The 144,179-nt window shown below is 45.6% G+C and overlaps 3 long non-coding RNA genes and 7 pseudogenes across 3 annotated transcripts; 7 read left to right on the forward strand and 3 right to left on the reverse strand.

Annotated features, from left to right (window-relative positions):
• Window positions 1-20,244: 20,244 nt before the first annotated feature.
• LOC129534677 (uncharacterized) lies at window positions 20,245-22,198 on the forward strand. Its single transcript, XR_008681353.2, has 3 exons — window positions 20,245-20,551; window positions 20,927-21,002; window positions 21,988-22,198. It is a non-coding gene; the product is annotated as an uncharacterized lncRNA (long non-coding RNA).
• A 35,467-nt stretch (window positions 22,199-57,665) lies between these two features.
• On the forward strand, window positions 57,666-58,452 carry LOC129523885 (ATP synthase subunit a-like; annotated as a pseudogene).
• A 2,624-nt stretch (window positions 58,453-61,076) lies between these two features.
• On the forward strand, window positions 61,077-66,930 carry LOC129523886 (NADH-ubiquinone oxidoreductase chain 5-like; annotated as a pseudogene).
• A 449-nt stretch (window positions 66,931-67,379) lies between these two features.
• On the reverse strand, window positions 67,380-71,985 carry LOC115930174 (beta-glucuronidase-like; annotated as a pseudogene).
• Window positions 71,986-80,539: 8,554 nt separating this feature from the next.
• On the forward strand, window positions 80,540-81,220 carry LOC115935404 (ATP synthase subunit a-like; annotated as a pseudogene).
• Window positions 81,221-84,036: 2,816 nt separating this feature from the next.
• Window positions 84,037-88,762, forward strand: LOC129534613 (NADH-ubiquinone oxidoreductase chain 5-like; annotated as a pseudogene).
• Window positions 88,763-90,892: 2,130 nt separating this feature from the next.
• LOC101148801 (beta-glucuronidase-like) lies at window positions 90,893-100,155 on the reverse strand (annotated as a pseudogene).
• Window positions 100,156-105,873: 5,718 nt separating this feature from the next.
• On the reverse strand, window positions 105,874-111,811 carry LOC129534614 (uncharacterized). The gene is made up of 2 exons (XR_008681247.2): window positions 111,641-111,811; window positions 105,874-111,198 (listed from the first exon to the last, which is right to left on the reverse strand). It is a non-coding gene; the product is annotated as an uncharacterized lncRNA (long non-coding RNA).
• Window positions 111,812-116,622: 4,811 nt separating this feature from the next.
• On the forward strand, window positions 116,623-116,688 carry LOC115935467 (uncharacterized; annotated as a pseudogene).
• A 15,808-nt stretch (window positions 116,689-132,496) lies between these two features.
• Window positions 132,497-135,612, forward strand: LOC129534712 (uncharacterized). Its single transcript, XR_008681401.2, has 3 exons — window positions 132,497-132,819; window positions 132,937-133,033; window positions 135,482-135,612. It is a non-coding gene; the product is annotated as an uncharacterized lncRNA (long non-coding RNA).
• The last annotated feature ends 8,567 nt before the right edge of the window (window positions 135,613-144,179 follow it).

Consider the following 144,179-nt stretch of genomic DNA (forward strand, 5'->3'; position numbering starts at 1 on the left):
TTTTCCTTCTAGGTAACATCCCTTAGAAACATAAGCTGAACTTATGTATAATACCTATGGAGCTTCACCTTGCAAATGCCTGGGTAAATGGACCGACATGACTTCAGATGACCCCAAAATGCAATGGCAAAAATGAAGGTCTTTTGACATTTCTAAATTAATATATTTCCATGCACAATTGGAAAAGGCAGGTTTTAGAATGAAATTTAATGGAAGACCTTCTTTCTGTTTTGCCTGGCTAAATTTTAACAAGAGATTTCAAAGTAAATTTTAAGAGGGGTCTTTTACTTTCTGAAAAAAGCCTTTTGAATGTTCAAACTGCCTGTTTGACTTTGCTGCAGGATTTACAATACATACATTAACTTTTTCATTTATAATACATACATTATTCTTTTCGCAGTCTCTCAGAGATGTAAATCTTACCATGTATTTGAAATGTTAACATCCAGAGAATTAGCAAAACAGCATTCCAGCTGAGATCAAATTGGAAAAAAAATTGAAGTCTTTTAGACCAAATCTCAAAATTTTATTTCTCAGTGAATATCTCTAGCTTAAGCAAGAAACATTATATACACAATAATTAATAATTTATTTCTTATTTTATTATTACTTTTGACCTTTTGGAGTGCACATTTGTAAACCTGTCTACTCCCATAGACAGCTTTTGTTCTCCTGTTTGACCAATCATTTCCTAAAATATTGTGTACCAGGAAAATAACATGTGTTTCTTGGTGAAAAAAAGTATTTTAGAAAGAGACAAGAGGATGTGGTTTTTCTTAAAGGCAATTTTGCTGAGTTTAGAGGTTATTTAAAGGATACGTAAAATTGAAAGAATAAAAGATAAAGAAAATGAGGTAAACTTAATGAATATAGAAAGCCGGAGAAAGAGAATAAAGAAAATGTTAAGGGGTTACAAAAGGTTTATAGAAATCTTATCTTGTATGGCTAAAGCTGATTGACATTGAATACATCTGTTTATAAGGTTTACTTAAAATTAGCTTTAATAATAATACAATAATACAAGAATAAAATTTGATTTTCTCTTTTAAACAAGATTTTTATGAAGAAAAAGATTTACTACAAATTGGTTGGAAGGAACCACATTAGATTTTCTTGGCCAATACCTGTGCCGCTTAATTGAAGGCCAATGTCTTTTAGAATATTTGGTCATCACCCTCTCTATACATAGCTGTGAGAAAACCCAGTACTGGACAAATTGTAACTTTTCCGCAGGCATGGCCACCAATCTGTTTTTGATGAAGATTCTATTTGAAAAAAATCTGCTAATTATCTGCCTGGCTTTCAAAACACAGTTTCATGCATTCTATTAGAAAACATGCTTTTGCCTTGGTGAGTTGTCACCTCCCATGAACATATGATTAAAATTATTTTTATAAGATTAGAAAAAATTACTGATAAAATTGTTGCATCCATTGCAGCTTAAAAAAAAAAAAAGGTACGGATTCACTGACTACAATTATACTAGACAATCACATGGCTTTAGGTTACATATTACCTGACCAAAGATATGTATGCATGGTGGCAAATAACTTTATTGTGTACATATACTTCCCATGAAATAGAAATTTTTCTAAAAAATGCCGAATTGCCCACTGTCACAAATTCTCCACCCCGCACAAGAAAGAAACTGATGTTTTCATGAATGTTTGTAATTTACACGTTAATCTACCAGGCTTTCTTGTAAAAATGTATTTATTTTTCTGCAGCCATCATGAGAGAGACATTTCCTCTGTCTTTTCCCAGATAGCAGTCCCAAAGCTAAGCCCTGGGATTCTGTTTGAAATCACGCTGAAATAGAACAGACCTCAGAATCTTACTACACTCACTATGCAAAATAAAAAAGGTAAATGAGAATTTTTAACCAATGGAATATAAACTTCTTTTTCTGAAATCTACTCTTTTCTCTTAGAAAACATTTGTGTTTTTTAATCTTTCAAGCTCTAATGATAAAATCCATTATACAATTAATAAAAACCTGAAGTCGAAATAAGTGAACATATTCCAAGGCGAAAAACACAAGAAGCAGTGCTGACTGGAACACAGATGTATTAGACTCACGTGTCAATCACTTGAGAGATTCTCCCACCCCCATTCTGCTCACTAAAGTACTTGATCACCAGTCTCTCAAAAGACACTGCACTTGCCCCCTGTGTGGCAGATGTGTATTTTGCTTTGCAAATTTATACACTCTCTCACTAGGGTGGGTCTTTCTTATACTTTGGGATAATTATTGTCCTTCACAAGCCTGAAAGAAACCAGAGGGCATGATGCATTTGTGCCTTTTCCCCTCAATACCAGCACCTGATTGGTTGACCACCAATGTGTCTGCAAGAAATGAAAGCTAGGGTTGAGAGGAAAAAAATTATAATGTTAAAGCAGTTAGCTTTTCAGAGGAAGGGTATATCAGGAAACTGCTCTCAGCACGAGGGCATCCAGCTGCTCCCCTGAGAGGCTCCACCCAATACCTCAGGCTCTTCTCTGAAAGGAGATGACCCAGGGGCTAATGTTTGCTAGACACTCCAAGAGACATGGTCCTTGTGGGTATCTTGGATCATCCCCAGAAAGTTGTAATACTTGGAACCAGGAAAATACAGGAGAGTGGCTGAGGACACATGACCCTGCAAAAGTTCCAAAGACATTCTGGGAAGGCGCGTGTGCCTATAGAAGAGGAGAGGAGATGCGCAGAGCATCAGGTGATTACTCTTTGCTTTCCTGTCACGTGAAATGTTCACGAACAGACAAATATATTTAAAAGAGCCACCTACTGCTCTGTTAAACAAAAATAAACAATTAAAAGGCCACATCCGTTTTAAAATTAAATAAAGGACTAATAGTTGATAATGTGATCTGGAGAGGGATAGTTGGCATTTGGGAATGTGGGAAAGAAATTGGAAATGCAGAATTTTCTACAGTCCCTAGAACAGGCTGGGAGAACAGTCATGGATTTGAGACCCTGCTTGCCAAACATTTGAAAAATGAAGAGAAAACCAACGACCTTGTAGAGCATTAAAATAATTAAATAGCTTGCAATTAGGCTGAAGTGGCCATGGTGCTCTGGGATTCTGCCTAAGGAAACCTAACTACGTCAAAGGAATTTCTTGTAAATTACTAACTTTGAGGAAAAAACAAAACAAAACTTAGGCTTAACCAACCACAAGCTGCCAATAAAGCTCTAATTACATAACCAGGACATTTCCACTGGATGGGTGCAAACGCAGTACGTAACTGTAACCAATCAAATATTGAATCTGGTTTGCTTCCTCATAACTCTTACAGAAGCCTTTTGTTCCAAGTCCCTCCTTTGACTCCCCAAACAACAAACCATAGCTGGGTGTTCTCTGTTTCATAAACTGCTGTTTGTGCAAATAAGCTGTTTGTATTAATTTATGTAATTTATAAGAAAGAGGATTAACTGGCTCATGGTTCCACAGACTGTACAGAAAGCATAACACCAGCATCTGCTTCTGGGGGGGACCCCACCCAGGAAGCTTAAAATCATGGTGGAAGGTGAAGCAGGAGCCTGAAAAGAAGGCAAGGGGGGTTGATATACACTTTTAAAGAAGAACTTCAGGGAACTCATTCACTATTGAGAGGACAATACCAAAAGGAATGGTGCTAAACTATTCATGAGAAATTCGTGCCCATAATCTAATCACCTTCCACCAGGCCCCACCTCCAACATGGGGGATTACATTTAAGTAGGAGATTTGGGCTGGAAAACACATCCAAACTATATGCTAAAGATGCCTCAATTTAGCCTAGAGCGGTGGCTCATGCATGTAATCACGGCACTTTAGGAGGCCCGAGGCGGGCGGGATCACCTGAGCTCAGGAGTTCCAGACCAGTCTGAGCAACATGGCAAAAACCTGTCTCTCCAAAACAAAAAAATACAGGCATGGAGGCGCACCCCTCCAGTTCTAGCTACTAGTGGGAGGATCATCTGAGCCAGGGAGGTGGAGGCTGCAGTGAAGCAAAATCTTGCCACTGCACTTCAGCTTGGGCACAGAGTGAGACACTGTCTCAAAAAAAAAAAAAAAAAAAAAAAGCCACAATTTTTTTTTTTTTCCCTGAGACGGAGTCTCGCTCTTTCACCAAGCTGGAGTGCGGTGGGGCGATCTCGGCTCACTGCAACCTCCGCCTCCCGGGTTCAAGGGATTCTTCTGCCTCAGCCTCCCGAGTAGCTGAGACTACAGGCACGCGTTGCCACAGCTAGCTAATTTTTTTTGTATTTTAGTAGAGACAGGGTTTCACCATGTTGGCCAGGATGGTCTTGATCTCCTGACCTCGTGATCCGCCCGCCTCAGCATCCCAAAGTGCTGGGATTACAGGCGTGAGCCACCGCGCCGGGCCCACAATTTTTAAAAGGAGAAAGGAGGGACTGGGGATCCCACTGCCCGCTGCTTCTTCCACGGAGGTACTCCAGACCCTAAATGAGGATTCTCCTCTTATGACCCTCCCATCATCCCCGCACAATCTGGAGACTCGGGATTGCGGCACAGAGCTGCCCAAAAAAGGCTCCTGGCTGGGGAGAAATCCGCGCTTAAGGACAAAACAAGACGCTCGGGTTTTGGCTGTTGGCTCAGCCCCTAATCTGCGAAGGAGGGAAGTGAGGACTGAACTGTGCCCGTGGGGACTCAGAGCTGCAGACTCCAGAGCCAACCACTAGAAGGCCCAGCTCCCACCGCAGCCGGTTCCGGCCGGATTCAAACAGCCTCTTCCCGCTTCTCTGGACACCCACTCCGCGCACTCACCATTTCCCAGGCTCCGGATGTTCCGCCGTCCTCCCTATGGATCTCCCAGTACCTGCAGGTCACGGGAAAACAGGGGCTTTGATAGAGTCACCGAGGAGCTCCAGGATCGGAGGAGATGGAATAGTGCAGATGGGAACTGGACTCAGAGCCCGGGAGCTAGGAGAAAAACGCCTTGCCATATCGAAGAGGCCGCCTCTTCCTCTCTAGCTGTGCACTGGATTGGACAATTTTCACACTAGCGCCACTGATTGGCTGGGGCTCTAGGCCTCACCCATTTAGACCGTGATTGACAGGAGATGTAACCAGATACTATGCTGAATGAGGCAAGAGTGACTGGTTTTTGCCTGCTGCATTTTCAGGCAGAGATTCCTCCCTGTGTTGGGGGCCTGGCCCTGCCTAAGGGACGTTTGTATTTAACCTTACATATAAGATTATATCACTTTCTGATTATATTTACCTGTGTGTATGTGTATCACTTTCTGAATTATAGTTATGCGTATGCTTCAGGACCTGTCTCAGCATCCTGTCTTTCCCTTTAGTTGCAGGAGATCAAAGTCCTCCAGGAGATGCAGCTGCTTCAGCTGGCTGCAGACAGTTATTACCTTCAGTCTGTGAAGTAATTTTGGGTCTGCTTCCAATTAATGGAGTGGTTCAGTGAGACTGAGAGGTGAGGGCCTAGCAGATTGGTTACAGGTGCCACTCGCCCAGGCCTCCCAAAACACCCTGTCTCTTTCCCACCAAAGCTGAGCCTGCCTGAGGACCTAAGCAAGCATAGAGAAACAAGATGGGACCCTAGTCAGGGATAGTGCTGGGCTGTGGGGTAAAGTCAGCTAGGACAGGGCCTCCAGGTGCGGGACGGAGCCAGCCTCTTCTGTAGGGCCCTGGGCAAGTCACTGCCCTCTTTGGGCCTCTGTTTTCTTGTCTAAAAAATGTAGGGATGATGAGCCTTACAGGGTAATGATGAGCTTCAAAGGAGAAAAGAAATTTGAGAGTGCTTGTGCCTGGCTCTTCCTGAGAGAGATGATGAGAACAATGGTGACAGCTACATATAACTAACTGAGTCCTCACGAGGCCCAGTGAGGTAGGTGTGGTTCCCATCACACTTTCAAGTTGAGAAAAACAGTCTCAGGGAACCCTGGCTGCATGCCCAAGGTTCCACACACAGTGAGTGTTGGAGCAGGGAGTGAATCTAGAATCCGAGCTTACTGGAGGTGGCGGGAGCATTGGATCAGCTTACTCACACCAGTTATCCAGGGTACCAGGTCAGTGTAACTGGGGCATAACTGGATGAAGGGAGCATAGTCCCACTGACCTTGTCCTTGACCCTGGCAGGTGAAGACATCCATGTTGTCCACCCTGGATAAGAAACCACAGAGAGCCCAGATGAGGCTAAAGCAGCAAAAAGACAGTGTCCCTGTGATGGGGAGGAGCTACAGGGAGTCAGAGGGAAGAGCTCCTCCCTCCCAGCTGGAGGCCTCCACATCAAAAGAGCAAGGGGCCTTTCTGCCTCAGCCCTTCCCTCCTGTGGCAACAGTCCCTGAAATGCCTCTGTAAGAGAAATCAGAGTAAAGGCCTGGAAGAGCTGGGCTGAGTGGATTTGGGAAATGGTGGGGCCGGGGACCACTGTGACTTGTTAAAGTCTCACCACAGAGTTAACAAGGGGGTGCTTCATGTTTTTGGAGGCCAGCTAGGAGGAGGGGAGAGAGTTGGGGAGAGGCAGCTGAGTGTCTTTGGCTTTTTCAAATGGAAGATGTGAATAGGAGCGTCCAGGAGACAGGGGCTTATGAGATTTCAGGGAACAGGCCTTGAATGGACACTCAAAATTGGATACTCATCCCCATCACTACCGGATGGCACAGGGTGTTGCCTCCATCCTGGGCACATTTTCCAGTTGTCTGGTGATGGGAGTACCTGCCAGAAAGGATTATATGGATGGGAGTGAGCCTGGGATAGGCAGGGCTGGAACCAGGATCCTGAGGCTTGGGAGAAGAGAATGCAGGACTACACCCTCAGATCTCAGCACTTGGCAAACCTCCTCCCATGAGAGCCTCGCGGCTGCCTCTGTGAGCTGAGGTATCAGGCCCCTCTTCCCTGTGAATGCTGACAACTCCACATCAGCCGCCAGTCCCTGTTCCCCGAGTAGTGAAGCTGCAGAGCTGCCTGCTTGCAAAGCTCAGTGAGGTTTGGCCTGAGCTGGACTCAGACTCTCCCTCAGGTAGTACCAATGGAAAGAGAGTAAACTTAGACCTCTCCAAGGGCAGGCAGCTCATATGTGGCAGAGCACTTTTTTAATGCAAGCCCTTAGTTTTTCTGTCTGTCATCAGAGAGAGTTGGGGCAGGAGGTCCCTAAGCCTCAGTTCCCATTGTCCCCTTTGAACCCTAGAACCTGACGCAGACCCAACTCCTGCTTTGTGCACATCCCCTGACCCTAGTGACCCTGGCAGTAATGCGGCATGAAGGGAGTGGGGAGGGGGCCTAGTCAGGGTCTAAGGAACCTTTTTGTTTTTTGTTTGTTTTTTGTTTTTTTTTGGAGACGGAGTCTCACTCTGTCGCGCAGGCTGGAGTGCCGTGGTGCGATCTCAGCTCCTTGATGAACACTGGCTGTCTGACTTCCAGGGAAATGTGAATAACACCCAGAAAAAAAGGAAGGTGAGCACCTGGGGCAACATCTGGGGAGAGTGGGGAGGTGAAAGTCAGAGATGCCCCCGGGGAGGATACTCCGTGTATCTAACTTATTTATTTATTTTATTTTGATATAGAGTTTCGCTCTATTGCCCAGACTGGAGTGCAGTGGCACGATCTCTGCTCACTGCAGCCTCCACCTCACTGGTTCAAGTGATCCTCCTGGCTCAGCCTCCTGAGTAGCTGAGATTACAAGTGCACACCACCACACCCAGATAATTTTTTATATTTTTGGTAGAGATGGGTTTCACCATGTTAACCAGGCTGGTCTTGAACTCCTGACCTCAAGTGATCCACCCGCCATGGCCTCGCAAAGTGCTGGGATTACAGGCATGAGCCACTGTGCCTGGCTTAACCTTTTCAATAAATCTAAGATGCAGAGGATGGAGCCTCTGCAATCTCAGATTTAGAACTCTGCATCTTAGATTTATTGAAAAGATTTGATACACAGAGAAAGAGACCCATTACAATGGAGGGTGTGAGTAGGGGACCGAAATTAAAAACCAGTTCCTGAAGGAGGGGCTTTCTGTATCCAACTGTGAAAACAGGTTGGGGCTGCGTGACATTAGAGAACAGGAAGAGGCCCTTAAGAGAAAAGCCCCAGAAACCAGCCCCTGTTACCTCTCTTGCCCACAAGTTCCCTTCAACATCTTTCACCAAGGCCCCGTTAGTAGGAAGTTTACTCTCCTTCCATTGGGACCACCTGAGGGAGAGTCTGAGTCCAGCTCAGGCCAAACCTCACTGAGCTTTGCAAGCAGGCAGTTCTGCAGCTTCACCACTCAGGGAACAGGGACTGGCAGCTGATGTGGAGTTGTCAACATTCATAGGGAAAAGGGGCCTGACGCCTCAGCTCACAGAGGCAGCCGCGAGGCTCTCATGAGAGAAGGTTTGCCAAGTGCTGAGATCTGAGGGTGTAATCCTGCATTCTCTTCTCCCAAGCCTCAGGATCCTGGTTCCAGCCCTGCCCATCCCAGGCTCACTCTCATCCATGTAATCCTTTCTGGCAGATAACTGGAAAATGTGCCCAGGATGGAGGCAACACCCTGTGCCGTCGGGTGGTGATGGGGATGAGTACTCACTTTTGGATGTCAATTCAAGGACTGTCCCCTGAAATCTCATAAGCCCCTGTCTCCTGGACCCTCCTATCCACATCTTCCACTTGTCCTTCCCTTTAGCTGCAGGAGATCAAAGTCCTCCAGGAGATGCAGCTGCTTCAGCTGGCTGTAGACAATTATCACCTTCAGCCTGTGGAGCAATTTTGGGTCGGCTTTCAGTTAATGGAGTAGCTCAGTGAGGCTGAGAGATAAGGGTCTAGCAGATTGGTAGAGCGCATGGAGAATATTTATTTGGGGATGGCTGCTGAAAGCCTGTGGCCATGGCTCCCTGGTCAGTGTCAGGCCCTGCTGCATGGTGACCCCTGGGGCCCAGCACTCCAGCTGGGCAAGCTGGATCTCTTATCTCAGTAAGCCAGCAACACCACCCTCAAGGCCATGGAGAACACGCTATGATGAATCTTAGGGGACACTGAGTACCTGGACCAGCAGGAGCGAAGTGCCTTAGGGTTCAGTGACATTTGGGTTAGGCATGGGATCCGGGTATCAGACAGCTACACTGGGCTTCCAGCTCCACCACTGACCAGCCCTGTGCCTGGGGCAGAGCACTCACTGCTATGGTACTTGAGGCCCCATTGTCATAAATATAATGCACACTGCCAATTCCTTTTTCTCATTTATCTGTTCATTTATAATCACCAGGTACTACTGATCTTTGTTGGTGTTTTTATTCAAAATTAATAAGCATGTTATAAATTTTTTATCATTCTTCCTCATGATTTCTTTACTATATGATTCCTTTCATGTGTGGTACTTAAGACTAGTTAAATTCAAATAAACACAAAGTAGGAGAGTGTCTCCCATGGGCTAGAGGGGAAATAACAAGAAGCTGTTGTTTAATGGGTACAGTTTCAGTTTCAAAAAATGGAAAATGCTTTTTATATATGGAAATTATGGTAGCAAAATAATGAGTGTACTTAAGTCATCTCAACTGAAACCTTTAAAATGGTTAAAATAGTTAATTTTATGTGTATTTTAACATAATGTATAAAATTATTTTAAATTTTTATATTTTTTTTAAGAGACAGAGTCTTGCTCTGTTACCCAGACTAGAGTGCAGGAGTGCAATCATCACTTCCTGTAGCCTTGAACTCATGGGTTCAACTGATCTTTCTGCCTCAGCCTTCTGAGTAGCTGGAACGACAGGCACATGCCACCATGCCTGGCTAATTTTTAATTTTTTGTAGAGAGAGGATCTCACTCTAGTGCCCAGGCTGGTCTAAAATTCCCAACCACAAGTGATCCTCCCACCTTAGCCTCCTAAAATATTTTAGGCTGAGCATGTTGGCTCATGCCTGTAATGTCAGTCCTTACATATCTGCAGCAGCATTGTTGATATTACAAATATGATGTACAAAAGAAGGTAGATGTAAAAGTATACATACTATATAATTTAATTTATGTAAAATCCAAAAAGAATATAAAATTGAGGTTTTGGCTTTCAGTAATGGTGGAGTAACTTGTTGAATACTACTCTTACAAATAACAATGGTAAAATCTGGATACAATGTCATATATTGTTATATAGAAACACACATCTATATATCATACATAGGATATATGTACGGATAAGAACCGAATGAGAATTTTAGCTGTGCCACTGAAAGGGAGAAAAGTATTTGAATTTGAACCAGCCAAATTAACTCCCTCTTTGAAAATAACACTCTTCAAAGGAATATAACACAATCCAGTCTCTGTATTATTTATAGTTTTTAAAATACGATTTTAAAATTTAAGAGGCATGAGAAGAAACACAAAAATGTAATCCATACACAAGACAAAACATAGGCATTAGAAGCTACCCCCAAAATGTTCAAGATGTTGTTATCAGCAGCCAAGTATTTGAGAGCAGCTGTTAAAACTATACTCATGGGGTGAAGAAAAAAAAATTCTCATAATGAATGAATACATGTGGAATCTCTGCAGAGAAATGCACATTATTAAAAAGAACCAAATAGAAAAATAATGAAATTTTTGAATAGTACTTTTAGGTTGATTCATAGATTAGAAAAAGAACAATAGAAATTATTCAATCTGAAAAAAAGAGTAAAAAACGTTTGAAGAAAATGAACAGAGTCTTACCAATCTGTGGGAAGATTGTGTCCCAGAAAGAGAGTGAAGAGAACAAATAAATGGGGTACAAAAGTAACAACTAATAGCTGAAAACTGACAAAAATTGGTCAACACCCCACATTTTTATATCCAAGCAGTCAACAAATCCCAAAAAGAAAATCTAAGTAAAATCATACCAAGGCCATATTGTGACTTAAGAAACTGGCAGGATAGGGCTTTCAATTGACTTTCTATGATTTCTAATTTTTACTATTTATAATGATGGAAAATAGGTTATTCTTGAGAGATTTATCTTGGAGAAAGTCTCACATATCAGGCATAGATGACTAAGGGTTATTAAAGGCAGATGACTTTCTAGCCTTGTTTTAGAGTTTTAATTTCTTACCTTGGAAATAAATTTGTTTCTTACAAATCTTGTAGTAAAAGTGATTCTCCAGAAAGATGTGCCCAGGATATTCTCTACTGCTGCATCCTCCCTGCACAGAATTAAAGCTGTGTGTACTTCAATTTCAGAAATGTACAATATAAATTACTTAGAGTTAATCTGAAAAACTAAAAGAAAAACGTGAATTAAGATAATTACTGTTTGGCTGGGCACGGTGGCTCACGCCTGTAATCCCAGCACTTTGGGAGGCCGAGGCAGGTGGATCACGAGGTCAGGAGATTGAGACCATCCTGGCTAACACGGTGAAATCCCGTCTCTACTAAAAATACAAAAAAATTAGCCGGGCGTGGTGGCGGGCGCCTGTAGTCCCAGCTACTCGGGAGGCTGAGGCTGGAGAAAGGCGTGAACCTGGGAGGCGGAGCTTGCGGTGAGCCGAGATCGCACCACTGGGCAACAGAGCGAGACTCTGTCTCAAAAAAAAAAAAAAAAAAGATAATTACAGTGATGTTCCTTCAGCAAATTACTAAAAGTGGTTCCAGAGAGATATTTAAAAATGATTATTAAAAGAATTTCTAAGGGAGCCCTATTCAGGGCAAAAAGACATTGATCGTACATTACCTCAGAACACAAACTTTCCTAATGTTTTGGGAAAGACCAAGGGTCCTGTTTTGTCCTATTGGCCCGTGTTAACACTAGGACACCCGATTCCTGGGAACCAGCCTGTGTGGCAGTCACAGAAGTGGTGGATGTGGCTCCCAAAGGAGTCCTTTCTCTGTGCGGCTGACTGTATGAAGGAGTCAGGCCTTTCCCCTGTGATGTTTTCTCCTCTTTACTACAGTGGCAGGAGCATCCCTGCGAGAGGCCTGACCCAGGAGTGTAGGCCAAGCAGCCAGCTGGGAAATCCAATGGGGTGTTCTTGGGGTGCAGAGGATAATTTGTGAAGGAAAAGGTGTCTTTGAAGAGGCAAGTGCAAAGATACCAGAGATGGGGTATTGTCATTTTAGGCAGTGAATTGACGGTTTCACTTACCAGGGAGCTCCCATCATGGGCTCCCAAAGGCCTGACAACTGCTAGGCCCGCGGGCCATTAGCTCCACCTTTACGGAGGGATTGCACTATGCACTTCAGAAGCTGCATGGGACAGAGGAGGGGGCAGGCATGAGGGAAAGGACGGGGTGAGGGAAGAAAAGGTGTGCGCTGAGCTGGAGGGTAAACCTAAATACCGCAACGCTGAGCCGGCTGTGAGAGGCTCCGGGCCTCTTGCAGATTTGTGAAAAATCAAACTTCCGCCCAAGTCAAGAAGCCGGCATCTCGGGTAAGGGCCATGTCACAATCACTGGTTGAGATCTGCTGCCCGGGCCACGCTGGCTCCCCGCAGGCAGGAGAGATTTGGGAACAGCCAGGATCCCCTCCGCATGGGGGAACCGCTCTAGACGCGCAGAGCAGCGCAGTCGCAACGGGTGCCATCGCCGTACATCCTGGGAGCTGTAGTCTCTTAACCGCTCCTAGCCCGTTGGTGGCTAGGCGACAGTATTTCAATCCCAGCAAGAGCAAGGTTGGGGGCGGTGCGCGCCTCTCTAAGCATGTCGGAAGTTGTAGTCTCTTAACCACTCCCAGCCCCTTGGTTGCAGGACTGCAGGACTAAAATCCCAGTATGCTCCTGGTTCGGGGTTGGGGCACAGCCATAGAAAAAGAGGCAGGACGGCCGGGCTCAGTGGCCTACACCAGTAATTTCAGCACTTTGGGAGGCCGAGGCGGGCTGATCACGAGGTCGGAAGATCGAGACCAGCCTGGCTAACACGGTCAAACCCCGTCTCTACTAAAAACACAAAAAATTAGCCTGTCGTGGTGTCACGCGCCTGTAGTCCCAGCTACTCGGGAGGCTGAGGCAGGAGAATCGGTTGAACCCGGGAGGCGGAGGTTGCAGTGAGCCGAGATCGCGCCACTGCACTCCAGCCTGGGCGACAGAGCGACACTCCGTCTGAAAAAAAAAAAAAAAAAAAAGAAGAAGAAGAAAGAGAGGCAGGGCGCTGGGCGCTGCACACCTCGCCGGGCATGCGAGGCATTGTAGTCTCTTAACGATTCCTTAGTCGCCTGGCTGCAGGACTACAATTCCAGCAGGCACCGGACTCAGTGGGAGGGGCAGGGTGGTGTGGACCTGGCAAAGCAGTGCTGCCCGCTCACCTGCTGCTGCCCCCTCTTCATGGGTAGTGAGTTTGGAGAGGGATATGAGGGATAAAACTGGGCTGGACAGTGAGAATGGTGTGACTCTTGGAAGTACACCTCGCATTTGCCAGAAATCTGGCGGGTCCCACCTCCGGCTGAGCAGCTCGGTTTCCTCTCTGTATCCTTATGCGCTGTTTTTTCCATGGCATTGCGCCTCCTCCAGCCCATGGAGCCGCCTGCTTTCCTAAACTACTACAGAAACTGGCCTGACGTCTGTCTGAGACATTGTACATTGTGCCACTGGCCTCTGCTTCCTCCAGACAGAGCGCCAGTTCAGCAGCATTTGGGAGAAATTTGCTGCCTCGGTCGCCCGTGTATAATTTCAGCTTTGCAGTGGGTAACAACGGGCTGTGGTTCGGTAAAAATGTCAACCTCACTGACCCCTTTTTCGTGGAAGTGGAAGTTGAGACATGAGGGAGAGTAATTATTGGCTTACCCGCAATCTGCCGAAAGCAGAGGAGAAAGCCCCAGTGTTTCAAGGCATGTGTCTGGTGGGCCATTTTCACCTACCCATTTAATGGGCTAGGCCTCCAAAAATCAACCTAAAAGTGATGATTGTTTTCATATTTTACACACGTAATCATGGGCCTCATCTCACCTGAGACCTGACTGGTCAGTGTCTCAACGACATAGATGGTGACCAGCTCTCTCTGGAACAGATGGTGCTCCAGCTTTGTGGGAGCAACTTTCAAGGTGTGGATCACTTGGAGGTCATTTGAAACCTGTGAGGTTTAACATCTCTGCTTTGGATGGAAAGCTCATCATCTACAGCAGTCAGGGATGTAACTGAACTTGCTGGGACTGATCTGTTGAAATTTTCTGTCCAGATAGTGGAATCATCCAGGAGCACTTCTGCTTCCATGTAGCCTCTTAATAATTGATGTCCCTAAAATCCTATGTTCTCAGAAACAGTTACTTTCAGTGGAGCGCGGTGGCTCACACCTGTAATCCCAGCACTTTGGGAGGCCGAGGTGGGTGGATCACCTGAGGTCAGGAGTTCCAGACCAGCCTGGACACCATGGTGAAACCCCCATCTCTACTACAAATACAAAAATTAGCTGGGCGTGGTGGTGTGTGCCCTAATCTCAGCTACATGGAAGGCTGAGGCAAGAGAATTGCTTGAACCCGGGAGGCGGAGGTTACAGTGAGCCGAGATCGCACCACTGCCTGGGTGACAGAGCAAGACTCCATCTCAGAAAAAATTTAAAAAAAGGAAGAAAGTTACTTTAACAAAGTAGGTACCAGCTTTCCTGTTTTTATATCTAGCCTGTAAAAACCTAGGTTTTTACTTGAGAGGCTGAGCCACAAGAATCGCTTGAACCCTGGAGATGGAGGTTGCAGTGAGCTGAGATCGTGCCATTGCACCCCAGCCTGGGTGATAGAACAAGACTTTGTCTCAAAAAAAAGGGTGACTAGGAGGATGGAAACCAGATCCCAACTGAGGAGAAAAAGGTTTTTTGTTTTTGGTTGTGTTTTTCTTGCGACAGAGTCTCATTCTGTCTTCCAGGCTGGAGTGCAGTGGCGCCACCTCGGCTCACTGCAGCCTTGACCTCCCAGACTCAAGCAATCCTCCCACCTCAGCCTCCCAAGTAGCTAGGACTACAAAAGCATGCCTCCATGCCCAGCTAATTTTTAAATTTTTCTTAAAGATGAGGTCTCCTTGCCCAAGCTGGTCTATGACTCTGTTTCTTGTTTTTTTTTTTTTTTTGAAACAGAGTCTCACTTTGTCACCCAAGCTGGATTACAGGCACACACCACCACGCCTGGCTAATTTTTGTATTTTTGGTAGAGATGGGTTTTTCCATATTGGCCAGGCTGGCCTTGAACTCCTGACCTCAAGTGATTCACTCACCTCGGCCTCCCAAAGTGCCGGGATTACAGGCCTGAGCCAGCATGCCTGGCCTATGACTATTTCTTGGGCCCTGCCCTTAAGGGGTATTGCGACATACCTTTAGGCTAATCACTTAGGAATGTGACTTACTTCTGTTGCCTAGAACCTGTCCATAGGCAGCACTGTAACATGTTTCTGAGCTCATCACATGGGTAATGTGACTCTCCTCTTCTCTTTTTGCCCTGCCCCAAGTGAAGATTGTGACATATCACCAGGCCCATTATCTAGGTGCTATGACTCTTCTCTCCTGCCTGGGCCCTGATTACAAGGGGGATTGTGACAATCACTGGGCCAAGCACCCAGATAATATGACTTTCTCTTCCTGTCTGGGCCTTGTCTACAGAAAAGATTAAGATGTATCACTGGGCCAAGCACCCACACCCACATGATGTTACTCACCTGCCTGCATTCTGCCTACAGTGGGTATTGTGACATATCCCTGGCTCAGAACCAAGGTAACGTGACTCACCTACCTGGCTCCTGCCCACTGATGGGATTGTGACATATATGTAGGTCCAGCTCACAGGCGTGATGGTAACTGCCATACGTGGGCCCAGCCAATAAGAGAGATTTTTACTCATAGTTAGGCTTATTACAACAGATATGCTTCTGGGTATTCTACATATAGAGAGGTCACAGACTATTAAGATGCTCATGCATATTTTATAAAGACCTCGGGTGGTACAAAGATGTTGTAACAGGCCAGTGCACATGTGAAAGTGTGACTCCTATAGGCACATCCAGCCAACAATTATGATTTTCACCCTCTACACATGCCTACAGCCCACTCTTGAGGTTCTCAGTCTCACACCTGGTAGCAATCAAAATTTGGAATTGCAATTCTCATATGTGGATTTGATTGACAGGTACAATTTTATATATATATATTTTTTGAGACGGCATCTTGCTCTGTCACCCAGGCTGGAGTGCAGTGGCACGATCTAGGCTCACTGCAACCTCCACCTCCCGGGTTCAAGCCATTCTCCTGCCTCAGCTCTTGGACAAAACTTCAGCACTCCTGTTAGGGTGTGTCTGCGCTACTAAGACGCTGTGCACAGGTGGAGTTGAGGCTCTGATGTATGGATCCTGTCCACTGTTGAGATTGTGAATTACATGGGTAGACTCAACTCACAGGAGGTGTTGACTCCCATACGTCCATCTGGGACATGTGCAGGATTAGAAATTTTATTTCTGGATCTTTCTGCAGGTATGATTGTGACATATACTTTTGCCTAGCACCTGATTGCTTTTATTTTTTTGCCTGGGCCCAGTCCACAGTTGAAATTGTGACATATACTTGGGCTACATAGATGATGTGATGCTCCTGCCTGGGTTCTGCCAGGGCTCTGCCTTCAGGAGAAATTGTTACATATCTCTGGGCCAATAACCTGGTGATGTGACTCTCTCCTTCTTTCTAGGCCCAACTTATAGAAGGCATTGTGACAGATCTCTGGGCTCATCACGTAGGAGATGACCCTACACTCCTGGCTGGACTGTGCCTCACTGAAGATTTTGACATATTACCAAGCCCATGAACTAGGTGACATGACTCTGCTCCCTAGCCTAAGCCATGATTAAAGGGGACATTGAGACATATTGCTGTGCCCAGCACCCACGTGATGTGACTCTCCTTTCCTGCCCAGGCTCTGCCTACAGAAGAAATTGTTCATATCACGGAGCCAAGATCCCAGTTGATTTGACTCTCCTTTCCTTCCCAGGCTCTGCCTACAGAAGAAATTGTTCATATCACGGAGCCAAGATCCCAGTTGATTTAACTCTCCTCCTGGGCCCTGCTCACAGGGGAAATATTGGCATATTCCTTGCCTGGCACTCAGGTGACATGAACTTCTGCCTGGTCCTTGCCCATATGTGAGATTGTGACATACACCTAAGCCCAACTCACAGGCATAATGATGACTCTCTTACCTGGACCAAGACAATAGAAAAGACTTTGACTCTTCTAAATAATCTTACGGTAATAGGCAATTTACTGGGTCTTTTACTTGTAGAAAGATCAGAGATTACAACACTCGTGCATATTTTATAAAGTTCCTGCGTGGCACAGAGAGTGTCATAACAGGGCTCAGCACAGAGGTGGGATTGTGACTCTCATAGGCACACACAGCCAACAGTCAGGATTGTCACTTTGCCACATGGACACAGCCCAGTCACTGCTGAGGTTCTGAATCTTACACCCAGAGGCAGTCAAAACTTGGAATTGTGACTCTTATATGTGAATCTGTTCCACAAAAAAAGATGACTCTCAGACAAATATTCAGCACACATGTGAGGCTGTTATTATTCTACCACAAGAAAGTCTGCAGGGGTCTTGGGGCTTTTTCATGCACAAGTCCAGTTCACTATTGATTTTCTGATTTGAAAAACTTGTACCCAACTCACAAATGTTTACTCCCATACCTGAGGTTGGGACCAATGTGAGATTGTGAATCTAATCTCCGGACATTCCTGCAGGTGTTATTGTGACATATACCTTTGCCCAACTCCTGAGATTTGATTATTTTGCCTGGATAAAACACACAAGTGAGGCAGTGACATATATTTGGGCCACACACATTGGTGATATTACTCACCTGTCTTGGCCCTTTTCTTAGGGGAAATTTAGTCATATTTCTGGGCTTATCACATGGTTTATGTTGCCATCTTTTTCTGCCTGAACCCTGTCCACAGGAGAAATTGTGATCTATTTTTAGACCCATCACCTAGGTGATGTGGCTCTTCCCTTCTGCCTGGGTCCTTCTTCCAGTAAGAATTGTAACATATCGCTGGATCCTGCACCCAAATGTTGTGACTCTCCTGCCTGGGCCATGCCGACAGTGGGAATTGTGACATATTTCTGGGCCCAACATTTAAGTGATGATGTGACTATCATCTTATGTCAACAGAAGGTGTTGTAACATATCACTAAGCCCAGCACTCAGGTGACATGACTTTCCTGCCACATTTAAGTAATGTGACTATCCTGTTATGTCCACAGAAGGCATTGTAACATATCCCTAAGCCCAGCACTCAGGTGACATGGTTTTCCTGCTATGGCACTGCATGCAAGGAGAATGTTGACATATCCCTGGCCCAGAATTCAGGTGATGTGACTCTTTTGCCTGATCCACACCCAGAGGTGAAATTGTTACATATTCCCAGGCCCAGTTAGTAGAGATGATGATGACTGTCATTTGTAGACCCAGCCAATACAACAGATTTTTTTACTCTCCCAGCTAGACTTAGGGACAGAGGTAAGGGTCTGGGTTTTCTTATAAAAGGTCACAGGAGATTATGACACAAATATTTTATAAAGCCTTTGGGTGGTATGAACTGTGTCATAACATGGTCCAACAAGCAGGCGAGATTGTGACTCTCATAGGCACATCCAGCCAACAATGGGATTATCACTCTTAAAGCTAGACACAGCCCACTGCTGAGGTTATAAATCTCACATATGGATGCAGACCACAGTTGGAATCGTGACTGTCATATGTGGATTTGGCCACAGGTCGAAGGGGAAGTCATTTCTTGACTAACTCACAGGCACATTGTTGTCCCTTATGTTTGGACCAAGCTAACAGAAGAGACGTTGACCCTCATTGTTAGGCTTAGGAAAGTGGATATGGTTCTGGGTCTTCTACTTGTACAAAGGTCACAAAAAAATCACAAAAGTCATGCATAGAGTATAATGCCCTGCCGTGGTACAGAGAGCGTCAACACAGCCCAAAACGAAGTTGAGGCTGTTATTCTCATATGCACAGCCAGCTGACAGTAAGAATTGTCATCTGCACATATGGACAGATCCCACTAGTGAGGTCCTGACTTTGCCTTGTGGACGCAGTTGACAGTTGAAATTGTGACTGTCATACGTGGATCTGACCACAGGTAAGAATGTGACTCAGTTCTGGACCCAACTCACAAACATGGTGATGACTCTCATACCTAGACCCAGATGATAGAAAATGTGTTGACTTCTGCCTGGGCTTAGGATAACATAATATCTTGGATCCATAAAAACATAAAGCTCTCAGAGCAGAATTCCACTCTCAAGTGTATTATGTGAAGCTCTCAGGTGGTACAGAGAGTGTCATAACAGAGCCAAAATTATAGAGGAAATTGTGAATCTCCTATGCATATCCGGCCAACAATAAGGATGGTCACTCTCCCATATAGACACAGCTCACTGTTGAGGTTCTGAATCTCACGCCCAGAGGCAATGAGAAGTTGAAAGTTTGACTCACGTACATGCATCTGGTCAACAGGTAGGATAGTGACTCTGAGACCAAGATTCAGCACCCTGGTGAGGCTGCGCCTATCTTATGGGGACACTGCTTGCAGGTGTGAATGGAGCTCTCATGCACGGATACTGTCCAGTGTTAAGACTGTGTCTCGTGTATTTGGCTGCAACTCACCAGAGGGGTCGACTCTCAGACCTGAAGCTGGGAAATATGTAGAATTTTGAATTTTATTCCTGGGCTTTCCCGCAGGCGTGATTGTGGCATACACTTTCACAGAGCACCTAATTTATTTTACTAATTTGCTTGGGCCCAGCCAACACTTGGGACTGTGACATATACCTGGATCAAGTACCTAGGTGATGTAACTCTCCAGCCTCGGCCTTTCCACAGGGTGCATTGTGACGTATCTTTGGACTTATCATCTATGTGATGTGACTGTATTGTCTTGCCTCATCTTGGCTTCCATTGAGGATTGTGGCATATTGCTGGGCCCAGTACCTGTTTAGAAGGGATTGTGACATATTGCTGGGCCAAGAACCTAGGTGATGTGGCTCTCCTGCCTTGGCCCTGCCTTCAGGGGAAATTGTGACATGACTCTGGGTTTATTACCTTGGGGATGTGACTCTCATCTCCTGCATGGGCAAGCCCAAAGGGGTCATTGTGACATATCTCTGGGCACATCACAGAAGTGGTATGACTTTTCTCTCATTCCAGGACTCTGGTCTCAGTAGGGATTGTGACATATCACAGAGCCCATAACCTAAGTAATGTGACTCTCCTATCCTGCCCAGGCCCTGCTTACAGGAAAGATTGTGACATATGGCTGGGCCCATCACCTAGGTAATGTGACTGTCCTTTGCTTTCTGTGCCCTGCCCCCAGTGAAGATTATGACAAATTTCTGGGCCAATCAGCTGTGTGATATGACTCTGTGCTCTTTCCTGGGACCTGCTAGCAGGGAGCATTGTGAAATATTGTCAGGCTCAGGACCCAGGCAATGTGATTCTTCTTGCTGCCTGGGCCCTACTTACAGAAGGGATTGTGATGTATTGCTGAAACAAGAACTCAGATGACGTGACTCCCCTGCCTGTGCCCTGCCTGCAGTGGGCATTGTGACATATCAGTGGATCTAGCAGCCAGATGATGTGACTCTCCTGCCTTGTTCCTGCCCACAGGTGAAATTGTGGCATATACCTGGGTCCAGATCACAGGCACAATGATGACTCTCATACCTAGACACAGCCAATGGGAGATATTTTGACTTTTGTAGCCAGGCTTAAGGCCACGGGTAATGTCCTGGGTCTCCTACTTGTATAAAGTTCACAGAACATTACAACACTCAGGATGATCACAGGAAGCCCTAGAGTGATACAGAGAGTTTCTAACAGGGCCTAGCTAACAGCTGAGATTGTGACTCTTGCATGCAGACCCAGCCGACAGGCTCTTCATTCTTACACATAAACAGAGCCTACGAATGAGGCAGTTAATCTCACACATAAAAGCAGTTGCAAGTTGGAATTGTTACTCTCATATGTGGATCTGGTTTCCAGGTGGTTTGGTGACTCTCGAACCATGATTCGGCAGACCTGTGAGGCTGTGAGTTCCCTATCAGAACACAATCTGCAGGTGAGATTGGGGCTGTTGTGCATGGATTTTGTGCATTGTTGAGACTGTAACTCCTTTATTTGAACCCCACTCACAGGAGGGGTTGCCTCTCATACATGAAGCCAGGACTTGTGTGAAACTGTGAAACTCATTTCTGTACATTCCCAAGTGTGTGATTGGGAAATATACCTTTGCCCAGAACCTGAGTGATCTGACTCTTTCCTAGGCCCAGCCCACAGATAAAATTGTGACGTATACCTGGGCCACCCACCTAAATAATGTGAAACTCCTTCCTGGGCTCTGCCTGTCAAGGGCATTTTTACGTTTCAGTGTGACCAGCAGCCACCCAGGTGCTATGACTCTCCTGCCTGGCCCCTGCCTACAAAGATCGTCGTGACTTATTTCTGGGTTCATTACATAGATTGTGTGACTTCATTCTACTGCCTTGGCTCTGCGCTTAGAGTGCACTGTGACATTTAGCTGGGTACTGCACCCAGGTAATGTGACTCTCCTGACTGAGTTCTTCCTACAGGAAGCATTGGAACCTATCACTTAGCCCAGCACCTAGGTGGATGGGATTCCCTCTCTTGCCTGGTTCCTGCCCACTGGAGAGATTGTGACCCATTGCTGAGCCCAGCCCCAAGGTGGTGTCACTCTCCTGCCTTGGCTCTGCCCATGGGGACCACTGTGACACATGTCTAGGCTAATTACTTAGGTGAAGTGAGTCTCCTTTCCTGCCTAAGCTCTGCCTACAGGGGGGATTTTGATATATCACTGGGCCCGGCAGCCAGGTGATGTGACTCTTCCGCCAGGTTTCTGCCTACAAAACTTGTTTTGTAGATTACATTCACAATCTCACTGAGATTAGATTCACAATCTTACACTGGTCCCAATGCCAGGTATGGGAGTAAACACTTGTGAGTTGGGAAGAAGTTTTCAGGATTGTGACATATCTCTGGACCAGCACCCAAGTGATGTGTCTTTTCTGGCCTCTCCCTCCTCACAGGTTGTATTGTGCCATATATGTGGGACCAAATTACAAGCACAACGATGAATCTTTTACCTGGAATCAAGACATGTGCAGGATGGTGAAACTTGTCACTGGACCTTTCCACAGTGTTATTGTGACATATGCCTTTGTCCAACATGTGAGTGATTTGACTCTCCAGACTGGGTCCAGTTCACAAATAAAATTGTGACATAAACCGGGGCAAAAACCTCGTAGGTGTGACTCATGTGCCTGGGCCCTACTCAGAAAGATAGTGACATTACACTGCACCCAGCACCTAAGTGATGTGATTCTTCTCTTCTACATGGGGTCTGCCTACAGCGACACTTGTGACGTATCAATGGGCTCAGCACTCAGGTGATGCGACTGTCATTTTTCTTCCTGGACCCTGCCTACATGGATAATTGTGACATATCACTGGCCTCAACTATCAGGTGATGTGACTATTTTGTCTGGGACCTGTCAACAAAGGGCATTGTGACATACTTCTTTTATTTTTTTCCAGACGGAGTCTCACTCTGTCACCCAGGCTGGAGTGCAATGGTGCGATCTCAGCTCACTGTAACCTCTGCCTTCCAGATTCAAGTGATTCTCCTGCCTCAGCCTCCCGAGTTGCTGGGACTACAGGCATGCACCACCACACCCGGCTATAGTAGAGATGGGATTTTACCATGTTGGCCAGGCTGGTCTCAAACTCCAGACCTCAAATGATCCACCCACCTCGACCTCCCAAAGTGCTGGGATTACAGGCATGAGCCAGAGCGCCTGGCGTGACATATTTCTAAGCTCAGCACTCAAGTGCTGTGACTCTCCTGACTGGGCCCTCCCCACGAGGAGAATTGTGACATATCCCTTGGCCCAGTCCTTAGGCCACATGACCCTCCATTTTTACCTAGGGCCAGCCCACAAAAGTAATTGTGACATATCACTGGGCCCAGCATCCAAGAGATATTATTCTTCTGCCTAGGCCCTGCCAACAAGAATACTTTTTACATCTCTCTGCTTCAGCACCAGGTGATGTAACATGTTTTCTTGTTCACACCCACAGGTCGTGGGTTTTGATACATACCTTTTCCTAGCACCTGAGTGATTTGCTTCTTTAGCCTGGGCTAATCCCACAAATGGAATTTTGACATATACCTGGCACACCACCTAGGTGATGTAACTCTTGCCTTGGTGCTGTCCTCAGAGGGGATTGTAATATATCACTGGGCCCAGCGCCTGGTGATGTCACCCATGTCTTTTTCCTTGGGCCCTGCCCCAGTGGGGATCGTAAATATCCCTGGGCCTTGTATCCATGTGATGTGACCTGGGCCCTGCCCACAGAGGCATTGTGACATCTCTGGGCCCATCCCTTAGGTGGTGTAATTCTCCTTTAGTGCCCAAGTCCTGCCTTCGGGAGGGATTGTGACATATGCCTGGACCAAGCACCTGGATGATGTGACACTCCTGCCTGGGCCCTGCCCACAGGGGGCATTGGAACATTTCACTTGGCTCAGCACCAAGAAGATATTACTCTCCTACCTGGACCTCTCCCACAGGGGACACCTAGACAATGTGATTTTTCTTCCTGGTTCCTGCTCAGAGTTCAAATTGTGATGTATATCTGAGCCCAAAACACAGGTAAGGTAATAACTCTCATAGCTGGACCAAGACAATAGAGAGATTTAGACTTTTGTAGCTAGGCTTAGAACAATGGGTACATATTTCTGGCCCAGCTCCCAGGTAACATGACTCTCCTACCTGGTCAGTGCTCACAGGTGGGATTGTTACCTATGTTTGGACTCAGCTCACAGGCATGGTGATGACTCTCATACCTGGACTTAGCCAACAAAAAAAAAGGTTGACTCTTGTACCTCAAAAGAGAAAATCAGGTAAGATGTTGGGTCCATACCAGAATGAAGGTCTCAGAGCTGATTGCAACTTTCCTGCATATTATATAAAGCTCTCCAGTGGTACAGAGAGTGTCATAACAGCCCAGCATATAGATATGATTGTGACTCTCATATGTACACCCAGCTGATAGTAAAGATTGTCAACCTACCACATGAACACAGCCCACTGTTGAGGTCCTAAATCTCACAACCAGAGACAGTCAAAAGTTGGAACTCTGACCCTCATATGTGAATGCCATCCACAGGCTGGATGGTGACACTCATAACCAGGATTAAACACGCCTATTAGGCTGTGATTTTTCTACCAAGACACAGTGTACAGGTGTGATTGGGGCTCTCATGCACAAATCAAGTCCAGTGTTAAGATTGTGACTCATGGTCGGACGCGGTGGCTCACTTCCAGCACTTTGGGAGGCCGAGGCAGGTGGATCACCTGAGATCGGGAGTTGAAGAACAGCCTGACCAACATGGGGAAACTCTGTATCTACTAAAAATACAAAATGAGCCGGGCATGGTGGTGCATGCCTTTAATTCCAGCTACTTGGGAGGCTGAGGCAGGAGAACCTCTTGAACCCGGGAGGCGGAGGTAGCGGTGAGCCAAGGTCACGCCATTGCACTCCAGCCTGTGCAACAAGAGTGAAACTCCATCTCAAAAAAAAAAAAAATTGTGACTCGTGTATTTGAACCCAACTCACAGGAGATGCTGACTGTCATACCTGGAGCTAAGACATGTGCTGAATTGTGAATCCCATTTGTGGATTTTACTGAAGGTGTGATTGTGACATATGCCTTTCTCTAACATCTGAGTAATGTGACTCTCATGTGTAGGCCCAGCGGGCATCAGATGGGATTGTTACATACACCTGGGCCAAGCACTTAGGCGATGTGACTCTCCTGCCAGGGCGAGCCCTGTACTATGGAGGATTTTAACATATTGCTGTACTCAGCACCTAGGTGATGTGATTTTTCTTCCTGATTCCTGCCCAGAGTTCAAATTGTGACATATATCTGGGCTCAAAACACAGGTAAGGTAATAACTGTCATACCTGGATGAAGATAATAGGGAGATTTGGGCTCCTGTAGCTAGGTTTAGAACAATGGTTACATCCAGGGTCTCCTACTTGTACAAAGTTCACAGAAGATTATGACATTAACAGATGTCATATAAAGCTCTCGGGTTGTACACAGAGTGTCATAACAGGACCCAACATAGAGATAAGATTACTCCTGTCCTATGCACACCCCGCTGACAGGATTGTCACCTTCACACATGGACAGAGACCCATGGTGAGATCCTGAATCTCACTTGTAGGCAGAGTCTAGAGTTGGAATTGTGCCTATTGTACGCATATCCAGCCACAAATAAGAGGGTGACTCATTTCTGAACCCAGCTTACAGGCGAGGTGATTACTTTCATACTTGAACCCAGCCAATAAGAGAAGTATTGACTCATGCGCCCGGGCTTAATTAAGGCAATGGGTAGTATCAAGGGATTATACCACCACAATATTTCAGAGCAGACTCACACATACCCTATTGAACTCTCTGTGGTACAAAGAATGTAATAACAGGGCCTAGCACACAGGTGAGATTGTTACCCTTGTATGTGCATCCAGCCAACAGTAAGGATTGTCATCCTCTCACATAAACAAGCCCAGTAATGAGGTTCTGAATTTTACATCTGAAGGAAGTTGAAAGGTGACATTGTGACTCTCCTATGTGAGATCTGGTCCACAGTTAGGAGGATGACTCTCAAACTAAGATTCAGCACAACTGTGAGCATATAGCTACCCTACTGAGACACTGTTCACAGGTGGAGATGAGGCTCTCATTCATGGATCTTGTCCAGCATTGAGATTCTGTCTCACATACTTGGACACAACTCACAGAAGATGTTGACTCTTATACCTGAACTCTGAAAATGTGTGGGATTATGAATCTTATTCATACACCTTCCTGCAGGTGTAACATATACTTTTGCCCAGCAGTTGATTGATTTTAATGTCCTGTGGAAGCCTAGCTAACAATTGAGAGTTGAGATTCTGAAATATACATGAACCAAGCCCCTAGGTGATGTGACTCTCTGATGTGGACTCCGCCCACAGGGGACATTGTGACATGTCTCGGGGTCCATCACCTAAGTGATGTGACTCTACTTTCTTGTTTATGTTGTGCCTCCATTAAGGGTTTTGACATGTCACTGACCTCATCAGTTTGGGATATGACTCCTGTATTGACTGTGTCCTGCCAACCAAAACAACTGTGACATACAGCTGAGCCCAGCACTTAGGTAATGTGACTCTCTTTTGCTACCTGTGCCATTTCTAGATAAGGGATTGTAATGCCACTGGGCCAAACACCCAGGTAATTTGACTCTCCTGCCTGTGCCCTGCCTACACTGGGCATTGTGACATATCACTGAGCCTAGCACCCAGGTTATGTAACTCCTTTTTTTGTACTGTCGACAGAAAGGATTGTGACATATCCCTGGCCCATCACCCAAGTGATATAACTTTCTTGTCTTCTTTTCACACACAGGTAGAATTGTGACTTCTACCTAGGCCCAGCACACAGACATCATGATGTCTCTCGGATGTGGAACCACCCAATTGGAGAGTGACTCTCATAGACAGGTTTAGGGCAAATGATAAGGTCCTGAATCGCCTACTTTTAGAAAGGTTACAGAAGGTTCCTACACACACACATATATTGTGAAGTCCTTGGCTGGTACAGACAGCGTCATAATACAAACCAGAACACAGGTGAAATTGTGACTCTCATAGGCACACCCAGCAGAAGATAAGGATTGTCACTCTCATACATAGACAGAGTCTACTGGTAAGCTCATGAATCTCAAATGCAGATTAAGTCCACAGTTGTAACTGTGACTGTTACATGTAAATCTGGCCACAGGTGGGACGGTGACTCATTTTTGGACCCAGCTCACAGGCACGGTAATGACTTTAATACCAAGACCCAGCCAATAGAAGAGATGTTTACTTCAGTAACCAGGCTTAGGGCAGCAGGTAACATCATGGGTTTCTTACTTGTACGAAAGTCACAGAGCCTCACAATACACGAGCATATTGTACAAGGCCCTCAGGTGGTAAAGAGAGTTTCATAACAGGGCCCAGCACACAGATGAAATTGTGACTCTTGTCTTTGCTCTCAGCTGACAGTAAGGATTATCACCTTCCACATGGACACAGCCCATTTTGAGGTTCTGAATCTTACAGCTGGAGGCAATTGAAAGTTGGATGTGTGATTCTCATACATGGATCCAGATCACAGGTAAGACGGTGATTTTTGAATCAAGATCAAACACCCTTGTGAGGCTGTGTGTCCCCTATTAGGACACTGCTTGCAAATGAGGTTGGGGCTCTCATGCACAGATCCTGTCCATTGTTGAGACTGTGACTTAGGTACTTGGACAGAACTCACAAGAGGTGCCCAGCACCTGATTGATTTTACTTTTCTGCCTTGGTCCTGTCTAAATGTGGGATTGTGACATATACCTAGGCCAAGCACATAGGTGATGGGACTCTCCTGCCCAGGCCAATCTCTCAGAGGTGGTTTTGAAATATTTTATTCACCAATCACCTAGATAATATGACTCTCCTCTCCTGCCTGGGATCAGCCCATAATGGGCACTGTGACATATTACTGGGTCTATCACCTAGGTGACATGACTCTCCCCTTCTGCCTGGGCCGAACCCCCGTTTGGAATTTTGACATATCCCCAGGCCTATTACCTAGGTGATATGAATCTCCTCTTTTGCCTTGGACCTGCTTGCATGGGGAATTGTGACAGATTACTGGGCCCATCACCTAGTAGATGTTACTGTCTATTTTTTACCTGGATCCTGCCTACAGAAAGGATTGTGACAAATCAGTGGGCCAAGTATCCCGGTGATGTGGCTCTTCTGTCTTAGCAATTCCTATAGTTGGGATAGTGACATAAACCTGGGTCAAGCATCTGGGTAATGTAACTCTTCTTTCTGGACACTTTTCTCAGAGAACATTGTGACATATCTCTGTGCCCATCACCTACGTCATGTGACTCTCCTTTTTTTCCTGGGCTCTGTCCACAGGGTAATTTGTGACATACTGCTGGACCCAGCACCCAGGTCATTTGACTCTCCTGCCTTGGCCCTTCCCACAGAGGGCATTGTGACATTGAGTGGGCTCAGCAGCCAGGTGATACAACTTTCCTGCCAGGACTCTTCCAACAGAAGGGACATTGACCTACTCAGGCTCAGTATTCAGGTGATGTGGCTTTCCTTCCTAGTCCCTGCTTGCAGGTGGTATTGTGACATATAACTGGGTCCAGTTCATAGGCATGCTGATGACTATCATACATGGATACAACCAATAGAAGAGATTTTGACCCTTCTAGCTGGATTTATGACAATGTATAATGTCTTCAGTCTCCTGCTTCCGGTAAGATGGCAAAGTATGAGCAAGCTTATGCATATTCTATAATGCCCTTTGGTGGTACAGAGCATGTCATTCCAGAGCCCAGCACATAGCCAACAGTTAAAATTGTCAATCTCACACATAGAGCCCACAGTTAAGGTCCTGAATGTCACTAGTAGACACAGTTTACAGTTGGAATTTTGACTGTCATATGTGGATCTGGCCACAGGTAAAATGGTGACTTATTGCTGGGCCTAGCTCACAGGCATGGTAATGACTCTTATATCTAAACCAGTCAATAGAAGAGATGTTGAATCTCATCCCTAGACTTGGAGAAATGAGTAAGATCATGGGTTCATATAGGCACAAATGTTTTAGAGTGCATTGCAAGTCTTACACATATTATATACCGCCGCAGATGGTGCAAAGAGTAATAATATAACAAGGCCCAGTACACTGTTGAGATTTTGACTCTCATATGCATACACTGCCAACAGTAAAGATTGTCACACTCCCACATAGACACAGCCCACTGTTGAGGTTCTGATTCTCACACCCAAAGGCAGTCAGAAGTTGGTATTGTTACTCTAATATGTGGATCCAGCCTGAGTCTCTGACCAAGATTCAGCACCAATATTAGGCTTTAACTCTCCTAATAGGTGCTGTCTGAGGTTTGGCTCTCATGCATGGGTTCAATTTGCTGTTGAAATTGTGACTTGCAGCTCGGTGTGGTGGCTCACGCCTGTAATCCCAGTACTTGGGGAGGCCAAGGCAGGTGGATCACCTGAGGTCAGGAGTTTGAGGCCAGCCTGGCCAACATGGTGAAACCTGGTCTCTACTAAAAATACAAAAATTATCTGGGTGTGGTGGCACGCACCTGTAATCCCAGCTGCTTGGGAGCCTGAGGAAGGAGAATCACATGAACCCTGGAGGCAGAGGTTGCAGTGGGCTAAGATCACACCACTGCACTCCAGCCTGGATGACAAGAGTGCAACTCTGTCAAACTAAAGAAAGAAAGAGAGAGAGAGAGAGAAAGAAAGAGAGAGAAAGAGAAAGAGAAAAAGAAAGAAAGAAAGAAAGAGAAAGAAAGAGAAAGAGAAAAAGAAAGAAAGAAAGAAAGAGAAAGAAAGAGAAAGAAAGGAAAGAAAGAAAATGGTGATTTGCATTCTTGGACACATGGTTAAAGTTCACGAGGTGTGTACTTTTATACCTGGACCCAGAACATGTGCAGAAATGTAAATTCCATTCCTCGACCTTCCCACAGGTGTGATTGTGACATATAACTTTGCCCAGCCAGAATTTGACTGATTTGACTATACTGCCTGAATAAAGCCCACAGTTTGGGTTGTGACATATGCCTAAGCCAAAAGCCTCAGTAAGGTGACCCTCCTGCCTAGTCCCTTCTCACAGGTGGCATTGTGATATACCTCTGGTCTCATTCCCAGATGATGTGATTGTCATCTCCTGCCTGGGCCCGGTTCACAAAGGGGATTGTGACGTATTGCTGAGCCAGGAATCATGTGATGTAATCTTTCAGCCAGGGTTCTGCCCACAGGAGGCATTGTGACACATCACTGGTCCCAGCACCATAGTGATGTGAATTTCCTACCAGCACTCAACTCACAGAGGGGATACTAATACACCCCTGGCTGAGTATTCAGGTGATGTGACTCTCCTGCTTGGTTCTGCCCACAGGTAGGATTCTGGCATATACCTAGTTTCGGATCACAGGAATAATAATGACTGTCATGTGAGAGCCCAGCCAATAGAAGAGATTCTGACTCTCATAGCTGAGCTTAGAACAATCAGTAAGCTTCTGGGTCTCCTAATTGTATCACAATTACAGAGGATTTTGACATTCATAAATATTCTATAAAATACTTGCGTCATATCAGAGCTCATTACAGAGGTAAAATTGTGCCTCTCATATGAGGCACACTATCCAAAAATTAGGATTGTCACTCTCACACCTGGACAAAGCCCACTGGTGAGGGTTCAACAGTCCACAGTTGAATTTGGGACTGTCATATGTGGATCTGGCCACAGGTCAGGTGACTTGTTTCTGGACGCAGCTCATAGGCATGTCAATGACTCTCATACCTGGTTCCAGTTAATAGAAGAGATCTTGACTCTTGTATCTAGGCTTAGGGCAAAAGATAAGGTCCTGGATTTCCTACTTTTACAGAGGTCTCAGAGAATAGCAACACTCATGCATATTGTATAATGCCCTCAGGTGGTACAAAAAGTGTCAAAACAGGGCCCATGTCAAAATTGAGATTGTGACTCATGTGTACACAGGCCACAGTTTGGATTGTAACTATTAAATCAGAACAGAATATACTCATGAGGTCCTGGATGTCACTCACAGAAAGAGTTCACAGTTGGAATTGTGACTGTCATATATGGATCCATCCACAAATGGGATGGTGACTAATTTCTGGACCCAGCTTACATACTGATGACTCTTATACCTGGACCCAACAAATAAGAGAAATGTTAACTCTCATACCTGAATGTGGGGCAATATGTAGGATCATGAGTTCATACCAGCATGAAGGTCTCAGAGCAGGTTTTCATTCTCATGCATACTGTATGAAGCTCTTGAGTGGCACAGAAGGTGTCCTACAAAGACCCAGCACACAGATGACACTGTGATTCTTCTGTGCACACTTAACATACAGTGAGGAATGTCATTATACTATATGGACACAGCCCATTGTTGAAGTTCTGAGTATCACTCCCAGATCAGTTGAAAGTTGAATCTCATACATGGATCCAGTTCACAGGTAGAATGGTGACTTTTATACTCAGCACACCTGTGAGGCTGAGACTGCCCTAATTAGACAGCGTTTGCAGGTGAGGTTGGAGCTATTATGCATGAATTCTGTCCACAATTGAGATTGTAATTTGTGTACTTAAACACAATTCACAAAAGGTGTTTTCTCTTATAACTTGAGCCAGGAAATGTGTGGGACTGTGACTCTCATCCCTGGACCTTCTGCAGGTGTGACTCTGACATAATTTTTTCTCAGCACCTGATTGACTTTACTCTCTTACCTGAGCTCAGCTAACAGTTGGGATTGTGACATATACCTGGCCCAAACACCTAGGTGATATGACTGTCCTGCCTGGGCCCTGCCCACAAGGAGCATTGTAATGTATCTCTGAGACCCTCACCTAGGTGATGAGACTCTACTTTCCTGACTATCCCTTTCTCCAGTAAAATTTGTGACACATAATCTGGGCATGTTATCTAGGTGATATGACTCTCCTCTCATGACTGGGCCCTGTTAACAGGGTGGATTGTGACATATTACTGGGCCCAGCACCTAGATGATGTGACTCCCCTTTCCTGCATGGGCCCTATGTACACAAGGGATTGTGACATATTGCTGGGCCAAGCACCAAGGTGATCTGGCTCTTGACTAGGTTCTTCCTAAAGTGGGCTTTGTGACATATTACTAAACCTAGCATAAAGGTGATATGGCTTTCCTGCATGGGTCCTGCCCATAGAGGGATATTGATATTTCCCCAGCCCAGCATTCAGGTGATGTGACTTTCCTCCCTGGTTCTGCCCACATGTGGGATTATGACCTATACCTAGGCCCAGGCAATAGTCATGTGATGACTTTCTTACATGGACCTAGCCAATAGGAGAAATTTGGACTTTAATAGCTATGCTTAGAGCAACAACTAAAAACCTTGGTCTACTAATTATAAAAAGGTCACAAAAGATTATGACACACACATGTATTTTATAAAGCCCTTGGGCTTTATAAATAAAACAGGGCCGAGCACACAGGTGAGATTGTGGCTCTCAGTAGCCAACAAGTGGAACTGTCACCTTCACAAATGGACAGAACCCATTGATGAGATTCTGAATCTCACACACGGATGCAGTCCAGAGTTGGAATTCTGACTGTCATATGTGGATCTGGCCTCAGGCTGGATGGTGACTAATTTCTAGATCCAGCTTACAAGCATGGTGGTGAATCTCATGCTCAGACCAAGTCAATAGGACAGATACTGACTCATAGATAGACTTAGGTCCATGGGTAAGGTCGTGTGTTTCCTACCTCTACAGAGGTCACAGGGGCCTGTGAAACTCTAACATATGGTAGAATTCCCTCAGGTGGTACAGAGTATCTCAAAACAGGGCCCAGCACACAGTTGAGATTGTGACTCTCATATAGACATCTAGTCAAAAGTTAAGATTGTCACCCTCACACGCAGACAGTGCCCACTGCTGAGGTCCTAAATCTCTCATGGATGCAGCTCACGGTTGATATTGTGACTGTCGTATGTGGATCTGGCCACAGATGGGATGGTGACTCATTTCTGGACCCCACTCACAGGCACAGTGATAAATCTCATTCCTGGACACAGAAAATAGGAGAGATGTTGACTCTGGGCTTAAAGTAATAGGTAAGATTGTGTGTCCACACAAGCATGCAAATCTCACAGATTATTGTGACTCTGGTGCATACCTTATAATGCCATCAGGTACTACAGAGAGCATTATAAAAGGGCCCAAAACCGGTGAAATTGTTACTCTCATATGCACAACCAGCCAACAGTATGGTTACTTTCCAAATGAACACAGTGCACTGTAAAGGTTCTGAATCTCACACCTAGAGGCAGTCAAAAGTTGGCATTTTTACTTTTATATGTGGATTCTAAACACAGGTAGCATGGTGATTTTTGCACCAAGAATCAGCACCGCTGTGATATTTTGACTTTTTGACTGGGACACTCTCTGCGGGTGGAGTTGGGGCTCTCATGCATGGATCCAGTCCACTGTTGAGGTTGTTACTTGCCTTTTGGGTGAAACTCACAGGAGGTATTGACTCTGACCCTGAAGTGGGGGTGTGTGAGAGATTGTAAATTTTATCTCTGAACTTTTTCGCAGGTGTGATTGTGACATATATCATCGCTTAGTATCTGACTGATTTTTCCCTTTTTCCTAGGCCCCACCCACAGTTTAGATTGTGAAATATAACTAGGTTAAGCATCTAGATAATGTGACTTTCCTGCTGGGCTCTGCCCTCCTGGGTATTGTGACACATTACTGGGCCGATCACCTAGGCGATGTGTCTCTCCCTTTCTGCCTGGGCCAGTCCACAGGGGATACTGTGAGATATCTTTAGGCCCATCACCTATGTTGTGTGATTCTTTTTTGCCTTGAATTTGTTTACAGGAGAAATGGTTACATATCACTGGGCCCATCACCTAGATGATGTGGCTGTCTTCTACCCGGAACATGTTTACAGGGTGGATTGTGACATATTGCTTTTCCTAGCACCCAGGAGATGTGACTTTTACTGCCAGGACCCTGCCCATAGTAAAAATATTGACATATTGCTGGCCCAGCACCTAGTTGATACGACTCTCCCCGCTAGTCTTTGCCCACAGGTGGGATGGTCACACATTAGGCCCTGCTCACAGGTATAATGAAGACTCGCATATGTGAACCCAGCCAATAGAAGAAATTTTAACTCTTCTAGCTAGGCTTAGACAAACAGGTAAGGGTTATGGGCCTTCTACATGTAGAAAGATCACACAATATATTACTTATGCATATTCTATAAAGTCTTTGCGTGATATAAAGAGTGTCATATCAGGGTCCAGTAAAGAAGTAAAATTGTGAATCTTATAGGCACACCCAGCTGACAATTAAAATTGTCTCCCTCACACACTGACAGAACTTACTGGTGAGGTCCTGACTCTCATATAAGGACACAATACACAGTTAGAATATTGACCATCCCATGTGGATCTGGCCAAAGGTCAGGTGGTAAGTCATAGCTGGACCCAGCTTACAGGCACAGCGATGACTCTTATACCGAACTCTGCTAATAGGAGAGGTGTTGACTCGCATAGATGGGTTTAGGCCAAAAAATAAAATTCTGGCTTTTCTACTTAAAAAAAAAATCACAGGTGATTACAACACACATGCATATTGTGTAATGCCCTCAGATGGGACAGAGAGTGTCATAACAGAACCCAGCACAACACTGAGGTTGTGACTATTGTATGCGCACTCAGCTGACTGTTAAAATTGTCACCTTTACATAGGGAGAGAGCAAAATGGTGAGTTCCTGAATCTCACTGACAGATACAGTCCACAGTTGGGATCATGCCTGTCACATGTGGATTGAGCCACAGGAGGGATGTTGACCAATTTCTGTAACCAGATTATAGGAACAAAAATGACTCTCTTACCTGGACCCAAAAACAGGATAGATGTTGACTCTCATGCCTGGGCTTAGGGCAGTGGGCGTGATCCTACTTTTGGGATTGTAACAAACACCTGGGCAAGCACAAAGGTCTCAAAGCAGATTGTGAGTCTCACATGTGCCATATAAAACCCTCAGGTGGTACAGAGAGTGTCATAACAGGGACCAGCAAACAGGTGAGACTGTGACTCTCATATGCACACCTGGCTGACAATAAGGATTCTCACCCTCCCACCTGAACACAGCCTCCTTACAACGTCTTGAATCTCACACTCAGAGGCAGTCAAAAGTTGGAATTGTGACTCTCATACATGAATGCAGTCCACAGGTAGGGCGGTGACTCTCACACCAAGATCCAGCACCCCTGTGAGACTGTGACTTTCCTACTGGGACACTGTCTGCAAGTGGGGTTTGGGCTCTCATGCACAGAGCCAGTGCACTGTTGAGGTTGTGACTTGAATACTTGAACACATCTCACAAGATATGTTGACTGTCATAAGTGAAGCCAGCACATTTGTGGGGTTTTAAATCTCATCTTTAAACCTTTCTGCAGGTGTGATTGTGACATATACTTTTTCCCAGCATCTGATTAATTTTATTCAATTGCCTGGGCCCAGTGTACAGTTGAGATTGTAACATATACCTGGGCCATGCACTTAATTTATGTTTTTCTTCTACATGAGCCCTGTCCTCAGGAGAAATTAAATTATACTGTGGGCCAATTGTCACAGTGAAGTGAGTCTCTTTTTCTGCCTGGGTCTTGCCCTTAGTTGGGATTGTGACATATCACCAGACCTTTAACCCAAATGATATAACTCTTTTTCCTGGGTTCTAATTACAGAAGGCATTGTGAAATATCTCTAGACCCATCACCTAGGTGATGTGACTCTTCTTTCCTGCCTGAACCCTGCCCCCAAAAGGCATTGTGACATATCACTGGGCCCAGCTTCCAGATGATATAACTGTCCTGCTTTGGCCCTGCCCATGGGGGGCATTGTGACATACTGCTGGGCCCACCACCTAGGTGATATGACCCTCCTGAATTGCCCCTGCACTAAGGGGAGATTTTGACCCTGCCCAAAGCGGCAATTGTGACATATCTCTGGCCAGCACCCAGGTGATGCAACCCTTGTGCCTGGTCTGTCTCCACAGTTGGAATTGGGAAATACACATGGGCACAGCTTACAGGTGGAATGATGACTCATACCTGAAGATATGACTCTTGTAGTTAGTCTTAGAGCAAAAACTAAGGTTCTGGGTCTTCAACTTGTAGGATGGCCAGAGACTATTATGACTTGCATGCACATTGTATGAAGCCCTCAAGTGCTACAGAGTGCCAAAATAGAGCCCAGCACACAGGGAAAATCGTGGCTGTTGTATGCAAACTCAGATGAAAGTGAGGATTATCAGCCTTCCACATTAACAGAACCCACTGTTGAGGTTCCGAATCACACACCAAGAGGCAATGGAGTTGGAATTGTGAATCTCATGCATCAATCCAGTCGACAGATGAGTTAATGACACCAAGTCCAGGATTTAGAACACCGGGGGGCTGTGCTTCCCCTATCAAAACACAGTCTGTTGGTGAGATTTGGGCTCTTGTGCATTGATTTAGTCCACTGTTGTGATTGACTTGCATACTTGAACTCAACCCACAAGAAGTGTCGACTTTTATACCTCTAGCTATGTCCTGGAAAATGTCCCGGATTGTGAATTTCTGCTACTGACTGGGTCCAGGTATGAGTTCCATTGCTGTTCCTGTGAGCTGGGTTCAAAAATGAGTCACTTTCTCACCTGTGGCTGCACCTACATATGACAGTCACTGTTCCAAGTCTGGATGGCATTTGCATGTGAGATTTAGGCCTCACCAGTGAGCACTGTCTATATGTGAGGGTGACAATTCTATTCAGCTGGATGTGCATATAAGAGTCACAATCTCACCTTTGTTCTGGGTCCTGTTATGACACTGTATTATTTGAGGACTTTACACAGTATGCCTTGGTATCATAATACACTATGACCTTTATTTAAGTAGGAGACCAAGGACCTTGCCTGTTGCCCTAAGCCTAGATATCAGAGTCAAAATCTGTTCTCTTAGCTGGATCCAGGTATGTGAGTTATCACCTCACCTGTGAGCTGTGACCATGTATATGTCACAATTTCACCTGTGGGCAGGAACCAGACATGAGAGTCCTATCACCTGGGTGCTAGGTAAGTGATGTCACAATTCTTACTTGGGCAGGGTCCAGGCAACAGAGGAGAGACACATCACCTATATGACTGGCCCAGCGATGGGTGAAAATCCTCTCTCTGAGAGCAGGGCTCATTCAGGAGAGTCATATCACCTAGCTGCTTGGCCAAGCAATATATCACAGTGACCCCTTTGCACAGGACCAAGACAAGACAGTTCCATGACCAGGGATCTGGGTCCAGCTATGTGTCACAATTCCTTTTGTGGAAAGTGCCCAGTTAGAAGAGCAGAGTCACAGTACCTAGGTGATGGGCCCAGAGAGATGCCACAATGCCATTTGTGGGCTGGGCCCTGGGAGAAGAATAACATCACCCGGTGCTGGGCCCAGCAATATGTTGCAATCCCAACTGGAAAAAGGTACCAGGCAAGAGAGGAGAATCACATCATCATGTTGATAAGCCAAGAGATATTTCACAATCTCCCCTGTGCACATGTTCCAGGCAGAAGACTCGAATTACCTTTTTACTTAGGCCAGTAATGTCACAGTGCTTCTTCAGGGCAGGGCACAAACATGATAGGACAGTCATGCCATTAAGTCCTAGGCTTGGTGATATGTCATAACCTTACCTGTGGGCAGAGTCCAGGCAAGAGAGAAGGTTTACATCACTTAGGTGCTCAGTAAAGGATATATTAGAATTCCTTTGAGGGAAGTAGCCAGGCAATATAATCACATCACCTATGTGCTTGGCCCAGGTAAAAGTCACAAGATAACTGTGTGTTGAGCCCAGAAGGACAATGAAATTACTAAGGTTCTAGGTAGAAGTGCATGTCACAATTCAACCTGCAGGGAGGCCCAGGAATGAGACTCCCAATTCCACACATTTCCCCACTCCAGGTGTAAGAGTCAACAACTCCTGAGACTGAGGTTCAAGTGCATGAGTCACAATCTCAACAGTGGATTGCATCCTGCCATGAGAGCCCCAATCCCTTCTCCAAGCTGTGTTCCAGTAGAGGAGTCGCAACATCAATGGTGTGCTGAATCCTGGTTGGAGAGTTCCCACTTCACCTGTGGACTGGATCTGTATATAAGAGGAGAGATGTCGACTCTCATGCCTGGGCTTAGGGCAATGGGCATGATCCTACATTTGGGATTGTAGCAACAACTCTTGACTTCCCCTGGGTGTGAGATTCAGAACCTCAATTGTGACCTGTGTACACTTGGGCATGTGACAATTTCTACTTTTGGCTGTGTGTTCATACAAGACTCTCAATCTCACCTGTGTTCTGGGCCCTGTTATTAGACTCTGTACCACCCACGGGGTTTATTCAATATGCATGGGTGTCATAATTCTCTGTGATTTTCATACAAGTAGAAGACACAGGACCTTACTCATGGCCCTAGTCCTATCTATGAGAGTCAAAATCTCTCTCTTTGGCTGGGCCTATGTGTAAGAGTTATCATAATGCCTATAAGCTGGGTCAAAGTATATGTCACCATCTTAACTGTGGGGATGCACGGGCAGGTGCAATGAGATTTGAGATGGGAGGAGGGTTATGATGTCCTCTGTCAGGATGTAATTATTTTTGGGGGGCTGTTTTTAGATATTGTCAAATAAAATAAATTTAGATGTAGGTAAGAAGTAACTTTATTCTAAAGTAATGTTGTGGCCAGGCGCAGTGGTTCATGCCTGTAATCCCAGCATTTTGAGGGGCGAAGGAGGGTGGATCACTTGAGGTCAAGAGTTCAAGACTAGGCTGGCCAACATGATGAAACCCTGTCTCTATTAAGAATACAAAAAATTAGCTGGGTGTGGTGGCGGGCGCCTGTAAATCAGAGCTACCCTGCCTGGACCAGTATCTGTAGCACTAACCAGTCTTTTCACCAACTGGGTACTGTTTTCTACCCATAGGTTTTCTTTTTTTTTTCTTTTCTTTTCTTTTCTTTCTTTTTTTTTTTTTTTGAGACCTAGTTTCACTCTTGTTGCCCAGGCTGGAGTGTAGTGGTGGGATCTCGGCTCACTGCAACCTCCACCTCCTGGGTTGAAGAGATTCTCTTGCCTCAGCCTCCCAAGTAACTGGGATTACAGGTGCCTGCCACCATGCCTGGCTAATTTTTGTATTTTTAGTAGAAACTGGGTTTCACCATGTTGGTCAGCTGGTCTGGAACTCTTGACCTCAGGTGATCCACCAGCCTCAGTCTCCACAAAGTGCTGGGATTACAGGCATGAGCCACCGTGCCCAGCCCCCATAGGCTTTTTATAACACATTCTCTTATTCTGCCTTTTTATTTTCCACAAACACTCTTTCACAAACCCAAGTCCACACCTCTGTGCCTTAATACAAACCCTACTGGAAATCAAATGTCCATGAGTTCAGGATAAATTTTTTTGACCTGCTTATTGTAAGCATAAATACAAAATAAAAATAAGACAATCATTCAACTTCAAAACAATAAAAGAAATTAACTCCTCTTTTTTTAAAAAAAGTTTAATTTAGATACCTTTTATATGTAAATTCTTTCTCTGCTTTTAATATTTTTTGTTGTCCTTTCAGTATGTATGAAGTCTATTTCTTTTGTAATTTTTATTATTTTTTCTTTTTTCTTTCTTTCTTTTTTTGTATTGTTTTGTTTCGGACAGAGTTTCGCTCTTGTTGCCCAGGCTGGAGTGCAGTGGTGCCATCTCGGCTCACGGCCACCTCCGCCTTCCGGGTTCAAGCCATACTTCTGCCTCAGCCTACAGAGTAGCTGGAATTACAGGCGCCCGCCATCACATCCGGCTAATTTTTGTATTTTTGGTAGAGATGAGGTTTCGCCATGTTGGCCAGCCTGTTCTAGACCTCAGGTGATCCACCCACATCAGCCTCCCAAAGTGCTGAGATTACAGGCGTATGCCACCACACCCGACCTATCATTTACTTTATTATGCTAATTTTGCGATTATTTAGTTGTCCTTTTTCAAGTATTTTGTGGATTAAAATTATGTTTTTTATTTGACATCTTTTCCTTTTTCTTAACATACAAAAAGAGCACTATAAACTTGTGATTTAGAACTGTTTTGTCGTTTGTTTTTTTTTTGTATCCCAGGAGTTATTGTATGTTGTGTTTCTATTTTCTTTTTTCTCAATACACTTTCTGATTTCCCTTTGCTTTTTCTCTTTGACCCATTGGTTGTCCAAGAACATGTTGTTTACTGTCCCCATATTTGTGAGTTTTAAAATTTTTATTTGGCTATTATTTTCTAGTTTTATTAAACTGTAATTTTAAAAGTTGATACAGCCAGGTGCAGTGCTCATGCCTGTAATCCCAGCAGTTTGGGAGTCCGAGGAGGGTAGATTACCTGAGGTTAGGAGTTTGAGACCAGCCTGACCAACATGGTGAAACCCTGTGTTTACTAAAAATACAAAATTAACTGGGCATGATGGTGCACGCCTGTAATCTCAGCTACTTGGGAGGCTGAGTCAGGAGAATCGCTTGAACCCAGGAGGCGGAGGTTGCAGTGACCTGAGATCATGCCATTGCACTTCAGCCTGGGTGACAGAGTGCAACTCTGTCTCAAAAACAAAAACAAAAAAAGTTGATATAATTTTAATCTCTAAATTTGAAAAGAGTTTGTTGTTTTTGTTGGTCCAACATATGATCTGTCTTGGATAATGTTCCATTTGTGCTTGATAAGAATGTGTATTCTCATACTGTTACATGAAATAGTCTACATAAGCCCGGGGGGTACAGTTGTTCTTCAGCACTATCCAAGCACATTGTTTTCTTTCTAGCTTTCTGTCTGAATAATCTATTGTTTTCAGTAGAATAAGAAAGTCCTCTATTATTGTCATATTTGTCTTTTTAAAAGTTCGGTTTATATATGTTTATATATTTATGTGCTCCAATGTTGGGTTCATATATTTTTTAATTGTTAGATTCTTTTGACAAATTATCCTTTTATTATTAGAGAGTGATCTTCTTTGTCTGTTGGGACAGATTTTTTTTCTAAAAGTCTATTTTGTCTGATATAAATATAGCCACTCTTACACTCTTTCAATTATTATTGGTATGGGTTTTTTAAATTCTTTAACCATTAACATATGTATGCCCTTAAATCTAAAATATGTCACTTGTGTGAAGCATACTGTTAATTTAAAAAATCTAATTAGACATTCTGCGAATCTTTTATTTTATTTTCTGCTTTAATAACAGAATATCCTAGAATTGTTTTTTTAAAAATTTGTTTATTTATTTATTTGAAACAGAGTTTTACTCCTGTTGCCCAGCCTGGAGTGCAATGGCACAATCTCGGCTCACTGCAACCTCTGCCTCCTGGGTTTAAGTGATTCCCCTGCCTCAGCCTCCCAAGTAGCTGGGATTACAGGCACCTATCACCACACCTAGCTAATTTTTGTATTTTTAGTAGAGATGGAGTTTCACCACGTTGGCCAGGCTGGTCTTAAACTCCTAACATCAGGTGATCCACCCACCTCGGCCTCCCAAAGTGCTGGGATTACAGGTGTGAGCCACCACGCCCGGCCTTAGAGTTGGTATTTTCTAAAAAATAGGAGTTTACTTAGCTCACAATTTTAGATTATGGATGTCCAAGAGCATCCCATTGACATCTGATGAGAATCGTATTTCCACATCACAAAATGGCCAAAGGCATGAGGATGACTGAAGGTGCACACCAGAGAGCGTACTTTTATAATAGACCCACTTTCCTGCCGACTAACCCACTCTGGAAATAATGACATTAATTCATTCATGAGAGTAGGTCCCTCAGGACCTATTATCTTCTTAAACGTCTAACTTTATAATTTTATAACAATAGCAGTTAAATTTCCACATGAAATTTGAAGGGGACATTCAAACCATAGCAATGTGTTTTTATTAGATAATTTATTTGATACTTAAACAATTATTGATAGGTAAGTACTTTCTATTGCCATTTTGTTAATTTTTGTCTGACAATTTAGTATTACGCTTTAGTATTTTTGCCATTACTTTTAATGGCAAAAACTGCAATTACTTTTGCACCAACTTAATAACATCTTTTTCTTTTCATGCTGTCTTCACTTGTGTTTGGTTGAATTTTTTTTGTTTTCGTTGCTGTTATATGCTTTGGTTCCTTTTCCTTCCTTCCTTCCTTCCTTCCTTCCTTCCTTCCTTCCTTCCTTCCTTCCTTCCTTTCTTTTTTTGTTTGAGACAAAGTTTTGCTCTTGTTGCCCAGGCTGGAGTGCAATGGCACGATCTCAGATCACCACAACCTCTGCTTCCCAGGTTCAAGCGATTCTCCTGCCTCAACCTTCTGAGTAGCTGGGATTACAGGCATGCGCCAACCACTCCTGGCTAATTTTGTATTTTTAGTAGAGATGGGTTTCTCCATGTTGGCCAGGCTGGTCTCTAACTCCTGATCTCAGGTGATCTGCCCGCCTCAGCCTCCCAAAGGGCTGGGATTACAGGCATGAGCCACTGCGCCCAGCCCCATAAGTCAGACACTTCTATTGCCTATAAAAGTTACTTATGCGATATTTACCTGTGTAAGTATTGCCCCATTTTGTTTATTAATTATCTATTTCTTTTCTCGGGTGGTTGTCAGTGTTTATTGTATAGATGAGTAGTCAAAAAGTCAGCCTAAAATTACCGTCTACTTATTGTCTGAATATATGTTATTGTGTGAGAAAAACACTTGTTATTTAAAGCAATTTTTAAAAATGTAACTTTTTTGAGAGATGTAAATATTTGTGATTAAAAAGATAAAATTACCATCTTAAACATTTTAAAGCTGTATACTTAAACTATATGTTGAGTGCTTTTAAGTATATTTACATTATTTTGAAACAAATTTCTAGATCAATTTTATCTTTGAAAGGTACAATTTGGCTGGGCGCAGTGGCTCACACCTGTAATCCCAGCACTTTGGGAGGCCGAGGCAGGTGGATCGCCTGAGGTCAGGAGTTCAAGACCAGCCTGGCCAACATAGTGAAACCCTCTCTCTACTAAAAATACAACAAACTAGCTGGGCATGGTGGCAGGTGCCTGTAATCCCAGCTACTCGGGAGGCTGAGGCATGAGAATCGCTTGAACCTGGGAGGCTGAGGTTGCAGTGAGCCAAGATCGCACCACTGGACTCCAGCTTGGGCAACAAGAGCGTTACTCCGTCTCAAAAAAAAAAAAGTGCAATTTAATATCCAATAAACTGTCTTCTCCTTCTCTCTTTTCTGCTTCTGAAGAACATCATTTTACTTTCTGTTTTGTCTGTCTCTTTTTGACTATCTTATTTTAGTCAACATATTTTTTTCCCATGTAAGTTATTCTGCTCTCAGTTCAGATTCATCAGGAAATTGAATCATATCCGGAAGAATTAAAACTGAAAGACCAATATATTTGTTAAAGCAATGCAGATTGTCATACTAATAAGCTCTAACATTTCAAAGGCTTAGCAAAATAATACATTTTCTGCTTAAATCACCATCCCCTTTGGTTTATTTCTGGTTAAGAAAACTTCTTTGTGATTATTCAGAGATTCGATTTTTAAAAAAAATTTCTATCTGCATTCTCTGTTTCTTCAGCCAATAGATAAAAAAAGATTCAAGGAAGACACATTTGCTTTTTATTCACTCATCACTTCCCGTCACTATGCTGACCAGAGTCAATGTGAGCAGAGTTGAGAATAGCAGTTTTCTGGCAGGAGAGCCACTTCTCAGTGAAAAATGACACAATCAAAGTATAAATCTTTCATGGAAGGCTCACATATTTTCAGCAAATTAAGTATATGCATGAATAAAATTCTTGTGGTGAAATAAAGATTCATTTTATTGATTCCTATTGAGCTCAGGTAATACTGGATGAAAAGCAAAAAAATTATTTGAAATAGAAATATTGTGAATAAAGTTATTCTGTGAATTAAAGTAAAAATATTTTTATCTCACACTTGTCATCTTATCTATACTTGTACAATATCAAATGCTACTTTTTATTAACAATTGTACTTCATATAAGTATTCCATTTATTTCACCCTTCTTAACTGTTTCAATGCCTTCTGCACTTCATATCAGTGAAAAACAGGCCGGCTGGTGCCAGGAAATGGATGTGGTGCTATTGCTACTTTAAGAGTAATGATGAAGAACGCTTGTCTGAATTGTTCCCAAGTGGCCAACACTGTTATTTGGCCCAAAGTACACACATTTCTTATTTTCCTCTAAATTTACTGCTGAAATAAAATTCTTAGCTAAGAAAGGCTTGATCTCATTCAAATATGTTTTATGAAATTTGGTTGACATTTCAGTGTGTTTGACTTAAATGGAATATTGAAAATTTTCATGAATCCAAATAGAGTGTTACACATGAACAATCTTTTACTAAAAGCCTTTCTGAGGCAGAGCAAGATTCATAAAATTTCTTTATAATATAGAAGAAATGTGTTAACTCTGTTCCCAGTAATCAACTCTGAACACTGAGCATCTCAGTTCCCAGTATTCACCCTGAGGTATTCAGGAAAATTTGGTATCTCTGTAAGGAGACAGAAAAAGATGTTTGGGGGAGGGTCAAAAATTGTGCATAAATGCTTTCTACATGCACCTGTTAGGATCTTAATCTAATTGGTCTATCATTTGCATGGCTAGATAGTTACTGAATGTAGTCATACTATTTTGGTTTTTGCAGCTAATGACATCTGTTACCTATAAGTTTCATACAATAACTTGCTCAGCTGAAACATGAATCTTTTGTTAATTTACCCTAAATTCAGGGACTAGATTTGCAATTTCCAACATTTCAAAGTTAAAGCAAATCAGAGAAGAGTAATGTGTGTATGTGGTATGCATTTTCTTGCCCAGCTATCAAAATTCTTCTCATATTGCCTTTGACACTCTAGGCAGCCACCTAAAATATATTCCATCCTAATTTTTTAGCCAGGATATTAGATTTCAAAAGGTCAAGGACTTAATAATTGGGCAAAGTCAAAATCTTGTCTTCGCTTCTTGACCATATTAAAGAGCATGGCAATTATGCCAAGCCATTGAAAGATGTGATTCTGATGACTTTTATTTTATTTCAAATGTTTTCTCTAATTGTTAGTCTTATTGCATTAATCTAAAAGAGAAACTATCTACATAACAATTTATGCATTCAAGAAACATTCATGTTAGGTGTTCGAAGTTCAATATTGTATTACAAAAGAGTGGAATTCTCTAAAATTAGAAAGTCAGATTATTATTAATAAATTCATTATTTTTTCAACATTTTCCAACGTTGAAATTAAAGAATTGGGTATGCTTTTTCATAAGTTCAGTTCTAGGAGGGTACTCAATGATCTGCATGGTATTTTTGTCATAAATTATGTAAAACTGAGTTACCAGAATGGTGCAGAAATGCTAATTTAATCAGAATGAGAATGAATTCAGCCGTGTTGGTAGACTATTGGTATCCCAGTGGCTGATCATTTACTTCAGTTGTGTAGACATTGCTTCCTAATGCCAGTGAGCCCTTTCAACCCAGTTGCCTTTGTTTCCCATTGATGTGGTCATGTTCTGGTCTCTGTTTTTCTTAAGCTGTCCCAGATGAGGGGTGATTATTTCTTGCATAAATGAGATTCCTTCTTTTTTCTCTGCCATGAGATCCTCCTATTCTCTCTACTGAAAGCAACATGTAGAAGGTAGAAATAGAGACAATATACAAATATATCCCTTGCCATGTGGCCACCATAAACACTTTACGACATGGCTTACCAAGAAGTTTGATTAATTTCAGGGAAGCAGGGATGTTTTTCTATGTTGTGCTCTTTCTCTTAAAGGCAACTCTGATTAAGTTTAGTCTAATCAAGATAATCTCTCTTATGATAAACAGGAAGCCAATACATTAGTAACCTAATTACATGAATAATGTCCCACCACAGTCACACATTTTCTCACACTCAAGAGAAAAGGATTACACAGCAGGTGTGCACTGAAGTGGGAACCTTAGGGTCATCTGAGAATTTTGCCTACCCACCTGAATAGATTTCTAAAATCACCTTTCAGTTGCTTTTGTTGTCTTTCTAAGTAAACTAAGATACCATCTGCAAATAATAATTAATTGAACTGCTTTTTAATTTTATTAAAATAATTATTAGCTTTTCCTGGCTTACATGAAGTGTTTCTCATTTACATTATACATTCACATACATATATATATAACAATAAAAATGTATCCATTTTAAATTTTTGTTAAATTTTTAAGAATGGGTGTTAAAGGTAACTTCTTTTCTGTTTGAAAGGGTTTTTACTGTTGTATTCAAGAGTATTATCTCTGGAGTCAAAGTTGCTTGTGTTTTAATACTGGATCTGCTATTGTAAGCAAGCTATTTCTCTCTCTGGCTCTGTTTTCTTCTTTGTAAATTGAGGATAATAATAATATGTTTGTTATTAAGTTACTGTGTCTATTAGTCCATTCTCACACTTTTATAGGGATGTACCCAAGACTAGCTAAATTATAAAGGAAAGAGGTTAATTTGACTCACAGTTCAGCATGGCTGGAAAGGCCTCAGGAGACTTACAATCATAATAAAAAGGGAAACAAATATGTCCTTTTTCATATGGTGACAAGAAGAGAAAATGTGCTGAGCAAAAGGGAGAAAAGCCCCTTAGAAAACCATCAGATCTTATGTGAACTCACTCACTATCATGAGAACAGAATGAGAGTAACTGACCACATGATTCAATTACCTCCCACCAGATGTCTCCCATGACACATAGGGATTATGGGAACTACAATTCACAATGAGATTTGGGTGCAGACACAGCCAGACTACAACAATGTGACAACAAAATTTATTAACACATGTACAGTGTTATGGTTAGTGCTCAGTACAAATTAGCTATTATTAACTAGATATTTATATGCTGAATTATGTTAATATATGCTTCCACACAAATATTTTTCCATTACACATGATTTTTCCAACCATTAGATGCATATATATTTAAATTACAATTTTATTCTAAATGTGGTGTATATATTTAGAATAATAGTAAACAGAATGGAATATTATGTGGCCTTAAAAAGGGGGGAATATTGTCAATTGAAAAAATATGGATACATTTACAGGATACTTTGCTAAGTACAATAAGCCAGACACACAAAGAAAAGTGCTGCATGATTTCACTTACATGTAGAATCTAATAAAGTTTTAATAACAAAGTAAAATGTGGAATAATTGGTTACCAGAGGCAGATGTTGACAAAAGAATGCAGTTTTACAGACAGAATAAAGAGGCTTTGAGATCTATTGCACAGTAGGGTGATTATAGTCAATGATAATGTATCTATATTTCAAAATAACTAACAGTAAGTTTTAATGTCTCACCGCAAAAAATGATAGGTAAATGAGGTGATAGATATATTAGTTAACTTGACTTATTTCATATTTTATACATATACAAAATATTACACTGTACCCCATAAATGTACACAATTTTGATTTGTCAGTCAAATATACTGGTAGTAATACAAGTATTTTTTTTTGTAAAACTTAACTTTAAAAAATTGGGCCAGAGAAATAAATGTTTCTTTCTATCTTATAATTTCAGGAAAGATATGTATACATTTTTAATTACACACAGCTTGGTTACCTAGTGATGTTGGTACTTTTGATATCATGAATAGTGTGAATCTATCACTCAATAATAAAATATGTTAATTACCATTGTTCAGAATAATATAATTCTTTCTTTTCTTTTTTTTTTTTTTTTTGAGACGGAGTTTCGCTTTTGTGGCTCAGGCTGGAGTGCAATGGTGCGATCTCAGCTCACCGCAACCTCCACCTCCTGGGTTCAAGCGATTCTCCTGTCTCAGCCTCCTGAGTAGCTGGGATTACAGGCATGCGCCACCACGCCCAGCTAATTTTGTATTTTTAGTAGAGATGGGGCTTCTCCATGTTGGTCAGGCTGGTCTCAAACTCCCGACCTCAGGTAATCTGCCTGCCTCGGCCTCCCAAAGTGCCGGGATTACAGGCGTGAGCCACTGCACCCGGCTTTATTTGATAACAGAATACTTTCCAAGAAAGACTCTAAAGCAACTGTTTAAAGTAAAATTATCTCAAGATAAATGATTTTCTTCACTTATAGAGAAAAGTTATTTAAATATACATTTTAAACTACCTTTAAATTTACCAAGTGAACCTAAAAATTAGTTGGCAAAAAAAATTTATTAACCAAGTAGATCAGAAAACAATTTGCCTGTTTCTCTAATTTAAAACTGACAACACTCAGCATTTAAGTGCTTATTCTCTAGTGTTACTAAAGTGGTAAAAAGCAGTACAAGATGAGGGATCTTTCTTTAGTATTTATATTCATGCTGTATGAGAATATATGAGAATTTGCCAAAGATAGTATTAAAAATATCCATCGACTGTTACATTCCCAAACTGACCAATTAAAATGAACATGGATTACAACCCCCTGGTGTGGCCACCTTGTTGTTCCCAGGCTTAACATTGGTCCTGATCTAAAAAACTACACAAATCACCAGAGCTAATAAATTTTCTGTACATTCGTTCTATGCTGGGCCCTCTTCTGACACCTTTATTTGTATTAATTGCTTTAATTTTACCAAAACCCTAGGATTTAGGCAGTATTATCCTTACTGTACAACTGAAGCACAGAGATGTCAAGAAACTGTTTCCAGGTCACACAGCCCATAGTGACAGAACCAGGATGCAATCAGGAACCACCAGATACTGAGCTTTAATATTAACCATTATGGCCAGCCCCCTCTCACTCAATGTTTTTTTTCCATTTTTTATTTAACATTTTTGCTTTGAATTTTCTAATTTAGTAGAAATTAAGCAGAATTTAAAAACAACTTTTTGACCCTTAGATAGTATGGAGAACTTCATTTTGCATTCAAAGAACTCATAACAAAGCCTAACACAAATGCTTTGGTTGGTAAATGGTTTCTAACAACCTTGTTCCTCTCATTACTTAAAAGAGTCACCAATGGTACTATTGAAAAATTGTGGGGAAAAGCAAGAGAGATCAGATTGTTGCTGTGTCTGTATAGAAAGAAGTAGACATAGGAGACTCCATTTTGTTATGTACTAAGAAAAATTCCTCTGCCTTGAGATTCTGTTAATCTATAACCTTACCCCCAACCCCCTGCTCTCTGAAACATGTGCTGTGTCAACTCAGAATTAAATGGATTAAGGGCGGTGCAAGATGTGCTTTGTTAAACAGATGCTTGAAGGCAGCATGCTCCTTAAGAGTCATCACCACTCCCTAATCTCAAGTACCCAGGGACACAAAAACTGCGGAAGGCCGCAGGGACCTCTGCCTAGGAAAGCCAGGTATTGTCCAAGGTTTCTCCCCATGTGATAGTCTGAAATATGGCCTCGTGGGAAGGGAAAGACCTGACCGTCCCCCAGCCCGACACCCGTAAAGGGTCTGTGCTGAGGAGGATTAGTATAAGAGGAAGGCATGCCTCTTGCAGTTGAGACAAGAGGAAGGCATCTGTCTCCTGCCTGTCCCTGGGCAATGGAATGTCTCGGTATAAAACCCGATTGTATGCTCCATCTACTGAGATAGGGAAAAACCGCCTTAGGGCTGGAGGTGGGACCTGCGGGCAGCAATACTGCTTTGTAAAGCATTGAGATGTTTATGTGTATGCATATCTAAAAGCACAGCACTTAATCCTTTACATTGTCTATGATGCAAAGACCTTTGTTCACGTGTTTGTCTGCTGACCCTCTCCCCACTATTGTCTTGTGACCCTGACACAACCCCCTTTTCTTTAAGCACCCACGAATGATCAATAAATACTAAGGGAACTCAGAGGCTGGCGGGATCCTCCATATGCTGAACGCTGGTCCCCCGGGTCCCCTTATTTCTTTCTCTATACTTTGTCTCTGTGTCTTTTTCTTTCCTAAGTCTCTCGTTCCACCTTACGAGAAAGACCCACAGGTGTGTAGGGACAACCCACCCCTACAAAAATAGCCTTTACATTAAAAGCTACAATGAGGCTGGATGCAGTGGCTCAAACCTATAATCCTAGCATTTTGGGAGGCCTAGGCAGGTGGATCACTTGAGGTCAGGAGTTTGAAACCAGGTTTGCCAACACAGTGAAACTCCGTCTCTACTAAAAACACAAAAATTACCTGGTGTGGTAGCAGTGACTGTAATCCCAGCTACTTGGGAGGCTGAGGCAGACGAATCACTTGAACCTGGGAGGCAGAGGTTGCAGTGAGCTGATATCATGCCACTGCACTCCAGCCTGGGCAAAAGAGCAAAACTCCGTCTGAAAAAAAAAAAGCTAGAATAAACCTATTATTTTATTTAAAATTTGTGATCTAAATGTACAACCTTATTCATTGAGTGGTCTAAAGTTTCTGAAAGTTTTGAAAATACTAATAAATGAACACTTTTTTATATGGAATGATTAAAGAATATTGTTTTCTCAGTGACTAAAATGAAACAAATTAGAATTACTAATCAGTCACTTACAATATGGTTTTAAATGTTATTTAATGACCCCACATGTGTAGTTTCTTTGAGCTTATTTTAACAACTTATTTCTATTGCTTCTTCACTTGTTAGAAAATAATTAAAATTTATATTACTAAATAGGTGTGAATTTTATTTTAATCTTAGTGATCATCTTAAAAGGCCTTGTATGCTTACAATTATAAACCCTATTCACTACTTACATTTAGAAGAGAAATAATTATTTTGCAGTAAACCAAATGGGGCAATTGTTGCTCAAAATTATCAGTGATTACAATATTAATACCATCATCTAGATAGAACTTATAGATATCTGCATGTTGAAATTGCTTCAACTTACAATAATTTAGAAACTAGAAAGTTCTATAAACTATAAAGAACTAAAAAATGTATCAATGCATTTTCCTCAGTTTTTCTGTGCTGTTTGTTATTTAACTTGTCAGCAATAGCAATAGAAACTCGGATATTTACAGCATATTCTGGGTCCAGCAGCGCATGGGAGGAGCCAATATACTTCAGGGCTTTTACTTTCAGCTTGGGGACCTTTAGTTTCTGGTCCTAATGGCAATGTAATGGAGGGCACTAAAAATCAGCTGTTACCCTCTGTCACATGACTGGTCACTGTGTGACACAATAAACATCTTTGCATGAAAACAACTGAGTAAATGTTTTAACCCAAAAGCTGCCATAATCTCCAAAATTTTCCCAGAAAAATGACCAAAATGTTGGCTACGCTTAGGTGACTAAGAGTGAAAACTGTAGACTGTGAATCTCACCCAGTCAAAAATAATCATAAAGTAATGGAAAAATCTCTCAAGATTGTAACATTAATATGAAAAAAGAAATATTCCAAATTTTAAATCCACAGAGCTCATTTTATTTGCAACATTTAACATTCACACTAAAAAATACATGATTCTGCATGAAAACATAAGTTGTGCTATAAATATATCATAAAAATTACATTTAATAATTATCCCTTAATATTAACTCTGATAAGTTTAATTTCTAAGATATATTTTCTAATTTTGTATATGCTACACTTTGTCTTAGAATCTAATAAAAAATTTTTACTAAGACAAACAGTGCTTCCTGATTTAATCTTCTCACCTGTAGACAGTGTATGCCTCTTATCTCAATTAACTGATCTGGAAGTTACATCGAGAAGCTATAAATAAGCTCAAACTCCCAAGTTTAACACAGTTTTTCACCATATTAAAAAATTCCAAACTTCTCATCAGAACCTACAAAGTACTGTGTGAAATGACATTGTACAGAGAGAACAGTGAGAAAGCTGTAGCCATAGTACAGAAAAAAGGGGAAGAGCTGTGATGGACACATCATTTGGATAGACATAAAAAGACACAAAACAAAAGATAATCAGAAAATTTAAAGAGCAGAATTTTTATTTAAATTCAGAGGCAGCCTGGGAACAGATGTCCTCTGCACATGCACAATCAATGTTATATTTTCACCATGAATATTTTCCATCTGTGGCTGAGAGTTACAAAGAAACTCAAGCAGGAATAATTATGGCTGATTATGAAGCATCTAGGACACAGATAGCCCTATCTTATATTTGTGCCTTAGTCTCTTTTTACACTGCTATAAAGATACTACCCAAGCCTGGATAATTTATGATGAAAGGAAGTTTAATTGACTCACAGTTCCACATGGCTGGGGAGGCCTCAGGAACCTTACAATAATGGGAGAGGGTGAAGGAGAAGCAGTTATCTTCTTCACTAGGTGGCAGGAGAGAGGGAAGGGAGGAAAAATTACCATAAACCATCTGATCTCATGAGAACTCACTCACTATCATGAGAAGACCATGGGTATCATTCTGTTCCTGGCTCCTTCCAAATATAATGCTCTTTTTATATTTCAAAAGCGAACATACTTTCCCAACAGTCCCCCGATGTCTTAACTCATTTTAGCATTAACGCAAAAGTCTACATACATCTGAGACAAGGCAAGTCGCTGCTGCCTATGGGCCTGTAAATCAAAAGCAAGTTAGTTACTCCCAAGATACAACAGGTGTACAGGCATTAGATAAATTCTATTTCAAATGGGAGAAATTGGCCCAAACCAAGGAGATACAGGCCCTATGCAAGTTTGAATTCCAACGGGTCAGTCATTAAATCTTAAAGGTCTGAGATGATCTCATTTGACTCCATGTCTCACACGTGGATCATGCTGATGCGAAGGGTGGGCCCTCATGGTCTTGAGCAGCTCCTTCATGGACTGGAATTGAATGCCTGTGGCTTTTCCAGGTGCACAGTGCGAGCTCATAGTGAATCTGGCATTTTGGGGTCTGGAGTATAGTGGCCTTCTCACAACTCCAGTTGGCAGCTTCTGTGGGGACTCTGCATGAGAGCTCCAACCCCACATTTCCCTTCTGCATTGCCCTAGCACAGGTTCTCCATGAGGGCTCTGCCCCTGCAGAAGACTTCTGCCTGAATACAAATTTGACCTACGGGGAAAAAAAAAATTCTTCAACTTATTTGCAGTTAAAAACCACTGGCAGTCCAGGTGTGGTGGCTCACACTTGTAATCCCAGCACTTTGGGACGCCAAGGCAGGTGAATCACCTGAGATCAGGAGTTCGAGCCCAGCCTGGCCAACATGATGAAACCCCGTCTCTACTACAAATACAAAAATTAGCTAGGTGTGGCGGCATGTGCCTGTAGTCCAGCTACTCGGGAGGCTGCGGCAGGAGAAACACTTGGATCCAGGAGGTGGAGGTTGCAGTGAACCGAGATCGTGCCACTGCACTCCGGCCTGGACAACAGAGCAAGACTCCATCTCAAAACAAACAATCAAAAAACACTGGCAAAAAAGATATTACTAGAGATGTGATTCCCCTATATTAATAGTATATTGTTACCGTCTTTTACTTAGAACCTTAAGATGGCAAATTAACACTTCGTTCAAAGCACTATAGTTTTAACATATTAAAAACAACTTTGTTTAACGAAAAAATTATGTTCACACATAATCTTTAAATTTTTAAAAAATTTATTGCATTTTATTTACATAAAGGTACAATTGATAAAATAATTTAGTACTAATATTCAAACGTTTTCCTCTCACTAGAATTCAGAATATTACTCTGAACACCTGCCTTATACATCACTAAAACAATGTTAAGTCAACAACAAAGAGCCTCTCCATTTACATTTTCATTACGCATCTTACAACTTAATGTCCTTACTCTTCCATAGAAAAGTTCATGAATAATGGACACCTAATAAAAAACTATCTCTCATATCTCTGATGCAACAATCACACAAATACTTTCACAATGGGAAGAAAGAATCAACATGAAGTAATCTGAGACTTCAGATACATTATTATTTGCTTTTCAGAAAATCTAATGTTTTTCACAGAAAAAGAAGCATACCTTCAATGTAACTATAAATCTCTAAAAAAATCTACTTTACAATGTATATAGTGTTCCCTTTGGACCTTTTTTACACTCAACACTGTGATTTAGTGTAACGTCTGAAGTTTCAGTGCCTTCATTCTTTCTATTGTGAATCCTCAAATGTTTATATAGACTTAATTTTTGATTAAATATATTTTCCCCATTTACTAGATCTGCAAAAATATTTAGCATAAACTGGTGTTTTCTAAGCTGTAGTTTTGGTACAAATGTTTTTTCACATTCATTACATTTTTAGACTTTCCAATATAAAGTCTCTGATGTTCAACAAAGTCTGAGCATCTGCTTCAGGGTTTTCCTTTAATATAAAATGTGCACAATAAAATCTATAATGCAAGTAAAGGTACTACAATCCTCTTTTTGTAATGTTTGTCTTCAGAATAAATAGTCTTTAAAGACCTATATTTTCTGAAAGGTCTTTTTATAGTAATCACATTTATAATGTAATCACATTTATAATGGATAGAGTCTTCCTGTCACCCAGGCTGTGGTGTAGTGGCTTGATCTCGGCTGACTGCAACCTCTGCCTTCCAGATTCAAGCAATTCTGCCTCAGCCTCCTGAGTAGCTGGGACTACAGGCACATGCCAACACACCCAGCTAATTTTTGTATTTTTAGTAGAGATGGGGTTTCACCATGTTGGCCACACTGGTCTTGAACTCCTAACCTCATGATCCACCCACCTTAGCCTCCCAAAGTGCTGGAATTGTAGGCGTGAGCCACCAAACCCGGCCTTTAATGCTTTTATTAAGTATGAACTTTCTGATATTAAGATGTGAGTGGATATTAATGGCTTTTCACATTCTTGTACTTGTACAATTTTTCTCTAACATAAATCCTTTCTAGTGCAATAAGGTGTGAGAATTTGTTAAAAGTTTTGCCACATTCTTCATAGTTGTAGTTTTCTTCAGTATAAATTATCTTACCTACCATAAACGTGTGACTACCATTTAAAGGCCTTGCCACATTGAACACATTTCTAGAGTTTCTCACCAGTATGGTTTGTTTCTTAGAAAAGACTGAGGTGTGGTTAAATGCTCCATCACATTTTTTATGTATGTGGAGTTTCTCTCCAGTATAAAATTGTTTAATTAATAAGGATGGAGAACCAGTTAAAGGCTTTGCCACATGTTTTTTCTACAATTTCTGGGGTTCTCTCCAACATCAATTATCTTACATTTATTCAGGTTTAAGGACTTTTTAAAGACATTGCCATATTCCTTATTGTAGGGTTTCTCTTCGTATTAATTCTCATGTATAATAAGGGTTCAAGACTAGTTGAAAGCTTTACCACATTCTTTGCTTTTGTAGGGCTTCTCTGTAGAAAGAATGATCAGATATTGTGTAAGGCCTGAGATGTGCTTAAAGGTTCTGTCACATTTTTAACCCTTGTAGGGTCTCTCTAATACAAATTCTCTTAGGCTTTGGAAGGCTCAGGCAGGTGGATCACCTGAGATCAGGAGTTCGAGACCAGCCTGCCCAACATGTTGAAACCCCATCTCTACCAAAAATACAAAAATCAGCCAGTGTGGTGGCATGCACCTGTAATCCCAGCTACTCAGGTGACTGAGGCAGGAGAATCAATTGAACCAGGAAGGCAGAGGCTGCAGTGAGCCAAGATAGTGCCACTGCACTCCTGCCTGGGTGAAAAAGTGAGATTCCATCTTTAAAAAAAATTGTTTTTAAAAATAAATTCTCTTAGGTTCATTAAGGTGTGAGGGCTGGTTAAAGACTTTGTTACATTTTTTTTACATTTACAAGATTTTTGTCCAATATGAATTCCCTTATGTACAATAAAGGTTTGGAACTGGTTAAAGGCCTGGTCAAATTCTCCACATTTGTAGTGATTTTTTTTCCAGTATAAATAATTTTAGGTATTATAAGGCCTGAAGGCTGGACTTTGCCATATCTTCACATGTATAGGGTTTCTCTCCAGAATGAATTTGCTTACAATAAAAGTGAGCACAAATTAAAATCTTTGCTACATTCCTTACAATTGTAGGGGTTCTCTATCATGTGAATTATCTTATATTCAGTAAGGATTGAGCATTGATCAAAGACTTATGACATTCTTCATATTTCTAGGGTTTCTCTCCAGTATGAATTCTCTTATATTTAGTAAGGTTTGAGAACCAGATAAAGGCTTTACCACATTTTTCACATTTGTAGGGTGGCTCTCCAGTATGAATTCTCTTGTGTCCAATAAGATGTGAGCTCTGGTTAAAGGTTTTGGCACATTCTTCACATTGGTAGCATTTCTCTCTAGTATGAATTTTCTAATTTTTGGTAAGGATTCAGCCATGCATAAAAGCTTTTTCACATTCTTCACAGTTGTACGGTTTCTCTCCAGTATGAATCCTCTTATGTCGAGAAAAGTATGAGAACCAGTTAAAAGTTTTGCCACATTCTTCACATGTGTAGGATTTCCTTCCAGTATGAGTTCTCTTGCGTTCAGTGAGATGTGAGCCCTGGTTGAAGCCTTCAGCACATTCTTCACATTTGTAGAGTTTCTCTACAGTACGAATTCTCTTATTTCGAATAAGGTTTGAAAACCAGTTAAAGGCTTTTCCACATTCCTCACATTTGTATGGTTTCTCTCCTGTATTAATTCTCTTATGCTGAATAAAGATTAAGCACCAGTTAAAAGCTTTGCCACATTCATCACATTGAAAGATTAACATTGGTTAAGTCCACTATAACTTTTTTTCTGTCCCGTACACTAACCCACGCTTTTCCAGTCTTTTAACTTTAAATTTTCAATGCCATAGCTTTCATATCTTCTCATTATCACTTTTGGGAATAAATGTTTTATGCTCTGCCCAGGCAAAAGGTCTGGAGTAAAATGAGAGGACACAGCTAAAAATAAATAAATAAATAAATTATACCACTTATTAGACTCAGGTAAGTATACTCTATGAATACAAAATATAAAATTATACCAAGCACAATAAAATGGCATAATACCACAAGCCCAAATTCCTTAATAGACATGTAAACTTAACAAAAATATATTGATGAAAATGTCTTTGTAACAGCTCTAAAAACCAGTTAAAAGATTGCAATGCCACAGATGAGAATGATGCCAAAAGCCACATAGAAGACAAAAGAACATTTGTTACATTTACCCACCACAGCCATACCTCCTCCCCAATACAAAATAATGCCTTTAAGTGTAAACTCTCGACTCCTGGCTTCTCTCTCAAAAGTGAAAAAAAAAAATAGTGGCACATGTGTCCATACTTCTGGCTTTGAGGGGTCTTTCCAAAGACTGGTTTCTGTCTACCGTGACACAGAGTGCTGAAAGAAATGGTGCTATACTTTGAATGTCAGGTTAGTGTCTATGAGACAAAAGGTAAATGATTGTTACAGCACAGAGAGACTGTAGGACCACAGACAAACAGCAAGTGTACCAACTAATTACAGGCTCTTCAGCAGGAACATGGGCAAATCCACATAACTCAATAAACGGAACACAAATCTAGGGAAGAGACATCTTAAGAACAGGTTTGAGAAATTCTCAATATCTAGCCTGGCTCACTTTGGGAGGCTGAGGCGGGTGGATCACGAGGTCAGGAGATCGAGACCATCCTGGATAACATGGTGAAACCCCGTCTCTAATAAAAATACAAAAAAAAAAAAAAAATTAGCCGGGCATGGTGGCGGGCACCTGTAGTCCCAGCTACTCAGGAGGCTGAAGCAGGAGAATCGCGTGAACCTGTGAGGTGGAGCTTGCAGTGAGCTGAGATTGCGCTTCTGCACTCCATCCAGCCTGGGTGACAGAGCGAGACTCCGTCTCAAAAAAAAAAAAAAAAAAAAGCTACCCCAGTGTTAACCTTTTCAGTTAAATGCTGAGAGAAATCACACCTCTCTACAGTGAATGCCTCAACTAGATACTTCCACATGACCTATTATTATTATATCAACAATCATAACTTTATTCCCCATTATTCAATTAAAACTACCAAAGTTCATTTACCACACACCCCCTACACCAAAAATAATTAAAACACAAAAACCTAACAACCCTTGAGAACTAAAATGAACGAAAATCTGCTCACCTCATTTATTGCCCCGACAATCCTCGGTTTACCCGCAGCAGCACTAATCATCTTGTTTCTCACCACACTCCTTCCAACCTCCAACTACCTAATCAATAACTGATTGATTTCAACAATGACTAGTTCAACTTGTTCTAAAACAAATAATAATCACACATACTATTAAAGGATGAACCTGATCCCTTATACTAATATCCCTAATTCTCTTTATTGCCTTAACCAATCTCCTTGGGCTTCTACCCCACTCACTTACACCAACTACCCAACTATCAATAAATCTAGGTATAACAATCCCCTTATGAGCAGGCACAGTAATCACAGCCTTCCACTTTAAAACTAAAAACTCCTTAGCTCACTTCCTACCACAAGGCACACACATTCCACTTACCCCTATACTAGTAATCATCAAAACCACTAGTCTACTTATTCAACCAATGGCACTAGCTGTACATTTAACAGCCAACATTACAGCCGGTCACTTACTCATACACTTAATTGGAGGAGCCACACTAGTATTATCAATTATTAACCTTCCCACAGCTTCAAACACCCTTATTATTCTAATTCTATTGACCACTCTCGAATTCGCTGTGGCCCTTATCCAAGCCTATGCCTTTACGCTATTAGTAAGCCTTTATTTATATGACACACATAATGACCCACCAAACACACACCTATCATTTCGTCAAAACCAGCCCTTGGCCGTTAACAAGGGCTCTCTCCTCTCTCCTAGTAACATCCAGCTTAGCTATATGATTTCACTTTAACTCTATTACTCTTTTAACCTTAGGCCTACTAAACAATACACTGACTATATGTCAATGGTGACATGATGTTATCCGAGAAAGTACATTTCAAGGCCACCATACAACAATTGTCCAAAAAGGCATCTGATATGGAATAGTCCTATTTATTATCTCAGAAGTATTTTTCTTTGCTGGATTCTTCTGGGCATTCTACCATTCTAGTCTAGCCCCAACTCCAGAACTAGGAAGACACTGACCCCCAACAAGCATTTCTCCCCTTGACCCTCTGGAAGTACTCCTCCCGAATACATCTGTATTACTTGCATCAGGGGTTTCAATTACTTGAGCCCATCACAGCCTAATAGAAAACAATCGAAAACAAATAATTCAAGCACTACTTATCACAATTACCTTAGGTATTTACTTCACCCTCCTACAAGTCTCAGAATACTTTGAGGCTCCCTTTGCTATTTCTGATGGAATTTATGGCTCAACATTCTTTACACCTACAGGCTTTCACGGACTTCACATCGTTATTGGATCAACATTCCTCACTATCTGTCTCCCCTGCAAATTAAAATACCACTTTACATCTAGCCATCACTTTGGCTTTGAAGACGCCACCTCATATTGACACTTTGTAGATGCAGTATGAATATTCTTGTATATTTCTATTTACTGATGAGGATCTTACTCTTTTAGTATAAACAGTACCACTGACTTCCAATCATTTAGTTTGGACAACATTCAAAAATGAGTAATTAACCTAATACTAGCCTTAGTAATCAACACCCTATTAGCCCTATCACTAACAGTTATTACATTTTGGCTCCCACTACTTAATATTTATATAAAAAAAATCCAGCCCCTACGAATGCGGATTTGACCTGTTATCCTCCGACCACATTCCCTTCTCCATAACATTTTTTCTAACAGCCATCACATTCCCCCTATTTGATTTAGAAATCGCCCTACTACTTACTACCCTTGCCATAAGCCCTTCAAACAAGCAATCTGACACTAACAAACAGCACAGCCCTTATACTAGTTATCATTTTAGTCCTAGGGTTAACTGATGAATGAACTCAAAAAGGATTAGATTGAACTGAATTGGTAGATAGTTTAAGCCAAAATAAATGATTTCGACTCATTAGATTATGATACAACATATTTACCAAATGCCCTCTATTTATATCAATATCATATTAGCATATACCATATCACTTCTGGGGATATTAATCTATCGATCCCATCTGATAGCATCCCTACTATGCCTAGAAGGAATATTATCATTATTCATCATAAATACCCTTATACCTTTAAATATATATTTCACCGTGGCATTCATAATACCCATTACCCTCCTAGTATTTACAGCCTGTGAAGCCGCAGTGGGCCTTGCCTTACTAGTTTCCATCTCCAACACCTATAGCCTAGACTATGTATATAACCTAAATTTACTTCGATGCTAAAAATTATTATTCCAACAATTATACTGCTACCAATAACATGATTCTCTAAAAACTCAATAATCTAAATCAATATGACTATTCACAGCCTAATCATTAGCTTCATTGCCCTATTATTTATTAATCAATTCAATGACAATCTATTCAACTTCTCATTAACTTTCTCTTCTGATCCACTGACATCACCTCTCCTAATCTTAACAGCCTGACTACTACCTCTTGTAATTATAGCAAGCCAGTACCACCTCTCCAATGAGTCACCCCCATGGAAAAAGCTCTATATTTCCATACTGATTACCCTACAATTTTCTTTAGTCATGGCATTCACAGCCACAGAACTAATTACATTTTATATTCCCTTTGAAGCTACGCTTATCCCTACCTTAATTATTATCACCCCCTGAGGTAACCAACCAGAACGCCTCAATGCAAGCCCATATTTCTTATTTTATACACTAGTGGGATCTCTTCCCCCTACTTATGATACTTATTTATACTCAAAATACCTTAGGTTCACTGAACATGATAATAATATTTAACACCCAAGAACTATTAATCTCCTGATCAAATAACCTTATATGATTAGCATGTGTTATGGGTTTTATAGTAAAAATACCCCTACACGGACTTCACGTATGACTTCCTAAAGCTCATGTAGAAGCCCCTATTGCAGGCTCAATAGTACTTAGAGCAGTTCTCCTAAAACCAGGCAGCTACGGCATAATATGGCTTACCCTTATCCTCAGCCCCCTGACAGAATATACAGTCTACCCCTTCCTCATGTTATCCTTATGAGGGATAGTTATGATAAGCTCTATTTGTCTACGACAAACTGATCTAGAATCACTTATACGGCATATTCTTCCGTAAGCCGTATAGCACTTATTATTATGTCTATCCTCATTCAAACCCCCTGAAGCTTTACCGGTGCAATTACCCTCAAAATTGCCCATGGACTTCCTTCGTCCTTACTACTCTGCCTAGCAGATTCAAACTATGAGCGAATCCATAGCCAAATCATATTACCCTCTAGAGGGCTTCAAACACTACTCCCACTAATAGCCTTTTGATGACTTAGAGCAAATCTTATTAATCTTGCCTTACCCCCCCACCATTAATCTAATGGGAGAACTCTTTGTAATGGTGGCTTCACTCTCCTGATCAAACATCACCATTATGCTTGTAGGACTTAATATTAATCACAGCCCTTTATTCCCTATACATACTTATCACAATACAACAAGAAACACATATTACATTAATAGCATTAAACCTTCCTCTACACGAGAAAATATACTAATACACATACACCTTGCACCTATTCTCCTATTATCCCTAAACCCTAAGATTACTATAGGTTTTTATACCCTGTAAATATAGTTTAATCAAAACATTAGATTGTGGGTCTAATAATAAAAGTCTGCAACTTCTTATTTACTGAGAAAGTATGCAAGAACTGCTAACTCATGCCCCTGTGCCTAACAACACGGCTTTCTCAAGTTGTAGAGGATAAGAGCTATCCATTGGTCTTAGAAATCAAACATATTGGTGCAACTCAAAATAAAAGTAATAATCACATATTTTTCCATTACTATAATAACCTTAATCTCCTTAACCTTACCAATTACTACCACCTTAATCAACCCTCACAAGAACTTGGATCCATATTATGTAAAAATATCTACTGCATGCACCTTCACCATTAGCCTCATTCCCACAACGTTTGTGTATATAGACCAAGAAGCCATCATCTCAAACTGACATTCAATAACAATCCAAACCCTTAAACTCTCACTAAGCTTCAAACTAGAGTACTTCTCCATAAAATTTATCCCAGTAGCACTATTTGTCACCTGATCTCTTATAGAATTCTCGATATATAAAATCAGATCCTAACATTAATCGATTTTTCAAATATTTACTTATTTTCCTCACCACAATATTAATTCTAGTTACCGCCAACAACATTTTTTCAACTTTTTATCAGATGAGAAGGTGTAGGAATTATGTCTGGTTTTACTAACTGGCTGATGACACGGCCGAGCAGATGCTAATACGCTAATACAGCAGCCCTCCAAGTGATTCTGTATAACCGCATTGGTGATATTGGCTTCATTTTAGCTATAGCATGATTCCTCTCATCTTACAATACATGAGAACCTCAACGAGCATTTATCCTAAATCCTACCCCTGATCTGCCATTAATTGGCCTTCTCTTAGCAGCAGCGGGAAAGTCAGCTCAATTTGGCCTCCACCCCTGACCTCCTTCCGCCATGGAAGGTCCAACCCCAGTCTCAGCCCTACTCCACTCTAGCGCTATAGTTGTAGCAGGAATTTTACTGCTTATCCACTTCCACCCCTTAACAGAAAATAATATGTTAATCCAAACCCTTAAAATGTGTTTAGGGGCTATTGCCACCTTATTTACAGCAATTTGTGCTCTAACACAAAATGTGATCAACAAAATCGTAGCATTCTCCACCTCAAGTCAACTAGGCCTTGTAATAGCCACAATTAGCAAGAATCAACCACACCTAGCATTCCTACACATTTGCACCCACACCTTTTTTAAAGCTATATTATTTATAAGTTCAGGATCCATCATCCATAACCTCAACAATAAACAAGATACCTGAAAAATAGGAGGACTATTTAAGACTTTACCCCTTACTTCCTCCTCCCTTATTATTGGCAGCCTAGCACTTATGGCTATGCCTTTCCTCACAGGCTTTTACTCTAAAGATCTCATTATCAAAAGTGCAAACACATCCCTATACCAATGCCTGAGCCCTCTCTACTACTCTTATTGCCACCTCCCTAGCAAGTGTCTATAATATCCAAATTATTTTCTTTGCTCTAATAGGACAATCCCACGTCCCAACCCTAATCAGCATTGACAAAAATAACTCTTCCCTAATAAACCCAATTAAATGCCTTATAGTCGGCAGTATCTTCACTGGGTTTCTCATCACCAATAGCATTATCCCTACACTTCATCCTCCCAAACAACAATATCACCTCACCTAAAACTCACAGCCCGAGGTGTAACCATCCGAGGACTCTTACTGGCAATGGAACTTAGTTTTATAACTAATAATCTTAAGATAACATATCCATTACAAACATTCAGCTTCTCCAATATATTAGGATTTTACTCAATCACAATTCACCGTACAACCCCTCACTCAAACCTATCTACAAGCCAAAATCTGGCATCACTTCTGCTAGACCTAATTTGACTAGAAAAGTCCATACCAAAGACAATTTCACAGACCCAACTCAAAGCCTCCATTACCATAACTACTCAAAAAGGCCTAATTAAATTTTATTTTTTGTTATTCCATCCTTCTTAACTTTACTCTTAATTATCTAATCTATTACCCAGAGTAATTTCAACTGCCACATAAATACTAACAATGTTCAACCAGCAACTACGAACAATCAACACCCATAATTATATAAAGCACCCGCACCCACAGAATCCTGATGCATTAACCCTGGCACCTCCCCCTCAAAAATTATTCAACTTCCCACACTAATAAAATTAACTATGATGACCACCCCATCATACTCACCATTCATCAAAGTAACAACAACTCTATTAGTAGCCCCAATAATAAAGTTTCTAAAACACCAATACTTGATCCTCATGCCTCAGGGTATTCCTCAATAGCCATCACCACAGTATAACCAAAAACAACCATCACCCCCCCAAATAAACAAAAAAGACTATTAGTCCCATAAAAGCCCCACCATAATTCAACACAATAACACAACCTACAGCACCACTAAGAATTAACCCTAAACCCCCATAAATAGGAGAAGGTTTAGAAAAAAAACCTACAAATCCCATAACAAAAGAACACTTAATAAGAATAAAGCATGTCATTATTCCCACATGGGTTATAGCCATGACTAATGATATGAAAAACCATCACTGTACTTCAAGAACACTAATGACCATTACATGTAAACCAAACCCACTAATAAAAATCATTAATTACTCATTCATTGATCTCCCCACACCATCTAATATCTCTATATGATGAAACTTCGGCTCACTTCTTGGTACCTGTTTCTGGCCATACACTAGACACCAGATACCCCAATTGCTTTCTCTTCTATTGCCCATATTAACCGAGATGTGGACTACGGCTGAAGAGTCCGCTGTTTTCACACTAATGGCCCTTCAACATTCTTCATCTGCCTCTTCCTACACGTCGGCGGAGGCTTATATTATGGGTCATTCGTACATTTAGAAACATGAAACACTGGCATTATCCTCCTACTCATAACACAGCAACAGCATTTATAGGCTATGTGCTTCCATGAGGCCAGATACCATTCTGAGGCGCTACCGTAATCACAAACCTACTATCAGCCTTCCCATATATTGGAACTGACCTTGTCCCATGAATCGAAGGTGGATTTTCAGTTTACAAAGCCACTCTTACACAACTCTTCAACTTCCACTTCATCTTACCTTTCACCATAATAGCCCTGACAATTCTCCACCTTTTATTCCTACACGAAACAGGGTCTAAAAATCCTTCAGGAATTTCATCACATTCTGACAAAATCACCTTCCACCCTTACTACACAACCAAAGATATTCTAGGTTTAATTTTTCTCCTCCTCATTTTAATAATTCTAGTACTGTTTCTGCCTGACCTCCTGAGCGACCCAGATAATTACACCTTAGTCAACCCCCAAATACCCTGCCCCACATAAAACCACAGTGATACTTTTTATTTGTATACACAATCTTACGATCCATCCCCAATAAACCAGGAGTCAGTATCTGTTCTGAACCTTAGTCACCGACGTATTCACACTCACATGAATCAGAGGACAGCCAGTTGAACATCCTTTCATTACCATCGGACAGATAGCATCTATGATATATTTCTCTATTATTCTTGTTCTCATACCACTCACTGCCCTAATCAAGAATAAACTACTTAAATGAAACTGCCCTTGTAGTATAATCCAATACACCAGTCTTGTAAAGCAGAAATGGAGAGTCCCCTCCCTAGGGCAACTCAGAGAAAAAGCATTCCCACTTCACCATCAACACCCAAAGCTGAGATTCTAATTAAACTATTCTCTGTATTCTTTTTGGCATGCATTTTTACTACTATGTAAGTACTGACCATCAGCACTAATACATTAATACTTTTATGTACTTCGTGCATTACTGCTAGTCCCCATGAATATATAGAACTATCAATGCTTGATTGTACACAGTACATTCACAGATTGTATGACACTACAAGCTTGCTCCACAAGCATATAAGCAAGTATTAGCAATTTCTTAACTATCGTATATAATACTACACTTACACATATAACTAGTTCCATATGGATATCGACCAGTACTCAAAATTCTTAATATTACATAGTGCATTCATTGGTTCATTGGACATAGCACATTTCAGTCAAAACCACCCTCCCAACATGGTTATCTCCTACTAAATTTTGGTCTCTTAGTCTACCAACCTCCGAGAAATCATCATCCCGCTTGGATGTGTTACCCTCCTTGCTCCGGGCCCATAATACTTGGGGTTGACTATACTGAAACTATACCTGGCATCTGGTTCTTAGCTCAGGGCCATAAAACTAAGATTGCCCATACGTTCCCCTTAAATAAGACATCTCAATGGACTAGTGACTATCACCATATTAACCAGACACGGAAGCACTGTCATGCATTTGGTATTTTTAACTTTTGGGGATGCTGTCATTCACCATCGCGAAAGGCCTTGTCCCCTTGCCATCAGCTGTAGTCATACTTGGATTTGATTTCCACCAAACCAATTGTAGAAATCGCACCTACTCCTCATGTGATCCACTCGACTCAGCCTTCCAAAGTGCTGGGATTACAGGCGTGAGCCACCATGTCTGGCACTTTTTTTCAATTTAAAAAAAGATTTTTTTGACCAGGCAGAGTGGTCACACCTGTAATCCCAACACTTGGGGAGGCTGAGGTGGAAGGATCGCTTGAGCCCAGGAGTTCAAGACCAGCCTGGTTAACATAGGGAAACCACTTCTTCCCTAAAAATACAAAAAATTAGCCGAGCGTGGTGGTGTCTGCCTGCAGCCAGCCCCAGCAGCCCCAGCTACTTGGAAGGCTGAAACGGGAGGATTGCTTGAGCCAGGAGTTAGGGGCTGCAGTAAGATATATCTTAAGGCAGGGTAGGTAGTCAAGGAAGCGAACACGTCCTTGAGATGTGCCAATCATGGTGCTGAGATATGTGACATGTGAACAAGCATGTACAGCTACTGTGCATACGCAACCAAAGGACAGCCCAAAACGTGCTTACACCTCTTCCCAGCTCCTTAGGAATTCATCATGGAAGACTCCCAGAAAGGGAGTTTCGCCAGTAATAATCAGTGCTGTCTCATTGCTACGAGCAGCCTGCTATGAATTCTCTCTCAGGGTGAACTGTGTATTTTGCACTTCACTATTTTTTTTGAGAAGGGGTCTCGTTCTGTCAACCAGGCTGGAGTGCAGTGTTGCAATCTCACCTCACTGCAACCTCCACCTCAGAAGTTTGAGCAATTCTCCCATCTCAACCACCCGAGTAGCTGGTATTACAGGCACACGCCACCATGTCAAGCTAATGTTGGCCAGGCTGATTTGAACTCCTCAAGTGATCCACCTGCCTCGGCCTCCAAAAGTGCTGAGATTAGAGGGATGAGCCACTGTGCCTGGGCTATTCTGCACTTAACTTCCAAAATACTTTTTTCTTTGCAATAAATTGCTCTATGCTGCATCACCTTTGCTGTGTGATTCTTGTTTAAATTCCTATTTATTTAATTTTATTTATTTATTTATTTGAGACAGGGTCTCACTATGTTGCCCAGGCGGGTCTCGAACTTTTGAGCTCAAGCTATCTGTCCACCTTGGCCTCCCAAGACAGACATTAACCACCGCACCCAGCCTAAACTCTTTTAAACTTGGAACTGCAGCCCCAAAACAGTTGTCAATAATCTCGCCACTGTACTCCAGCATGGGCGACAGTGTAAGGCCTCATCTCAGAAAAAGAAAAAGATATATTTAAAACAAGAAAAAAAAAACTTTAAAAATCCTTACACTCTGGGATGCTGAGGCGTGTGCATCACCTCAGGTCAGGAGTTCAAGTCCAGCCAGGCTAACATGGTGAAACCCTGTCTGTACTAAAAAAAAAAATACAAAAATTAACTGGGCATGGTGGCAGGTGCCTGTAATCCCAGCTACTCGGGAGGCTGACACAGGAGAATCCTTTGAAACCAGGAGGCGGAGGTTGCAGTGAGCCGAGATTGTACCACTGCCCTCCAGCCTGGTCAACACAGTGAGACTCCATCACAAAAAAAAAAAAAAAAAGACAGGGTCTCCCTCTGTTGCCCAGACCGGAGCGTAGTGGCGTAGTCGTAGCTCACTGCACCCTTGACCTCCCAGGCTCAAGTGATTCTCCTGTCTCAGCAGCTGGGACTACCAGCACACATCACCATGCCTGACTAATTTTTTAATTTTTTGTGGTGATGGTCTCACTGTTGCCCAGGCTGGTCTTGAACTCCTAGCCTCAAGTGATCCTCCTACCGGGCCTCCTTGCAAAGAGCTGAAAGGACAGGCACGAGCCACTGTGCCTGTTCCCCCAAAGCTGCCTGTTCCTTGAGCATGATGTGTAGCAAGGGGAGCTGCAGTGAGAGCAGCACCGTGGGGAAGGGACAGGACAGCCGCCCTGAGCTGTGTGACGTTAGGCCAAACTCCTCTTCTCCAAGCGAGGTCAACCACACAGGTGATTTCAGGAGCCAGTGTCTGCTCAGATAGGCTGGATTTTAGCTTTGCAGGTGGATGGGAACCTGTGGGGGTTTAGAGATGCTGGGAGCACCTTCTTCCTGGGAGAGCTTTCCAAACAGGGAACAAACAGAGCCATTCTGGGCCCCGCGGAGGGAGGATCTTACCAGAAGCCCTCACCACTGTCGTGCTCTACACCGGTGGTGATGGTGATGTCATCGATGTAGGTGGTGGGTGTTGTGTACAGAAGCACAGACCACTGCGGTCCCACGTAGTTGAAGAAGTCAGTCTGTGTTCTGGACAAAACAACCCTTGGGATACCTAGGGTGTGAGGACTGTGGTTCTCTGGGCCCCTGCCCTGGGTCCTTTGACTTCAGCTCACAGGCCTCCCCAGCCTCCCCAGATCCAGGGCCTCCACTCTGCGAAGGCCACCCTGTCCCTAGCAGGAAGACCACAGGGTGGGATGGGAAGGTGGGTGCGTGCAGTGGAGACAGGATGGTACCCACTTGGAGGTGTTGGTCATGTAGCAGATGGTCCCTGGTGGCAGGGACCCCCCCTCTTGGGGTTGAGCATATTACTGATGTTGATTAGTGATGCAGAGGCAGGAGGGCAGAGGCCCCACCTGGACCAAGCTGCTGATGTCAGCCCCTCATGCTCTAGCATGTTGACACCATTCACCCACTGCAGACACAGGAGATATGGGGAGGGGGTGGCAGGTCAGCGCATAAGGAGAGGCCCTGCTATTGGGCACTCCCTCACATAACCTGCAGCATGGGGCTCAGGGGCCTGCCAGGCAGATGGGAAGAATGGCATCCCAATGGGGTACATCAGGCCACCTATCCCCCTACACAGGACATAGCCCCCAGGGCAGGGCAGAGCAGGGACCCCCACCATCCCACACCAGAAGACAGGCTGTGGGTGGCTGCTGGGGGTCCCATGCTGGTCGGCAGCCATGCCCACCCACCCACCCTGCCTGCTCCTGGCTGCACTGACCACGATGTCATAGGAGTGGGCACTGCCAATCCTCAGCACCACTCTTGTGCGCAGGTCCTGGGTCCATTTCTCCGGCAGGGTCACCTCCCATTCGTACAACACCCAGCTAACAAAATGCCGCAGCGCCAGTCCTGGCCAATGTCGTTGAAGCTGAAGGGAACCAGCACGTCCAGGGTGGGGCTTGACTGCGGAGAGAGGGGCCAGGCTCAGTTCCTAGGTCCCCAAAAAGATCTGGGGCCAGTGTGCTGCACAGTTGTGCCCCCCGCCAGGCCTAGCGCAAGTCCTGACATACAGCAGGAACCCTTGGTGGAACGTACAGATAACTTGCTGCAACAGGTCAACTGCCAGGGCGGTTTGTGCACCTGGGCCAGTGGGGCCAGGAGTTCCTCCTCGGGAGTGGATGGGGCCCAATATCTCCCGAGACAGATGACCTACTGCCTGTCACAGGGAGGAAGGCTGGTTGGGGGGATGGGGGAGCTTTGCTTAGGACACTGTGAGTGGGGCGCACGCTAGCACACAGCCCTCTCCTCTTCCTCCTGTACTGAATGCCGCAAAGTCAGAAAAACAGAATGTAGAATAGGCAGATGCAGCCCAGACCTCACCTGGTCCCATTTCTCTACTGACCACATCCAAGTCAGAAGGGGAACAGGGGTGGCGTCCTTGGCCTGATGCCATGTCCTGTCCTCTATCTGAACCTTGAAAACCAAGGGACCTTCCTGCCTCGGCAGACGCTGACCTCAGAACGTCTAAACTGTCCCCTCCTCCCAATCCCCGGGCCCGGCTCTGTGCAGCACATGCCGCTCTGGCTAGATGAGTGTGTGGGTAATCAAAAGCCTGTAATCAGCACTTTGGGAGGTCAACGTGGGAGGATGGCTTGAGGCCAGGAATTTGAGACCAGCCTGGGCAATGTAGTGAGACCCTGTATCTTAAAAAAAAAAAAAAAAGTTTTTTCGGTGTTTTTTTTAAACGGAGTCTCACTCTGTCACCCAGGCTGGAGTGCAGTGGCGTTATCTCGGCTCATTGCAACCTCCGCCTCCTGGGTTCAAGCGATTTTCCTGCCTCAGTCTTCCAAGTAGCTGGGATTACAGGCATGAACCAACCACACCTGGCTAATTTTTATATTTTTAGTAGAGGCGATGTTTCACCATGTTGGCCAGGCTGGTCTCGAACTCCTGGCCTCAGGTGATTTGCCCGCCTGCGCCTCCCAAAGTGCTGGGATTACAGGCGTGAGCCACCTAGCCTGTCCAAGGTTTTTTTCTAATTAGCCAGGCGTGGTGGCCCCAGCTAACTTGCAAGGCTGGGGCAGGAGAATCACTTGAGCTCAATGGATTGCGCCACTCAGCTCCAGCCTGGGTGACAGGGCCAAACCCAGTCTCAAAAAAATTTACAAATAAAAAATAAACATTAAAAAGGACACTGCCCAGGCTCACCCTTCACCTCAGGAGGGGGCTCTGCAGGAGCACTTCCTCCTCTTCCCACCTCCTCTGCCTTGGTCTTCCCGGTTTCCCCGGGTCCCCATCCACTAGTCCCGCTCCAAGCCCATTGACCTTTAACCTCCTTTGGGCCCCCAGCTCCGGGATGCCCAGGGGAAGGAGCCTGCAGGGGGCTGGGGCTCCTCTCTCCCACTGCTGGGCTTCCGGGCGCCTCCAGGCCCTGCCCCGAGTCCTCACCTCCTGCAGCGGCTGCGGGTACCACTGCTCCTTAAAGCCCTGGCGTCGGTTGTCCAAATCGGCAGGGAAGCTCCAGAGGCCACCCAGCTCCTTGGGCTCCCGCGACGGGCTCTCCTGGGGGGTACAGCATCCCGCCTTGCAGTGCCAGTGCACAGCAACAGCAGCCCAAACGCCGTGCAGGCCACACCTGTCCACTAGGTCACGCTTTCCACTCCATTGCTTGGCCACCGTCTGCAGGGCTAAGAGCAGTGCAGGAGGAGGCTGCGGACAGGTCGCATCAGGTACCTGAGACGATCCGCGCCATCTTTGCTGAGGGCGAGTGCCAGGCCTAGAGGGGCGGGATGGGCCTGGCGCTGCCCAGTGGGGCCTGTGGCTGGAACCCCGGGCTAGGCCTTTGGGGAAGCGGGACCCTCACCCTCAGCCCCAGCCAAGAAGGGCAAGGTCGGTTCCCCACCCCAGCACAGTCTGGACGATCCAGGGCTGCAGGCCAGGACAGAACCCCTGAGATCGGTGGGATCCGCCTGTTTCTTCAAGGAGCACCTTCTCTTGCTTTCCACAGCAGGAATTTGAGCAGGCCACAGCAGAGCCTCTTCCATGCCTGTTGGATGCAAACAGAGTGAGATTCCACCTTGGGAGGCCAAGGTGGGCAGATTGCTTGAGTCCAGGAGTTCAAGACCATGGCAAAACCCTGTCTCTACTAAATATACAAAAATACTAAATACCAAAATACAAAAATTAAGACTAGGCATAGTGGCTCACACCTGTAATCTCAGCACTTTGGGAGGCCAACGTGGGAGGATCTCTTGAGGAAAGGAATTTGAGACCAACCTGGGAAACACAGTGAAACCCCCATCTCTACAAAAAATATAATTAAGGCTGGGCATGGTGGGTCATGCCTATAATCCTAGCACTTTGGGAGGCCAAGGCAGGCAGATCACAAGGTCAGGAGTTCGAGACCAGCCTGGTCAATATGGTGAAACCCCGTCTCTACTAAAAATACAAAAAAATTAGCTGGGTGTGGTGGCATGCGTCTGTAATCCCAGCTGCTCGGGAGGCTGAGAGAGGAGAACCACTTGAATCCAGAAGGCAGACGCTGCAGTGAGCCGAGATCACGCCACTGCACTCTAGCCTGGGCCACAGAGGGACACTGTCTCCAAAAAAAAAAAAAAAAGAAGAGAAAAAAGAAGAAACGAGCAGCCTGGTAGGAAGATGGGGTAGCCCTGAAAGGCTCGGTGAATGTACCAGTCTGAAGCTAACACTCTGCAGATCTGGGATGCTGCCCTCCAAGATGTGGTACACGCTGACAGCTTTCTTTTCCCTCTTCCTCCTCCTCATTTAAAGGCAGGAGCCAGCGTGCCTGGCTGTTTATTCCTCTTCCTCCTCCTCCTTTACAGGCATGAGCCATCAAGCCTGGCTTCCTCCTCCTCCTCCACAGGTGTGAGCCACCTCCTCTGGTTCTTTGTTGTCCTCCTCCTCCTCCTCATTTAAAGGCGGGAGCCACTGCCTGGCTATTTCTTTCTCCTCCTCATCCTCCTTTACAGATGTGAGCCACCACGCCTGGCTGTTTCTTCCTCCTCCTCCTCTACAGACCTGAGCCACCTCGCCGGGATGTTTCCTCCTCCTTCCCCTCCTTTACAGCCATCGGCCACAACTGGCTGTTTTTTCCTCCTCCTCCTCCTCTTCTACAGACTTGAGCCATCGCACCTGGCTATTTCCTCCTCCTCCTCCACTTTCACAGGCGTGAGCCACCACGACTGTTTTCTCCTCCTCCTCCTCCTCTTTTACACACGTGAGCCGCTGTTTCCTCCTCCTCCTTCTCCTCCTTTACAGGCGTGAGCCATCACACCTGGCTGTTTCCTTTTCCTTCCTCTCTTCCTCTTCCTCCTTTACAGGCGTGAGGCACACGACTCTGTTTTTTCCTCCTTTGCAGGCGTGAGCCACCATGCCTGGCTGTTTCCTCCTCCTTTAACAGGCATGAGCCATGATGCCTGGCTGTTTCCCCCTCCTCCTCCTTTACAGGCGTGAGCCTCCGTGCCTGGCTGTTTCCTCCTCCTCCCCCTTTAACAGGGATGAGCCACGGCACCTGGCAGTTTCCTCCTCCTCTTCCTTTACAGGCGTGAGCCACCACACCTGGCTATTTCCTCCTCCTCCTCCTCTTTTACAGGGGTGAGCCACCAAGCCTAGCTGTTTCCTCATCCTCCTCCTTCTCTTTTACAGGCGTGAGCCACCACACCTGGCTGTTTCTTCCTCCTCCATAAGCATGAGCCACCTCGCCTGGCTGTTTCCTCCTCCACCTCCTCCTCTTATACAAGCATGAGCCACCGTGCCTGTCTCCTCCCCCTCCTCCTCCTCCTCCCCCTCCTCTGGCATGAGCCACCTCACCTGGCTGTTTCCTCCTCCTCCTCCTTTACAGGCCTGAGCCACCAAGCCTGGCTATTTCCTCCACCTCCCCCTCCTCCTCTTTTACAGGCGTGAGCCACCACACTTGGCTGTTTCCTCCTTCTCCTCCTCTTTTACAGGTGTGAGCCACCACGCCTGGCTGTTTCCTCCTCCTCTTCATTTTACATGCAGGAGGCAGTGTGCCTGGCTGTTTCCTCCTCCTCCTCCTCTACAGGCCTGAGCCACCTGCCTGGCTGTTTCCTCCTCCTCCTCCTCCTTCACAGGTGTGAGCCACCTCACCTGTCTGTTTCCTCCTCCTCCTCCAACTCCAACTCCTCTTCTACAGGCAGGAGCCATCACGCCTGGCTGTTACCACCTCCACCTCCACCACCACCTGCACCTCCACCTGCACCTCCACCTCCACCTCCACCTGCACCTCCACCTGCACCTCCACCACCACCTGCACCTCCACCTGCACCTCCACCTGCACCTCCACCTCCACCTCTTCCTTTACAGGCATGAGTCACCTCACCTGGCTGTTTCCTCCTCCTCCTCTTCATTTTATTTTATTTATTTTTTAGACAGAGTCTTGCTCTTGTCAACCAGGCTAAAGTGCAATAGCATGATCTCAGCTCACTGCAACCTTCCCCTCCTGGGTTCAAGCAATTCTGCCCCAGCCTCCCAAGTAGCTGGGATTGCAGGTATCCACCACCACTTCCAGCTAATATTTGTATTTTTAGTAGAGACGGGGTTTCACCATGTTGGCCAGGCTGGTCTTGAACTCCTGACCTCATGTGATCCACCCGCCTTGGCCTCCCAAAGTGCTGGGATTTCAGACATGAGCCACTGTGCCCAGAATAATAATAATAATAATAATAATAATAATTATTATTATTATTTGAGACAGAATTTCGCTTTTCTTGTCCAGGCTGGAGTGCAATGGTGTGATCTCAACTCATTGCAACCTCCACCTCCCGGGTTCAAGCGATTCTCCTGCCTCAGTCTCCCACATAGCTGGGACTACAGGCATATACCACCATGCCTGGCTAAGTTTTTGCATTTTAATAGAGACAGGGTTTCACCATTTTATTCACACTGGTCTTGAACTCCTGACCTCAGGTGATCCACCCACCTCAGCCTTCCATAGTGCTGGGATTACAGGCATGAGCCACCACGCCCACTCTATAATTATTATAATAATATCTGTCATGCTGATCTGTGACCAGTGATCCTTGATGTTACTATTATATTGGTGCCAAAGTAATTGCGGATTTTCCCACTGAAAGTAATGGGACTAGGCCAGGTGCGGTGGCTCATGCCTGAAATCCCAGCACTCTGGGAGGCCAAGGTGGGTGGATCATCTGAGTTCAGGAGTTTGAGACCAGCCTGACTAACATGGCGAAACCCTATCTCTACTAAAAATACAAAAATATTAGCCAGGCGTGGTGGCGGGCACCTGTAGTCCCAGCTACTCGGGAGGCTGAGGCAGGAGAATTGCTTGAAACTGGGAGGTAGAGGTTGCAGTGAGCCAATCGAGCCACTGCACTTCAGCCTGGGCGACAGAGCGAGACACTGTCTCAAAAAAAAAAAAAAAAGTAAGATCAACAATGGAAGCAGAGAGAGACCTGAAGATGCTACACCACTGGTCCTGCAGATGGAAGAAGGAACTACAAGCCAAGGAATGCAGGTGGCCTCTAGAAACTGGAAAAAACAGGGAAATGGATCCTCCTCTAGATCCTGGATGCCACTTGATTTCATCTCAGAAAAACCAATTTTAGACTTGTGACGTCCAGAATTATAAGATAACACATATTACGCTGAGTCACTGAATTCATGGTTTAGGCCAGGCATGGTGGCTCATGCCTGTAATCCCAGCACTTTGGGAGGTTGTGGCAGGTGGATGGCTTGAGCTTAGGAGTTTAAGACCCCATCTCAGTTTTTAAAAAATAAAATAAAATTATTTAAAAGTTTGGTTTCTCTTTTTTCTTTTTTTAGGAAGGAATCTCACTCTATTACCTAGGCTGGAGTGCAGGGGCATGGTCTCGGCTCACTGCAACCTCTGCCTCCCAGGTTCATGCGATTCTCCCACCTCAGCCTCTCAAGTAGCTGGGACTACAGGCACATGCCACCACACCCAGCTAACTTTTGTATTTTTAGTAGAGATGAGATTTCGCCATGTTGGCCAGGCTGGTCTTGAACTCTTGTGACCTCAAGAGATCTGCCTGCCTCGGCCTCCAAAAGTGCTGGGATTACAGGTGTGAGCCACCATGCCTGGCCAAAATCATTAAAAAAAAATTTTTTTAAGTTTGTGGTAATGTATTACAGCAGCCATAGGAAGCCAGTACTGAGCTTTGGTGTAAATAGATGTTAAAAGACAAAGGAAGAGGAAAAGATCAAGCCAGCTGATAGCAGAACAGGGGAGGCAAATGTGAGTATTAGCTCAGTCCTGGAGAAGAGCTATGCAAACCCTGGATCTCCCTGAACTAAGACAGGTTCATTCCTTCTGGTGGGGTCAGACCACATGTGTTCAAGTTCACGGGTGACAGGCACTGGTCAGCTGATTGTGGTTTGGTTAGGGAGAAACCTTTTTCCTTTGTCTTTTTTAGAGACAAGGTCTCACTCTGTTGCCCAGCCTGGAGTGCAGTGGTGTGATCATACCTCCCTGCAGCCTCAAGAACTCCCAGGCTCAAGGGATCCTCCTTCCTCAGCCTCCTGAATAGCCAGAACTGCAGACATTCACCACCACAACTGGCTAATTTTTCATTATTTTTATTTTTTGTAGAGAAGGGGTTTTGCTATGTTGGCCAGGATGGCCTCCTACCTTGGGATCAAAAGATCCTTCCCTATCAGCCTCCCAAAGTGCTGGGATTATAGGTGTGAGCCACCATACCCAGTGACAGGAACTTTTTAATGCAATTGTCTAAAAACAGATTTCCCACTTAGAATGGGGTGTGCCCCATCAATGGAAGTCAGTAGAATTGTCACCACAGCAATCTTCTGGTTCTCTATTCCAGTTCTCCTTGTGTTATAGGTAGTACAATGATTATTTTAATACTATCTGCTGTTTCACGGACATAAGGCCTTCCTTCATTTCTGAGAATAGATTTTTAGACACTCTCTCTGGATCAGCAATTCTGGAGTCCCTCTGACTGCTCCTACCATCATGACCCCTAGCCATAATATGATTTATCTCTACATTAGCAGAAACTAACGGAGCCCCTTTTGACCTAACAGAAGGAGAATCAGTTAGTCTCAGGTTTCAACGTCAAATATACCGCAGGTCCATTTGCCCTCTTCTTCATAGCAGAATACATGAATATTATCGTAATAAATGCCCTAACTACTACAATTTTTCTAGGAACATTACACTATATATTCACCAGAACTCTATGCTACATATTTCATTACCAAGACCCTCCTCTTAACCTCCCTATTTTTATGAATTCAAACAGCATATCCCCGTTTCGGCTACAATCAACTCATACACCTCCTATGAAAAAATTTTCTACTACTTACACTAGCATTCTGTATATGACATATCGCAATACCCATCCTAATCTCCAGCATCCCACCTCAAATGTAAGAAATATGGCTGACAAAAGAATTACTTCGATAGAGTAAACAACAGAGGATTTCAACCTCTTATTTCTAGAACTATAGGAATTGAATCCACCCCTGAGAATCCAAAATTCCCCATGCTACCTATCACACCACGTCCTAAGGTAAGGTCAGCTAAATAAGCTATCAGGCCCATACCCCGAAAATGTTGGTTATACCCTTCCCGTCCTAATTAACCCATAAGGTCAACTTATTATTTTACCTTACTATTTTTACAGGTACTCTTATCACAATGCTAGGCTCACACTGATTTTTCATCTGAACAGGCTTAGAAATAAATATATTAGCCCTCATCCCAATCTTAATTAAAAAAACAAACCCCCGCTCTACAGAAACAGACACTAAATATTTCCTTATACAGGCAACCACATCTACAGTCCTCATAATAAGTATTCTCTCCAATAACCTGTTCTCCAGACAGTGAACAATAATAAATACTATTAACCAATTTTCATCCTTAATAATAGTAACAGCCTTAGTAATAAAACTAAGAATAGCCCCTTTTCACTTCTGAGCTCCAGAAGTAACTCAAGGAACTTTCCTAACATCCGGTATACTCCTCCTCACATGACAAATCTAGCCTCTATTTCAGTTATACATCAAATTTTTCCATCAGTAAACACGAACATCCTCCTATCTATCTCAATCCTACCTATTACAGTGGGCAGTTGAGGAGGACTTAACCAAACACGACTACGTAAAATTCTAGTCTACTCCCCAATTACTCATATAGGTTGAATAACAGCAGTACTAACATATAACCCAAACATTACCACTTTTAACCTATTTACTTCATCTTAACCACCACTGTATTCCTAGCACTCAGCCTGAATTCAAGCACCACAACCCTATCACTATCTCACGCCTGAAACAAATTAACATGGTTACTGTCTATAATTCTATCAATTTTATTATCCCTAGGAAGTTTACCTCCATTAACAGGATTCCTGCCTAAATGAATCACCATTCAAGAGTTTACAAAAAATAAGTCTTATTATCCCAACCATTATAGCTATCATAACTACTCAATCTGTATATTTACATATGCTTAGTTTACTCCATTTCAGTGACAATATTCCCCACATCCAATAATATAAAAATAAAATGGTAGTTTGAAAACACAAAACCCATATTACTTCTCCCCCCACTTACCATCTTCTCTACCCTCCTCCTACCAATCTCTCCACTAACGCTACCTATAATCTAGAAATTTAGGTTAAGTAAGACCAAGAACCTTCAAAGCTCTTAACAAGTGAATTATACTTAGTTTCTGCAAAAAACCTAAAGACTGCAAAACTGTATTCTGCATCAATTGAATGCAAATCAATCACTTTAATTAAGCTAAACCATGGCTAGACTGTTGGGACTTAAACCCGTGAAAATTTAGCTAACACCTAAACACCCTAATCAACTGGCTTCAATCTACTTCTCCCGCCTTTGGGGGAAAAAAGGAGGAGAAGCCCCAGCAGGATTGAAGGTGCTCCTTTGAATTTGCAATGCAACATGAAAATCACCTCGGGACTGCTAAAAACAGGCCTTGACCTCTGTCTTTAGATTTACAGTCTAATGCTTACTCGGCCTTTTTACCTTTTCTCACTTCACCTATGTTCACCAACCGTGGATTGTTCTCATCCAACCATAAAGATATCGGGACATTATACCTGCTATTCGGTGCATGAGCAGGGATAGTGGGTACAGCCTTAAGCCTCCTTATTCGAGTGGAACTGGGCCAACCAGGTACTCTACTAGGAAATGATCAAATTTACAATGTCATCGTTACCGGTCATGCATTTGTCGTAATTTTCTTTACAGGAATATCAATTATAATTGGAGGTTTCGGCAACTGGTTAATCCCTCTGATAACTGGCACCCCCGACATAGCATTTTCCCGGATAAATAATATGAGTTTCTGACCCCTCTCACCCTCTTTCCTACTATTACTTGCATCCACTGTAGTAGAGGCTGGCGCTGGAACCGGCTGAACAGTCTAACCCCTCCTTAGTAGGAAACCTAACACAGGCAGAAGCCTCTGTAGATTTACCCATGTTCTCACTCCATTTGGCAGGTGTCTCTTCTATTTTAGGGGCCATTAACTTTATCACCACAATTATTAACATAAAACCTACAGCTATGTGCCAATGTCACACACCCCTTTTCGTCTGATCAGTCCTAATTACAGCAGTTCTCCTACTCCTTTCTCTCCCAGTCCTAGCTGCCGGCATTATAATACTGTTAACTGACCACAATCTTAATACTACTTTTATCGACCCAGGTGGTGGAGGTGAATCCTATAGTATATCAGCACTTATTCTGATTCTCTGGTCACCCCGAAGTCTATATCCTCATCCTACCAGGCTTCAGGATAATTTCCCATATCACAACATACTACTCTGGAAAAAAAGAGCCATTTGGGTACATGGGCATAGTGTGAGCCATAGTATCAATTGGCTTCTTAGGGTTTATTGTATGGGCTCACCACATATTTGCAGTAGGAACATATGTAGATACATGAGCATACTTCACCTCAGCTACTATAATTATTGCTATTCCTACTGGTGTCAAAGTCTAGCTGGTCGGCTACACTACATGGCAGTAACATCAAATAATCTCCCACAATACTCTAAGCCCTGGGATTTATTTTCCTTTTTACAGTAGGAGGTCTAACCGGCATTGTACTAGCCAATTCAACACTAGATACTGTTTTACATGACACATATTATGTTGTAGCCCATTTCCATTAAGTCTTATCAATAGGAGCCGTATTTGCTATTACAGGAGGCTTTGTCCACTGATTCCCCCTTTTTTCAGGTTATACGCTTAATCAAATCTATGTTAAAACTGACTTTGCCATCATATTTAGAGGTGCCAATTTAACTTTCTTCCCCCCGCAGCATTTCCTCGGCCTATCCGGTATGCCTCGATGTTACTCCAATTATCCCGATGTATACACCACATGAAATATTATTTCATCCAGAGGCTCATTTATTTCCCTAACAGCAGTAATGCTAATAATTTTCATGATCTGAGAAGCCTTTGCTTCAAAACGAAAAGTTCTAACAATTGCACAACCATCTACCAACTTAGAATGACTGTATGGCTGTCCACCACCCTATCACACATTCGAAGAACCAACCTACATGAAGACCTAAGCGAAAAAGGAAGGAATCGAACCTCCACAGACTGTTTCAAGCCAATCCCATAACCTCTACAAGTTTCTCGATAAGATATTAGTAAAATTATTTCATAACTTTGTCAAAGTTAAGTTATAGGTTAAGCCCTATATATCTTAATGGCCCATCCAGTTCAATTAGGTCTTCAAGACGCTTCATCCCCTACTATAGAAGAACTACTTACCTTCCATGACCACACTCTTATAATTAGTTTCCTAATTAGTTCCCTGGTTCTATACATTATTTCTCTAACACAACAAAACTAATTCATACTAGCACCACAGATGCCCACGAATTAAAGACTGTCTGAACTATCTTGCCTGCCATCAGCTTAATCTTAATTGCCCTCCCATCCATACATAGCCTGTATATAACAGATGAAATCAATAACCCCTCTCTCACTGTTAAAACAATTGGACATCAATGGTATTGAAGCTACGAGTACACAGATTCTGAAGAATTAAGCTTCGATTCTTATGCTTCCGACAGCTGACTTAAAACGAGGAGAACTTCGACTCCTGGAAGTCAATAACTGAACAGTCGTCCCAAGAGAAATTCCCATCTGCATGTTAATCGCACCCAAAGCTCTCCTGCACTCATGAACTATTCCCTCACTACGGTTAAAAACAGATGCAATCCCTGGATGCTTAAACCAATTTGCCTTACCTGCTACATGACCAGGCGTCTACTATGGACAATGCGCAGAAATTTGTATAAAACCACAGTTTTATACCTATTGTTCTAGAATTAGTCCCATTAAAAACTTTCAAAACTTGGTCTATATCTGCACTATAATATCACTGTAAAGCTACCCCAGCGTTAACCTTTTCAGTTAAAGACTGAGAGAAATCACACCTCTCTACAGTGAATGCCTCGACTAGATACTTCCACATGACCTATTATTACTGTATCAACAATCATAACTTTATTCTCCACTATTCAATTAAAACTATCAAAGTTCATTTACCACACACCCCCTACACCAAAAATAATCAAAACACAAAAACGTAACAACCCTTGACAACTAAAATGAATGAAAATCTGCTCACCTCATTTACTGCCCCGACAATCCTCGGTTTACCCACAGCAGCACTAATCATCTTCTTTCCCACCAAACTCCTTCCAACCTCTAACTACCTAATCAATAACCAATTGATTTCTATTCAACAATGACTAGTTCAACTTGTTCTAAAACAAATAATAATCACACATACTATTAAAGGATGAACCTGATCTCTTATAATAATATCCCTAATTCTCTTTACTGCCTTAGCCAATCTCCTTGGGTTTCTACCCCACTCATTTATATCAACTACCCGATTATCAATAAATCTCAGTATAGCAATCCCCTTATGAGCAGGCACAGTAATCACAGGCTTCTAATTTAAAACTAAAAACTCCTTAGCTCACTTCCTACCACAAGGCACACACATTCCACTTACCCCTATACTAGTAATCATCCAAACCATTAGTCCACTTATTCAACTAATGGCACTAGCTGTACATTTAACAGCCAACATTACAGCCGGTCACTTACTCATACACTTAACTGGAGGAACCACACTAGTATTATCAACTATTAATCTTCCCACAGCTTCAATCACCCTTATTATTCTAATTCTATTGACCACTCTCGAATTCGCTGTGGCCCTTATCCAAGCTTGTGTCTTCATGTTATTAGTAAGCCTTTATTTATATGACAACACATAATGACCCACCAAACACACACCTATCATTTAGTCAAACCAGCCCTTGGCTGTTAACAGGGTCTCTCTCAGCTCTCCTAATAACATCTGGCCTAGCTATTATGATTTCACTTTAACTCTATTACTCTTTTAACCTTAGGTCTACTAAACAATACACTGACTATATATCAATGGTGACATGACATTATCTGAGAAAGTACATTTCAAAGCCACCATACAACAACTGTCCAAAAAGGCCTCCAATACGGAATAGTTCTATTTAATATCTCAGAAGTAATTTTTTTTTTTTTTTTTTTTTTTTTTACTGGGTTCTTCTTGGCATTCTACCATTCTAGCCTAGCCCCAACTCTAGAACTAGGAGCACACCGACCCCTAACAGGCATTTCTCCCCTTGACCCTCTGGAAGTACTCCTCCCGAATACATCTGTATTACTTGCATCAGGGGTTTCAATTACCTGAGCCCATCACAGCCTAATAGAAAATAATCGAAAACAAGTAATTCAAGCACCACTTATCACAATTACCTTACGTATTTACTTCACCCTCCCACAAGTCTCAGAATACTTTGAGGCTCCCTTTGCTATTTCTGATGGAATTTATGGCTCAACATTCTTTACACCTACAGGCTTTCATGGACTTCACATCGTTATTGGATCAACATTCCTCACTATCTGTCTCCCCTGCCAACTTTATATACCACTTTACATCTAGCCATCACTTCGGCTTTGAAGCCGTGGCCTGATATTGACACTCTGTAGATGTAGTATGACTATTCTTCTATATTTCTATTTACTGATGAGGATCTTACTCTTTTAGTATAAACAGTACCATTGACTTCCAATCAGTTTCGACAACATCCGAAAAAGAGTAATTAACCTGCCCTAGCAGTCAACACCCTATTAGCTCTATCACTAATAGTTATTATGTTTTGGCTCCCACAACTTAATATTTATATAAAAAAATCCAGCCCCTACGAATGCGGATTTGACCCATTACCCCCCACCCACATTCCCTTCTCCATAAAATTTTTTCTAGTAGCCATCACATTCCTCCTGTTTGACTTAGAAATCGTCCTACTACTACCCTTGCCATGAGCCCTTCAAACAAGCAACCTGACACTAATAATCAGCACAGCCCTTAATACTAGTTACCATTTTAGTCCTAGGGTTAACTTATGAATGAACTCAAAAAGGATTAGACTGAACTGACTTGGTAGATAGTTTAAGTCAAAATAAATGATTTTGACTCATTAGATTATGATAGAACATATTAACCAAATGCACTCTATTTGTATCAATATCATATTAGCATATACCATATCACTTCTGGGGATATTAATCTATTGATCCCACCTGATATCATCCCTACTATGCCTAGAAGGAATAATATTATCATTATTCATCATAAATACCCTTATACCTTTAAATATACATTTCACCCTAGCATTCATAACACCCATTACCCTCCTAGTATTTGCTGCCTGTGAAGGCACAGCGGGCCTTGCCTTACTAGTTTCAATCTCCAACATGTATGGCCTAGACTATGTACATAACCTAAATTTACTTCAATGCTAAAAATTATTATTATTCCAATAATTACACTGCTACCAATAAAATGACTCTCTAAAAACTCTATAATCTGAATCGATATGACTATTCACAGCCTAATCATCAGCTTCATTGCCCTATTATTTTTTAATCAATTTAATGACAATCTATTCAACTTCTCATTAACTTTCTCTTCTGATCTGCTGACATCACCCCTTCTAATCTTAACAGCCTGACTACTACCTCTTAGAATTATAGCAAGCCAGTACCACCTCTCCAATGAGTCACCCCCATGGAAAAAGCTCTATTATTTCCATATTGGTTTCCCTACAATTTTCTTTAATTATGGAATTGACAGCCACAGAACTAATTATATTTTATATTCTCTTTGAAGCTACACTTATCCCTACCTTAATTATTATCACCCCCTGAGGTAACCAACCAGAACGCCTCAATGCAAGCTCATATTTCTTATCTTATACACTAGTGGGATCTCTTCCCCCTGCTTACTATACTTATTTATATACTCAAAATACCTCGGTTCACTGAACACGATAATAATAATATTTAACACCCAAGAACTATTAATTTCCTGATCCAATAACCTTGTATGATTAACATGTATTATGGGTTTTATAGTAAAAATACCCCATACACGGACTTCACCTATGACTTCCTAAAGCCCATATATAAGCCCCTATTGCAGGCTCAATAGTACTTGCAGCAGTTCTCCTAAAACCAGGCAGCTATGGCATAATACGGGTTACCCTTATCCTCAGCCCCCTGACAGAATATACACCTTACCCCTTCCTCATGTTATCCTTATGAGGGATAGTTATGATAAGCTCTATTTGTCTATGACAAGCTGATCTAAAATCACTTATTGCATATTACTCTGTAAGTCATACAGCACTTGTTATTAAGGCTATCCTCATTCAAACTCCCTGAAGCTTTACCGGTGCAATTACCCTCATAATTGCCCATGGACTTACTTCAACCTTACTATTCTGCCTAGCAAATTCAAACTATGAGTGAATCCACAGCCGAATCATATTACTCTTTTAAGGTCTTCAAACACTACTCCCACTAACAGCCTTTTGATGACTTATAGCAAACCTTACTAACCTTGCCTTACCCCCCACCACTAATCTAATAGGAGAACTCTTTGTAATGGTGGCTTCATTCTCCTGATCAAACATCATCATTATGCTTATAGGACTAATATATTAATCACAGCCCTTTATTCCCTATACATGCTTATCACAACACAAGGAACACTTACATATTACATTAACAGTATTAAACCTTCCTCCACACAAGAAAAGATGCTAATACTTACACACCTTGCACCTATTCTCCTATTATCCCTAAACCCTAAGATTATTATAGGTTTTATACCCTGTAAGTATAGTTTAATCAAAACATTAGATTGTGGGTTTAGTAATAGAAGTCTGCAATTTCTTATTTACTGAGAAAGTATGCAAGAACTGCTAACTCATGCCCCCATGCCTAACAACATGGCTTTCTCAAGTTGTAGAGGATAAGAGCTATCCATTGGTCTCAGGAACCAAAAATATTGGTGCAACTCCAAATACAAGTAATAATCATGTATTTTTCCATTACTATAAATTTAATCTCCTTAACCTTACAATCACTACATTAATCAACTCTCACAAGAACTCATATCCACATCACGTAAAAATATCTACTGTATGCACCTTCACCATTAGCTTTATTCCCACAATGTTTGTGTATATAGACCAAGAAGCGATCATCTCAAACTGATATGGAATAACAATCTAAACCTTAATCTCTCACTAAGCTTCAAACTAGACTACTTCTCCATAAAATTTATCCCAGTAGCACTATTTGTCACCTGATCTATTAGAGAATTCTCAATATGGTATATAAAATCAGATCCCAACATTAATCAATTTTTCAAATATTTATTTTCCTCACCACAATATTCTAGTTACCACCAACCTTTTTTCACAACCTTTTTCAACTTCTTGTCAGATCAGAAGGCATAGGAATTATGTCTTTTTTTACTGATTGGCTGATGACACGGCCGAGCAGATGCTAATACAGCAGCCCTCCAAGCAATTCTATATAACCGCATTGGCGATATTGGCTTCATTTTAGCTATAGCATGATTCCTCTCATCCTGCAATACATAAGAACCTCAACAAGCATTTATCCTAAATCCTACCCCTGATCTGCCATTAATTGGCCTTCTCTTAGCAGCAGCGGGAAAGTCAGCTCAATTTGGCCTCCACCCCTGACTTCCTTCCACCATGGAAGGCCCAACCCCAGTCTCAGCCGTACTCCACTCTAGCACTATAGTTGTAGCAGGAGTCTTCCTGCTTATCCACTTCCACCTTTTAATAGAAAATAGTATATTAATCCAAACCCTTACACTGTGTTTAGGGGCTATTGCCACCTTATTTACAGCAATTTGTGCTCTAACACAAAATGTTATCAACAAAATCGTAGCGTTATCCACCTCAAGTCAACTGGGCCTTATAATAGTCACAACTGGCATTAATCAAGCACACCTAGCATTCCTACATATCTGCACCCATGCCTTTTCTAAAGCTATATTATTTATATGTTCAGGATCCATCACCCATAACCTCAACGATGAACAAGATTTCCGAAAAACAGGAGGACTATTTAAGACTTTACCCCTTACTTCCTCCTCCCTTATTATTGGCAGCCTAGCACTTACGGCTATGCTTTTCCTCACAGGTTTTTATTCTAAATATCTCATTATCACAACTGCAAACACATCATATACCAAAGCCTGAGCCCTCTCTACTACTCTTATTGCCACCTCCCTAACAAGAGTCTATAGTATCCAAATTATTTTCTTTGCTCTAATAGGACAACCCCACTTCCCAACGCTAATCAGCATTGACGAAAATAACCCTTCCCTAATAAACCCAATTAAATGCTTTATAGTCAGCAGTATCTTCCCTGGGTTTCTCATCACCAACAGCATTATCCCTAACTTCATCCCCCCAAACAACTAAAACTTACAGCCTTGGGTGTAACCGTCCTAGGACTCTTACTGGCATTGGAACTTAGTTTTATAACTAATAATCTTAAGATAACATATCCATTACAAACATTCAACTTCTCCAATATATTAGGATTCTACTCAATCACAATTCATCGTACAACCCCTCACTCAAACCTATCTACAAGCCAAAACCTGGCATCACTTCTGCTAGATCTAACTTGGCTAGAAAAGTTCATACCAAAGACAATTTCACAGACCCAAATCACAGCCTCCATTACCATAACTACTCAAAAAGGCCTAATTAAATTTTATTTCTTTTTTTATTCCACCCTTTTTAACTTTACTCTTAATTATCTAATCTATTACCCCAAGTAATTTCAACTGCAACATAAATACAAACAAACAGTGTTCAACCAGCAACTACCACCAATCAACACCCATAATTATATAAACCACCAGCACCCGGAGAATCCTCACAAATCAACCCTGGCCCCTCACCCTCAAAAATTATTCAACTTCCCACACTAATAAAATTAACTATGATGACCACCCCATCATACTCACCATTCATCAAAGTAACAACAACTCTATTGGTAGCCCCAGTACTAAAGTTCCTAAAACCTCAATACTTGATCCTCATGCCTCAGGGTATTCCTCAATAGCCATCACCGCAGTATATCCAAAAACAACCATCATCCCCCACAAATAAATAAAAAAGACTATTAATCCCATAAAAGCCCCACCATAATTCAACACAACACAACCTACAGCACCACTAAGAATTAACCCTAAACCCCCATAAATAGGAGAAGGTTTAGAAGAAAAACCTATAAATACCATAACAAAAGAACACTTAATAAGAATAAAGCATATGTCATTATTCCCACATGGGTTATAGCCATGACTAATGATATGAAAAACCATCATTGTACTTCAAGAACACTAATGACCATTACATGTAAAACAAACCCACTAATAAAAATCATTAGTTACTCATTCATTGATCTCCCCGCACCATCTAATATCTCTATATGATGAAACTTCGGCTCACTTCTTGGTACCTGCTTAATCCTCCAGATCCTCACAGGGTTATTTCTGGCCATACACTACACACCAGATACCTCATTTGCTTTCTCTTCAGTCGCCTATATTAACCGAGATGTGGACTACAGCTGAAGAGTCCACTATTTTCACACTAATGGCTCTTCAACATTCTTCATCTGCCTCTTCCTACACGTCGGCGGAGGCTTATATTATGGGTCATTCATATATTTAGAAATCTGACATAGTGGCATCATCCTCCTACTCACAACCACAGCAACAGCATTTATAGGCTATATTCTTTCATGAGGCCAAATATCATTCTGAGGCGCTACCGTAATCACAAACCTACTATCAGCCATCCCATATATTGGAACTGACCTTGTCCAATGAATCGGAGGTGGATTTCCGGTTGACAAAGCCACTCTTACACGATTCTTCGCCTTCCACTTCATCTTACCTTTCACTATAATAGCCCTAACACTTCTCCACCTTTTATTCCTACACGAAACAGGGTCTAAAAATCCTTCAGGAATTTCATCACATTCTGACAAAATCACCTTCCACCCTTACTACACAACCAAAGATATTCTAGGTTTAATTTTTCTCCTCCTCCTTTTAATAATTCTAGTACTGTTTTCGCCTGACCTCCTGAGTGACCCACATCATTACACCTTAGTCAACCCCCTAAATACCCTGCCCCACATTAAACCACAGTGATACTTTTTATTTGCATACACAATCTTATGATCCATCCCCAATAAACTAGGAGGCGTACTGGCCCTTCGATTATCCATTCTCATTCTAGCAGTTATTCCTGCCCTCCACACATGGCAAACAACAAAGCATCATATTCCACCCATTAAGTCAATATCTGTTCTGAATCTTAGTCACTGACCTATTCACACTCACATGAATCGGAGGACAGCCAGTTGAACATCCTTTTATTACCATCGGACAAATAGCATCTATGATATATTTCTCTATTATTCTTGCCCTCATACCACTCACCACCCTAATCGAAAATAAACTACTTAAATGAAACTGCCCTTGTAGTATAATCCAATACACCAGTCTTGTAAAGCAGAAATGGAGAGTCCCCTCCCTAGGACAACTCAGAGAAAAAGCATTCCCACTTCACCATCAACACCCAAAGCTGAGATTCTAATTAAACTATTCTCTGTATTCTTTTTGGCATGCATTTTAACTACTATGTAAGTGCTGACCATCAGCACTAATACATTAATACTTTTATGTACTTTGTGCGTTATTGCTAGTCTCCATGAATATATAGCACTATCAATGCTTGATTGTACACAGTATATTCTCAGATTATATGACATTACAAACTTGCTCCACATGAATATAAGCAAGTATTAGCAATTCCTTAACTATCGTACATAATACTACACTTACATATAGAACTAGTTCCACATGGTTATCGACCAGTACTCAAAATGCTTAATATTACATAGTGCATTCATTGGTTCATTGGACATAGCACATTTCAGTCAAAACCACCCTCCCAACATGGATATCTCCTATCAAATTTTGGTCTCTTAATCTACCAACCTTCTAGAAATCCTCATCCCACTTGGGCATGTTACCCTCCTTGCTCCAGGCCCATAATACTTGGGGGTGACTATACTGAAACTATACCTGGCATCTGGTTCTTACCTCAGGACCATAAAACTAAGATTGCCCACATGTTCCCCTTAAATAAGACATCTCAATGGACTACCAACTATCACCCTATTAACCAGTCACGGGAGCACTGTCACACATTTGGTATTTTTAACTTTTGGGGATGCTATCATTCACCATCACAGAAGGCCTGGTCCCCTGTCCATCAGCTGTAGTAGTACTTGGATTTGATTTCCACCAAACCAATTGTAGAAGTCACACCTACTCCTCAGGTGATCCACCTGACTTGGCCTCCAAAAGTGCTGGCATTACACGCGTGAGCTACCGTGTCCGGCGCTTTTTTTAAATTTAAAAAAAGACTTTTTTGGCCAGGCACAGTGGTCACACCTGTAATCCCAACACAGGAAGGCTGAGATGGAAGGATCGCTTGAGCCCAGGAGTTCAAGACCAGCCTGGGTAACATAGGGAAACCACTTCTTCCTTAAAAATACAAAAAAATTAGCCGGGCATGTTGGTGCATGCCTGCAGCCCCAGCAGCCCCTGCAGCCCCAGCTACTTGGGAGGCTGAAGTGGGAGGATTGCTTGAGCCAGGAGTTCGGGGCTGCAGTGAGCTACGATCTTGAGGCAGGGTACGCGGTCAAGAAAGTGACCATGTCCTTTGGATGCAACAACTACAGCACTGAGACATGCGACCTGTGAACAAGCAAGTGTAGCTACTGCGCATGTGCACCAAGAGGACGACCCAGAATGTGCTTAGAGTAACACCTCTTCCCAGCGCCTTAAAGGGAGTTTCCCTTGTAATAATTAGTGCTGTCTCATCCTTGTGAGCAGCCTGCCCTCAATTCTCTCTCAGGGTGAACCGTGTATTTTGCACTTCACTATTTTTTTTGAGACGGGGTGTCACTCTGTCACCCAGGCTGGAGAGCAGTGTTGCAATCTCAGCTCACTGCAACCTCCACCTCCCGGGTTCAAGCAATTCTCCCATCTCAACCTCCTGAGTAGCTAGTATTACAGGCACACGCCACCATGCCCAGCTAATGTTGGCCAGGCTGGTCTGAACTCCTGAGCTCAAGTGATCCACCTGCCTCGGCCTCTGAACGTGCTGGGATTACAGGCATGAGCCACTGTGCCCTGGCTATTCTGCACTTAACTTCCAAAATACTTTTCCTTTGCAATTGCTCTATGCTGCCTTGTCTTTGCCTTGTGATTCTGTTTAAATTCTTTTCATTTAATTTAATTAATTTATTTATTTTGAGACAGGGTCTCACTATGTTACCCAGGCGGGTCTTGAACTTTTGAGCTCAAGTGATCTGCCAACCTTGGCCTCCCAAAGTGCTGTGATGACAGGCATTAGCTACAACACCCAGCCTAAATTCTTTTAAACTTAGTACTGCGGCCCCACAACAGCTGTCAATAATCTCGCCACTGCACTCCAGTCTGGGTGATAGTGCAAGGCCTCATCTCAGAAAAAGAAAAAGATATATTTTAAAAAAGTAAAACAACTGAATTTTTTTTTTTTTCTTAAAGACAGAGCATCCCAGCCGGGCACGGTGGGTCACGCCTGTAATCCTTACACTTTGTGAGGCTGAGGTGGATGGATTGCCTGAGGTCAGGAGTTCAAGACCAGCCAGGCCAACATGGTGAAATACCATCTCTACTAACAACATACAAAAATTAGCTGAGCGAGGTGGTGGGTGCCTGTAATCCAAGCTACTCGGGAGGCTGAGGCAGGAGAATCGCTTGAACCCATGAGACAGAGGTTGCAGTGAGCCGAGATCACACCACTGCCCTCTAGCCTGGTCAACAGAGTGAGACTCCATCACAAAAAAATAAATAAATAAAAGACAAGGTCTCCCTCTGTTGCCCAGACCAGAGTGTAGTGGCACGGTCATAGCTCACTGCACCCTTGACCTCCCAGGCTCAAGTGATTCTCCTGCCTCAGCAGCTGGGACTACCGGCACACATCACCATGCCTGGCTAATTTTTTAATTTTTTGTGGTGATGGTCTCGCTATGTTGCCCAGGCTGGTCTTCAACTCCTGGCCTCAAGTGATCCTCCTACCAGGGCCTCCTTGCAAAGAGCTGGGTTGACAGGAGTGAGCCACTGTGCCCGGCCCCCCGAAGCTGCCTGTTCCTTGAGCACGATGTGTAGCAAGGAGAGCTGGAGTGAGAGCAGCACCATGGGGAAGGGACAGGATTGCCACCCTGAGCTGTGTCACCTTAGGCCAGACCCCTCTTCTCCAAGCCAGGTCAACCACATGGGTGATTTCAGGAGCCTGTGCCCACTCAGACAAGCTGGATTTTAGCTTCCTAGGGGGATGGGAACCTGTGAGGGTTTAGAGATGCTGGCAGCTCCTTTTTCCTGGGAGAAATTTTCAAACAGGGAACAAACAGAGCCACCCTGGCCCTGCTGAGGGAGGGTCCTACCAGAAACCCTCACCACTGTCATGCTCCACGCCAGTGGTGATGGTGATGTCATCAATGTAGGTGGTGGGTGTTGGGTACAGAAGCACAGACCGCTGCAGTCCTGCATAGTTGAAGAAGTCAAAGTCTGTGTTCCAGACAAAGTAACCCCTGAGATACCTAGGGTGGGAGGACTACGGTTCGCTGGGCCCTTGCCCTGGGTCCCTTGACCTCAGTTCACAGGCCTCCCCAGTCTCCCCAGATCCAGGGCCTCCATTCTGCGAAGGCCACCCTGTCCCTAGCAGGAAGACCACAGGGTTGGGCAGGAAGACCACAGGGTTGGGCAGGAAGGTGTGCGCGTGTGGTGGAGGCAGGATGGTACCCACATAAAGGTGTCGGTCATATCGTGGTTGGTCCCTGGTGGCAGGGTGGAGGGAGTGAGTGTGTTGTTGATGGTGACAGTGATGCGGAGGTGGGAGGGCAGGCGACCCACCAGGACCAGGCTGCTGATGTTGGCCTGGAAGGGGAGACAGCCCCTCTCACCCTCCAGCGCTTCGATCCCATTCATCCACTGCAGACACAGGAGATATGGGGAGGGGGCAGCAAGTCAGGGCATGAGGAGGGGTCCTGCTATCAGGTACTCCCTTACATAACCTGCAGCATGGGGCTCAGGGGCCTGCCAGCCAGACGGGAAGAATGATATCCTGATGGGGTAGATCAGGCCACCTATCCCCCTACACAGGGCACAGCCCCCAGGACAAGGCTGGGCACCCCATTGTCCCACCCCAGGAGATAGGCTGTGGGTGGCAGTTGGGGGTCCCATGCTGTTCAGCAGCCGTGCCTACCCACCCACCCTGCCTCCTCCTGGCCACACTGACCATGATGGCATAGGAGTGGGCACTGCCAATCCTCAGCACCACTCTTGTGTGCAGGTCCTGGGTCCGTCACTCTGGCAGGGTCACTTCCCGTTCATACCACATCTGGCTGAAAAAAGGCTGCAGCCACCAGTCCTGGCCAATGTCGTTGAAGGTGGAAGAAACCGGCATGTCCAGGGTGGGGCCTTACTGTGGAAAGAAGGGCCGGACTCAGCTCCTAGGCCCCCAAAGGGATCTGGGACCAGTGTGCTGCACAGCTGTGTCCCCAGGCCTAGCACAAGCCCTGACACATAGCGGGGACTCTTGACAGAACGGAGAGATAACTCGCTGATGACAGGTCAACTGCCAGAGTGGTTTGTGCACCTGGGCTAGTGGAGCCAGGAGTTCCTTCTCGGAGTGGATGGGGCACAATATCTCCCAAGACAGGAGCGAGCCCAGGGCCACATCCCAGTCCGAGGCAAGAAAGTTCAGACGCATAACTAAGAGGTAGATGACCCACTGCCTGGCACAGGGAGGAAGGCTGGTTGGGGGGATGGGGGGCTTTGCTTAGGACACTGTGAGTAGGGCACACACTGGCACCCAGTCCTCTCCTCTCTTCCTCCTGTACTGAATGCCGCAAAGTCAGAAAAAGAGGATGGAGACCAGGCAAAAGCGGCTCAGATCTCACCTGGTCCCACTTCTCTGCTAACCACATCCAAGTCAGGAGGGGAACAGGGGTGGCATCCCTGGCCTGTCACGTTCTGTCCTCTATCTGAACTTGAAAACCAAGGGACCCTCCTGCCTCGGCAGAGCTGACCTCAGGACGTCTAAACTGTCCCCTCCTCCCCATCCCTGGGCCCAGCTCTGTGCAGCGCCTGCTGCTCTGGCCAGACGAGTGTCTGGGTGGGTCATGTCTATAATCAGCGCTTTGGGAGGTCAATGTGGGAGGATGGCTTGAGGCCAGGAGTTTGAGACCAGCCTGGGCAACATAGTGAGACCCTATATCTTAAAAAAAATAAGTTGTTTGTTGTTGTTGTTTGAGACGGAGTCTCACTCTGTCACCCACGCTGGAGTGCAGTGGCGTGATCTCGGCTCACTGCAACCTGCGCCTTCTGGGTTCAAGCAATTCTCCTGCCTCAGTCTCCCAAGTCGCTGGGATTACAGGCATGCACCACCACACCGGGGTAGTTTTTATATTTTTAGCAGAGACAAGGTTTCACCATGTTGGCCAGACTGGTCTCGAACTCCTGGCCTCAGGTGATTTGCCCATCTCGGCCATCCAAAGTGCTGGGATTACAGGCGTGCGCCACCGAGCCCGGTCAAAAATTTTTTTTTTAAATTAGCCAGGCGTGGTGGCCCCAGCTAACTTGCAAAGCTGGGGTGGGAGGATCGCTTGAGCTCAGAAATTAGGATTGCAACACTGCGCTCCAGCCTGGGCGTCAGGGCCAAACCGTCTGAAAAAATTTTAAAAATTAAAAATAAACATAAAAAAAAAGGACACTGCTAGGGCTCAGCCTTCGCCTCGGGAGGGGGCTCGGCATGAGTGCTTCCTCCTCCCGCCTCCCCCGCCTCGGCCCTCCTGGTTCCCCCTGGTCTTCCTGTCCTCCAAGCCCGCGCCTTCAAGCCCGCTGACCTTTAACCTCCTCCCAGTTGGGCTCCCAGTCTCAAGGCGCTCAGGTGAAGGAGCCTGAGGGGGTGCCCGTGCTCCCCCACTCCCACTCCCGCCGCCGGGCTTCCGTGCGCCTGACGGCCCTGCCCCGAGCACGCACGTCTCGCAGCCGACGACGGTAACACTGCTCCTAGAAGCCCCGGCGCCGGTTGTCGGAGAAGTAGGCGCTGAAGCTTCAGAGGCCGTCCAGCTTCTTGAGCTCCCGCGACGGGCTCTCCCGGGGGTACAGCAACCTGCCCTGCAGCGCCAGCGCGCAGCCCCATAACAGTGCCAGAGCGCCGCCAGGGTAACCTCCAGACCACGCGTCCCGCTCCTCCGCTCGGCAGCAGTCTGCAGGGATAAGAGCACCGCGGGAGGAGCCTTGCAGGTGGGTCGCGTGACGCACATGTCACGTGATGCGCCTGAGGCCGTTCGCGCCATCTTTGTTGAGGGCGAGTGCCAGACCATGAGGGGCTGGGCGGGGCCGGGTGCTGCCCAGTGGAGCCAATGGCTGGGAACCCCGGGGAAGAGGGACCCACACCCCCTGTCACCCATCCGCTCCCTGGGTCCAAAGCAATCATCCTTTGTAATCTCTGACGGGGAACAACTGGCCGTTGTCCTTTAATTAGCAGGGGACACACTAAGCTATGGTCTCCTGCAGGCTCTGTAAACATCCGTGAAATCAGCCTGGTGACTCCAAGCTCGGTGCAGACTGCGGGGGCCCATAGTGGCCAAGGGGGAGCCCCCGTCCCTGGTCTGGCTCTGAGAACAGCCTCCAGGAGAAACTGCCAAGCCGCTGGGACTCGTGGCAGCTGCTCAACCCGGCAAGTTCTTTCGTGCAAATTGAGATCCAGGCTGCGATCTGGGCTGGCTCTGCACATTCTGGGTGCCCGGTATCTGCTGGTTGGAGCTGCCTGGACACCTCTGAGGGCTGCTTGTGCGTGGGTGGGGGCTGCTTTTTAACACATGTCTGCCCCGTGGGCCGCGCCTTCTCCACTTCTTCTGGCCTTATTAAATGATGGTTATTGCAGGGAGGATGTAGCGCCAAGCATCCTCTTATGCAGCACTGTGAGATGCGGGGTGTCCAGTGTCCTAGGAGAAATTCAAGCCTCATTTCCCTCTGAGACACTGGGATGAGGCCATATGCAGAGTCTCAGTGCCCGGATCCCGGGTGCGTCATCTGACTCTGTGCATGAGGTGCCAAGGCCTGGCCCTGGGCTGTGTGGGATGCGATTGAAGTGTGTCTGATGGGAGGGCCCAGGTCACACCCACCAGGGGCCAAGAGTGCACAGATGTAGATGCCAGTGCTTGCCCAAGTCACCCAAAACGGAGAAAGGGAGGCACTGGGAAGCCCTCGGGCCAGAGGCTGATGACATGGAATCCTCAAGGGGACTGCCCGCTGCTCAGGGCAGAAGGGGACATCCTGATGTGGCACCCGTGACAGCCCCCCACCGTTCCTGCCCCCTGGACCCACTGTCCCTGGAGACCTGTGGAGAGAACCACTGCTGACTAGAAGGCATCTCTGTCATTTGCTTTGTCTCCCCTTGGTCACTACAAAGACAGATGCTCACAGCCCTCGGGTGACAAGCTTGTGCTTCTGCCCCCTTCTGATGCCTCTGCTCTACAGGTGTGGCCACTGCTCCTGGCTTGCAGTGTCTGTGCGGCTATGACAGCCCAGGTTCCTCTCAGGGCAGGTGTCCCTCCTGCAGAAAGCTCACCCTGTCTCCTGGGCCCTCGCCCTGCTCCTGGACAGAGGAGGGAAGGACTGGGGTGGTGGCTGATGGATTCTCATGTCACCTCTTTCCCATATTCCCCTGGGCTCTTCCTTCAGAGCCTCCACTCTGCACCCTGATGACTCACTGTGTCTCATATAGGAAGCCCCCGGTGACATCTCATGCCCTGGACACAGGTCCCTACAGCCCGGGCCCCTCCCCAGCTCTACTGCCTCTGGCGAAAACCCCACTTTCACCCCTCCCTCCTTACATCTGGTGGGGAGTGCAGGGGGCTTGTTGGAGGGAAGCCACATGTGAGACCCACACGACGCACCAACCCCCACTGTGCAGACCCCATCCCATCTATTTTCTTCCTTCCCTTCTGCAGTCAACACAGCCCTGGCTCTGCATTCAGCCCTCTCTTTACAGGGCTGTGTCTGGGCAGATGGGGCTGGAAAACAACTTGCTGGGCCGAGCTGGGGTGTGTTGTGAATGTCACGGCCCAGCCTGTGCAACAGGAGGCTCCAGGATCCCTTTAGGGGTAGGGTAAGGGGCGGGAGAGTGCAGGTTAAATGGGATGGGCAGGGGCAGGCAGGCAACAGTGGTGATTAATTTTTCTCAAAGCGTTGCCAGGCTACCTTTCAATTCCTTTTCTGTGGCCCAGGCCAAGGAAAGTGAATGTTCTGCTGCCAACCTGGCTTGTCTTTTAATCACACCCTTTGCTTGTCAGTTTAGACACCCTGGTATACTCTCATTGCTTTTTAGCAATCTTTGCAACTTGCTGGACTTTTCCACCCAAATAGGAACAGTAGACCATGTGTACTGTGTGCCAGGCACTGTGCTAAATGCATTAGCTATTTCAATCCTCACAACAGCCCTATGAGATGGACACTATCATTATCCTTATTCTGTAGATGAGAAATTGGCACAGAGAGGTTAATTAATTAGCCCAGAGTCACTCAGCTAGTGAGTGGCAGAGCTGAGATTTGAACCTAGGCAGCCTGGCTTCAGGGTCTATGCTCTTAATGTCTCACTGTAGGGGCTCTTAAGTGAGTCCTCAGCTTCCATGGCTTCAGTTGAATGGACTTCTCCGTGGAGGCAGGGCTAGGAGGAAGTTTATCCAGGGGTCCTACAGCGACCACCTAGAAGGATGGGATTGGCTGTGACTCAGACTCTACCCTTGCTGCTGCCTCTGCCTGGAGCTCTGCCCCCAGCTCATCCCAGGATCTGCTCCTCCTCCCTCCTCAGGACTCAGGTGCAGCATTGCAGAGGATGTTTGCTGAGCACCTGCTATCTGCCAGGCACTGTGCTAGGTGCAGGAGATCTCGCAACAAACAAAATTCCTGCTTTTATGGAGCAGACATTCAATAAGTGGAGAGGGATAAACAAATCAGTGAAAGGTACGAATGTCAGCTGCTAATCCATGCTACGGGGAGACATTCAGCAGGCTTGGGGATAGGAAGTCCCAGGTATGTGGGAGGGTGTGTTAGCTTCCTGTGGTTGCTGTGACAAATCACCACCAACCTGATAGCTTCAAACAACACAGATGGACTCTCTCCTAGCTCTGAAGGTCAGGAGTCTGCCATCAGTTTCACTGGGTTAGGTCAAGGTGTCAACAGGGCTGGCTCCTGCTGGATACCCTGAGGGCAGGATTCTTTGCATTTTCAGTGTCTGTATTTCCTTCCTTCCTTCCTTTCTTCATTTCTTCCTTTCTTTCTTTTTCTTTCTTCCTTCCCTTCCCTTCTCTTTCTTCCCTTTCCTTTCTTTCTTTCCTTCCTTCCTCTCTTTCTTTCTCCCTTCTCTTTCTCCTCCCTTTCCTTCCCCTTCCCTTCTTCCCTTCCATTCCCTTCTATTCCCTCCCTCCCTCCCCTCTCCTCCACCCCTTTCTTTTTTTTCTTTCTCTTTGTTTCTTTCCTTCTTTCTTTCTTTTTCTGTTTTTCTCTCTTTCTTTCTCCCTTCCCTTCCCTTCTCTTCCTTTCCTTTCCTTTCTTTCTTTCCTTTCTCCCTTCTCTTTCTCCTCCCTTTCATTCCCCTTCCCTCCTTCCCTTCCCTTCTCTTCCCTCTCCTCCGCTTCCCTCCCCTCCCCTCCTCTCCTCTTTCTTTCCTTTTTTCTTCTCTCCCTTTCTCTCTTTCTCCCTCCCCTTCCCTCTCCTTCCCTCCCTCCTTTCCTCCCTCCCTCCTTCCCTTCCTTTCCTTCCCCTTCCACTTCCCCCTTCTCTTCCTTTCCCTTCCCTTCCCTTCCCCTTCCTTCCTTCCTTTTTTTTCCCTCTCTGTCTTTGTCTCTTTCTTTTTTTTAGAGATGGAATCTCGCTCTGTCACCCAGGCTGCAGTGCAGTGGTGCAATCTTGGCTCACTGCAGCCTCTGCCTCCTGGGTTCAAGTGATTCTCTTGCCTCAGCTTCCCAAGTAGCTGGGACTACAGATGCACACCACCAGGTCCAGCTAATTATTTTTGTATTATTAGTAGAGACAGGGTTTCACCATGTTGGCCAGGCTGGTCTTGAACTCCTGACCTCAAGTGATCTACCCGCCTCGGCCTCCCAAAGTGCTGGTCCGGCCTGTATTTTCTTTTAAGCCCCTCATATTCCTGGGCTCGTGGCGCCTTCCTCCATCCTCAAGCACATGATTCCAGTATCTGCCCTGTCGCTACAGCTTCTTTGACTCAGACCCTCCTGCCCCACTCTTATAAAGACCCCTGTGATTACACTGGGCCCACCCAGGTCATCCAGAGTCATCTTTCGATCTCAAGATCCTTCACTTAACTACATCAGCAAAGCCCCTTTGCAATGGACATGCACACAGGTCCCAGGGGTTTGAATGTGGACACATATGGGGGGCCCTTGTTCAGCCCCCTATGGAGGGTGGTTGTTGATTTTCTGTAGGATGGTCAGGGAAGAGCCTGCTGAGAAGCCACCATTTGAGCCAAGATCAGAGGAGCTAAAGCTGTGGGCCAGGATGACATCGAGGGTGGAGCCTTCCAGGCAAAAGAACAATGAGTACAAAGTCGGCAACAGGTGTGCTGGCATGTTCTAGGAAAACCGGGGAGGGAGCCACAGCTGCGGCCAAGTGAGGAGAGGAGCAGTGGGAGGTGAGGTCAGAGAAGCCTTGGGGACAGAAGCTGTGGGCCTCAGTGGTTATCATGAAGCTTGGGGTTTTACTCTTGAGTATGTGGGAGCCATGGAGGGTTCTGAGCAGAGGAAGCACAAGACCCGACCTAGGTTTCACAGGCTTCCTCTGGCTGCTGTGTGGAAAATAGGGAAATGGGGCAAGAGTGGAAGAAGGGAGGCCTGTCGGGAAGCTTTTGCACAATGGCCCGGGTGAGAAAGACTCATGGCTTGGTCCAGATGCTGGGATGTGTCCCCCATGTCGCCTTTCAGAAGCAGCCCCACTGCCTAGGGGGTTGCCTGCTGAGAGCTCACAGCTGAGACCCTCCCCAGAAAATGCCCCTGGCTGACAGGAGCTGCTTTGCCCAGTCACCCTTCCTGAGGTCCCTCCACCTCCAAAGACTGGTGGTAAACACAGGCGTCTAAAGATCCAGCCCCTTGACTCAATTCATCGCAGTTCTGAAGGGCCATCTTCACTGCAGACTTCCTCGAAGGATGGATTGCAAAGTCATGAGTAGAGCATGCAGGGCTCAGGCGACTATCTATATGTCTCTCTATATTTTAGGATCGCTGTCTACATTAGCAATTTGTTTAAAAATATATTTCAAAATTCCTGGGCCCACGTGAGGTCTAGTGATTTATCCATGAGGGTATAGAATAAGGAAGGGATAGAGAAGGGGTACTTATGTGGTTTATTGTCCAACAGATCGTGTGAAAGTTTTTTGTCATGTCCAGGCACCACCTCTTCCTGGTCAGGCCCATGTTATATACGAGAACAGTGGAACAAGTCAAAGGCAAAGCAACACGTCCCCCTGTGAAAACCGTCAGTGTAACCGTCCACTTCCGTATCTGTCCAGTCACTTAATAAATATTGTCCAGTCACTTAACACCTTTAAACACAGGCCGCTGTGCTGGTGTCTGGGACACAGCGGTGAGTAAGAGCCGTCTAATCTCACGACACTCTCAGGAAGTTTCAGTCTATGAGGATGGACAGCATGCAGGTCAACACATAAACATCATTCAGACCGTGAAAAGTACAACAAAGGACACAGATTGGGATATGGGATAAAGAGTCGTGGGGGTGGAGCTACTGTCTCATTTTGGGTGGTCTGGGAGGGCCTCTCTGAGGAGGTGACATGTGGGCTGAGTCCTGAAGGATAAGAAGGGGCTGCAACGGGTGATTTGAGGGAGCAGTGTACTAGGTGGGAGGAACAGCAAGTGCAAAGGCCAGAGATCAGGCAGATCAGAGATGAGGCCAGGGTATCTAAGAAGTCAGGAGAGTGCTAAGAGATGGGGATGCAGAGACAGTGTCAGGTGAAATAGAAAGAGAAGGGAGCCAGGTGTGATGGCTGACACCTGTAATCCCAGCACTTTGGGAGGCAGAGGTGGGCAGGTTGCTTGAGCCCAGGAGTTTGAGATCAGCCTGGACAATGTGGCCAGACCTCATGTCTTAAAAACAAAACAAAACAAAACAAAAAACAGATGTGGCACATGCCTGTGGTCTCAGCTACTGAGGAGGCAGGAGGATTACTTGAGCCTGGAAGGTTGAGGCTGCAGTGAGTCAAGATCATGCCCCTGTAATCCAGCCTGGGTGGGTGACATAACAAGAACCTGTGTCCAAAAAAAAAAAAAAAAGAAAAGAAAAAAGAAAAAAAGGAGAGGGAAGAGAATTGTCACATTTTATTGCAATGACAGTGTTTTGTTTTATTTAAAATATTTTCTCTCCCCTTTGAGTCCAGCCTGACACTCAGGAGATGGGGAGAGCCTTCCTCTCATTCTGCCTCAGGAGGAGCTCCAACCTGCTCCCTTCAATCTCCATCAGCTCTGGCAAGCTCTTGGGCTCTGCTGGCTGTAACACTGCTCCCTGTTTACCAGAGGCTTTTGCTGGCACATTAAATGTATCACTCAGACTCTGAACTAGATCGAGCCACAGAAAGCTTTGATTCATGGAGCTGCTGGTCCCCATTACCACAATATATACATTCTTTCTCTTCGTTAAGGAATTAAGGTGCCATATTGAAACTTTAGTCTGTAAATACAGGTAAATAAAACATGATTACAGAAATCATTTTCAATAAAAATTCATCTTGAGCTTAAGTTTCTGCCTTACTGAATTCATCTTTTGAGAGTGGTTGGTTGTGCCTGCGGCAGATAATTGTGACCCTGAATAGCTGGACCTGTGTTCACTGTGAACCAATGTTTCCTCTGAGAGCCCCAAAGACCCTGAGTGTAAATCACCTGAGTGGGTGGGGTCTCTTACCCTGTGAGTCCTCCCACCAGGGCCCCATCCTTCCACCCATCTTGCCTAGATCCTGTTTCCCTTGAGGTCTGAGCTGGGGTGCCCAGTGAGGGGTCATCCTTGCTGTGAGATAAAACCAAGGGGTGACTCCCTACCCCCATGCAGGGCCCTAGAGGGTGTGCATGGCTTCAACCATCTGACCGAGGACAGATCTGACTCCCTGCTCAGGGCAGCAGCTGGTGGTTCATTCAGCCCCAGCGGCATCTCAATGGGGGTAACGTAAGGGGCATAGAGAACCGAGGATTGGGTCTGATGGGATTAAACCCCCAACTGATGTCCCTGTGTCTTCTCTTTCCTGACACCAGACACCAAGAAGAAACAGCCCCAAACACACCCGTCAGTGAATTCTGAAGGGTGAGCTGGGGGCCAGGCGGCCTTTGAAGGCTCCACGTGGGTTTTGGGCTTTTGCTTTTTGCAGCAGCAAATCCACTGCTCTGGGCTGGGAATTGGTGTTTGCTAAATGCACAGGTGGTCTGGAGTGATGTTTTCCTTCTTCAGCAAAGTAACACATGCTCCTTACAGAGAGTTAGACATACAAAGAGGCAGGCATGTTTTTTAAGGATGAGTTAAACATTCAACAGGTTCTCGGGCACTGAGTGAAAGGTCTCCCCGCAGGTCAGCCGCTCGGCCTCCCAGTTTCTTCTTGGAGAAGCCAGTGCAGGGCCCCGCGGTGGGGGCTGGTGGGTGGGAGGCTGTCTCAAGACACCAGGAGGCGATTAGAGGGTCTCAGTCCATTTTGATGCCTGTGCTCGGGAGTTGCTGGCTTGGACTGGACTCCTGGCAGCACCCAGTGAGAAAGGGACAAAGCAGGCTGTGACTCTGGCCGTTTTCTCCTCTGTGATTATGATTCCTTTGCTGCACCCCCTCTTTCTGGCCCATCCACAGAGCACAGACCCGTCCTTGCTGGCTGACATTTCCCTGTTCCCTGAGGCTGGGTGTGCACCCTGGGGGTGCTCAGAGAGTGTCCCTGGATTGATTTCAGGGCCCTCACTTCTCGGAGGAGATGTCATTCCCTGCAGAGCTCCATTTACCTGCTCTGAGCACTCCTCGTCCTGCCCAAGGACGTGCTCTCTGGTTTGGCTGGAATGAATGACCCCACCATGCCAACTCTGGGATTCAGGCAAATCAGAGCTGCTGGGCCCAGGCTGCGTTGTCCAGCTGGCCCTGGTGTTTGTACTGAAACACAGCTATGTGCCCACTGGTTGGTGCAGAGATACTGTCTCTATCCCTATGGAGACCCCATGCTGGCACCCCAAGATACAGCAGCACAAGGGGCACAATTGCTGGCCCAGCAGGAACTTGGGGACCCTACCCTCGAGCTACGGTCAGTGTCCACGATGACTGGCCAGCCGCCAAGTGAACAAGAACATGGGGGTGGGCAGACATGCTGTGGCCTCTCAGTGCTGGGTGTGTGAGTGGCCAGAGAGGGTGTCTGAGATGCCCCAGGTGTCTTCACACCCAGACCAGGGTCTGCCAGACCCTGATAGCCCCAAGAGTCCTGACCAGACCCCCAAAGGCCAACCCAACATGCTGGGAATGACCATCGGTGCCTAGCGGGCCCTGGGCAGCTGGGGAAGGGCCGTCACCTCAAATGTTCCACTACCTGGCTCCTCCTCTTTCCTCAGGGACCCGAATCTGCCCATTGGGCAGAGGTCCTCACACAAAGGCTGGTCCAGGCAAAACAGGACCACATTGCCAGGCGGCCTGTCCTTCTCCTCTCCACATTCTGTGCTCTGATTACAGAAATGACGGGCTCATGGCCAGAGATGCCAAGCAACAGAGAAAGAGAATAAAATTGAAAATAAGAATCATTCCCCATCCTACACCTACACAGGGCTGTGTTTTAAATAAATAAACTCCTTGATTCTGTCTGTGTGGAGGCCTGAGGTCCTGTAACTGAGATTGTTTTCTCTTTTTTTTTTTTGAGACGGAGTCTCGCTCTGTCGCTCAGGCTGGAGTGCAGTGGCACGATCTTGGCTCACTGGAGCCTCTCTTTCCTGGGTTCAAGTGATTCTCTTGCCTCAGCCTCCCGAGTAGCTGGGACTATAGGCTCACACCACCGCACCTGGCTAATTTTTTGTATTTTTCATATAAACGGGGTTTCAACATGTTAGCCAGGATGGTTTCGATCTCCTGACCTCGTGATCCGCCTGCCTCAGCCTCCCAAAGTGATGGGATTACAGGTGTGAGCCACCACGCCCAGCCTGATGAGTGAATTTTTTGGTGCCCCCTTAAACTTCATGCCTCCCTTGCTGGACCCTGATAATCCACAGATGAACGCCTCCCTCCCCTGCCTCGCCCTAGTCCCCATCCTGCTGATAGGTCTCTGGTCTCTGCTCCTTGATGACATCAGGGGAAGTTTCCCTAGGGTTTTGGTCACTTTGATTTATCATAACAGATTTGTTAATAATGAAAGGAATATAGCAGGGCCTGGTGGCTCACGCCTGTAATCCCAGCACTTTGGGAAGCTGAGGTGGGCAGATTACTTGAGGTCAGGCATTCAAGACCAGCCTGGTCAACATGGAGAAACCCCGTCTCTACTGAAAATAGAAAATTGGCTGGGTGTGGTGACATGTGCCTATAATCCCAGCTACTCAGGAGGCTGAGGCAGGAGAATCACTTGAACCTGGAAGGCCGAGGTTGCAGTGAGCTGAGATCACACCACTGCACTCCAGTCTGGGAGACAGAGCAAGACTCTGTCTCAAAAAAAAAAGAACAAAAATGAATGGAATAACTCTTGTTTAGGTGTTACAAAATCCAGGCCAGACAAATCTAAACTTTTATCTCACACCCATCTCCTACAGCTCAAGTTCAGCCTAAGCCTCCAGAGTCCTTAGTTGTGGGGGGAAGCACCCGCTCTTTTCCCCACCTTTGTTCTTGTTTTTTCTCTGCTGGCTCCTGTGGGGTTGGGTGCGTTCAGAGGTAGTGACAGGCTAAAGGTCTTCGGCTTTTTCATTCTGTTGATGGGTGAGTTCCAAATACTAGCTTTCTCTTGTAGGATATTTCATTTATTTATTTGCTAAAAATATTTATTTAGAACACACTATTCAATTCATGTGCCGGACACTGTTCCGCCACTGGGGATAGGGTGATAACTGAGATAAACAAAAATACTTGCCCACATTAAGCTCCTATTCTAGGGAAGACAAAAAAGAAAGAAAATACACGTGTACTTAGCACATTAGAAGTTTCCAGTTACTGTAAAGAAAAATAAAGCAGGCCGGGCGCGGTGGCTCATGCCTGTAATCCCAGCACTTTGGGAGGCCGAAGCAGGCGGATCATGAGGTCAGGAGATCGAGACCATCCTGGCTAACACAGTGAAACCCCGTCTCTACTAAAAATACAAAAAATTAGATGGGTGTGATAGCATGTGCCTGTGGTCTCAGCCACTGGGGAAGCTGAGGTGGGAGGATTGCTTGAGCCTGGGAGGTGGAGGTTGCAGTAAGCCAAGAACACGCCATTGCACTCCGGCCTGGGTGACAGAGTAAGACCCTATCTCGAGAAAAAAAAAAAGAAAAGGAAAAAGAAAAACAAGAAAGCAGAGATGGGAGCAAGCGGGGAGGGGCTGGGGATGGGAGCCTCCCTGAGCTTCCACAGTTCTTCCTGCCCCTCTCCTGTCTTACTGGGCATGGGCCACCTGGGGGTTATGGTTGTTTTGCACCAACCTAATATCTTGTTCTTGCCAACAGTCGGAGGCCAATTGAGGCTTCTCTGTCTTCCACAAGGAACAGCATTGGCCTAAACCTGCAGGCACCATTGCAAAGGGGAGTCAGCTCAGGTAAACCTGCTGGTGAAGCATGATTCCAGTGTGGGGACACAGAGGCTGACATATCTTGCTGTAGGTGATTTGATGTTGGGCCTCAATATTTCACTCCCCCTGTAAGAGTATGACACATCCACATCCTTACCAGGGCCTGAGGGAGAATGGAGAGACGTATCCATCCCACAGGTATTGCTCGTGGCTGGAAGACTTGCTTATGCCAATGAGATTTTCATAAACATGGCACAGGCAGAAGCCTGGAATGTGTCTGCACTGCCAGGCCTGCCCTTTAATGCTCTTGATTTTTCCTACGAGGTGAGTGTGCCCCAGGGAACATTGGCTCTGGCTGCAGGATGAGAGGCATGTGGAGCACGCAGGGTTCCAACCCTCAGCCTGGAGTCAAGCCCAGACTAGATCAGCCTAAGCCCAGCCAAGCCACGGGTGCAGGAGTGAAAAGCAAATGCTAACTGTCCATGACATTGACTTTCAAAGGGGAGTGTCATATTACGTGGCTCATCCCAGCAACAATGAAGATATTTCTCTATCAGTCAGTTGGTAAATGATTATTGACAATGCGCAAGGAAGGTGGAGTGATTGGAGTAGATTTGGTCCCTATTCTCGTGGAGCTTACTTTCTAGAGGGGAAGACAGAGGATGGGTGAATAAATATAAATTATTCTATTAGGTTGGTGCAGCAGTAATTCTGGTTTTTGCCATTAAAGGTAATGGCAATCAAAAGCGGGGAGGAGCTGGTGCTGCAATTCATTAAAAGTAATGACAAAAACTGCAGTGACTTCTGCACCAACCTAATAGAATAATTACAAGTGTGCAAAACGTTGCAATGGGAAACTTCCAAGTGCCATGATAGCATCTAGCTTCCTGGAGTCAGGAGATCAGGGTTTTCAATCTAACCAAGATTAAGTCCAAGTGGTGGGGGCAGGCGGGGGGGGCGATATTTCAGTGGAGACTCCAAGGATGAATGGAAATTAGAAAAGTGAACGCGCACGGTGAGGGGGGAAGTGTTTCAGGCACAGAGAACAGCATGTGCAAAGGCCTAGGGGGGAGGACATTGTGTGTTAGTTGACCTGACCAGCAGGCTGGAGCTGAGCTGGTTGAGAGGAGGATGGGGAGCCGGGGAATGGCACTCCACACAGAGGGTGCAGCAGGGGCAAAGGCCCGGAGTCAGGCCTGAGCCTGTGTGGTTTGAGGAAGTGACAGAGGCCTGTCTGGCAGGAAAGTAACAGCAGAGGGGAGACCCTAAGTTCAGGGCAGAGGGCAGGGCTGTGCTGGGCACTGTGGGCTGGGGATGGAAACTGGCATTTATGCTTGGGTGATAGGAATGTGTTAGAAGATTTTAAGGAGGGCAGTAACATTTGGGGATAATGTGTATTCTAGCAATCTCAACCAACTAAATTCATAGTTTGAATGTTCATAAGACTTCTGCAAAGGCAAAGGGAAAGATCATTTGTAGAGCTGTGAGATAAGATCATAGTAAAAAAGAATTACTAAGTTTTAAAGTTATTTCAAATGGTGGATTTCCATCTTACAATTGAATATAAGTAGATTGCAAGGTTGATGGAAAGTAGCAAAGCTTCCAGACTTGCGTGAACAGAAAAGAAACATCGATTTGAAAGAAAACATTTATTTATTTACTTCCTCTACAGTTTTCCTGACTGCTACATTTCATAAGAAGGGATTGTTTATGAGGGTCAAGGAGCTGGAGGCCTGGGGAGGAGCTGGTGTTTTTGTTCAAGTCTGAGCGTCCTGGAGCTGGAGCCCAGGGGAGGAGCCGGTGCTACCACTGATGTCTTAGGGTCGTGGAGCTGAAGATCCGAGAGGACCTGGTGCTGCTATTCTAGCTTGAGTCTCGTGGAGCTGGAGACCCAGGGAGAAGATGGTGCTGCTGTTCTAATTTAAGGATCGTGAAACAGAAGACCCAGAAAGGAGCTGGTGTTGTCGCTGCTCAAATCTGAGGGTGTTGGAGCTGGAGCCTGGGGGTGGAGCTGGTGCTGCCTTTGAAGTCTGAGAGTCATTGAGCTGGAGGTCCAGGAAGGAGCTGGTGCTGCTGTTCTAGGGTGAGGGTCATGGAGCTGCAGACCCAGGGAGGAGAGGTCTTGTTCTAGTTTCAGGGTCGTGGAGCTGCAGACCCAGGGAGGAGCAATGCTGTTGTAGTTCGAGGGTCAGGAAGCTGGCGACTTAGGGAGGAGAGTTCTTGTTCTAGTTCGAGGGTCATCAAACTACAGGCCCAGGCAGGTGCAATGTTGTTGTAATTCAAGGGTCAGGAAGCTGGCGACCCAGGGAGGAGAGGTCTTGTTGTTATTTGAGGGTAATGGAGCTGCAGACCCAGGCAGGAGCATTGTTGTTGTAATTCGAGGGTCCAGAAGCTGGCGAACCAGGGAGGAGAGGTCTTGTTCTAGTTTCAGGGTCGTGGAGCTGCAGACCCATGGAGGAGCAATGTTGCTGTAGTTTGAGGGTCAGGAAGCTGCCGACGCAGGGAGGACAGGTCTTGTTCGAGTTTGAGGGTCGTGGAGCTGCAGACCCAGGCAGGAGCAATGTTGTTTTAGTTTGAGGGTCCGGAAGCTGGCGAACCAGGGAAAAGAGGTCTTGTTCTAGTTTGAGGGTTGTCGAGCTACAGACCCAGGCAGGAGCAATGTTGTTGTAGTTCGAGGGTCAGGAAGCTGGAGAGCCAGGGAGGAGAGGTCTTGTTCTTATTTGAGGGTCGTGGAGCTGCAGACCCAGGCAGGAGCAATATTGTTGTAATTTGAGGGTCCAGAAGCTGGAGACCCAGGGAGGAGAGGTCTTGTTCGAGTTTGAGGATCAAGGAGCTACAGACCCAGGGAGGAACAATGTTGTTGTAGTTCGAGGGTCCTGGAGCTGCAGACCCAGGGAGGAGCCATGTTGTTTTGAGTGTCATGGAGCTGGAGATCCATGGAGGAGTTGGTGCTACCTTTCAAGTCTGGGAGTCATTGAGCTGGAGATCCAGGGAGGAACAAGTGTTGCTGTTCTAGTGTGAGGGTAGTGAAGCTGGAGACCCAAGGAGGAGCGGGTGCTGCTGTTCATGCCTGAGTGTTGTGGAACTAAAGAACCAGAGAGGAGGCGGTGCTGCTGTTCTAGTTTAAGGGTAGCGGTGCTGGAGATCCTGGGGAGAGCCGATGCCATCGTTTAAATCTGTGGGTCCTGGAGCTGGAGCCCTAGGCAGGAGCTGGTGTTGTTGTTGAAATCCGAGGTCATGGGGCTTGAGGTACAGGGAGGATCCGCTGCTGCTGTTCAAGTCTGAGGGTCGTGTAGCTGGAGAGCGGGGAGGAGGTAGTCTTGGTGTCTAGTGTGAGGGTGGTGGAGCTGTACACCTGGGGAGGAGCTGGTACTGCTGTGTAGTTTGAGGGTCATGGAACTGGAGACCTAGGGAGGAGCCAGTGCTACTGCCATTTAAGTCAGAAGGTTGTGGATCTGGAGTTTTGGGGAACAGCCCGTGCTGCTGTTTAACTGTGGGGAGGTTCCTGTATGTCAGTTGAAGTTTGATGGTTTGGGAGCTGGAGACCCAGGGAGGAGCCAGTGCTGCTGTTCTAGTTTGAGGGTAGTGGAGCTGGAGATCCCGGGAAGAGCTGGTGCTGTCCTTTAAATCTGTGGGTCCTGGAGCTGGAAAACTTGTGGGGAGCTAGTTCTGCCATTCGTGTGTTAGGGTCGTGGAGCTGGAAATCCAGGGAGGCAGCGGTGCTGCTGTTCTAGTTTAAGGATCATGAAGCTGGAGACCTGGATAGCAGATGGTGCTACCATTATTCAAATCTGAGGGTCATGGAGCCGGAGCCTTGGGGAGTTGCCGGTGCTGCCTCTCAAGTCTGAGAGTTGTTGAGCTGGAGATGCAGGGAGGAGCCTGTGTTGCTGTTGTAGTTTGAGGGTCATGGAGCTGGAGACTCAGGGAGGAGGGGTGCTGTTCTAATCTGAGGAGTGTGAAGCTGGAGACCCAGGGAGGAGCTGGTGCTGCTGTTGTTTAAGGCTGAGGGTTGTGGAGCTGGAGACCTGGGGGTGGCTGGTGTTGCTGTTGTTCAAGTCAGAGGGTCATGGGGCTTGAGGTACAGGGAAGAGCTCGTGCTGCGGTTGCAGGTTGAGGGTCATGGAGCTGGAAATCTAGGGAGGAGCCACTGCTGCTGTTCAAGTCTGAGGGTCATGTAGCTGGAGAGTGGGGAGGAGGTAGTCTTGGTGTCTAGTGTGAGGGTGGTGGAGCTGTAGACCTGGGGAAGAGCCGGTGCTGTGTAGTTTGAGGGTCATGGAACTGGAGACCTAGGGAGCAGCCAGTGCTACCGCCATTTAAGTCAGAGGGTCATGGATCTGGAGCTTTGGGGAACAGCCCATGCTGCTGTTTAACCATGGAGGGATCCGGTGTGTCAGTTGAAGTTTGAGGGTTTGGGAGCTGGAGACCCAGGGAGGAGCTGATGATGCCATTCTATTTTGAGGGTCGTGGATCTGGAGACGTTGGGAGAGGCTGGTACTGCTGTTGTAGTTTGACGGTCGTGGAACCGGAGACAGGGGAAGGAGCCGGTGCTGCTGCTGTTCATGTCTGAGGGTTGTAGAGCTGGAGACCCAGGGAGAAGTCCATACTACGGCTTTTTAAGTCTGAGGGTCATGGAGCCTGAGACCTGGGGAGGGGCCAGTGCTGCTGTTCAAATGACTCCTTCCTGGGTCTCCAGCTCCATGACCTTCACACTAGAACAGCAGCACCGGCTCCACCCTGGGTCTCCAGATCCACGACTCTCAAACTAGAACAGCAGCACTGACTCCTCCCTGGGTCTCCAGCTCTACAACCCTCAGACTCGAGGAGCTGGAGACCTGGGGAAGAGCCAGGGCTGCTTTTCTACTTTGAGGGTTGTGGAGCTGGAGACCCAGGGTGCAGCAGCTGCTGCTATTATAGTTTGAGGGCCTTGGAGCCAGAAACTTTGTGAGGAGCCGGTGCTGCATTTCAAATCTGAGAGTCATTGAGCTGGAGACCCAGGGAGGAACCGGTGTTGCTGTTCTAGCCTGAGGGTAGTGAAGCTGGAGACCCAAGGAGGAGCCGATGCTGCTGTTCTAGTTTGAGGTTAGTGGAGCTGGAGGTCACAAGAAGAGCCAGTGCTGCTGTTTAAGTCTGTGGGTCCTCGAGCTGGAGCCCTGTGGGGGAGCTGGTGTTGCTGTTGTTCAAGTCTGAGCATAATGGGGCTTTAGGTACAGGGAGGAGCTGCTGCTGTTCAAGTCTGAGGGTCATGTAGCTGGAGAGTGGGGAGGAGGTAGTCTTGGTGTCTAGTGTGAGGGTGGTGGAGCTGTAGACCTGGGGAGGAGCCGGTGCTGCTGTGTAGTTTGAGGGTCATGGAACTGCAGACCTAGGGAGGAGCCGGTGCTACCACCATTTAAGTCAGAGGGTCATGGATCTGGAGCTTTGGGGGACAGCCCGTGCTGCTGTTTAACTGTGGGGAGGATCCGGTGTGTCAATTGAAGTTTGAGGGTTTGGGAGCTGGAGACCCAGGGAGGAGCTGATGATGCCATTCTATTTTGAGGGTCGTGGATCTGGAGACCTGGGGAGAGGCCAGTACTGTTGTTGTAGTTTGAGGGTCGTGGAACTGGAGACAGGGGGAGGAGCCGGTGCTGCTGCTGTTCATGTCTGAGGGTTGTAGAGCTGGAGACCCAGGGAGAAGTCCATACTATGGCTTTTTAAGTCTGAGGGTCATGGAGCCTGAGACCTGGGGAGGAGCTGGTGCTGGTGTATAGTTTGAGGGTCGTGGAACTGGAGACCTAGGGAGGAGCTGGTGCTACCGCCACTTAAGTCAGAGGTTCGTGGATCTGGAGCTTTGGGGAAGAGCCCGTGCTGCTATTTAGCTGTGGGGAGGATCTGGTGTGTCAATTGAAGTTTGAGGGTTTGGGAGCTGGAGATCCAGGAGGGAGCCTATGATGCCATTCTATTTTGAGGGTCATGCATGTGGAGACCTGGGGAGAGGCCGGTACTGCTGTTGTAGTTTGAGGGTTGTGGAAGTGGAGACAAGGGTAGGAGGCGGTGCTGCTGCTGTTCATGTCTGAGGATTGTAGAGCTGGAGATCCACGGAGGAACCAGTGTTGCTGTTCTAGTCTGAGGGTAGTGAAGCTGGAGACCCAAGGAGGAGCTGGTACTATTGTTCATGTGTGAGGACTGTGGAGCTGGAGAACCAGAGAGGAGCCGGTGCTGCTGATCTGGTTTGAGGGCCGTGGAGCTGGAGATCCCGGGAAGAGCCAGTGCTGCCGTTCAAATCTGTGGGTCTTGGAGTTGGAGTGCTGGGGTGACCCAGTTCTTTCATTCATGTCTTAGGGTCATGGAGCTGGAAACCCAGGGAGGCGGCGGTGCTGCTGTTCTAGTTTAAGGATAGTGAAGCTGGAGACCTGGACAGGAGCTGGTGCTACCACTGTTCAAATCTGAGGGTCATGGAGCTGGAGCCTTGGGGAGGTGCCGGTGCTGCCTCTCAAGTCTGTGAGTTGTTGAGCTGGAGATTCAGGGAGGAGCCAGTGTTGCTGTTGTTGTTGGAGGATTGTGGAGCTGGAGGCTGAAGAGGAGCTGGTGTTGCAGTTCAAGTTTGATGGTCGTGGAGCTGGAGACCCGGGGAGGAGCTGGTGCTACCACCGTGTAAGTTGAGGGTTGTGGAGCTGGTGGCCCCGGGGAAGAGCCAGTGCTATAGTTGAAGTTTGAGGGAGCTGGAGACCCAGGGAATAGCTGGTGCTGCTGTTCTAGTTTGAGGTTTGTGGAGCTGGAGCCTTGGTTGGGAGCCAGTGCCACCTCCCAAGTCTGAGAGTCATTGAGCTGGAGATCCACGGGGGAGCTGGTGCTGCTGTTGTAGTTTGAGGATCGTGGAGCTGGAGACCCAGGTGGAGCTGGTGCTGCAGTTGGAGTTTGAGGGTCAGGGAGCTGGAGATCTGGGGAGGAGCCAGTGCTGCTGTTTAAGTCTGAGGGTCATGGAGCTAAACATGGAGCCAAAGTTGGGGAAGTAGAGAGAGTTACAGGATGACCCTGGAAACGGTGATGTAGCTGTAGCTCAAGCAAGCTAAGCTTGGGAACTTCTCAATGCTAGTGATGAGTGCATTCTTTTTCCTCTTATACAGTTTGGATTTCTTTTCTGTCTCATAAGACAGAAAGTTCCTGATTAATACCCTTAGGAACTGAAAAGCTTAAAAAAACTAAAGGATGTTGGTAATAATAATAATAGGAATTAAACCATGATTATCCTGGCTGACAGAGACAAAATCACACACACACAATATATATCTTTCAATCAGTTAGTAAAATAAAAAATAAATGGAAAAATAGACCCAAGAAAAGCTATAAAAAGTTGTTTCATGGAGAAGCAATGGAGGATGGAGATTAATCTGAGAGTTGCTATTAATGGAGAAACTGAGAACTTACCATTTTTCCCGTGAGGTTTTGGTGTAGAATGATATTGTGTGAGTTCTGGCAGCTGAGTCACTTCACACAGTCCGGCGTGCAGTAGGTGTCACAGAATGACCCTCTCCCAGTTGGTCCTGCCTCTCTGCTACGATGAGTGCGGCCTCTGATCCCCAACAGCTGAATGTGTCTTGAAACCAGGCCCATGAGCACAAGGGTTTCCATGGTGAAGGTTCCTGGATGGAACACTGTGGATGTTCCTAATGTTCTTTCCTGATGTTCATCTGCCTTCTTGCTATTTAATGCAATGTCCTCTAAATATTGAATAGAAAAAAAGCATTTGTACAGTATGGGCAAAGTATAAAGAATATCCACACACTGGACACACAGACAGGGAGGGGCACCCACAGCAAACTCCTTTTGCCTGGGAGCAGGTGTTGTCCTTGAGTCCTGTGTCACCTGTTTCTTCCTCTGCCTTGGCCTACAGGCCCGATGTGATCTAACCTCTGCCTGCCTCTCCGACTCCATCTCCCCTCCCACTCCTGTTCTTTCTAACAATTATGTTACAGCCTCAGTGAACGTGACAAAGACCCTGAACTTAGTAAAACAGTGGCTTTACTAAGACAGAGGTTCATTCCTTTCACATGAAAGTCCAAGCCAGTTGGGTGATTCTTCTTTGTGCATTTTTCAGGGTCTTAGGCTACTTCCATCTTGCTGCTCTGACTTTCTTAGGGTGTAGCTTCCCCCACAGTGTCCATCCTATCTACTGCCAGTGAGCAGGGAGGGGAGAAGAGAATATGAGGACACAAATCTTCCTTCCTCTAAAGGCAGTTGCTGTGCACTGGCCTCATGTGCATTGGCCACTGCCTGGTCACGTGGCCACTACTTGCTGCAAAGGATGCTGGGAAGTTTTCATCCTGGATGCCAGTGCCCACCTGGGTGACTTCTGAAGTTGAGGGGAGAGGGGACATGAAAGAGAGTCACTGGCTCTTCCCACTGTCATGCACATTGCTCCAGTCTAGGGCGACCCACAACCTCAGCTTGCTCAGGACTGAGGGGGCTGGTGGGGTACAGACCTTTCAGTTTTATAACAGGGGCAGTTCCAGGCAAATCATCCCAGCTTGGCTGAGACTCAGAAGTTTCCTGGGACGTGGGATTTCTAGTGTTAAAACCGGGAAAGTTCTAGGCAAACCTGGACAAGTTGCTGCCTGCCGTGGGGCCTTTGCATCTACTGTTACCCCTGTCTGGGATTCCCTTTCTGCAACTCTGTGCGGTGCTCACTCCTCTTCTGTTGAGGAAAGGCTGCTCTCTGGGTGCCCCCTGGGTGCCTGGTCTGCTGTACTCAGCACTACATGCTTTGTGAAAATCCCTCCATGCTCTTCATAGAATGAGATCTGTTCTTTCCACCCTTCCCTGACCACTTCAGTTTCAAAGTCTCTAAGGATTATTAATTTTTATTCTCTTCACCATTGAAAGATACATCTCTTTCCCTAAGGCTGTGGCTGTGTTCATGCATAGTCAGATAAATCTGATATTAATAATAACCTGAACGAAAAACATGTATTAAATCCCAAGATTATGATGTAGGAAGCAGGGATTCTGAAGAGATGTGTAAGCCTAATAAAGGCCAAAGGGTGTGGATTAAAAGGAAATGTGGGGTGGAGAAACATTTCATGAAATAGAACCCCACCTCTTGGGTGAGTTCCTTGGTACGTTTCTAGAGGGCAATTTGGCAACTGGCCAATGAAAGTGCATAACTTTTGGTCCCAAATTTCATTAATAGACATTTATCCCTAGGAAATAGTCAGAAAAATATGCAAAGATGAATCTCTAAGGATTTTTATAAGAAGAAAGGAGTAGGAAGCATAAATGCCCGCTGGTGGTCCTGCACCTTGGCACCAGTGCTCCCCTCTCCTAGTGGGTGGGCACACCCTACATTTTCCCAGGCTTCCTTGCAGTGAGTTGTGGCCAGGTGACCAGGTTCTGGCCAATGGGAGGTAATAAAATTGTTGGGTGGTATTTTTGGAGACCCCCTTCTGTAACTTCTGTCTTGATATGGTTTGGATGTTGGTCCCCTCCACATTTCATGTTGAAATGTGATCCCTGATGTTGGAGGTGGGGCGTGGTGGGAGGTGTTTTGGTGATGTGGGCAGATCCCTCTCACAATGGCTTGGTGCTGTCCCGATGGCAATGACTGAGTTCTTGCTCTGAGTTTATGGGAGATCTAGTTGTTTAAAGGGCCTGACACATCCTCCTTCTTCTCTTGCTCTTTCTCTCGCCATATGATGTATCTGCTTCCCTTTCACCTTCTGCCATGATTGGAAGCTTCCTGAGGCCTCCCCAGGAGCAGATGCTGGTGCCATGCCTGTACAGCCTGCAGAACTGTGAGCCAATTAAACCTCTTTTCTATAAATAACCCAGCCTCAGGAATTCCTTTATAGCAACGCAGATGGACTGACACATATCTTTAGTGTCATTTCTTAGTTCTTCCATCCTTTGACATGCTTCCTGGAATAAGCATATGATGGTTGGAGCTATTCTTGTCATCTTGAACCTTGAGGATTAGGCTTCTACCCTGCGGATAGCAGAATGTCCTCTGGAAGGAAATGAAAGTCCCTAATGCCACCCCAGACTGACAACCTCCAGTTTTGTTTTTACTTTTTTATTTTTTGAGACAGAGTCTTGCCCTGTTGCCCAGGCTGGAGTGCAATGGCATGATGTCAGCTCATTGCAACTTCTGCTTCCTGGGTTCAAGTGATTATCATGCCTCAGCCTCCCGAGTAGCTGGGATTACTGATGCGTGCCACCATATTCAGTTTTTTTTTTATTTTTAGTAGAGATAGGGTTTAACCACGTTGAGCAGGCTAGTCTCAAACTCATGACCTCAAGTGAAACACTCGCCTTAGCCTCCCAAAGTGCTGGGATTACAGGCGTGAGCCACTGTGCCCAGCCCAGTCTTGGTTTTTATGAGATAAACTTCTGTCTTGGCTGAAGTTACATCACTGATAGGTGATATAACTGTAATTGAATAAAAAGTAGGAAATTCATGTAATACTTATATCTACATATGCACATACCAAAAATAATAGTGATCTGTTGTTATCTATATGTAAATATGGACACAAAATATTGTTTAGTGTAAACAAAGCTCTTTTTTTTTTTTTTGAGACAGAGTCTCACTCTGTTGCCCAGGCTGGAGTGCAATGGTGAGATCTCGGCTCACTTCAACCTCCGCTTCCTGGGTTCAAACAATTCTGCCTCAGCCTTCCAAGTAGCTGAGATTACAGGTGCATGCACCACACCCAGCTAATTTTCATATTTTTAGTAGAGCTGGGGTTTCCCCATGTTGTCCAAGCTGGTCTCAAACTCCTGACCTTCAGTGATCCTCCTGTCTTGGACTGCCAAAGTGCTGTGATTACAGGCATGAGCCACTGCACCTGGCCCATAAAGCTTTATTCTATTTTAATGAAGCAAAAATGCATAAGTGTGTAAGTGTGATCATATGTGTGTGTATTGTCTAATAGGAGCACTACATAGCAAAATGCGAATGCTGCTTATCTTTGGTGTTGGAATCACTTGTGATTTAAAATCTTGTTTTCTTCTATTTTTAAAAACTTTCAAAATGAGTTGTGACTTTGATTATTAGAAAAAAAATCTATAATAATTGAGAGGAAAGAAAACCCCACCTGCTGTTGAAACTGACTGGAGCTGGGAGAAATGAGAGATTCCTTTGAAAGTGTCACCTCCCTACCAGAAAAGTGGCCTTGCAGGACTGTCCTACAAGCCAGATGTGCCTCTTTCCCTCGGTCCCTGTACCTGGTGTGAGGTCGCACAGACAGTGAGCATCCTTCACAGAGTCTGACCTGCCAAGGTCGGGGGGAAGTGGGGGTCTAGTGACATTCAGAACCCGGGGGAGCAGAACAGGTTTGACTGTGCGTTTGCAGGATGACCTCTCCCCTCAAAGAGCAAGAAATAACTCTAGTGCAATTTCCAAACATTTACAAGAGAGGATTTTTAAACTTTTCACTTCTTTATTCCAACTAACACATTTGGAAGCATAAAATGCACAAAGAAGACCTGCTATTTACAATCGCTTTCACTAAGCCAGCGTTATATTCAAAAACGGCAGATAAAGCTCATGGCTTTGATGAAAGGGGCAGTCTTTTCATTGGCAACAATTAATACTGCTCCCCGTTCTGGGGAGAATTTAAAGAAAATAATTTGGAAGGAGATATGGGTTGGCATGACACAAACAAATGATTTCAGATCACAAATGTAATCATTTGATCTTGCTTTACCAAACATTTCAGAACAATCTGGCATCACATTCTCTTCTGAGTCTGTGAAACTGAATTCTGGGAGAGTCTGAATTCCCAAGGCAGGACTGAGGATAGAAAAGATTTGATGGCAGAACCCTGGTACTGTGGTTATCACATGGGTTAAAGATGTAGGCTTGGTTAACCCACTGAACCTGCTCATGTATGAGGCTCACCTGAGAAGGTGATATCGACAAGCCCATCCTATGGGTCTGAGGGCTCTTCACCAGGAGTGGAGCAAGGAGGATGGCCCCAGCGTCCCTATCTCTGAACACATTTAGGGGGAGGGCTGTAGAGCCTGGACAGATCACCACCGGCTCCATGGGGAAATTTCAGCAGCACTCATTGCCTGTGTCTGTTCTGTGCCAGGTGCTGTGCTCAGGGCGGGGATTTGGGATTCACCAGGGCACAAGGCGACGTGCCTCTCTCCTCACGGAGCCTAAGCGCTGGTGGACAATGCAGATGTCAACCGCAAATGATGAGGCACTTGCAGGTAAGGTTCAGCACCAAGAAGGAAATGAAGGGTGCGTGTCGCTGACTGTGACTCTGGTGGGGGCAACTTAAATAGGGCCATGGGGGAGGGCCTCTCTGAGGAGGTGACATTTGAGCTGAGGCCTCACCAGTCAGAAGGAAAAAGCTGTAAAGGGTCTGGGATAAACTCAACCTGCAGACTTTTAAAATAATATAAGGTGTTACAGCTCTTTCAGAATTTGTCTAGTATGTTTTCTGATTTTCACTCCCAGGTAGGCTCGGGAAGAGGCATCTGTGCCCAGCTCGTGGCCTGTTCTTTGCACTTGTGGGGGAGGGGTCCTCTTCTCCCACAGCTGTCCCCCCGGGGCCTGCTCCCAGGTGGGGTCTGGTTTTCACCAGAAAGCCCTCCATGAAAAAAAAAAACAACACACAATTGAATTAGAATTAGTTGCCAACATTTACAGTTTAATTCTAAAAATATGTATTTTTGACTTCGTTGGAAAGTCACACTATCTGACCAGGCCGGGCTGCGATCTGGTGGATTTCAGTATTTCGGTTTCTGGTTAGGGAGGGTATTTGGGGTTTGCCCCTCCAGCATCTGTCCCAGTGTGGAGCGGGAGTGGGGGCCCAGGCTTAGTGGGGAGAACTGCCGTGGCCGAGGGTCTTGGCTGTCTCCAGACAGCCGGATGGACCCTGCCATCTCCTGCTTGGGGTAGGCTGGGGTTCTTTGCTGCCCTCCTCACAGCCCACAGCCTCTTGAATTCCACTGAGACCACCCCCATGTGAGGCTGGAAAGGGAAACCTGCCTTTGTAAGTGAAAGCAGTTGAAGCCGGGCTGGAATGTGTCAGTCAGAAACTAAAAGGTCCTGTCACAAGCATGGCCAGGAAGACTGTCACCACTGTGGCATGCAAATGACAGAGATGTGTGGGACAACGTCTACCAAGAGACGAGCCAGGTGAGGGCAGGTTGTCGTGAAGGAAGGAGGGGTCCTCCCCACAGCAGCAGCGCCATCCTGCAGAGAAACGGCCCCTGGGGATGGATGCGTTCCAAGGACGCCCTGTGCTGTGCCTAGTGGGTGGCTCGAGGCCTGAATGCCAGGCACTCAGAGCAGTCAGTGTCCCCATGGGAGCAGGGGTGCTCTCAGCTAGGTGATTGGGGTCCTTGGATGGTCAGCCCCTGTGTGTATGCGAGGGGGTGGCCCTCTGCTCTGTCCCTTCTGAAGGCAGCCATAAGGGCTGGGATCTGGTGGATTTTGGTATTTCAGTTTCTGGTTAGGGAGGGTATTTGGGGTTTGCCCCTCCAGCATCTGTCCCAGTGTGGAGTGGGGAGCAGCCATAAGGGAAGGAGGCCAAAGCGCTCAGCATCAGATAAGCCTGGATGCAGGTCCTACTTCCTGCCAGGCCAGTGCCTCTGAGCCTCAGTTTCCTCATCTGTATAGTGGGGTTAATCCCAACCATGTATACTGCCTGCCTGCCATGTGCCAGGCCCTTCTTACACATCTTTGATTGCTTGAGGGCAGGGACTTTATTATCCTCCTTTAGAGTTGAGAAAGAAGAGGCACAGAAAGGTTAAACCACTTACCTGGGGTCACACAGCTACTATTGCAGAGTAAAGTCTCCAGACTCAAATGGAGCACTAAGCCCTGCCCTGGGCACCAACAGGTGTTCCAGGAATGTCCGGTGCCATTTATCACCTTCATCACCTGCTGGGAGTGCTCATCCCATCATGCAAACCCCGTGAGCATGAAGTGAAGGGACACGTGCAGGATCGAGTGTACTGGCGGGTAACGTCAGTAAAGTAATAACCACAGGATGATATTCATAACCCATATTAGTGCTACCAACAGCCACATCTGCCTGCTTCTCTGGGCCCAGGATTGTCTGCAAGCTCCCAGGAGCTGGGCCTGACTGGGTCAGAAGAAAGGTCTGAGGTTATGGAAGGAGCAGCTTGCCCAGCTTGTGGCCTGTTTTGTACACTGGGAGTCCCTGTCCCCCACAGCTGTGCCCCAGGGCCTGCTCCCAGGTGGGCTTGGGAGACCCCAGAGCTGCATGGCTTTAGGCCAGGGCTCTGCTGGGTGCTGTGTGTCTGTGGGAGTGATGCACCCCCCCAAACCTCTCACCCTGCCAGCTGCTGGACACACAGCAGCTACAGGGCATGAACTCTGAGACCAGAACCGCTGCAGGTCCTGGGAGGCAGAAGTTGCAGTGAACCAAGATTGCACCATTGCACTCCAGCCTGGGTGACAAAGTGAGATTCTGTCTCAAAAAAAAAAGAAACAGACATTTATATGAGACAGTCTGTAGAGGTTTGAAATGCAACATGATCCATCATGCAGATTTTTATAGAGAATTAATTGTTTCAGTTCAGTGTGAAGGGAATTAAACTCCTCTCTTCACTAGAATTTTCCAAACTGTTAAGGGGACATATGTAATTGTCACCTGCATCACATGTAATCAGGGGCCCATATGAAGAAGTGAAACGTTCTTTTCTTACATGATTGCTTTTGGTGAATTGAGCAGTTTTGTATTCATCATTCAAAATGCACAGGCCAGGGGAATGCCCAATACTTCCAGCTGCCTACCCTCCCACTCCAACTAACGTAAGCCGGCAAGCAATGGCTGTTGATAAAGACACAATGGTCATCATCGCATTTCAGGGTTTGTGTGTGTGTGTGTGTGTGTGTGTGTGTGTGTGTGTATTTGTTTGTTTGTTTTGAGACGAAGTCTCACTCTGTTGCCCAGGCTGGAGTGCAGTGGCATGATCTCAGCTCACTGCAACCTCAGCCTCCCAGGTTCAAGCAAATATCATGCCTCAGTCTCCCCGAGTAGCTGGGATTACAGGCACCCACCGCCACACCCAGCTAATTTTTGTAATTTTAGTAGTGATGGGGTTTTGCTATGTTGGCCAGGCTGGTCTTCAACTCCTGGCCTCAAGTGATCTGCCCACCTCAGCCTCTCAAAGTGCTGGGATTGCAGGTGTGAGCCACCACATCCAGCCAACATTTCAGGGTTGTTTGTTTGTTTGTCTTTAAGACAGGGTCTCTCTCTGTTGCCCAGGCTGAATGCAGTGGTGTGATCATGGCCCACTGCAGCCTCAACCTCCCGGGCTCAAGCGATCCTCTTGCCTCGCTCTCCTGAGTAGCTGTGAATACAGGTGCATGCCACCATGCCCAGCTAGTTTTTGTATTTTTTGTAGAGATAGGGCCTTGCCATATTGCCCGGGCTGGTCTCAAGCTCCTGGGCTCAAGCGATCCGCCCACCTCGGCCTCCCAAAGTGTTGGAATTACAGACATTTCAGTTTTTTAAAAAATCAAAAAACCATGACTAGATACAATCAGGATTTCAGTAGAAGTCAAAAATACGGGAATGTCAGAGAGCAAATAAGTGCAGAGAGAACAGGGGACGAGAAGAGGAATGTGGGAAGATGGGAAGCGCTGGGCAGAGATGAGGATAGGGACGGGCTGGGGATGAGGTCTGGAGTGCAGGCTACAGTCAGGAAACCGAAAGCTGCCCAAAGCATTCAGATTGCCCAAGCCGGAAGCACATGAAGCAGTTTTCAAGAGAATAAGGAGCAGGAGATCATTAAACTCACTTACCAGGAGAGACAAGAGATGGTGGCAGTAATTTAATGAGAGAGGCCTTGACACTACAAAAAAATCTAAATTCATTCTTTGCCCAACTGTTCATAAGGGAACGGGGAAAGCGGTTGCCTTCAGAAACCATAATACATTTTTCTTACTGAGGCAAAATTTACAGAGAGGAAGACATGGGAAAAAGAAGCAACCAAGGTGTTGGGAAATGGAGCTGATTTATTCTTGATGTTGGAGCGGCAGTTTCTCTAACACAGATAAACTTTAAAAACCAGCTCAGACCCGTCCCTTGAGCCCTCACTGGTCCCTCTCCACAGGTCCCAGCCCATTCAGAGTTTTCAAGGAAGCAGCTCCCAGGCTACTGTCACCTTCCTGGGACCTGTGAGCCCCTCATCACCCAAGCTGGCAGAATCCCTCCAACTCATGGCTCCGTGAAACCTGAGTGCCTGCCTCCGCTGACCGATTCCCTGGGTGGATTTTCTTCTGGTGGTCAGAAAAATACATCAGTCTTTTCCAGATGTCTGGCATTACATTCTGTCATTTGGAATACAGTTGATTCTTGAACAATGTGGGAGTTAGGGGTACCAAATCCCATGCAGTCGAAAATCCACATGTAATTTTGACTCTGCAAAAACTTAACTGCTGATAGCCTACTGTTGACCAGAAGCCTTACTGGTCAACATAAACAGTTTTTGTATGTTAAATGTATCATATACTGTATTCCTATAATAAAGTCGGCTAGAGAAAAGAAAATGTTATTAAGAAAATCATATGGAAGGGAATATACATTTACTCTTCATTAAGTGGAAGTGGGTCATCATAAAGGTCTTCATCCTTGTCTTCTTCACATTGAGTAGGCTGAGGAGTAGGAGGAGGAAGAGAAGGGGTTGGTCTTACTGTCTCGGGGTGGCAGAGGCAGAAGAAAATCTGCATATATGTGGTCTCTGGTAGTTCTAACCTGTGTTGTTCAGGGTCCACTGTATTTGTTGCCCAGTGGGGTGAAATCAAGATGAATTAAACACAGGTAAGTCCCATCTCAAGAAGTCCAATACATAAAAATCTGCCCATAGAATACTCAAATGAAACAACTGAAAGAGACCCAAGGCTCTTTTGGATCCAATTTCCTCAACACTGAAGAGGAGAATGTGGCCCCCTGAGAGGCATTCAGTTGGACTCTGTGTAGTGAGATTGCTGTTTCTTTATCTAGGGTCTGGGCAGAGGGTCTGGGCAGAGGTGCGTGTACCTGGTGAGGATTAATTGAAATGTACTCTTATGATCTGGACACGTTTCTTTTCTTCTTCTTCCTCTTCCTCCTCTCCTCCTCCTCCTCCTCCTTCTTTTTTTTTTTAATAGAGATGAGGTCTCACTATGTTGCCCAGGCTGGTCTCAAACTCCTGACCTCAAGTAATCGACCCACCTCGGCCCCCCAAAGTGCTGGGATTACAGGTGTGAGCCACTGCTCCTGGCCTGGGCACTTTTCTTATGCATGCTGTCATTCAATATTTTTACTCCCAGTGGGATTTTGATTGAGAAAGAGCAAGGCATTTTTTGTTTTGTTTTGTTTTTGAGATGGAGTCTCACTCTGTTGCCCAGGCTGGAGTGCAATGGCACGATCTCGGCTCACTGCAACCAACCTCATCTCACTTGTCCTCCCAAAGTTCTGGCATTACAGGCATGAGACACCGTGCCCAGCCTGAGCAAGGCATTCTTTAAAGGTGAGCCACCCCACTGTGAGGCTGTTTGAGCCACTCCCTCAGGAACCACCCATTCCTGGTTCTTTCCCATGGGATTTGCTCCAGCCTCTGCTGCTCTGGCTTCCCCAGCTTCCCATTCCTGGCTCCCCTCCTACCCTCCTGCTTTGTCATGTCCCCTCCAGATCCCCCAAGGACCCTGGCTGGGCTGGCCCTCCCATCCCAAAGTCCCCTGTGGACCCCACTGTCTTGGCTCAGGGAAGCCTCTTTTCCAGACAGGCCCATCCTGGCCACCACCCCACCCTCCATCCCCCAGATGGCACATGTACAAGTCCATCACAGACCCCATCAGAGCCCAGATTTCTTTGGTGAAGATGTGACTTGGCACAGATCAACCCACTCTCTTAAAATTGCATTTCTTGGCTGCATAATCCAGAGGCAGGGCACAGCTGGTATCCAGACCCCCTGTAATGATTTAGAGAAGGAAAAGAAATCTTGGCCGGGCATGGTGGCTCACACCTGTAATCCTAGCACTTTGGGAGGCTGAGGCAAGTGGATCACATGAGGTCAGAAGTTCAAGACCAGCCTGGCCAATATGGCAAAACCCTGTCTCTACTAAAGATACAAAAATTAGCTGGAAGTGGTGGCATGTGCCTGTAGTCCAAGCTACATGGGAGGCTGAGATGGGAGAATTGCTTGAACCCAGGAGGTGGAGGTTGCAGTGAGCTGAGATCAGGCCATTGCACTCCAGCCTGGGTGACAGAGGGAGGGTCCATCAAAAAAAGAAAGAAAGAAAGAGAGAGAGAGGGAGAGAGGGAGAGAAAGGGAGAGAGAGGGAGAGAGGGAGAGGGAGAGAGAGGGAGAGAGAGGGAGAGAGAGGGGGAGGGGGGAGAGAGAGAGAGAGAGAGAGAGAGAGAGAGAGAGAGAGAGAGAGAGAGAATCTTAGAGCCCAGGAAGAGAACAAGAACAGGCCAGGCAGACAGTGACTATCGGTCTTCCCCAGTCAGCTTTCCACCCTGCACCCTCCACGGTCTTTCTCCATCCAGCTCCACGCACAGTCACTCTACTGCGTAAAAACCCTCCAGCTCCTGAAATGGAAAAATACACTTCCAAAGTGTCGTGCTCCCATCACTAACTCCCCAAAAAACTCACCATCCACACCCTGTGCATATTCGATGTTGGCTCTTATCTTTAATTTCCTCTCCCCATTTTATCTTGGATTATTTTGGTTTTTTTGTTTTGTTTTGTTTTTTGTTTTTTCCTATTTTTTAAGAACTCAGTACTTTTACCATCGCCCTTTTGAAACTCTGGAGCAATACAAGCATTTAAGACTATAAATTTTCTTCTGAGTACAGCGCTAGCCGAGTCCCTCAGATGCTGGTGTAAACTATTCTTGTTGTTTTCTAGAAACCATCATTCTAGTTTTGGTTTCTGCTTTGATCTGGGAGTTATCTAGGAGAGAATCCCTTCCGCAGTAAAAGGCACTGTTCTCTGTGTCCCATTCAATGCATTTTGACAAATGTGTCTACCCAAGTAAACATCATCCCAATCAAGACACAGAGCATTCCTAGCAGGGCCATGTTTTATTTTATTTATTTATGTATTTATTGAGACAGAGTCTTACTCTGTCACCCAGGCTGGAGTGCAGTGGCATGTGATCTCAACTTACTACCTTTGTTTCTTGGGCTCAAATGAGAGCTCCCACCTCAGCTTCCCGAGTAGCTGGGACCACAGGTGCACACCCCCACATCTGGCTAATTTTTTGTGTTTTTGGTAGAGATGGGGTTTCTCCATGTAGGCCAGGCTCATCTGGAACTCCTGAGCTCAAGTGATCCACCTGCATCGGCCTCCCAAAGTCCTGGGATTACAGGCATGAGCCACCCCATCTGGCCAGGGCTATTTCTGTACCATTTATTTTAATGTCATTTGTAATGATCAGAGTGTGGCCTATAATAATATTTATTTTTAAAATTTTGTAAAGGTTTCTTTTGTATTCAAAGAAACAAAAGAAATAATTTATTAAAAATTCTTAAGCATCAAATATCCTCACCATTGTGTACACTTCCAGCTCTGTTTCTGTATCCCTTCCATGAATTTCCTCTTCACTGCACTCCTAACCTGGTCTATCCATCCTTAAACTATAGCTCTAATCATGCCCCAAACACTCCCCCTCTTTCAATAGACTGTGAGTAGCTGAAGGGTCCGAGGCCGCATGGTTTCCATCTCTGTGTCCCTGCAGCTAGACCAGTGCTTGATGTGGCAGAGGTGCTCCACCAACTTTCACTGACTACAGGTGAATTAAATACACCTGTGCCCTGGGGGGGGGGGACGCAGGCAGGAGGGCAGGTGGTTCAGAGAACCCTTCCAGCGGCTGCAGCCTCATCTCTACCTTGGCTCCATTCACAGCAAGATATTCCAGATTCCTCTTCAGAGAGCCAGAATAATTAAGGGAAAACATTCTAACATTCACCTATTGGTTTCTCTGCCAAGCCCCAGTGTCTTGAAATAAGTAAATCATTTTAACCATCCCATCCTTGTGTCTCAGGGAAGGTGGTGATAGACAGGGAATCGATAGATTCAATCAGGGGAGTGAGAGGCATGTGGATAAAGGTCCCTGGCCAGGGCCTCTCTGCGGCCCTCAGGGCTGGAGACGCCTTAGAAATCCAATCAGGGCTCTTCACAGGGGACATCACCGCTGACCATTGCTGCATTCTTACCCCTGAGCTGGCCGAGGGTCCCTGCCTAGAGATAGGGGGACATGTGGGCTCAGGAAATAAAGACTCAAAGCCTCCACTTACCCCACACCTCAGCCTCTGAGGGATGCGGGGTCACCTGCTGGGAGGGAGGGGCAGAGGCCACAATGGGGGTGGCACATGGGTGGGACCCGGTCCTGCCTGGCTGAATGTCCCCCATGCTTTATCTTTTCCTCAGGCCACCTGGACTTTAAGAGCACTCACCTGACGCCCTCATGCCCCAGCTTTCGAGCCCAGCAGCACCCTTGACAGTGGCTGCCAGGCTCTGTGCCATCTGGCCCCTGCCTGCTCTCCTCTTTCACCTCCTCTGCCTTCCTGTTTCACTGGATCTCTCTGCTACTTTTTTTTTTTGAGACAGTCTCATTGTGTCACCCAGGATGGAGTGCAGTGGCGCGATCTCAGCTCACTGCAACCTCTGCCTCCCTGGTTCAAGCCATTCTCCTGCCTCAGCCTCCCTCCTGAGTAGCCCGGCTAATTTTTGTATTTTTAGTAAAGACGGAGTTTCACTATGTTGGCCAGGCTGGTCTTGAACTCCTTACCTCAAGCGATCCACCCGCCTCAGCCTCCCAAAGTGCTGGGATTACAGGCATGAGCCACCAGGCCCGGCTTCTTCCATTAATTTTTTTTTTTTTTTTTTGAGACGAACTTTCACTCTGTCGCCCAGGCTGGAGTGCAGTGGCTCCACCTTGGCTCACTGTAATACAGTTCCGATGAGGGGAGGAACACCAGGGCTCTTGTCTCATGTCGAATTAGATAAGATGACACGGACACACATGGAGTGGTTTTAAGGAGTGGAGAGTTTAATAGGCAAGAAGGAAGGGAGAAGGAAGAAGCTCCCCTGTACAGAGACAGAGGAATGGGGGCTCCAAAGCCTAAAAAGGAGGTCCCCACCTGCCACGGATACCAGCCAGGTATATATACAGAGGCTGGAGGAGGCGGTGTCTGATTTGCATAGGGCTCAGGGGATTGGTTTGACCAGGCATGTCATTCATGGTAGCCCATGAAAAAGCTGGCCCTCCCACCCTAGTCTTTTAATATGCAAATACAGGGCGCCATGATGGGATATGTGGGGATATGTGGGGGCGGCCATGTTGCCAGGAACAGGTCAGGAAAGGGCAAGAATGCTCCGGAATCTCCATGTTTGGGTGTACCCAGTTTCTAATGGCTGGCATTTGCATATCAAAGGTTGCCGGCCTGGCTCTAAGAGCCCAGGCTTTATGAGAAACTTTTCCGGAGATGCTTTAAAAAATGAAAATTTCCCAAGGACCCCTTTTCCTTTCTATCTGCCTAAAATAATTTCTTAATAACGCCTACCACAAGTGCAACCTCCGATTCCCAGGTTCAAGCAAATCTCATGCCTCAGCCTCCCAAGTATCTGGGACTATGGGCGTGTGCCACCACACCCAGCTAATTTTTGTATTTTTTTAGTAGAGACAGGGTTTCACCATGTTGGCCAGGCTGGTCTCGAACTCTTGACCTCAAGTGATCCACCCACCTTGGCCTCCCAAAGTGCTGGGATTACAGGTGTGAGCCACTGCACCCAGTCCCATTCATTCTTTCCCTGCAGGGGCTGCCCATACTTTCTAGATATGCACCCCCACCCTTAGAATAGAATCCAGGTGGAGTCTTTAAAAGAGAAACCAATACTGCCCTGGGCAACTTTACGTTAGGGAAGAATGTTTTGGATTTAAATCAAAGGTTAGTGTTTAGGGTCCCTTCTGCAAGTGGGCAGGGGCCCTAGAGACTAAGGGTGAAGACACTGCTTGGCCCCAGGGTCACCTTTGGGCATCAGGGTCACACAGTGCACACTCCTGCAGGTTTCTGATGCCCCTTGTCTTCCCTCCAAGCCGGTCACTCCCATTAAAAAAAAAAAAAGGTGCCTACAACCTTCTGGCGATTAGGCCAAATCTTAGAGTAAGCATAACCCTCCTCTTTCTCTTATTCCTCTATATCCCAACCATCTACCAAACCTGCTGGCTTTAGCTTCTGATGATGGCCACCATGTGATCGCCTGACCACACCACTCTGAATATGGAGGCCTGGGTGTCCATCATCCCTTCTTGACTGCGGCAAATCGCCTCCTTGCTGGTCCCCCTACATCGACTCCCTGCATTGATCCTGCACCATCCATGCTCACAGGCAGCCAGAGGGATCCTTTTAAAATATTAAGGCAAAAATACATCAAGTCCTCTGTGCCAAACTCCACCTCATCGATCTCAGAATATGACCCAGATGTCTTTGCCATGACCCACGAGGCTCTCCATAACCTCAGCTCCAGCTCTCCTCCTTGTTCCCTCCATGCTGACCCTCCTAGAACACACCCAGCACACTCCACCACAGGGCCTTTGCACATGCAGGTCCGTCTGCCTGGAAACTTCCTCCCCCAGATGTGCACACGGAAGACTCATTTAATTCCTTCAGGCCTCTGCTCAAAGGGGGCGCATCTCAGAGAGGACTTCCACATCCCCCAGTCTAAAGCAAACCCTCCAGCCACTTGATATTTCAAGTATATGTGCACACATACACACATATGTCTATGTGACTGTACTTGCGGGGGCAGGCTGTACTTGTTGTTCACTGCCCCTCCCACCCCGCCAGCTCCCCGAGAACAGCACCTTGGTCTTTTTCATCCACAGTTGCATCGCTGGTGCCTAGAGCATGCCTGGCACGTAGAAGCTGCTCTGAAAAGAGCTGGAGTATGAATGAAAGGTGGACTCTTCTGAGAGTGCTCCCTCTGCGGAGAACTCGGGGAGACAGACAGAAGCTGCCTGGCCCAGGGCGTCTGATTCCTGGGGCTGGACTTCTTGTCTGGTGTCCCTCCAGGAAGGTGTCCCTAAGAGAATAAGTTGTACTTTATCTTCTCAGTACAAAGGATCTTTTTGTAATTCTCTGGCATGGGAACCATTCCAGAAGCCCCAGAGTCACCAAGCTTGGCCACACTGAACACACTTCCTAGAACGAGCCTCAAATGGTCGAGTCTGCCCGTCTCCAGACACCCAGTTCCTGGCTGTCCATCAGAACAGAGCCGGACAATCAGGGTGTGGGGCTTGGTGCATCTGAGGGTTCATCTCGGGCCACCCCCGCTCCAGTGAGGAACCTGCAGGTCAAGGAGGGGACGTGACTGGCCACTGAGGGCATTGCAGGCAGAGCCAGCCAGGACCGGCTTTCTCCCAGGCTAGGGAGCTTTCCTGATGGAAGTTTCTGGAAGCCTTCGTCCAATTCCATTCTCTCACTCTTCTTGCAAGTCAGCAGGGCAGAGGCAGGGGCAGCAGAGCCCCACTTGGCAAATGAAGAAACTGAGGCACAGCCAAGGTCAGAGACTCACCTTTCTTCAAATAGCTCATTACTGTGGGGCCCCCAGTTAGTGGTTACAGAGTGGGTCCCGAGTCATGGCCTGGGCTGGGTCCTGGCTCTGCCACTTTCAAGCTGAGCAAATTGCTCACCCCTGTGTGACTCCGTTTTCCCACCTGCAGAACAGTTAATAAGCATAATTGACCCGTGGCTTTTACGAGCACAATGAAACCCAGGCATCACCAATGGGAGGAGCCCAGCCCTGGAGGCAGATGCCAGTTCCACCCCACCCGGCCCTCCACCTGCCAGCTCTCGGGCTCCCCTACCCCTCTGCAGATGGAGGGAGTGGCAGTGCCTCCCACACAGGGCAGTTGTGAGAATTCATGATGGTGTTTTGTTGATTCAATGTGTTTTCGATGCTTCTTGTTTCGTTTTGTAAATCAACTAGAGCAGTGCCTCCACACAGCAAGCGCAATGTAAGTATTTGTTAAATAAAAATATAGAGAATGCATGTAAGGTGCTTAGACCAGTGTCTGATGTGAGTGATGCTTGGTGAGTTTCAGCTGCTCTGACTTTTAGTGACAAGGACCAGAGCATGAGTCGTCCTGACCCTCCTGCTTCCCTCCCGTCCATGGTAACCCCCAGGCCACATCTCAGGCTCTCGGGGTCGCCCAGACACCATTTCTCCTTGGAGGTCACCTTGCTCTCCCTGCTCCCATATCCCACTGCCTGCCTCCTCCAGACACTCTGTCTCCCACACATGCGCACACTCTCACGCCCTTACAAACACACTCTCACGCACACATACACACACATACATACATTCTCACACACACAGGCTCACACACTCATACAGTCTCACACATATACACACACAGACTCGTACACACACACACAGGCTCGCACTCACATATACAGGCTCACACACACGCAGGTTCACATACATCTACACTCACACACATTCACATACACATACACACAGGCCCCAACACACCTACACTCACACATACACACATTCACACACACATGCATACATACATACACACAGGCTCATACACTCACATACACACATTCACACACACATGCATACATACATACACACAGGCTCATACACTCACATACACACATTCACACATGTACAGACTCACATACACACACACTCTCACAGTCACATACACATTCATAGGTGCACATATACACACACTGTCACCCTCTCACATGCACACGCGTCCCCTGAGGCATATGCTACCCACCGCGTCCTCCCTGAAGCCCCCCCCCCCACCCGCTGCCCAGATGCCCAGCTTGGGGGCTGCCTGCACTGCCAGGACTCGGCTGACGCCCTGGCCCGGGGAAGCTGCTGGGACTCACCCCTCTGCTGAGACAAAACGGGCTGCACAGGCTCCTCATGGTCTCCCTGCCCCACCCACTCCTGGCTTTGTGCCCTGCCCAGCAGGCATAACCAACCCAGCCATCTGCTCAGGCCTCTGGTGCCTCCCCAAACCCAACCCAGAGACCCTGGAAGTGCTGTCACCCTGTAACCAGGCACACAAGGTAGTGTAGAACTGCCCCCAGGCAGTTCTACCTGGTCTCAGTCAGAACCCGGAGAAAAGGCTAATGCCACAGACTCCACGGGGCAATGGCAAGAAATGGATGGACTGGTGCAGCAGCTAAAAGGGGACAAGCTTCCACAGTGCAGCCTGAGCCATGGAAGGAAAAGGCCACAGTCACACCCATAATCATCCTTCTCTCTGCTGGAACCCCTGGTTGGCTGGAGTCACCTGAGGGGCGTCGGGAGTGCCATGGAGGAGGAAGCTGCAGTCCACTCTGCTCTTGCACTGGCTCAGCGCAGACCATGGGCTCTTCTGAGACAGCACCAGGCCAGGCTCAGAGAGGGCCAGGACTCTGTTCCCACAAAGCACTGGGGCTGGTGGGGGACCCACCTGTCAACAGTCAATAGCACAGCACCAGGATGAAATAATCCTGGAGTGGGGGTGGCCCCAGCAGGAAGCCCTCAGCTCCCACTGGGAGTGTGTGTGGGGGGGTGGCCGGGGACTCAGGTGGGGTGGGGAGGTGGTGTTGGAGTCAGGCCTCCAAGCATAAGCAGGACATTGAAAAGAAAGGAGGGAGGAGGGGTGGGGTGGGAACAAAGCCAGAGCCAAGAACGTACTTAGTGGGAGCGAGAAGGCGGCTTTGGTGGATGGAGTGGACAGGGAAAAGTGAGAACCAGGTTAGAGAAGGGCTGGAACCCAGAGGGCAGAGGCCTGAGACGCCCATGGCAGAGCGAGCACTGTGTCCCCTTGATTTAGGCATTGCCTGCCACCTGTCACATGGAGGGCAGCCTGGGATGGCATCGAACACTTTAAAGATCAATTTATTTTTTAAGTATATCAATTTATTTCAATAGCAAACTTTATATGCTTAAGTTTATTGGAAAAAATTAAGTAGAAACCAAAGCAACATCATCAATTGCAGGTAGGTACATACGATGGCCTACCAAAGACGCTAGGCCAAAGGCTGGCTCTTTCTTGGTTCCAGATGGAGATGAACAGTGTTGGAAAGGTGTTAAGAATATTAGCACCAAACTGAGACTCTTCTCCTTCAGACAATGGACTGGCTTTCTAACCATGTGTCTCCATGTTATGTCAGGAAGATCTGAGTCACCCAGTGTCACCTGTCATCATCCCCAGGGGAGCAGGTGCTGTTCGTGCCCTGCACATAGCCCTGGAACACTCCAGCAGGCACAGAGCTACTTCTAACTGCCAATATCTTCTTCTTTTTGCCTGCAGGCTTTTGTCTGTGACCTCAGCAGGCCACTCTACCCAAACCTGTGGCAGGTGGGTGGTGCCAGGGGATTAACACTCACCTCCAACAACCCCCAAATAATAACTCATAGGAGTTGGTGTATAAATACCCACGCTCCCTCACTCCTGGGATTCCTCTGTTGTGTGTGATTTCTCCATGGGACTGAACTCCAGCTGTCCTCTGCACCACCTGGCTGAATACTACGCCCTGAATTGGCCTCCTTCCTTTCCTGTTGCACTTCCTAAAGCCCTGCCAGAGCTTCCTAAGGTCACCTCTCAAATAAACTACTTGCTCTCAAATTCTTGTCTCAGAGTCTGCATGTGGGACAACCCAAACTAAGGCATCAACCATCAGTGATATTTGTCCCACCCACCCTCAAGGTCAGACCCCAAACCTGAGAGACTCAGTCCAAAGAGACCCAGAAGACAGCTTGGCTCTTATAACTAGATAAGAAATCAACCCAGGAGAAGCCTGTATGGCAATTTATAATGGGAGGGGCTGGATTTTTCTGTGAAATATTTTCATATGGCATTGATTACTGAGAGTGAAACTAGAATGAAATCAATCAGATCTGCAGTTGGAAAAGCTCACTCTGGCTCCTGTCGTAAAACGTGAATGTGGGCGGTGCCCTGGTCTGCACAGGCAGCTGGGTCGGGTACCACTGCAGTTGACAGAGGTGACACGGGAGGAGATTGGCAGGGGTGGCCGCCCTTGGCAGGTATTTAGGAAGGACAATCACAAGGGATTTGAAATGGATTAAGCCAGGGGAGGAGATTGAGGAGGAGGTGATTTCTGACTTATAATGGATAGAAGTGGAAGTCACTCCAAAGACAAACACAGCAGGAGGAGCAGGTTTGGGAAGGAAGGTCAGGAGTTCAGACCCAGGCGCACTGGCTTAAGTTGCCTTCAAAACATCCAGGTGGAGATGTCAAGATGTCTGTTGGATAAATGATTCCAGAACTCAGAGGAGCGGCAAGAACAACAGTGACCATCGCCCTGTAGACATAAATGAAGGAAAGGGTGTGGATTTTAAGAGTTGTGTATGTATGTTTCTTTTTTCTTTTTTTATTTACTTGTTTATTTTTTGAGACAGGGTCTTGCTCTGTCACCCAGCCTGGAGCACAGTGGCACAATCATGGCTCACTGCAGCCTTGACCTCCTGGGCTCAAGCGATCCTCCCACCTCAGCCTCCCAAGTGGCTGGAACCACAGGCACGTGCACCCATACCCAGCTAACTTTTGGTTTTGTTTTGCTTTTGGCAGAGACAGGGTTTTGCCATGTTGCCCAGGCTCAAACTCCTGAGCTCAAGTGATCCACCAGCGTTGGCCTCCTCCCAAAGTGCTGAGATTACAGGTGTGAGCCACCAGGCCCAGCCATGTTTCTTAAAAAAAAAAGTTTAATTTTAATAAAGTTCATTATTTCATTTCTATGGACATGGGAAAAAAATGTTGAATTATGATAAAATACACAAACATAAAATTTACCATCTTAAACATTCATTTATAGACACTTGAGTTGCTTTCACCTTTTGGCTATTGTGAATAATGTTGCTATGAGCATGGGGGACAAATCTCTCTTCAAGTCCCTGTTTTCAGTTCTTCAGGGTATATACCTAGAAGTGGGATGGCTGGATCCTATGGTGATTCTATGTTCAATTTTTTGAGGAACTGCCATATTGTTTTCCATGGTGGCTGCACTCAAACGTTTTACATTCCCACCAACAGTGTATAAGAGTTCTAATTTCTCCATATCCTCACCAACACTTGTGATTTTCTGGGTTTTGACAGTAGCCATCGTAAAGGGTCTAAGTTGGTCTGGCCAAGGTTTTTGAACTACAGATGTCACAAAGGTACACAGCAAGAAAAGGACTTATGCAACATCATAATAAGCCAGGGAAGTGTTCTGGTCATACCTACATCATTATCAACCTCATGAACCTGGATCAGTTGGGGGTGCTCTTGGCTACAAGTAGCAATGTTATGAACGCATTTGCTGTCTTGTTAATAAGAACTCCCTGGGCTGGTCTTTTCTGCTCAGTCAGGCTCAGCTGATTGGTGATAGTGACATTGCCCTTCCTGGCCATACGTTGACTCTTCAATGCCATGCACATGTGCGCTCAGGACCACACACAGAGCAGCAGGAAGGGGGCATGAGGCAAGGCCTCCTCCTTCCAAGACTCTGGCCTTTTTAACAGGAAGAAAACGACTTCTCCAAAACCCAGCAAATACTGCCTGACATCTCACTGGCAAGAACCAGTCAAGTGCCCATGCATATGACTGGTGCAGGGTAAGTGGTGCTAGTTAAAGGAGAGATGGCTGGGCCCCACCCACAGAGTTTCTGATTCAGTGGGACTGGGATGGGGCCCAAGATTTGGCATTTCTAACAAGTTCCCTGGTGATGCAGATGCTGCCAGTCCAGGGACGACATTTCGAGGACCACTGGCTTCAGTGGTCTTGAGCTGGGTACATGACCACACAAACCAATCAAAGGGAAAAAGCAGGTAGGTGGTGGTAAAACACAAGACTTTCTGTCACAAACTCTGAGGAGCTCACTTGTAGCTTTTTTGCCCACTAGACTCTAGGCCCCCTGGGAGCAGGGGGTCATGAAAGTCACCTTTTTGGGCCTTGGGGTCCTGATACAGTTACTGTGACTTGGTGGCAACTTTAAACAGATTTTTCAAATGAGTGAATACAAGAACATGTCACCAAACATGTCCAAGGCTGCTGCACCCTCAGATCACCTTGATCAAAACACCTTCCTGGAGCCCATGCAGGCAGCCTCCAAAACACAAAGCAGGCTGGGTGCGGTGGCTCATACCTGTAATCCCAGCACTTTGGGAGGCCGAGGTGGGTGAATCACGAGGTCAGGAGTTTGAGACCAGCCTGGCCAACAGGGTGAAACCCCATCTCTACTAAAAATAAAAAAAATTAGCTGGGCGTGGTGGCAGGCACCTGTAATCCCAGCTACTCAGGAGGCTGAGGCAGGAGAATCACTTGAACCCAGGAGGCGGAGATTGCAGTCAGCCAAGATCGCACCACTGCACTCCAGCCCAGGCGACAAAGCAAGACTCAAACAAACAAACAAACAAACAAACAAAAAACCCCAAAGCAGCCCCTTCTCTACCAGGACGGCAGCTCCCCTACAAAGCAGCTCAGGTGTCTTCCCTGTCGGCCTGTCCTCCTGGGGAGGCTGGCTCCCTGCTCTGCAGTGACACTGCAGGGTCAGAACTCAGCCTGTGGATAACCCAAGAACAATGCCTGTTTGGGGGTCTTCACCGCTGACACAGACAGCCTGTGGCCATCCATCCCAAATAGCGTCTGTTAATTGCCCACTGGGATGTGGTCCCTTATTGAAGTCAAAGAAACAAGCCCTTAATTCACTAATCATCTAAACAGACACCACCAGCTGAGAACTCCTATAGCCCGGCGTGTGATGCCTTATGACCCTGAGCGAATGCAGCTGCAAACAGGCAGTACCTGTTACATATTCCTTAGCCACAGGGGAAACTTCTGGAAAGTTGCTAGCATGGAATATGGTTAATGAAGAAGAAAACGCCTTATCCTTCTGTTCTACATTCACACTCACGTGTGATCTACGCAGTGGTCCTGAAAGGATCCAAGGCTGGGGGAGATCTGGGAGTCCGTTTACTGATGAGGATCTGCTATTCAGAGCTGATGTCCCCTATGTGTGCAGTGAATATTCAATCAGCAGTAGCTGTGATACTCATAAATCACTCGCTCTGAGGTGAAGGGGAACCGATAGGATAAGCCAGGCTCACCCCAGAGGCCTCTGCTGCAAGCCTGGTTGGCAGCCCAGCCCTTGTGGGTACCAGGACCTGCCAGAGCCACAGACGACTGGATATAAACACAAACTGATGAGTCACCCAAGAGCCATCGCAGGGTGAGGACAGACCTGGGTGCCAAGTGGGCAGAGATTCCACCAAGTCCTGGCAGAGGACCAGGCTGTGATGGACAGGAGACACTTCTCACGTCAGACTCACATGGCAAGGCAAGGTCTTGCTGGAAGGCAGGCAAGGAAATGCTCCAGTGGGAGCCCAGCAGAGACCGGCCCTGGGTGCTGATCAGGACCAAGCTGGCCCCAGACTCTCTCCAGGATTGCACAGGGCTCAGGGAGCTGCACCAAGGTGGAACAAGAGTAGAGGCTGGGGGCGGTGGCTCACACCTGTAATCCCAGTACTTTGGGAGGCTGAGGTGGGCAGATCACTTGAGGTCAGGAGTTCGAGACCAGCCTGGCCAACATGGGGAAACCCCATCTCTACTAAAAATACAAAAATTAGCTGGGCATGGTGGTGTGTGCCTGTAATCCCAGCTACTTGGGAGGCTGAGGCAGGAGAATTGGTTGAACCAGGAAGTTGGAGGTTGCAGGGAGCCAAGATCACACCCCTGCACTCCACCCTGGGTGACAGAGCAAGACTCCATCTCAAAAATAAATAAATAAAAGAGTCGAAGCCCTGGGTCCTCTTCTCCCCTGTGTTAGCCTTGCTATGTGCTCTTGGGGGTGGTGCTTCACCCCTCTGGGACAGTGAGCTTCACGTACCCGACTCTGGGCCATGCAGGGGCCAGGCTGGGCCTCCTGACACCCACTGGACTCCCTGCTAGCAACCCCAGTTCCCAGCTCCCATCCCCCACCCTAACTTCCAGGGCAGACACGATGTGTGCACTGGGGAGTGGACACAGGGCTCTCTCCAGCTGGGTGGAAATGGGACCAGCCCCTCCTTCCTCACCCCCTCCCCAGACACTATCCACAGCCCGGATGGGCTTTCATCCACCTCAGCAGCCAGGCTCCCACCCTCTCCCCACCACCGCAACCAAAACTGCTTCTGTGGATGCCTACTGGCATGTTTTGAAGTTACCTACACATTTATTTCAGAGTCAACTAGTCCTGAGCACCTCTGGGGAAACCTTATACCACTCTCCTTTTCCCCCAGGACTCCCCAGGGAGCAGGAGTTCTCAGCCCTGGTGCAGGCTGGAGCCACCTAGGGAGCTTTGAAAACTACCCATGCCCACGAGGGACAGAATCGGGATGATGAAGATGTTCTAAAACCGGATTACAGTAACGGTTGCACAAACTGGGAAACTTAAAAATCATTCAATGGTACACTTAAAATGGGTGAATTTTATGGTATGTAAATTATATCTCAATAAACTTGTTTAAAAAAAAATACCCAGGCCTGGATCTATCACTGAACCATTAAATCAGAATCTTTGATTTGGGGCCTGGGCTGAGATTCCTGCTCTGGTGTCACCGTGGGGACATCTCTTTCCACTGCCACCATCACTCATTCACCCTGGGAGAAGAGGAGTGACCCCCCCCCCCAACTCATTGATGGGCATATCCATTTCCTAGAGCAGTTATAACAATAACCACCAACTGGGAGACTCAAAACAGCAGTAATTGACTCTCTCATAGTTCCGGAGGCCAGAAGTCCAAAATCAAGGTGCCAGCAGGGCCACACTCCTCCAAAGGCCCCAGGGAGGGTCTTTCCAGCTGCTGGTGGCTGCCAGAATCCCTGATGTCCTTGGCTGGCAGCAGCATCACTCTGATCTCTGTCTCCTCCTTCACATGAACTTCTTCCCTGTATCTCTGTGTCCCCACTCTCTCTGTCTCTTTGTGTGTGTGAGACAGTCCGATTCTGTCACCCAGGCTGGAGTGCAATGGCGCAATCTTGGCTCACTGCAACCTCCGCCTCCTGGATTCAAGTGATTCTTCTGCCTCAGCCTCCCTCGTAGCTGGGATTACAGGTGCACACCACCAAGCCCAGCTAATTTTTGTATTTTTAATAGAGGTGAGATTTCACCATGTTGGCCAGGCTGGTCTCAAACTCCGGACCTCAAGTGATCCACCCATCTTGGTCTCCCAAAGTGTTGGGTTTACAGGCATGAGCAACCACGCCTGGCCCCCGCTTTCTCTTCTTAGAAGGATACCAATCATTGGATTAGGGTCCACCCTAATCTAAGTATAATCTCATCTTAACTATCTGCATCTGCAAGGTCCCCAATTCCACAGAAGGTCACATTCTGAGGTTCTGGATTGGCATGAAGTGGGGTGGGGGGACACTGCTCCACCCAGCACAGTGGAAATGCTAGCTGAGTCAACTGCATTAAAGCCGGTCATCCATTACCTATATTACATACACACTTTCTTGGGTAGACTACCTTATTTATTTCCAGTTAAATGCAATTTTTATTGTCCAAATTTCCAACACTTCTCTTAGTTTCCTAACTGGAGTGCAGTGGTGCGATCTCAGCTCACTGCAACCTCCAACTCCTGGGTTCAAGCAATTCTTGTGCGTCAACTTCCCAAGTACCTGGGACCACAGGTGTGTGCCACCACGCCCAGCTAATTTGCTATTTTTAGTAGAGATGGGGTTTCATCATGTTGGCCATGTTGTCTAAGCTGGTCTTGAACTCCTGACCCCAGACAATCTGCCCACCTCAGCCTCCCAAAGTGCTGGGATTATAGGCGTGAGCCACCACGCCCAGTCCTAACTCATTTTTTTTTATTGCAGCTTTAGCTCAAAAGCATCCTTACCTACATGCCCCTGCATATGGACATCCAGTACCAAATATTCTCTTTTTAAAAATGTACAGGCTGCTGGGTATGGTGGCCCATGCCTATAATCCCAGTACTTTGGGAGGCCAAGGCAGAAGGACTGCTTGAGCCCAGGAGTTCGAGACCAGCCTGGGCAATGTAGTGAGACCTCATCTCTACAAAAAAATAAAAAAAATAGCCAGGTGTGTTGGCATGCACCTGTGGTCCCAGAAACTCAGGAGGCTGACGTGAGAGGATCATTTGAGCCCAGAAGGTCAGGCTGCAGTGAGCCATGATTGCACTATACTCCAGCCCAGGCAACAGAGCAAGACCTTGTCTGAAAAAAAAAAAAGTACAGGCCAGTAATAAGGTAAAATGCATAACAAAGTCTACCTACCAGAGTGGAGTGGGAGGGAATCCACAGAGTCAGACCCTTGCCAGTGGGTTCACTCTCATTTAGCAGAGAGAAATCTCTGTTTGTCCTCTTCTCTCCAGGTTCCCTGCCTCGGCTCCTGCGTGAGCTTCCAAGGGCTGGTCTCAGGGGTGGGAATCAAAATGTTTAACCACAGGCCCTGACCCATCAGCCCAGATGCCTGCTGTAAACAACCAGAGCTTTTTCCAGGCACATGTTGACCTAGCTGGTCTCACACAGGGCAGCATCAGCACTTCCAAGAAGTTCTCCTGGGGCACTATGCTTGGAGACAGTTTCTGTGTGAGCCTGTGAACAGCCAGTGGTGCTTAAAATCATGGGCCTCTGGCCAGCCTATTCAACATTAATCGTAAGTGCTTAAGAAAGGTTGGTGTTAGATGCCAGACAATGTTTTAAGCTCTTGGTGTATAAGCTCATTAATAACTCACAACAGTCCTAGAAGGTGGAGAGAAGATTGCCATTGTCCCTATTTGGCAGGTGAGTTTAAGGGACAGAGGCCTTACCACAGTAACACACAGTTGGTACGTGGTAGCACTGGAATTGAAGCTGTGTGGATTTATCTCTAAAAAATGGGGTCCAATCCCTCCATTTTAGTACCTCTTCTGTTTGAAAACATTGCATATAGGATATTCATTCATTCGTTTAACCAATATCTATTGAATATCTACTCCATGCAAGACAATGTTCTGGGCACTGCAGCTACAACAGTGAACAAATGGACATGGCCCCTGCTCTTCTGCAGGTAGTGTGGGGTGGGGAGTGGGGAGGGGCACATAGACCGCAGTCACAGACAGAAAATAAAAACAGAATTTCAGATAGTGGTATGTCATAGGAAGACGCTAAAATGGAGAGGGAGGATAGAGTGATTGGGAAGCATTTTTAGGTGAAACAGACAGGGACAAACTCTCCCAGGGGGTGACATTATGCTGAAACCCAAGCAGTGAGAAAGAGTTTTTGGAGCACAATCTGGGGAGAGAGATGCCAGGGAGAGGCCACAGAAAGTGCAAAGGCCCTGAGGCAGGAAAAGGCTTGAGGAACAAGGTGAAAGATACCTTTGTGTCTCTGTGAGCAAGGGAGTGATTACGGAATTACTGTTCATTTCCTTTGGTGTGATAATAACAGGGAGGTCACCTGGGTCACTACGAAGGAAGAATATGGAATCCTTAGTACGGAATAAAATTTGTATATTAAAGTTATCCTCACCCAGGTAGACCAGGTTTCTGTAGGTCTCTAACATCACGTCCCTATGCAAATTCCACTGAGCAGAGTCCAAGTATTCCCAGTCCTCCAGAGAGAATACTATGGCCACATCCCTGAATGTCAACAGTCACTGGAAAAAAAAAAAAAAAAACCCGGAAAAACCCACACCATATTTACCAAGGTGCCATGGGCAAAGTTCTTAATTTGACTCCAGGTGAAATGAGAAGGTGAAGAGAAGAGATTCTAAATGTGGACAGATGGGAGGGATACAGAAAGAAAGCATGAAGTAGGATTAAGGATTAAGTTCAGAGGGATTTTTCATTGTTGTTTATATGAACGTTTTTGTGAATTGTGGAGCAACTACTGGATCTGCAAATGGAAAACAGGTTGTCGGGGAGATGTCTCTAGAAGTAATGGTTTTAAAAGACAGAAATTAAACATATAGTATTTTACTCCCATTTACCTGCTTTAGGGTTTGGAAAAATTGGGAGTACCAACTCTGAAGAGATGGCAGGAGCACAAAACTCTCATCTCCTCTACCAGGTTCTGTGAGGGGAGATTCCAGAGTTGGGCCAGACCTAGGCAATGCTCAGAAGACAGTGGATCTGAGCAGAGCTGGGCCAGGGAGCAAGCCCTAGGCTTCTGATCACTTTGCAGCTAGAGTATGTCCAATTCTGTCTTTCCTAAGACTGCACAGGAGAAACTTGACCCCCAGAGTTTGTATACTTGAAACCTATATTAGCCACTTACCTATTTATAACATACGGTAACAAGCAATTTAACCAAAACCCTTAGGTTTTCTAGGACAATTTCATTAGAAGCTGAATATTTATTCTTAGCAAGATAAAAGCAATAGAAGTAATAATAACAACAAGAATAACTCAGACAGATGTGGTGGCTCATACCTGTAATCCCAGTACTTTGGGAGGCTGAGGTGGGCTGATTGCTTAAGCCCAGGAGTTTCAGGCCAGCCTGGGCAACACGGTGGAAACCCCATCTCTACTAAAAGACACAAAAATTAGCCAGGCGTGGTGGTGCACACTTACAGTCCCAGCTTCTTGGGAGGCTGAGGCTAGAGGAGTGCTTGAGTCCAGGAGGTTGAGAATGCAGTGAGCAGCGATCATGCCACTGCACTCCAGCCTGGGTGACAGAGCAAGACTCTGTCTCAAAACAAAACCCCAAAAACATAACAACAATTCCAACAATTCTGCCTATGAATGGCTTTTCAGGCAGCAAAACTGGAACTAATAACGACATGAGAAGGTGGCCCAGATGAAGGCCAAGTCCTCTGTACACCTCCTTTCTTTGTACTAAGTACATGATGCTAGTTTATCTGGTTGCTCTAGACTGAAAGTTTCCAGAAAATAGGTACCATGTCATGGCTGCTTCGTGTTTTTCTAATAGCCATATGAAATGGAAGCAACTGGTTTATCTATCAGTTTGCATCTACAAACCTCCTCCCCGTTCTTCACCCAAGTACCAGGAAGCTGCAGCAACTCCCATCTGGGTACCAACCAAGGAGATTTCTTCTGTGAGAGGAGGAACAAACCCTAGATAATGCACTCCTCTTCCTCTGAAATAAAAGCAGAATTAGACTCTGTGTTTACCCTGACCCCAGTCTGCATAGGACATCACCAAATGTCTCAAAGACACCCTGGTTCTGTGAGAGGAGGAACAAACCCTAGATAATGCATTCCTCTTCCTCTGAAATAAAAGCAGAATTAGACTCTGTGTTTACCCTGACCCCAGTCTGCATAGGATATCAACAAATGTCTCAAAGACACCCTGGTTCTGGTGAGAGGGTCCCCAGTGACCCTGGGTTGATGGCCCATGGTGATCCAGGCAGGAGAGACTTGGGCTGTCCCTGTGGGTTCAGAAGACAGAATGCAGTCACTCTGGTAGGGCTGTAGATCCTGGATCCAGATGTGGTATTACTTGTCCCTGATCAGCTAAGAGGAAGGGCAAGAATATCTTACTCCAGTATCACAGTGTGCAGCTAACTGTTGTGATCATGGCTCTAGAGATTCTGTGGCTCTGACCTCCCACGGTCAAGGTGCTTACACTTACAGATTCTACCACCAGACTCTTTTCACACCAGGAACCTCTCACACAACTGCAGCAGGTCACTGGACAAAATCTGAACAACTCAAAGGACCCCACTCTGAAAAGGGGGCTTCACAATGTCTATGTTGACCTCTCACGAGGCAGAAGATGTCTCCCCTGGGTTTTCTGTCCATCCTCAATTCAAAGTCTGGCCCTGTCTTGTGAATCCCAGGTGGAAGCCAGCTCTTACGTGCAGATTCTAGGTGGGGTCAACCTGGCTTTGTATTCGTGGATATAACAGCAAGCAGAGTAAAAACAGAGGAGACCACCCTCCATGGAGGCTGCTCTAACACATTCTATAGGACACACTGATCAAAAGGAAGAAGTTGAGGCAAAACATAAGCAGAGAGTCTGGGCCAGGCTAGAGGATTGCCACCCAGGAACATACATTCAGCTTGCCCTGAATACACATTTCAATTAGTAGCAGTTACAACTGGATTTTTTTAATTTTTTTTTTGAAGACAGAATCTTGCTCTGTTGCCCAGGCTGGAGCGCAGTGGCACGATCTCGACTCACTGCAACCTCCGCCTCCTGAGTTCAAGTGATTCTGTCACCTCAGCATCCTAAGAACCTGGGACTACAGGCACGTGCCACCACACCCGGCTAATTTCTGTATGTTTAGTAGAGATGGGGTTTCACCACGTTGGCAAAGCTGGTCTCGAACTCCTCACCTCAGATGATCCGCCCACCTCAGGCTCCTAAAGTGCTGGCATTATAGGTGACTCATGCCTGTAATCCAAGCACATGCATGAGCCACCGCACTTGGCCACAACTGGATTTTTAAAGACAAAAATGGGGGCAGGGAGTGGGTTCATATAAAGTTGTCAGAAATTCTCACTGATTTACAGAAATAACACTTATTAGTGACTGGCTATATAGTATGTGGGTTATTAGTGATTGGCTATATAGTGTGGGTATAGGTATTGTTAGTTTGTGGTAACAGCAAGAAGTTTTAAGAGATGAATATATAGCTCAAAGTGGTGAGTAAAACCTGTGATTGCCATCTCAATTTAATGTCTCTCTGGGCCTGATAATTAAAAGGACTTGCAGTTTTATGATAAAAGTTCTTTTCTTTTCTCAAATCCCAGGACCTAAATTCAGAATTTGGAGCTGCAGATTTAAGTTTTGCAGGGGTGGGGAACTAGCGGGTGCCCTCTTCAATTTGTGGGCATTGGGGCAAGAGGAGGAGGGGGAAGCTTGATATTCTCTGGCATACTCAATGCACATGTGTGATCTGATTGGGATCCTGGGCTCCATTGCCTCCTAATCAGTTTCAGATCTGAAGATGCCAGAGTGCTGAAGGACAGAGGTGGTATGGCTGGTCGCTGCCCTGTGCAGTTATTTTGCTGCAAACTGGTCAAACTGCTCTAGAAGGGAATGCAGATCTCAAATACACAGGAAGAGTATTCTGCTAGCTGATTTTTAGGACAGCATGCACTTTGCCGCACAATTGTGGTTGTGGCTGGAAGCCCCCTCTACAGAGAAGCCTGGTGTGCATCTTATATGTTTTTATTACACCTAGCAATTCTGGACAGTGTTTAGAAAATATAATTAAAAATAAAATCATTTCTGACCCTAAAAGAATTCTTCAGAATGGTAGAACACAAATTTTGTGTGTGTGTGTGTGTGTTTTTAGATGGAGTCTCGCTCTTGTTGCCCAGGCTGCTGGAGCGCAGTGGTGCAATCTCGGCTCACTGCAACCTCTGCCTCCTGGGTTCAAGTTATTCTCCTGCCTCAGCCTCCCAGGTAGCTGGGATTACAGGCGCCTGCTACCATGCCCAGCTAATTTTTTTGTAATTTTAGTAGAGCCGGAGTTTCACCATGTTGGCCAGGCTGGTTTCAAACTCCTGACCTCAGGTGATCAGCTGAAAACTGTTTTATTACATCATTAAACAAGACCATGACATAAGTGACACAAAACCTGCTAAGAGATTACAAAGACAGAAAGAAGATAATCATAATTAGTCCTCAAGTAGAAGACCTGGCAGCACCATTTGTTCATCCTAAATTCACATGGCCAGTGAGGGCATCTTGGGTCACTCCCAGACAGTTGTGGCAAAGGACACATAACCCATCAAGTTTCCAGAGCAAAAACCTCAACCCAAAGACATTCTGATAAATTGTCAGTTCCCTGTACCTAGGGAAGATCAAAGGAGAGGGACAAAGATTATTTACCATGGAGTGCCAAGGAACAATTCCCTGATTTCCTCTCCTATGAAATGTTTACAAACAAAAGCCAAGTCTTTAAAAGAGTGCCATCCACACAAGACAGGGATGCCCTCTCTCACCACTCCTATTCAACATAGTGTTGGAAGTTCTGGCCAGGGCAATTAGGCAGGAGAAGGAAATAAAGGGCATTCAATTAGGAAAAGAGGTAGTCAAATTGTCCCTGTTTGCAGATGACATGATTGTATATCTAGAAAACCCCACCATCTCAGCCCAAAATCTCCTTAAGCTGATAAGCAACTTCAGCAAAGTCTCGGGATACAAAATCAATGTGCAAAAATCACAAGTATTCTTATACACCAATAACAGACAGAGAGCCAAATCATGAGTGAACTCCCATTCACAATTGCTTCAAAGAGAATAAAATACCTAGGAATCCAACTTACAAGGGATGCGAAGGACCTCTTCAAGGAGAACTACAAACCACTGCTCAAGGAAATAAAAGAGGATACAAACAAATGGAAGAACATTCCATGCTCATGGGTAGGAAGAATCAATATCGTGAAAATGGCCATACTACCCAAGGTAATTTATAGATTCAATGCCATCCCCATCAAGCTACCAATGACTTTCTTCACAGAATTGGAAAAAACTACTTTAAAGTTCATATGGAACAAAAAAAGAGCCTGCATTGCCAAGTCAATCCTAAGACAAAAGAACAAAGCTGGAGGCATCACACTACCTGACTTCAAACTATACTACAAGGCTACAGTAACAAAAACAGCATGGTACTGGTACCAAAACAGAGATATAGACCAATGGAACAGAACAGAGCCCTCAGAAATAATGCCACATATCCACAACTATCTGATCTTTGACAAACCTGACAAAAACAAGCAATGGGGAAAGGATTCCCTATTTAATAAATGGTGCTGGGAAAACTGGCTAGCCATATGTAGAAAGCTGAAACTGGATCCCTTCCTTACACCTTATACAAAAATTAATTCAAGATGGATTAAAGACTTACATGTTAGACCTAAAACCATAAAAACCCTACAAGAACACCTAGGCAATACCATTCAGGATGTAGGCATGGGCAAGGGCTTCATGTCTAAAACACCATAAGCAATGGCAACAAAAGCCAAAATTGACAAATGGGATCTGATTAAACTAAAGAGCTTCTGCACAGCAAAA

Source organism: Gorilla gorilla, chromosome 6 (genome assembly GCF_029281585.2).
Source record: "Gorilla gorilla gorilla isolate KB3781 chromosome 6, NHGRI_mGorGor1-v2.1_pri, whole genome shotgun sequence".
In the NCBI taxonomy this organism is placed as follows: domain Eukaryota; kingdom Metazoa; phylum Chordata; class Mammalia; order Primates; family Hominidae; genus Gorilla; species Gorilla gorilla.